This window comes from Capricornis sumatraensis, chromosome 20, assembly GCF_032405125.1.
Source record: "Capricornis sumatraensis isolate serow.1 chromosome 20, serow.2, whole genome shotgun sequence".
In the NCBI taxonomy this organism is placed as follows: Eukaryota; Metazoa; Chordata; class Mammalia; order Artiodactyla; family Bovidae; genus Capricornis; species Capricornis sumatraensis.
The window spans coordinates 14,387,904-14,508,669 of record NC_091088.1 but is presented as its reverse complement, the minus strand read 5'-3'; the positions used below and the strand labels follow the sequence as shown (position 1 = coordinate 14,508,669).

General features: G+C 44.4%; 1 protein-coding gene and 1 pseudogene across 1 annotated transcript; both read right to left on the bottom strand.

Moving 5' to 3' along the window:
* Positions 1 to 20,332: 20,332 nt before the first annotated feature.
* HSD17B2 (hydroxysteroid 17-beta dehydrogenase 2) lies at positions 20,333 to 116,751 on the bottom strand. The gene is made up of 5 exons (XM_068993012.1): positions 116,458 to 116,751; positions 48,629 to 48,841; positions 42,192 to 42,377; positions 28,269 to 28,406; positions 20,333 to 20,694 (listed from the first exon to the last, which is right to left on the bottom strand). Exons 1-5 carry the CDS (start codon positions 116,723 to 116,725, stop codon positions 20,333 to 20,335), a joined length of 1,167 nt encoding a protein of 388 aa, XP_068849113.1. The 5' UTR covers positions 116,726 to 116,751.
* On the bottom strand, positions 48,911 to 53,701 carry LOC138096094 (gametocyte-specific factor 1 pseudogene; annotated as a pseudogene).
* Positions 116,752 to 120,766: the final 4,015 nt, after the last annotated feature.

Below are 120,766 nucleotides of genomic sequence, written 5' to 3'. Positions count from 1 at the left end.
TAATAATTATGAAGCTAAGAAAAACTGTCTCATGAATGTGAATTATGCCTGTTGGAGGCTTATGGGTTTTAATACTTTAAAGTGTTAGAATTAGTAGTACTGTCTTGTTCCAAAAATTCTAACTCATATTAAATCAACTCTGAATATAAAAAATTGACTATAAACTCACTCTTCATTTCCTTGATGGAGAATACTTTCCTCCTTAAGAAGAAAATGAAGGTGGGGAGAAAGTCCTGAAAGCTCTTTTTACACTGAGCTTCCCTGAGAAAGGGCCCAAGGAAGAAACTGGCTTCAAGCTGAAGGTTTTAAAAGTAATTCTTTTCAGAGGTTGGGTCATTTTATACATCCCTTTCACTTTGACACTCTGTCTACTGGTAAAGGGATTTTTTTTTTAAGTCAGCATTGGAATATAATGTACATGTGATAAGATCCACCCATTTTAAGTCTATGGTTTGATGACTTTTGACACAAGTATTCACTTTTGGCAAAGCCATCACTGCAACGAAGATGTAGACTGTTTCCATCCACCCTAGAAAGTCCCTCCTGCCTCCCTGTGGTCAGTTCCTGACCTCCTGTCTTAGGCAACCACTGATATGTTTCTGCCATATTATGTAAGTTTTGCCTGTTTTAACATTTTATATAAAAGGAATCTTATATATACTTTTTGTACCTAGGTTCTTTTGTTCATCCTAATGTTTTGGGACTTATCCATGTTGTTTGCTTATTTCCTGCACTTCCAAAATAAATTGCTTGTCTCCTTCTGGGGCAATCCAAATTAAGACAGCAACTCTGAGTCAGATATTAGAACAATTGTTATTGACAAAGTAAGGATAGGTTGGCAAGCAAACAAATAAATGATAGGTAGACAGATAAATAGATGATAAATAATACATAAAGCCAAGAAAAGAATGATTGGAAAGGAGAAGGATCACAGATATTTTTATCTGGAAAGTTTATATTGATTTCATTCATATTTCTTACTGAATGTTTAAAAATGGCAAATTTCAGTTTCTTTCAAAGATTTTTATTGTGGAATTTCAAATCTATATAAAAGTAGAATAGTATCATAAATTTTCTATTTATGGAAAATTTTCCATTTTCCAGCTTCAGCTTTCTACCTACAGCCATTGTTACATTTGTACTTTCATCCACTACCCCACTCTGTATAATTTTGAACAAAATACTAAATGTCATACCATTTCCCCTATGAAATGGCTAAAATATGAAAATATTTTACCATATACATCTAAAAGATAAGGTCTTTTAAAACAACTATTTTTGAAACAACTATCACACATAAAGTAACAATTTCTTAATATCATAAAATATCAAATTAGTATTAAATTTCTCAACTATCTAACAAATGCTTTTTTATAGTTTGTTTAAATCAAGATCCACGTCAGTTCTCTGCATAGCCACTCACTGATGTTTCTTTCAAGTCTCCTCTAATCTATATTCTCCCTACTCCATCTCACTCTGTTTCCTGCACTTCGTTTATTAAATAATTACTTGATATACTTTAATTTGCCAAGATTTGGCTAAATCTAATGCAAATTACATTTTGCTCCCTTTGAGTCATGCAATGTATAACCCAGGGTTAATCCAGTGCTTTAACATGATTTCTTCTTTTTTGCAGACTAATGTTGGAAAGTCTTCTTTGTATTTTGGAAGGCATTCTCAAAATGTAAATGCTTTGGAGGCTGTGGAAACAGACATATGTATATGAAAGTAAAATCAGGAGCGCTTAGAAGCTGGATAAGTAAAGAGAATGAGAAAGCCAGCAATAAGTGCCAAATTACTTTTTAAATCTAGAAATCGATCATGTCACTTTCTCGGCTTAAAATGTTTCTGTGGTTCTCTATCACACTGAGAATAAATTCAAAACTCCTTACCCTGGCCCTGTGTGACTTGAAACTGCCTTTGCAATCTCACCTTACTATCTAACTCTCTTATGACGATACGATCAGTCAGATGGCCTTCTCGCCACACTTCTCACACCTGTAGGGTTTGTGCGCTTGCTTTGTTCTCTGCTGGGTAATGCTTTTCCAGAATGTAAACAAGTCTGCTCAAAATGGAGGACTAAACAGATGCAGACTATGCCCCAAGTTTAAAAACACAGAGCCAAACCTAAAAACAAAAGACAGTGTTCCCGTGGCCACCAGGGGAACTGAGCCCCAGTGACAAGGAGAAGTCAAAACCGTGTGGCCTGGGAATGCAAAATGGGACAACCACTTTGGAAGACAGTTTGGCAGTTTCTTACAAAACTAAAACACATTCTTACCATCTGATCCCGCAATCATTGTCCTTGGTATTTATCCAAGGGAGTCGAAAATATGTCCACACAAAAACCTGCACATGGATGTTTACAGCAGCTTTATTCATAATTCACCCACCAAACTTGGAAGTAACCAAGATGTCCTTCAAGTAGGTGCAGGGATAAATAAACTGGTACCCCAGACAATGGAATATTATTCAGTGCTAAGGAAAAATGAGCTATCCAGCCATGAAAAGACATGAGGAAACTTGGATGTATATTACTTTGTGAAAGAAGCCAATCTGAAAAGGCTACATGCTGTATGATTCCAACTATATGACTGTCCGGAAATGGCAAAACCACGGAGACAGGAGAAAGATCAGTGGTTGCCGAAGGTAGGGCGGAAGGATGGATGAATAGGCAGAGTACAGAGGATTTTTAGGGCTGAGAAATTTTCTGTATGATATGACAATGGTGGCTACATGTCATTATACATTTATCCAAACCCGCAGAGCATAGGACATCAAGAGAGAAGCCGCGGTAAATTTTGTGCTTTGGGTGATTATGATGGCTTAATGTAGATTCATCACTTATAACAAATGTACCACCGTAGTGGGGGACACGGACAGTGGGGGAGCTTGTGCATGTGTGGGGACAGTGAGCATATGACAGATCTTTGTACTCTCCACTCAACTTTGCTGTGAACTTAAAACTTCTAAAAAATTATCTTAAAAAAAAAAACAACACTGGATGACTCATGTGAGGCTCTATATAAAATAAATACTCTGGAATTTTGACCTTGAACTCATGCTTAGAAATGGAATTACTCGTGGGGCTTCCCTGATGGTCCAGTGGTTAAAACTCTGCATTTCCAATTCAGGGAGCATGGGTTCAATCCCCTGTCAGGGAACTAAAAATCCATATACCTTGTGGCTAAAAAAAAATAAAAATAAAAAAAATAGAATGGAATCACTTGTGATGATAGTTCATTTGAGCATAGAATTCTGGACTGAAATTCACTTTCACAAACCCAGAAATCAAGAGCTATTATTTTTCACAGACCCTCCTTGAAAAAATTATTAAAACATGAAACTAGAAAAATAAAGACAAAGGTTGTGTCATGTAAAAAGAATTAGTAAGGACAGAAATCAGCAAAAATTGACCAGAGAATCTAAATATTAATTGATTGTAAGTTGTGTAATTATTTAGGAATTGATTGTAAGTAGTCTATTTGGTTTAAGAAATAATACCAGGAAAAAAATCAGCAAAGATGGGAAAGGAGCATTTTGAAGAAATTTCAATTGTCCTCATCTTATTCAAGAAGAGAAAAGAAATACAAATTTATGTAGATACTGTGTGCTGCATGCTAATTCGCTTCAGTCGTGGCCAACTCTTTGCAACCCTATGGACTGTATCCCACCAGGCTCCTCTGTCCATGGGATTTTCCAATTCAGGGAGCAAGAATACTGGAGTGGGTTGCCATGCCCTCCTCCAGGGGATCTCCCCAACCCAGGGATAGAACCCACGTCTCTTACGTCTCCTGAATTGGCAGTCGGGTTCTTTACCACTAGCACCATCTAGGAAGCCCCATGTAGATAATAGTTTTTAAAATAGAGCCTTAAGTGTACATGTGAAATTTTTGAGTAACCACTAAAGGAACCGAAACAGAATATGGTAAAGGTTTTAAAAGGAGGCCAAAAATAAAAGAAAAAAAGCTAAAAGAAATAAAAGCCATATGGTATTGGCATAAGATAGACACATAGGTCAATGAGATAGAGTATAATATAGAGATAGAAGAGTCCAGAAATCTATACGATCAGTAAAGTTTTACAAAGTGTGACAGCCATTCAGTGGGGAAGATAAAGTCTGTTCACCAAATGGTTCTGGAATGACTGGATGACTATATGGAGAAAAGTGAACCTGATCTCTGCTCCCACCAGCATGGGATACAGCATGGGAATAGAACTCTATTCATCTCTCAAAACGCATTGAGCCATGTGCTTAATGTGCGTGTGTGTGTGTGTGTGTTTCTTGTACATGAAGTCATAATTTTTTGTAACTGACCTGTGTTTGGTTGCTCTGTGTCTTCGTCACTGTGAGCAGGCTTTCTCTGGTCGTGGCAAGTGGGGAGCTGCTCTCTCGTTGCGGTGCACGGGCTTCTCACTGCCGCGGCTTCTCTTGCTGCAGAGCTCTAGGGGCCCGGCCTTCAGTAGCTGCAGCACGTGGGCTCAGTAGCTGTGGCTCGCGGACTCCGGTGTGTGGGTTTAGCAGTTGTGACTCACAGGATTAGTTGCTCTGCAGCATGTGGGAACTTCCTAGACCAAGGATCTAACTCATCCATGTCCCCTACATTGGCAGGCAGATTCTTATCCACTGTACCACCAGGAAAGTCCAATACTCAATTTCTTAAAGCTCTACTAAGAGATAAGAAAGCCTTCTTCAGCGATCAATGCAAAGAAATAGAGGAAAACAACAGAATGGGAAAGACTAGAGATCTCTTTAAGAAAATTAGAGATACCAAGGGAACATTTCATGCAAAGATGGGCTTGATAAAGGACAGATATGGTATGGACCTAACAGAAGCAGAAGATATTAAGAAGAGATGTCAAGAATACATGGAAGAACTGTACAAAAAAGATCTTCATGACCCAGATAATCATGATGATGTGATCACTAAATCTAGAGCCAGACATCTGGGAATGTGACGTCAAGTGGGCCTTAAGAAGCATCACTACAAACAAAGCTAGTTGAGGTGATGGAATTCCAGTTGAGCTGTTTCAAATCCTGAAAGATGATGCTGTGAAAGTGCTGCACTCAATATGCCAGCAAATTTGGAAAACTCAGCAGTGGCCACACGACTGGAAAAGGTCAGTTTTCATTCCAATTCCAAAGAAAGGCAATGCCAAAGAATGCTCAAATTACCACACAATTGCACTCATCTCACGTGCTAGTAAAGTAATGCTCAAAATTCTCCAAGCCAAGCTTCAGCAATACGTGAACCGTGAACTCCCTGACATTCAAACTGGTTTTAGAAAAGGCAGAGGAACCAGAGATCAAATTGCCAACATCCACTGGATCATGGAAAAAGCAAGAGAGTTCCAGAAAAACATCTATTTCTGCTTTATTGACTATGCCAAAGCCTTTGACTGTGTGGATCACAATATACTGTGGAAAATTCCTCAAGAGATGGGAATACCAGACCACCTGCCCTGCCTCTTGAGAAATCTGTATGCAGGTCAGGAAGCAACAGTTAGAACTGGACATGGAACAACAGACTGGTTCCAAATAGGAAAAGGAGTACGTCAAGGCTGTATATCGTCATCCTGCTTATTTAACTTCTATGCAGAGTACATCATGAGAAACGCTGGGCTGGAAGAAGCATAAGCTGGAATCAAGATTGCCGGGAGAAATATCAATAACCTCAGATATGCAGATGACACCACCCTTATGGCAGAAAGTGAAGAGGAGCTAAAAAGCCTCTTGATGTAAGTGAAAGAGGAGAGTGACAAAGTTGTCTTAAAGCTCAACATTCAGAAAACGAAGATCATGGCATCTGGTCCCATCACTTCATGGGAAATAGATGGGGAAACAGTGGAAACAGTGTCAGACTTTATCTTTTTGGGCTCCAAAATCACTGCAGATGGTGACTGCAGCCATGAAATTAAAAGACGCTTACTCCTTGGAAGAAAAGTTATGACCAACCTAGATAGTATATTCAAAAGCAGAGACATTACTTTGCCAACTAAGGTCCGTCTAGTCAAGGCTATGGTTTTTCCTGTTGTCACGTGTGGATGTGAGAGTTGGACTGTGAAGAAAGCTGAGTGCTGAAGAATTGATGCTTTTGAACTGTGGTGTTGGAGAAGACTCTTGAGAGTCCCTTGGACTGCAAGAAGATCCAACCAGTCCATTCTGAAGGAGATCAGCCCTGGGATTTCTTTGGAAGGAATGATGCCAAAGCTGAAACTCCAGTACTTTGGCCACCCCATGTGAAGGGTTAACTCATTGGAAAAGACTCTGATGCTGGGAGGGATTGGGGGCAGGAGGAGAAGGGGACGACAGAGGATGAGATGGCTGGATGGCATCACGGACTCAATGGACGTGAGTCTGAGTGAACTCCGGGAGATGGTGATGGACAGGGAGGCCTGGCATGCTGCGATTCATGGGATCGCAAAGAATCAGACACGACTGAGCGACTGAACTGAACTGAGAAATGATTACGAATTCTTCTCAACCTTTGCTCTCAGCCTAAATATCACCTCCTCAGAGAGGTCCTCCATAACCACTTCAGCACCTTCAGCATCTTGGATTGTACTGACTTCAGCCTGAAGAAGACAAAACATTATCTGTCAGGTGAGTGCAGAGAAAGAGAGAGTGAGCTGGACAGTCAGGCAAGAAGAGGAAATTTATTAGAGGGAAAAGAGAGGGTGACTGGCTCTTAAGGAGAACCAGAGTTCTCCCTTTCTGACGGAGTCCTTCTTATACCCCACCAATGAAAAAATCTCTGAAGGGATGGTCATGTAGCCGGAGTTCTGGAATCTGGTCGTGTAGCAGCTCTGAAAAGACAGGCACCAGTGAGATAACAGGATGCCATTTGGGCAGCTTGGTCAGCCTCACAGATCACTGTGATTTATTCTTTGTTTGCGAGGTTGACATAACGAGCCATCTTATCGAGACCCCATGTGGGCCCGATCATTATCCAGCCAAAATCCCTCATCCCTCTGCTCTATAACCCACCTCCATACCCCCTGCTTCCTCTCTCTCCTTTTTTTGTTCAGCCCCTTCCTCTGTATGTTTATCCCATTCCCTCCCACCAGCTCCAGCCTCTGCTCTCTCATTATCTTGTCTTCCCATCCCAGTGTCTTCATCATCTTCTACTGGAAATGCTTTCCAGGCCTCCTCCTCCTCCTCCAAGATGGTGGGGATCACAAGACAAGTGGTGATAACCACTCCCAATGGTTAATTTGGATTTTGAAACCTCATACTTGCCCTGCCTTCTGGGCATCCTGTCAGTCTGTCTGGTTTTTCAGTACCTAATGATTTGCTGTTGAGAATCCAAAATCATTTCTGATGGCCGTGGAACAGAAGACTTCACCAGGAAAGTGAAACTGAAGCTGGATTCCTACCTTTTCTTCTCTAAATGCTACTTGCTCTTCCCCTTGGATGTGATGCTAATTCTGTCCTCGCAGGGTGCCTTTTAAGGAAGGTTGATAGAAACTGTCCTTGGAGATTAGAAAGCTCAGCAAGGCTGACATGCACAGTTACACAGGTTGTACATTTCACAACACACCCTGCTGAGGCAGTAAGAGGGGCCTGAAATCCAGCCTTCACTCCCTTTACCAAGCCATACGTCTGTCAACTAAAAAAGAAGTACAACTTGAGATTTAAATTTCATATGGGGCAAAATGAGGACTGCAGCCTGGGAGGCAGTATCTCAGATAGCTCTGAGAGACCGCTCCAAAGTGGCAGAGGGGGAAAGTCAATAGATAAGGTTTTGGTGAAGGGGGAGTTCAGGACCATGAAGCACTCATTTTACAAAAGGTTTTTGTTAGTCATGAGGATCTGATGTCACCATGAAGGGATTTAGTGCTTGTCTAGATATGAGGAGATGCTAGGATTGAGACCATAACATTTGTTTCTAAAAACATCCAAGTATCTGAAGACCTGTCCCACCAGATTCCCGGGAGCACAGAGCACCTCACTCCACCCTGAGCTCCCTCAGGGGGTGTTGAAGGTCAACAGCTAGAGCAGATGGGGTTCAATCTCCATGGCAGATGGCAAATGCCTTTGTTGTTCAGTTGTTGGCAAAGCTCTTGGTAAGTGCCAATTTGTAGTTGACACATCCTTGAGCTGTGTCTGTCTAGTGGAAAATTAGTAAAATTGTGTACTAATTTGCAAAAGGCACTCTAGCACGCACCCTGAAGCCTAGCCTGGGGGAGACGCTAGCCAGGTAACTGGCTATGACTGGATGCAGAAGGCCTGCAGCCATTCAGGGCCCTGATTAACAGGGCTTTTCTGAGAAGATATGAAAGAAGCAGCCTAAAGGCATGTGCCAGTTTTTAGTGAGGCCTGTTATATGATGTTCAGCAAGTTAAGTGATATAAAATCACTTAACTTGTAAAATCAGCCACAGCCCCTGCCCAACAATTTCCATCCATCCACTCAGCTTTGGCCAGAGAGGCCCTCACATCTTGGGCCTCTGCCACCTAGCCTGTACCCAGATCAAACTGATTCAGCCATGCCAACTTTCCTTGTGTCAGGCGAGCGTATGCTGCTCGGTTCTGTCTCATCACAACAAAGATTTGGAGTGACGGACATGAAAGCCCTCAGGGTGTCGCAGCTCTCAGGTCTTAGACAGCCCGTGTTATAGCTCTTAGACAAATCGGTGTTACAGCTCTATTTTATTTAGAAAATAGCAAGGGAATCCATCCTCGAGGCGTGAGGGCATACCGACCCAAAGATGGGAAGAGAAGAGAGTGGGGGAGCGCGCCAGCACGCGGGGGAGAGACAGAGAGAGGGCGTGCTCTGTGGCTCCTCTTTTTATATGTTTTTTTCCTCCCCCTGGGGCCTTCCCTATGCAAACTGGGCTAGCCAGGAGTGCTGTTAGTTCTACCAGAGGTCCTCACTCAGGTCCTCGGACCTTCCTTTGACCTTCCTTTGACCTTCCTCTGTTCTATTTTCACGGGCTTTTCCCTTCCTTGTCTTTTAGCCACCGCCATTTTGGACTCCTGTTTCCTGTTCTAACTACGCAACACTTGGATTAGTAAATGCGTGGTATAATTTATCTTCTTCCCTTCAATCTTACGATGTTTCTCTCGTTGACACTAGTCTCAATGCCCTTGTGGACGTTGGCCCTCCACAGGCTGTGGATAGTCCTGGTATACTCCTATCTCCTACACAGTGAGTTCTGGTTGGGCAGGGGCGATCTTCTTTGCTTTAGACCTATGCCTCCCTCCCATAGCTTCTCACCCAGTGTGGTTGCTTCATGGTCTACTGAAGTAGGGTTGTCTCCCATCTCTCAACAAAGTAGGAATTTCACCCATTTTTTCTTATTTCTTTACTTTTTGGCTACCCTGGGTCTTCACTGTTGTGTGCAGGCTTTTCTCTGGTTGTGGCGAGCAGGGGCTTCTCTCTAGTTGCCAGGCACAGGCTTCTCACTGGAGTGGCTTCTCTTGTTTCAGAGCATGGTCTATAGGACATAGGGGCTCAGTAGTTGTAGTGCTTGGGCTTAACTGCCCCTCAGCATGTGGGAATCTTCCTACACCAAGGATCGAACCTGTGTCGGCCTGCACTGGGCGGTAGATTCTTAGCCACTGGACCACCAGGGAAGTCCAGGAATTTCACCCTAAATGAACACTGAAGCAGAGGTCACAGAACACCAAAGACACAGAGAGGGGTCCCGTCTTCCACTTTGTCTTTACTGTGTAAAACTCACGAGGCTGGATATCGTCTGCTCAGTTCCCAGCCTCTGCTTCCTTGTACTTTTCTTCAACTGACCATTCACAGCTGTCCCAAGGGAGAAGGTTTCCTGTCCCTTCTCTTCATTTCATTCAGAAATGACAGTCCTATGATAACAGTGAATTAGTGTTCTCTTACCTTATTTGAAACATTGATGAACCGCCTTCTCCCCAATTTTGGGGTAGAAATAGAAACGTCTGGGGTAAATTTCAAGCGGGAGATTTTGTTGACAATTTAAACACTGTGTAAGTATAGGAAAGAATATTTCAACAAAGGACACTGACACACTGCTTAAGTCTTCCCTCTTGCTGCAGATAGCCTTGCCTTTACTGGCAGAGGCACACAGGTCTTGGTGTAGCTCACAAAGGGAACTTGTTATACGGTAGCATCTCATGGTCTTTCTAGGGAAGAGACTTCCTGAGTTCCAATGGACTTCAATAAAGCTTGGCTTATAGTGGGTGCCAGAGTATGCCTTGGAATGAATGAAGGATGACTGCCTCTTTTTGAAGGCCTAATCTTCCCATTTCTCATGATTATAACAGGTCCATTTACTGGATGGATGAACCATAAACTCTGTCACGTCATTAGCAGCACCCAATGCAACTAAGAACAAATCTCCCATCTCCTTCCAAGCTCCTCACTCATTAACACTTAGCTCTCTACATTTGTTGTTATTCAGTGGATAAGTTGTGTCCAATTCTTTGTAACCCTGTGGACCGCAGGGACCCTGTCCTTCCCTGTCCTTCACTATCTCCTGGAGTTTGCTCAGATTCAAGTCCATTGAGTCAGAGATGCCATCCAACCATCTCATCTTCTGTTGCCCCCTTCTCCTCCTGCCCTCAATCTTTCCCAGCATCAGGGTCTTTTCCAATGAGTTGGCTCTTTGCATCAGGTGGCCGAAGTATTAGAGCTTCAGCATCAGTCTTCCAGCGGATATTCAGAGTTGGCACACAACTCTCTACACTAGGAAAAATCAAAACATACCATTCACATGAGATAAATGGCTCTGAAGCCATGTAGCTTGTCTATGAAATACTGACTTTAGGAAGGATAAGGGAACATTCATCTAGAATGGAAAAAAATCATCTTTGACCACCCACTTCCTTTGGCCTCTCACCTTCTCTCAATGAGAGATGATGCTTCTTTAGGTCTTTCCTCGTGGCTAAGCCAGAGCTCTGACTGAGTCATTGGTATAGCCCCTGCCAGCTGTGGGCAAAGCTGTTTGGAAATTATAAATCAAGCCACCATTGTCATCAAAGGCTGGATGACAAATCAGTTTCTCCCTTGCACCAGTTTCCATCAACTAGTCATAGCCACAGGAAGCACACTGCTGGAACAGCACCTGAGACCTTATCTAAGGCTTGGTGGAGAAGGATTTCTAATTGCTCACCAATCCCTTCCATGGTTATTGTTACCAAAGTGAAAGTGAAGTCGCTCAGTCGTGTCCGACTCTTTGCGACCCGTGGACTGTAGCCCACCAAGCTCCTCCATTCATGGGATTCTCCAGGCAAGAATACTGGAGTGGGTTGCCATTTCCTTCTCCAGGGGATCTTCCTGACCCAGGGATCGAACCCAGGTCTCCCACATTGCAGGCAGACACTTTAACCTCTGCACCACCAGGGAAGCCCCAAAAAAACCACCCAAAACTTGGAAATAAGACAAAAGTCTTTTTATTATCAGGCTAGAGCATTGTCTAAAAGCCCTCAAAGGACCATCTGAGTCTCCAAGGAAATGTGAATTTGTAAATTGACCAGAGACCCAGCTCTGCAAGGGTAGATAGTAACTTGGAAAAAACTTAGAGAGTACAGATTATTTTTATGTGGTAGAGATGCAAATGATTTCTGACTAGCAGAGAATATAGACCCAAACAGTATGGATATATTGTCCTTATATATATTAACCAGTCTTACAGTTTTATATCTTACTTAGCAACTAAATTCTAGCATCCTTCTATTATTTTAAGAGCACTGTATTTTTACATATCAGCTTTCATATCCTCTCTGAAGCCAGCTCTGCCATCCTGCTGGTTCTCTCATTAATGAGTTAAATAAAACTTTGGGACATGCTTGCTGTGCATTTGTTTGAGATGTTAATATTTTCTAAAATTATTCCTTGACAGTATGGAAGGAGGCGGGAGGCAGCAGGAGTTATGAGCTCTTTGTTTCTGGCCTGGGGTCCAGAGGAAGAGAAGGCTTTGAGGATGCTGCCTGCACAGCTTCCATGCTGCAACTCACCTTAAGCTCTCCATCTGCCAGGTACCCAGCTCTGGAGACAGAGACGCACATATGTGTTAGCAGTTGCCTGCTTGGGCCACCCAGTTACCTAGTGATGAGAGATATCATGTTGCCTTTCAACATTAGAGGAGATTTTAAAGATCTAATGAAACCCCATCAACCCCCTCCCCACCCCGCTCTTTTTTTTTTTTTTTTTTTGTCTTCATCTGGCCTCATCACACAGCATGTGGTATCTTTCTTCCCTGACCAGAGATCAAACCCACACCTCGTGCATCGGAAGCACAGAATCTCAACCGCTGGACTACCCAGACCGTCCTGGAATCCCATCAACTTGATTCAAGGAAGTGATGTATCACCTCAAGCCCAGCTAAAAGAAGTGAACTTGAATAAAATCCATGTGGTCCAAAGCCCTCTCCACATCACAGCATCTTTCCTAATGCTCTGATGTGCCAGCTTTCCTTCCGTCAGGACCACAGCACCCTGTAATTAGCAATAGGGAGTAATAACATCTAATGCTTCTTGTGTGCCTAATATCTCCAGGTGAATTCTAAGTACTTAATATAAACTGCAAGGAGATCCAACCAGTCCATTCTGAAGGAGATCAGCCCTGGGATTTCTTTGGAAGGAATGATGCTAAAGCTGAAACTCCAGTACTTTGGCCACCTCATGCGAAGAGTTGACTCAATGGAAAAGACTCTGATGCTGGGAGGGATTGGGGACAGGAGGAAAAGCGGACAACAGAGGATGAGATGGCTGGATGGCATCACTGACTCGATAGAGGTGAGTCTGAGTGAACTCTGGGAGTTGGTGATGGACAGGGAGGCCTGGCGTGCTGTGATTCATGGGGTCACAAAGAGTCGGACCTGACTGAGCGACTGAACTGAACTGAACTGAATATAAACTGAATCACTTAATATGATAACCACTCTACAAGACAGGCACCGTTAATTATCATACTCTCCATTTACAGAGGAAGGTACTGAGGCACTAAAAAAACCAAGTAACTTCCCCCAAGATCTCACAGCTCACCAAAGGCATACCTGAGGTTTGAACGCTCAAAGAATTTATACTCTAACTGCTTCATAATAGGCTCCATTCACAAATTAGAAGTTGAAGATGTTCCTGGTGGTATTAGGGTTAAGACCCCATGCTTCCAGTGGAGGGGGTGTGAGTTCCATCCCTGGTCAGGAAACTTAAGTTTCCACATGCTAAATGACACAGACCAAAAAAAAAAAAAAAAAAAGACACTGCACAAATTCAACTTAAAAAGCTCAACTCTTGGGATAGTGAAAAAATTCTGGGAATGAAGCGTGGTGATAGTCACACAGCATTGTAAATGTCCTTTATATGCCACTGAATTGTGTACTTAAAAGTGGTTAAAATGGTTAATTCACATGTTATGTATATTTTACCACAATTAAAAAAAAAATAAAACCTCAGTTTTACTACATACTAGCTGTATGACTTTGAGCAGATTAACTTTCTAAGCCTGATTTCCTACCTAAAAATGGAGATGTTAATAAAGTGTGTGCATCATAGTGTTATTGTAAGGACTGACTTAGTTGATTAAATTGCTCAGCAGAATTCCTGGCGCATAGGAAGACAGAAATAATTGTTAGCTTTAAAAAAAAAAAAGTAGAAATTCTTACCAGCAAGAGTAGGAAATGTGAATTTCACTGTTTATCTATGAAAGACTACCTTGTACTCTTGTGAGAGGAAGAAGTATTAGCCAACCACCAGTCATTCCACCGTCCAACCTCAACCTAGAAGGGACACACCAAGGGAACCTCATCTCCACAGCCATTGTGCTCAGATGCAAAGAAGAGAAACCCACCCACCACTATCCCATATTTGGGGGCCCTTCCTAAATGCTAGGCACCGGCTAAACCCTCTTGCATTATAATCCTACTGTCACAATCATTGTATGAGATTAGCATTACTACTTGCTTCTTAGGAAAAAGAAGATCCCACAGATGCAGAGAGGTTCATCAGCTTGCTTAAAGTCACCCAGCTGCTGAACAACAGACCCAAGATTTGAATCCACGTCTATGCATCTTCGTCAGTTCTGACTATTATAACAAATCACCATAACAAAACAGCTTCAACAACAGACCATTTATTTCTCACAGTTCTGGAGTGTGGCAAGTCCAAGATCAATATGCCAGCAGATCTGGTGTCTGCACAAGACCCACTTCTTGGTGTGCAGATGGACACCATCTTGTATCTTCACAGCAGGGAGAGAGAAAAGCAAGCTCTCTCCTTTCTTCTTCTAAGGGCACTAATCCCATCATGAGGGCTACACCCTCATGACCTAATTACCTCCCAAAGGCTCCACCTCCTAATACCACCACACGGTGGTGTAGGTTTTCAACATATGAATTGGAGGGGATGCATTAACACTCTTTAAAAATAACTCCAAAATGCCCATACTATACCACCTTGCTGCTCTGCCACCAAGAATGTGATATCTTTGGAGCAATATTAACCAGAATTCAAAACACAAAACAAAAACAAATCCAAGTGAAGGAGGAGGAGAGGGTCATCCTTTGACTTTGAAACGGAAGGGACCAGAAGTCCTAGATGGAGCAAGGGAGGAGGAGAGGCCTATTGGGATGCTACACAAGAAGAAATGTACACTCCATCCCTCTTTGTAGAGGGAGCATCCTTCTTGAGACCCACGAAGACATGGGGCTGTGTTTTGGGAGCGAGACTTTGAAAACACTGTGATGATGATAAGGAGGCGAAGGAGATAATTAAAATACTCGTAGTTGCAAGTAACAGAAACAGAGTTGCTTTGTTTTGTTTTGAAATTTTTGGCTATGCTGCACAGCATGTGGGATCTTAGTTCCCCAATCAGGAATTGAACCCACCTCTCTGTAGTGGAAGCATGGAGTCTTAACCACTGGACCACCAGGGAAGTCCCAGAAACTGAGTTCTGACCTCTTTGAAAAAAACAGGAGTTGATTCACTTAATCAAGGCAAGCCTGGAGAACAGATTGGAAAAAATAGAATAGATGAGACCAAGTGCCTCCAAAAGATAAAGAGACAGGAAACACAACTGTCATTTGTAGGAGACCGCCACCGTCACTCTTTTTATCCCTCAATCAACACCCCATATCGTAGGAAGGTCATATGTCTGTTCATGATGCCCAAGTCCTTGAGGCTAAGATTCTGGAAGAGACAGGCTTTAGACCTCTGGCTTCTATAACTGAAGGAAAAGCATTGCTTTCCACCAAGATCTCACACCTGGGGAATAACTTCCAAATAAGAAGATAAGTGGATGCTTAAAAGCACAACACCCCCCACGCCAAACCCCTGCCAAAAAATTCTGGTCATTGCAATTACTATGATATATATTAATATTAATAGCCCTTTTATGATTTTTCCAGTCCCAGTATACTTGGATACTATAAATATTCAAGATGAAAGTGTAAATTTTGTGTTCATCAGTGAAAATGTCTTGCATAAACATTTAAGTCTTACAAAAAAGTCCTACCCAGTCTAAAGAATAGCGTTTTCAGTTAGGACCTTCTGTATATGGAATTACTTCATTTTGGACAGTAAGGAGAGAGAGTACAGGACAAGTCAAAGAAAGAGGTTGCATGCTATCCAGCAGTGAATTATTACCTATTATCAAAACAGGAAGAAGAACAGAAAGCAGAACTAAACCAAATTATCTCTGTGGTAAAATTCCTAGGGCAATTACCAGAGGCCAGAACACTCTCATGTGGATGAAAGAATTTGAGAAGAACAAATAAGTGAGGACAGAAGTTTTGGGTTTCTTTGTTGATCTTCCTGCTTCCCATGGTAAGCTGGGATTTTCACTTTAGTCATCTCCATATTTTGCAATTTGATAAACAGGTTGTGCGATGAGCCAGGACAGGGTGTCCTACCACACCAGACACAGTGTACCTACCACTGTTCTTCTAGCCAAGTGTGATTTCACACTTGAATTTCTAGAATTGCCAGTGATCAGATGAAATCTTCGATCCCCACCATGGGGCCCAGAAAGAATTTTGTGTCACCTTTTCCCTGAGGGACCATGCTCACAGATTTGGGGGCATATTATGTGTGCTCTGTTGCTCAGCTATGTCTGACTCTTGGTGATCCCATGGACCGTAGCCCACCAGGTTCCTCTGTTCACCAAGTTTTCCAGACAATAATACAGGAGTGGTTTGCCATTTCCTCCTCCAGAGGGTCTTCCTGACCCAGGGATCGAACCCGGGTCTCCTGCATCTCCTGCACTGCAGGTGGTTTCTTTACTGCTGAGCTACCAGGAAGCCCCCACAGACTTTGAGGATAGAATCCCAAAATAAATTGTAACAGAAATAATTGCCTTTCTACGGAAGAGGGCCACTAAACCATAATATCACCCACCCTAACTTCCTTTATATTTTTTCTTTAGTTTCATCCCTTTCTTCCTCTCCTATGATATTGCGACATTGCCTATTTTCTCCATCAAGCATTATTTTACTCTTCAATTCTTCACTGAATTCCTCCTACAGTGTATATTTGTCAGGAACTAATCTTGTTGCAAAAGATAGAAACCCAACTCAAAATAGATTGAAGAAAATGTATCCGCTCACACCATTTGGAAATCAGTCCAAACAGTAGATATGCAGGTATAGCCAGATCAAGGGACTCAAACTATGTCATCACTCTTTGATTTTTCTTCATCATTCTGGTACACTATCCTCTTTATTCTCTACCAGATTCTCCTCTGTGGGGTCTAGAAGCTGCAGTTTAACATGGACATTGCAGTGGGAAAGGACAGCGTTTTCCTCCCAGTGCCCATGAGCAAACCTCACACAGTCAGGAGTCATGACTGGTTCTTGTGTGGTCATGTGTCCACCTCTGAACCAATCACTGGATCCAAGAGTATACACTGATTGGCCAGCCTGTGTCACATGCCCACCCCTATGATAGGGCTGTGAAGTCCCTTGAATGACCATCTCACTAAAATCCTCCACCAAAGGAAAGCTAGGCAGGCAAAAGAATAAGCAACTTCAGGCTACAAACACATGTTCAACCTTTACATTCGTTCCCAACTTCCTTTCCTTTTGCTTCTTGTTTCTTGCTGTGGAATTCGGATCTGGATATTAAGCTGAGTCTCTGAAACACCCACCTGGTCCCGCCATGGACACCCTACACTTGAGATCCCAGGAGAAATATTGGCTTATAAGATAAATCAACAGAGAAACACTGTTTGGAACTTCTCTAGACCAAGTGTTCAGGGGTCCTGGGTCCCTGAGTGGATGTTTACGTGTGAGTTGGACTGGGGACTTTTACTGGGCAGGAGGTACCAACACCTCATCAGAGCCATTTGCATGGAATTACTCTTCCTCAGAATTACATCATCCAGAATGGCATCCCAAAACACAGATATATCACCAGTATCATGAAACTCATGAAATTTAATGTTCCATTCAATAATGTAGTAAAGTTTATTTCCAGACCTTTCTCAGCTCCCTATGTAATAAAACAAATCATGTTTTCACCACATGCTTTTTTCTGATTCCTCCCTCTTATCCTGGGTTGTGAGGATGGCCCTCTTCCCTCTGCCAGTATTGGGAAAATACAGAAAGTGAAGAGATAAATGGGGCGTGGGTATGGGCTTGCATGCAATTTGCATGTGATACTGTGTGCCCGGGTATTAAATGTACCTTGCATTGTGCCCTTAAACAGAAAGCAGAACTGGGGAAGATACATACTTTTTCCAAGAGTCCTGTTGTTGAAATATCTGTTCGTTTTGCCTTCCCCTAAGAATATGACAAACACCCCAGTATTGGGGCTTCCCTCTGCCATTAGCTCTTATTATTTTTTTGTAGTAAACCAGGAACATCAATTACTGTGCAGACATGGTTCAGACGTGGTGTTTTGTATCCAGTACTTGTCTGTCTTATTTTCTGAGAACCTGTAGATACTGTTCTAAAATTGAAATATATCTAACTTATATGTTTTTAGAGTTTTTTAAATCTGGACCATTTTTAAAGTCTTCATTGAATTTATTACAGTATTGTTTTTGTTGTTTATGGTCTGGTTTCTTGACCATGAGGCACATGGGAACTTAAACCCACACCCCTGCATTGGAAGGCAAAGTCCTCACCATTAGATCTCCAGGGAAGTCCCTGAAATTTATTTTGATGCTTATTAATACTTACAGGTAACTTAGCCTCTTCTGGTTTAAAACAGGGTCTCCAGGTGACTGTGAAATAGAATTCCAGATCCCTTCCCCTACCATCTCTCTCTCTTTTGCTTGCCCTAATCCTCAGAGTCTGGGTCCATAGGAGCTGGTGTGTTTTCAAAGCACCAGGAAAACGGTGGTATCTCATCTTCACCAGCTCCTTGGTTGGACTTCTCATCCTCACATCAGCCCCTAGCTCAAGTGGCCCCTGCTACAGTATTCCCCCAAACCACCCTACAGACGCCCTGGGTCTTCATCCTGGAATTCTCTTCCTCTCTCCATGAGCCTCAGTGATGTTTCCAGACCTCCCACTTCCGCCCAAATCCAAGGGGTCATGGCCAGAGCGGTGGTGAGAGGTGGTCAGGCTTTCTCCAACCAAATGGACTGCACTGTGGTTTCTTTCCCTCTGTTGTTGTTTCTTGTTGCTAAGTCGTGTCCATCTCTTTTGCGAACCCAAAAGAGGGCCCTAAATCTCCATGGGGTTGAAAAATAGAAAAAGAACCTGCACAGTCTAGAAAGAAAATGAGACAAAGGGAGGTTTGCGATGAGCAAGGTGTCTGGATCTCTCCTTCCCTCGTGTCAAGCTGGTTTTCTAGAAAGTTACTTTCATGCCCCGTCTGTTCACCAGCTCCTCCCCTTTTACCAAGTGAACTTGGCTGCACCTTCCTTAGTATCTCACGTTGCTCCCTTCAGCTGGACTTCTGCAAGTAACGATGCTGGCTTTTCCATCCTGCATGCTCATATGGAGGCCACAGGGATGGTTACCATGGACACCAATCCAGCCAAAAGACCTCAGGGCCCGTGCTTGAGATGGGAGGCCTCATCCTGTTATCCCCCAGGCTCCTTGGGTAGAGGAAGGGAGAAGAAGGGCATGGACCACTGGTTATAGACAATGAATCCAACACCTTGGGTGCAGTAGCTGCAGTGAGACATCAGTGCACAGTGAGAAAGATTCCATTTCACTGTGGTTCTTGCCATTTCTTCCTCCTCTTCTCTCATCCTGCTCTGTTTTCTTTCTTCATCTCTCTTTCTCTCCCCCTCTCCTGGTGGGCAGTGGAGTCCAACCTGGATTTCAATTCTAGCTCTGCCTTTTGCTAGCTGTGTGACAGTGATCAAGGAATTTAACTTCTCTGATACTTAATTCCCTTGCCTATTAAACACGGGTGAAAATACCTACCTCCATTCTCTAGTGAGAACTAGATGAGAGAATGTCTTATATCTATCCAGGGCAAAGTAAATGCCATCTCCCCTCCAGTAAGTCCTATTGAAACTATGCAACTCCGATTGGGACTCAAACCCATTGTCCTTTTTTTTTTTTTTTTTTTTTTTTTTCAAATTTTTATTGACTAATTTTGGCTGCCTTGGGTCTTCATTGCTGCACACGGGCTTCCCGTTGCAGTGGCTTCTCTTGCAGAGCACAGGCTGTCGTGAGCACAGGCTTCAGTAGTTGCAGCACATGGGTTTAGTTGCCCTGTGGCATCTCACGTGGGATCTTTCCGGACCAGGGATCAAAACCTGTGTCCTCTGCAATGGCAGGTGGATTCCCAACCACTGGACCACCAGGGAAGCCCCTCAAACCCACTGTATTTTAATTGAAATCACCCAGCTGGTCTCAGGAAGTTTGGGTTCTTTATGTCTCATAGCAGAAGAGTGATAGGTAAAAAGTAGATTTATTGAGAAAGATATACGCTCCTCAGACCGAGTGTGGGCCATCTCAAGAGGCTTGGAGAGCAGCCCTGAAATATGGGGCAGTCAGTTTTTACGGGCTGGGTGATTTCATAAGCTAACAGGTGAGTGGGAGGGTCACTCCAATTGTTTCGGGGAAGGGGTAAGGATTTTCAGGAATTGGAGCACGGCCCGCTTTCTGGCCTTTTATGATCGGCTTCAGAACTGTCCTGGCACCTGTGAGTGTGTCATTTAGCTAATACATTGCGATGAGTGTCTAATGAGGCTCAATCCACTGGGAGCTGAATCTTCCAGCAACATAGGCCTCGTTGGTTCTAACCAGTTTTTTGGGGGGTTTTTTTGGTCATATGCTCAATGGCGCTATCATTCTTTTAAAAGTTGTGCCCTGCCCCCTTCCCTCCTGTCTCCCTATTCAACCAACAGAATTCACAGGGGCTGCAAGGTAGGAAACCACAACTTTAATGAGAAGCTTGAGATTTCTTTTTATTCCAAGACACTTAACATTTTCCACTGAGTTGCCTACATAGCCTCATTCTCCCAGTTAGATGTGTTTAACACTCTTGGCATCTTCTTACCGTAGTTATATATTTTTCTGCTAAGATAATCAAATATGCCAGTAGGGCTGAAGGAAGCAAAACAGAGCCATGGATAAGACAATTTCCCCGGTGCATAAAATGCAAAGGGGCTCTGAGCAGAGATGGCATGCCGAACGTCCAGGAGCACTGGGGAGATGTCCGGATCAGTGCAGGTTTTCATTAACCTGAGAAGACTACGTTCGCTAAGGATATAGTCCTGGCCGTAGTCCTCTTGCACTTCAGGGGAAAGGTTGTCCAGGACAGTTCTCTCCAGCGTCTCCCACATTTGACTTGTGCCTGAGATGTCTGAGATGCAAGAAGAAAAAAAAAGAGAGGCTCAGATGCTGGGAAGGCCAGAACAGGCATGTCCTACCCCTAACTGGGAAGAAGGCTCTTGTGAATTGGCTTCTGTCGGGAAGGACATTCCCAAATGCCTTTTAAAGTAAGTGCTTTGATTTTTATTTTTTAAAGATTTTTGGATGTGGGTCATTTTTAAAGTCCCTACTGAGTTTGTTACAGTATTGTTTCTGTTGTTGATGTTCTGGGTTTGTTTTTTTTTTTTTTTTTTTTGGTCAGAGAGGCATGTGGAATCTTAGCTCCCCAACCAGGGATTGAACCCACACCCCCTGCATTGCAAGGTGAAGTCTTAACCACTGAACCTCCAGAGAAATCCTAAAGTATGTGCTTTATAATGGCAATTCTATTCTTTGAAACAGGCATACAGAACAGGGCACAGAGGACTAGGCTTCCACAAACTGAACAGCTCATGTAACCAGCAGCCAGACCAAGAAAAGGAAAAACCAGCCAAGGCTCCTTTCCCAGGAGCAACTGTTCCAATGGACAGAATAGAGTTTTGCCTGACTTTAGATGCATGCACACATGGGTGAATTATTGATCTGTTATACTATGATGGCCGTTGAGGTTGTTTTCAATTTGAGGCTCTTACAAATAGTGTTGCCATAAACATTCTAGTACATATCTTTTCATGACTATTATATAAAATATAAAATATAATATATATATTATCTGTGCCAAGTCGCCTCAGTTGTGTCCGACTATTTGCAACCCTATGGACTGTGGCCAGCCAGGCCCCTCAATCCACTTTTAAAAATATAGCAGTAATGCCTGTGTATAAAGTTAAATCTATGACATTGGGAATTCCCTGGTAGCCTAGTGGTTGGAATTCCGGGTTTCCACTGCCATTGCCCAGGTTAAATCCTTGGTCAGGGCAGGTCCCAAAAGCCTTGCAGCCAAAAAAGAAAAAAAAATTAAAAAATAAATAATTTTGAACATGATTTTACCTATTTAATAAATATAACTTTCATTTTAAACAACACATTAAAATTTAACACATAATGATATGTGGTTAAATATATAACCATAATTTAATACAGAAGTAAATTCTTGCTTATTATAGAAAATTTAACAATATCTATGTGCTGTGCTGTGCTTAATAGCTCAGTCATGTCCAACTCTTTGTGACCCCATGGAGAACAGCCCACCAGGCTCCCCTGTCCATGGAATTCTCTAGGCAAGAATGCTAGAGTGGGTTGTCATGCCCTCCTCTAGGGGATCTTCCCAACCCAGGATTGAACCCATGTCTCCCTCTTTACAGGCTGACTCTTTACCATCTGAACCACCAGGGAAGCCCAAGAATACTGGAGTGGGTAACCTACCCCTTCTCTAGGGGATCTTCCTGACCCAGGAATCAAACCTGGGTCTCCTGCATTGCACACAGGTTCTTTACCAGCTGGGCTACCAGGGGAAGCCCCATAATATCTATGCTAAGTCGCTTCAGTCGTGTCCGACCCTGTGCGACCCCATAGACAGCAGCCCACCAGGCTCCTCTGTCCCTGGGATTCTCCAGGCAAGAACACTGGAGTGGGTTGCCATTTCCTTCTCCAATGGATGAGAGTGAAAAGTGAAAGTTAAGTGGCTCGGTCATGTCTGACTCTTCGCGACCCCATGGACTGTAGCCTACCAGGCTCCTCCGTCCATGGGATTTTCCAGGCAAGTGTACTGGAGTGGGTTGCCATTTTCTTCTCTAAATAATATCTATATATTTACTTTAAAATATAATTGCAATGTCTGCTTATTGTATAAATAATGAATACTAAGGAGACGCATATTTTTAAAAAATTAATTTCCTCTGAGGTCACTCACAGTTTTGTGTTATCTTACAGTCCCTCCTACTTCATGAACATATACATGTATGTTTGACTTCAGCTTAATTTCATTTCATTTGCGTTTTCACACACAAAACATGGAAAAGATCATACTATATGTGTTTTCATTGGAAAACATATAGTATTTATTTTTTTGTTTGTTTGCAGCTTTTGTTTTTGGTCTAAATCACAGACCTGCCTCCTGGTCAATGGCTCGAGGTTTAAACCAGAGCTGCAGAATTTTCCACCGAGCAGTTTTTAGTCACTGCTTCTCAATCAAAGGACCACACAGTTGTTCCTAGGTTTCCCCATTTCAGGCAGTGCTGCCATCAACAACCTTGCACAATATATCCTTTTGTTTTTCACCCTTTACTTCTTTTTTTCTTTTTTTTAAATTAATTTTTATTTTTACTTTATTTTGCTTTACAATACTGTGTTGGTTTTGCCATACATTCACATGAATCAGCCACAGGTGTACATGAATTCCCAATCCTGAACCCCCCTCCCAACTCCCACCCCCCACCCCTATATCATCTGTCTGGATCATCCCTGTGCACCAGCCCCAAGCATCCTGTATCCTGTATTGAACATAGATTGGTGATTCGTTTCTTACCTGATAGTATACATGTTTCAATGCCATTCTCCCAAATCATCCCACCCTCTCCCTCTCCCAGAGTCTAAAACTCCGTTCTATACATCTGTGTCTCTTTTGCTATCTCGCATACAGGGTTATCATTACCATCTTTCTAAATTCCATATATATGCATTAGTATACTGTATAGGTGTTCTTCTTTCTGGCTTACTTCACTCTGTATAATCGGCTCCAGTTTCATCTACCTCATTAGAACTGATTCAAATGTATTCTTTTTAATGGCTGAGTAATACTCCATTGTGTATATGTACCACAGCTTTCTTATCCATTCATCTGCTGATGGACATCTAGGTTGCTTCCATGTCCTGGATATTATAAACAGTGCTGCGATGAACATCGGGGTACATGTGTCTCTTTCAGTTCTGGTTTCCTCGGTGTGTGTGCCCAGCAGTGGGATTGCTGGGTCATAAGGCAGTTCTATTTGCAATTTTTTAAGGTATCTCCACACTGTTCTCCATAGTGGCTGTACTAGTTTGCATTCCCACCAACAGTGTAGGAGGGTTCCCTTTTCTCCACACCCTCTCCAGCATTTATTGCTTGCAGATTTTTGGATCGCAGCCATTCTGACTGGTGTGAAGTGGTACCTCATTGTGGTTTTGATTTGCATTTCTCTGATAATGAGTGATGTTCAGCATCTTTTCATGTGTTTGTTAGCCATCTGTATGTCTTCTTTGGAGAAATGTCTATTTAGTTCTTTGGCCCATTTTTTGATTGGGTCATTTATTTTTCTGGACTTGAGCTGCATAAGTTGCTTGTATATTTTTGAGATTAGTTGTTGGTCACTTGCTTCATTTGCTATTATTTTCTCCCATTCTGAAGGCTGTCTTTTCACCTTGCTTATAGTTTCCCTTGTTGTGCAGAAGCTTTTAATTTTAATTAGATCTCATTTGTTTATTTTTGTTTTTATTTCCAATATTCTGGGAGGTGGATCATAGAGGATCCTGCTGTGATTTATGTCGGAGAGTGTTTTGCCTATGTTCTCCTCTAGGAGTTTTATAGCTTCTGGTCTTACGTTTAGATCTTTAATCCATTTTGGGTTTATTTTTGTGTGTGGTGTTAGAACGTGATCTAGTTTCATTCTTTTACAAGGGGTTGACCAGTTTTCCCGGCACCACTGGTTAAAGAGACTGTCCTCACCCTTTACTTCTTTAGGCTACTGTCCCCAGAGGGTAATGATCTGGTCAAAAAGCAGGTATATTTTGAATTTTAATAGCTACTGCCAGATTACTTTCCAGAAAGGTTGTAGTGACCCACACTCCCTCCTGCAAAGTGTGTGGTTGCACAGGGGTTGCTGTGGGGGTGAATCTTGTTTGCCAGCCTGGGTGACTCCTGGATATCAGAACAGTGAGGGAGCCTGGCTAACCCAGTTATACTCAAGGAAATGCAAAGAGGGTTGCAATCGCTCATTTGTTTTCATGAAGGCATGACACCCTGACACCCATACTTAAAGAAATGATTACCCTGACAGTTACCACTCTGGGGGCTTCTTTGGCTTGGGAAACATGTTTGCATGAACTATCGTTCCTCCAGCTGCTTCTTCCCTAGTCTCTGCTCTCACAGACTAGGGGGTTTCTTTTCCTCTCCACTTCTTCCCTCTCTGAACATCTCATGGACATTCTAATCACTCTTGCACCTGCCCTGCCCACAATCCCCAAAGCTATGGTTATTGATGACAAAGCCACCAGCCTTTGATCAAACTTCACCTGCCTCTTCTAACATACAGTTGCCCTTCCCCTACCATTTTGAGGCCATATACAATAAAGCTGTTAAGATGACCTGGTTCCAAATCCAAACACTAGCTCATCTCAGCTCTGGCTGAGAAATTCCTTAACTCCTGAGCCTCAGTTTTCTGCCTATGAAATGGCACTATCATGATGCCTGCCTCGTGTGTGCTCAGTGGCTCAGTCCTGTCGCATCTTTGTGACCCCCGTGGACTGTAGCCCACCCGGCTCCTCCCTCCGTGGGATTTCCCAGGCAGGAATACTGGAGTGGGTTGTCATTTCCTTTTCCAGGGGATCGCATAAAATCTTAAAATGTGCTTGGAGTGCAAAATGTTCTAGCTATTTTTATTGCAAGGGACCCCTAAAATCTGATGCCTCCTTGAGTGTCTTCAGAAATTGTGTGTCCCTAAAGATCCCTTTTCTCATCTCCCAATTCAAACGTCATTCTCCAAGCATAAGTCCTCAGCCCTGTACCATCTGGCCTCTTGCCTTTAGAGAGCCCAGCAAATATCAGCTTTATTTTTCATTTTATTTATTTTTTTTGGCCCCACTGTGTAGCATGCGGTGGGATCTTCCCTGTGATCAGGGACTGAACCCCAGCCCCTTCAGTGGAAGCATGGAGTCCCAAGCACTGGACTGCCAGTGAAGTGAAGTGAAGGGAAAGTTGCTCAGTCGTGTCCAACTCTGTGAGACCCCATGGACTCTACAGTCCCTGGGATTTTCCAGGCCAGAATACTGGAGTTGGTAGCCTTTCCCTCTCCAGAGGATTTTCCCAACCCAAGAATTGAACACAGATCTCCTACATTGCAGACAGATTCTTTACCAGCTGAGCCATGAGGGAAGCCCAAGAATACTGGAGTGGGTAGCCTACCCCTCCTCTAACAGATCTTCCCTACCCAGGAAGCAAACCAGGGTCTCCTGCACGGCAGGCAGATTCTGAGCTATCAGGAAAGCCCACTGGGCCACCAGGGAAGTCCCCAAATGTCAGCTTTAAGTTGAGAGCAGCTTAGTTTATGATATAAAAGAACCAGACACTACACCAAGGGATCTGATTTCTAATTCCCCACCATTGTGGTGTCATAGACATCCATGCTGGAATATCTGTTACCCACCCTACAGCTGTGTCCTCGCCTGGTGAATGATGTCGATTAAACCTACCCCTCAGGGCTATGATGTAAATTAAGACATATACAGAAAGGATGGAAGGAAAATTGGAATGATAATTAAGGGAACAATTTAGAATTATCCAGTAAAGTTGAAGATAATGAAAATCTATGATCCAGTCATCCCATTCCTGGGTATGTGTTGTAGGAAAAATCACATACACACACACATACACCACAGTACGTGAGCCAGGAGCTCCACAGAATTGTTCACAATTGTCCCAAGAAGAAAGAAAGAAAGAAGAAAAATTTGCTCAGTCATGTCTTTGCAACCCCATGAGCTGTGTAGCCTGCCAGGCTACTCAGTCCATGGAATTCTCCAGTCTAGAGTACTGGAGTGGGCAGACATTCCCCTCTCCAGGGGATCTTTTCAACTCAGGGATCGAACCCAGATCTCCCGCATTACAGCCAGATTTTTTACCATCTAAGCCACCAGGGAAGTCCAAAGCAACCCAAATATCCCATTGATAGTAGAAAAAATTGTGGCATATTCACAGAATATGACACAGCAATGAAAATGGATGAACTACAGCTATGCAGAGCACAGAAGAATTGTGAAAACATAATATTTTGTGAAAAAAAGACAGACACAAAAGATTACATACATGTTGATTCCGTTCAAAGCTCAAAAACTAATAAAGGCAAGCTATTGTTTGAGGATGCAGGCATGCATGGAACACTGTCAAGAACAGCAAATAAACAATTGTCAGAGAAGGTACAGGAGGTTAGATGTTGCGGGAGGAGAGAGCCAAAAGTGGAGAGGACCGTATGGGGGCTCCTGGGAGCTGGAAATGCTTTGGGTTTTGATCTGGATGTTAAGTGCGCGAGTTTCTATAACAATTTACTGAACTGTGTATATGTGATATATTTCTCAGTTTAAAAAAGAAGATCAACAGCATCGAGAAGGAATGTATGGAAAATGCCTGATAAGAGCAGCTGCCCCCAAATGCTAGCGATGACAATTTCACTGGGTCCTTGAAACAGTCACTTAATTGCAGGGCTGCTGTCTGGTCCATAGTGCATCCTACATCTCTGTGTCAGAAGTTTACGTGGGCTGTGTCACCAAGCCCCAAAACCCCCTGCCAGTTCACCATTCTCCCCTTCTCCACTAGCTGTCGGGCAGCTCTCCTCGCGCTGTCTCCCAGGCTGTCACATTTGGCATCGTCTCCGCCCCATCCTCCTTCCCCATCAACTCTTCTCCCCACCCAGAGAGTCCCTAAGCTGAAAACCCCTCCCCAGACTTCACCTCCCCTCCACTCCTACAGTTCTGGTCCCACCTCTCAACCCAGATGGGCCACGTGTCTTTCCCCAGGTTTCCACCCCAGATGAACCATTTCACCATCTTCTGGCTCCTCCTGGACAGCTCTGGGAGACTCCTGGCTGCCAAATACCTCAAGACAAACTTCTGCTTTTCTTCTCAATTTACATCTGGTGCGTTTGAGTTAATATTCAGACCTCTAGGGTTTGTTCTTTAGCGTGTTAGGCATCCCTCTCCCAGTGTGTGGTTTTTTATTAGACATGCTCTTTTACATCTTCGCTTAAATCACCAATTAAATGTTTGATGGCCCAGAACTAAGGACTCAGCCATGAGGGGTCATTTGCCTCTCCCTAGAGTCCAGAAATTCAGCAAGAGGAGAAGAAAGGACAGCCATCTCCTGCCGGGGTAGAAGGAGGCAGATCATATCCATATCCTCCAGAGAGGACGAGGTGGTGTTTGAAAAAAGACATGGCATCACTATAATCTGTGGGTGTGAAGAGGTAGGGGGGCAACTATACATTGCAAAGCCGGGCACTCGGCCATCAGTGCTTGAAAGAGGGGCTTCCCAGTCGGCGCTAGTGGTAAAGAACCCACCTGCCAATGCAGGAGAAGTGAGAGATGGGGGTTTGATCCCTGGGTCAGGAAGAGTTTCTGGAGGAGGGCATGGCAACCCACTCCAGTATTCTTGCCTGCAGAATCCCATGGACAGAGGGGCCTAGCGGGCTGCAGTCCCCAGGGTCACAAAGAGTCGGACGCAACTGAAGCGACTGAGCGCGCATACTCGCTTAAGAAAGGCCCACCCATCCCAACCCCATTTTGGTCCACCGCTGACAGGTTTGATTTGACCTCTGTCAGAACAGAACCTCTGTCAGAATCTCTTCCAGAATGAACACTTCAGGGCTCCTGGGCTCAGACACCTACTTGTTTTGAAGCCTCCGGGCTGGATGACAGAGACTTTAACTCCCCATTTGGACAGCTCTTGTCGAAGGATTGATGAAAACATGATCAGAGCTGCCTTGGATGAGCCATAAGCTGCCATCTTCTGCATTGGAACCCCTCCTAGGGAACGACGAGACGAAGAAAAAAAAATCAGGTCTGAGGTTTTCATTTGTTCATCCACTAAGTTTTTAGATGGCACCTACTTCATGCCAGGAGCTGGTATCAGCAATGACTAAGGCAGACAAAGGAAGACAAGGGCCCCCGGTACCCAGGTGAGCGTGTGTTCCTGGTCACACTGTTGTCCTGCTTCCTCTGCTTCTGCTTTCCACAGCTGTTCCATCACAGCTGGTCCAATGACAAACCAAGTGTAAGGCTCAGTCTCTCCCAGCAATTAAGCTAATGTAATAAAGAGCGTCTACCCAACCTCTGACCTTCTGGTTTGACCAACCTACGTTCTGAGGTCCTGGGTGGACATATGTTGGGGGAAGGAGGGGTAGAATGGGCACTGCTCACTCCATTACTGTACTTGTACTTGGGCTTAACACATTGCCGCAAGGAGTAACAGACACCACAGGGAACTGCGGGACATCTCTGTAAGAGGGTATGACCCATCAGAATGGCCATCATCAAAAAGACTCTTAAGTAATAAATGCTGCAGAGAGAGTTTGGAGAAAAGGGAACCCAATTACTGTGGACAGTGACTGCAGCCATGAAATGAAAAGATGCTTGCTCCTGGGAAGAAAATTGCAGCCCAGCAAAACTGATGGGCAGGGAACATAGGCATTGAAGAGATACCTAGAAGAGCTAATATTAATTAGCATTATTCTTCTTACATGATTATTAAAGCTCTGGTCTAGGATGCCCCTGATGATCCAGCTGTTAAGACCCCATGCTTCCAGTGCAGAGGGTTCAGATTTGACCCCTGGTGGGGAACCTAAGATCTCACAGGCCAGGCGGTGCAGTCAAAAAAAAATTTTTTTTTAATAAATCTTTGGTCTGGCTCACATAACTTCCTTTTGGGAAACACTCTCCCTTATCCCTCTGTCTTTGCAGGAAGGCCGTCAGTCAGGGGTACTGTCATCATTAAGAGAGGCCGACTGGCCAATCATGATCTTGCATCCCCTGGCTGTGGAGACTGGGTTGGGGCTGTGCATGTGACTTCAACTGAGCAGAGTCCTGATATAGATTGTGGAAGGGAGATAGCTTTATCATTTATTCCTGGATATCTACATGTGATAATGGTGAAATATCAAAACTCCTGGGGCCGTTTTGGTCACCACCTCACAGAAGGTAAGCAAAATAAAGTGGTGACAAGCGAGTTCAGGAAGCTAGAGGTGGAGGGTTGTGGACTGAAACGGAGATGGAGCTGGGGGAAGAGTTATGATGACCTTGAAGCTTGTTTGCAACTGTCAGTGAGCTCATAAACTCCTACTTCCTTCTTTAAGTTCCTTTGAGGTTTGGCCCTGTCACTTAAAAGAAAGAGTCCTGAAGCTTAACTAATGCAATTTCAATACAGAATCTGGCATCAAATTTTAAACTCTGATTCCTGCTTGCCACATATTTAAGCTGCGTCTTATTGAAGTGATTAAATTAAGAGTTCAAAATCCAATTCCTTCCTTTGACCCGTGAGAAGGGCCAGAGAAGCTAAAGCAACTTGTTCAAACTCTCAACCCAGTTTGGACAGTTAGACTTGTCATTTCTTCACAGTTTTTAGAGATGAGGTATGCGTGGCCAGCTGGAAGCCAGGTTAGCAGAGGGCAGCAGTTAAGGGCTGGCTTCTGGAGCCAACTGTGCCTGTGTTCAAAGTCAGTTAAAGTTAGCAAAACCAGTTCATGTTTATGCACCTGTCTTTTGATCTGTAAATTAGGAATAAGGGTAATACGTGTATCACAGGCTGGTTGTGAAAGCTGAGTGAGTGTTTGGTACAAAACAGGCTCCCTAATAGGCCTTCCTGTTATTTGCCCAGGCACCGGGTTGTTTAAAAGCTCCCTCCGGTGATTCCAGTGGTCAGATTTGGTTGTTAAATGCTTCTCAAGAACATCTCTGAATTTTTTCCATTTATTTATGTCTTCTGGACGTGTAAATGTTAATACAGCTTGGGACCTGGGAAAACTGAGGTTTCTATTTCGGTTGTAGAAGTTGTGACTCAGAAGTTGGATAGTGACCTGGCATTGTTGTCTTATCTTTGATCTAAGTCTCAGAGATGTGGGTGGGGGCAGGGGTAATGTATGTTGTGTTTCAAGAGTCTGAAATTAAATCTAAGGCTATGCTGGAAGGAAGTGTTTCTTGTTTACATGTTTGGTTTTGATTGGTCTTGAGCTGTATGTGCCTTGGTCAAAATATATTTCCCTTAAATTATGTTGACTGAAAGCATATCTTAAAAGGTTGCATTCTGTATGATTCCATCTATATTACATTCTTGAAATAAAATTATACAGATGGAGAATAGATTCGTGGTCGCCAGAAGTTGGAGCGAGAGTGTGGATATGGTCCCGGAAGGGATAGCTCAGGGGATCCTTTTGCTGAAACATTCTGTATTTTGATTCTGTTGGTGGTTTTAGAAATCTATGCATATGATGAAACTGCACAGAATTACACACACACACATAAATGGGTGCAGATAAAACTGATGAAGTCTGAATAAGCTCTGTGCATGGTACTGATGGTTTTGATGTCACACTATAATTACGCAAAATGTTATCTTTAGGGAAGGCTGAGTGAAGGGCCAACAGGACTTCCCTGTACATTTCCTTGCAGCTTCCTGAGAATCTATACTTATTTCCAAATAAAAAAATTTTAAAGGCATACTCTATTTAAGACATCTTAGGGAAAGAGAATTGCCTAGCTCCCATGTAGGTCTTTGGATGTACCAAGATCATAAGGTCTGTTAACATTTTGGTAAATAAAACTAAAAATTTAGGTGTTTTTTTTTTTTAAGCTTGTCATGGGAGGCCCCTGGACTTCCCTGGTGGTTCATTGGTAAATAATCCGCCTGCCAATGCAGGAGATATGGGTTTTGATCCCTGGGTTGGGAAGATCTCCTGGAGAAGGAAATGGCAACCCGCTCCAGTATTCTTGCCTAGAGAATCCCATGGACAGAGGAGCCTGGCAGGCTACATGGGACTGCAAAAGAGTTAGACATGATTTAGCAACTAAATAACAATAAATAGGAAGCCCCCAAATCAAGGTCTGGCTAATCTGAAACCTAAAAGATGAGTCCCCTAAGCACACCAGAGTGTGAAATGTTTCTGCTGAGGCTGCAAGCAAATTTGAAGTGACAGTGCACTTGTTTGTCACTCCATCCCACATGCGCCCCCATCACATACGTGGCTAACGCGAAAGCAAAACCTTGCCCTTAGAGGGATACTCGCTTAAGAGATACTAAAATTGAATGCTGGGGTTCCTGTCAATGGATTCTAAGTACCCAGCGCTGGTAAACTGCCCAGAATATGGGGTGACCTGTTATTAAGCAACTTAATGGAACACCCAGGCAACAATGGGACTTGTTTTAACCATCTGCATACAAACCTATGGACCATTTTGCTGCTGCTGTGGTTGCTAAGTTGCTAAGTCATGTCTAACATTTTGCAACCCCATGGACTGTAGCCCACCAGGCTCCTCTGTCTACGGGATCTTCCAGGCCAGAATACTGGCGTGGGTTGCCCTTTCCTCCTTCAGGGGATCTTCCCAACCCTGGGATCGAACCCTCATCTCCTGCATCGGCAGGCAGAATCTTTACCACTGAGCCAGCAGGGAAGCCCCAGGGACTCTTTCCATCCCTCACAACTGCAAACCAGCTATCTCCCCTTGGTGGAGCCACCAGGAATGCAGCATCCCACCCCCTTCTAAATCTACCAGTCTCCCCTACCCAGTCCTTCTGCCTTGGGGAACTACTCAGTGACTCTGTTGTCTGGCAAGAACAAGCTCTGCACTCACATTTGTCATCAGTCTGGGGTTCCCTGTCTTGGACTTCATGGTGTAGAGGGAACCTTGAAGTTTCAATCCTGCAGCTTACAGAACTGTGAAGCCTTCCCGCGACCCCCACCCCCACCCCCATCCCCAAAGGTGGGGCTCAGTCCTAGTCTTTGCCTGACTCATTTGGTGCTGGACAAGCAACAGGTTAGTAACCTTTCTCTCAGTTCTAGCAGTCAAGTGCTCTTGAGGTGCTCTGAGGAAGCACAGGGCCTCAAAGGCTCCTCAGATGCACAACGATCCACACCTACCAGATCATCTTTTTCCTGACCGAAAGCTAACACACGGCTTCCCAAGTGGACGTCCTGTAACACAGGGCGGAATAACTGCCACTTTTCAGCCCGAAGCTGCATAGGTAGGGTGTGATACTTTGATTTATAATTAATGTGTATTTGGTCATGGCCGTTGTTTCTGACACTGGGCTTCTAAAGCCCCGGGAGCTTTCTAAGGCAGCGGTCCCCCGCCTTTTCGGCACCAGGGACTGATTTCATGAAAGACAATTTTTCCAGACAGGAGGTGGGGGGTGGGATGATTTCAGGATGATTCAAGCACATACATTTATTATGTGCTTTATTTCTGATCTAACCCCGCCACTAATCTGACAGGAGGTACTAGTCTCAGGGCTGGCTGTTGGGGACCCCTGCCCTAAGGGGCAGGAGCTGCAAAGGTTAGAGGAGATTTGTCGTGTTAATGAGGCAACCCACAAAACCCTCGCCTAAGGGTGGGGCTGGTGGCCACTGGATTCAACCTTGTGATTAGAGGTCTGGAACTTTTGGTTTTACCCCCACCTCCATCTCCAGTGAGGGGAGAGGGGAGATTGAGATCAATCATCAGTGGCTAATGATGTAGTCAATCACGTGCTCTAATGAAGCCTCACGAAAGCCCCAAAGGAGGGGGTTGGGAGAGCTTCCAGGTCAGTGACCACCTAGAGACTGGCTTTCAGAGAGCATGGAAACCTCTCACCCTTTCCCCATGCCTTGTCCTGTGTAGCTCTTCATCTGGCTCTTGATCTGTATCCTTTAATATCCTTTGTAATAAACCAGTAATCCAGTGAGTTGAGCTGCTCTAGCAAATTAATCAGTCCCAACAACGGAGTAGTTGGTACCTCCGCTCTAGAGCCCATCAATCAGAAGCACAGATGATACCCTGGGCTTGTGAGCAGCATCCACTGTTTGTTTGTTTGCCCCCGTGTTTGCCTGATATGTCCTTGTTTGGTGACCTGGAAGAGTGAGAATTTAGAGAATTTACAGTAAAAGACCTCAGTACCAACCCTCATTCCATTGCTTACCAGCTGGATGACCCTGGGCTAGATGTGCTTAATCTAAAAGGAATTAGTCTCTGGATCTTGCAGATAGATGTTAGAACTGAATCCAAAGTGGGGATGGTGGGGGGGGGGGGTGGTGGTGGGGGTTGGGGGGACAGTCCTATAGCACTGAGCCCTCAGCCAGCGGGACCTGATGCTATATCCAGGTAGAGAGCGTCAGAATTCAGTGGCATTGTAGGCACCTTGCTGGTATCTGAGCATTGCTTGTTGGTGTCGGGGAAACTCTTCTCTGTGATTTGGGACCAGGCACAGGACACATTTATAGGGGTACCAGGGTCCCATATCCACAGCAGCTTTTTCATTCTCTAATATCTTCCCAAGACAGTACTCATGACCTTGTCTCGGGAGAAAGTAGTGAGGGCTCCCAGATGGTTTCTGCTTCCTCCAAGGTCAAGTGAGTCAATTCAACTAACAAAGTCCAGGGAATTCCCTGGCAGTCCAGGGGTTAGGGCTTCCCTGCTGAGGGCCAGGGTTCAATCCCTGGTCAGGGATCTAAGAATCCCCACCTCCATCCTCCTCCCCCAAAAAAGGAACAAAGTTCATTACGACATTGCACCTTTCCAACTCAAGAACACAGACCAGGGCTTCCATGGAGGTCCACCGGTTGAGATTCCATGCTTCCACTGCAGGGGTCACGGGTTTGATCCCCTAGCTGGGGAAGTTCTGCATGCTACAAAGTGCAGCCAAAAGGAAAAAAAACAAAAAGAACACCCAGGAGAGGTAGGTTTGCTTACCTCGTTTAGGTATGGATAACAGAAATTTGAGATTAAGAGCATCTCCCCAGTCCCTGGGGGTTTAACAGACTGTTCAATAACAAAAGAAATATCTAAGACCTTGTTCAAAGTGTGATTGAGAAGCAGTGGCAGCAGCTGGGAGTCTATTAGAAGTGCAAGCCCTCGAGTCCCACTCCAGACCCACTGAATCAGAAATTCTGCGGGTGAGAGCAGGAATTTTTTCTTACTGTGATAAAACACACAAAATGTAAAATTCACCATCTAACCCTTTTAAGGTGTATAATTCAGTGGCTTTTAGTATGTTTACAATATTGCACAACCAACAGCACTGTTTGGTTCTGTATTTTCAATGCCCCCAAAGGAAACCCCGTAACCATTAAGAAGTCACCTCTCACACCTTTTCCCTCCAGGCCCTGAGAACCACTAACCTGCTTTCTGTCTCTATGGGTTTGCCTGTGTTGGACATTTCACATAAATAGGACTGTCCCAACATGTGGCCTTTTGTGGCTAGCCTCTGTCACTTAGCATGATCTTCTCAAGGTTCACCCTTCAGTGTATCAGCGCTTTGTTTCTTTTTGTGGATTAATAATATTCCACTGTGTGGACAGACCACATTATGTTCATCAGTTCATCAGTTGATGGACATGTGGATTGTTTCCACCTCTAGCTATTGTAAATAACGATGCTATGAAAACCTGTGTACAAGTTTTTGTTTGAACACCTGTTTTCTGTTCTCTCAAGTACACACTGAGGAGTAGAACTGCTGAGTCATACTGTAACTCTATGTTTAATTTATTGCTGCTGCTGCTGCTAAGTCACTTCAGTTGTGTCCGACTCTGTGCGACCCCATAGACGGCAGCCCACCAGGCTCCCCCTTTCCTGGGATTCTCCAGGCAAGAACACTGGAGTGGGTTGCCATTTCCTTCTCCAATTAAATTTATTGAGTAACTGCCAAATGTTTTCCACAGAGGGTGCACCATGTTACATTCCCACCAGCAATTCAGGAGAGTTCCACTTCCTCCACATCCTGGCAGATCAAGTGTTGTTTTCTGATTTTTCGTGACATCACCCTACTGGGTGTGAAATATTACCTCATTGAAGTTTTGGCTTCCTGTCATTGTTTTTAAGTAGCCCTCTTGCTGATATTAATGCATCCAAAGTTTAAAAAACATTGTCCAGGGATGAGTAGCATTCACGTAGGAACTAGTTACGAAATACAGACTCTTAGGCCCTCTCAGACCAATTCAGTCAAATCCTGCATTTTAACAGGGCCGCCCAATGCAAAGAGCAGAGTCACTGGGAGAGACCCTGATGCTGAGAAAAATTAAAAGCAAAAGGGGGCGAGGGCAATAAGGATGAGATGGATGGCATTACCGACTCAGTGGACATGAGTCTGAGCAAACTCGGGGAAATAGTGAAGGACAGGGAGCGTGCTGCAGTCCATGGGGTCACCGACAGTCAGACACGACTGAGCGACCGAACAGCAGCATCACCCAGGTGATCTCCGTGCACAGTGTCTGAGAAACACTGATGCAGGCGACAGCCCTCAGCTGCTAACACTTCCTCGTCATCTTAAACATACTAGAGTGAGGGTCTGTGGTTTTCTGTTTGTTTCGAGTTTTTTTTGGCCCCCTCCCCATTTTTGCCTGGTATCTCCTTGTTTGGTAGTCTGGAAGAGTGAGAGAAACACAGAATTTGGAGTCAAGAAACAGACCTGGGTACCAACCCTGACTCAACTACTTAGCAGCTGGATGATCCTGGGCTAGAGTGTTCTTGATCTAAAAGGGATTAGTCTCTGCATTCTGTAGACGTTAGAAATGAATGGCTTCAAGTATGTTAGCATCTAATTAAACTCAGCACGAAGACGTTCACTCCATCTTGCTCTCCCCTCTCCCGCATTGTCCTATGCTTGCCCTGGCTAGTTTTAAGGAAGTAGATCTCATCTTTGGCTTCCTCTCACATTACTGAGCAGCTGAGACTGGCCGAATGATTTGCCAGATGGTTCCCTTAAGGCAGCTAGTTCGGCAAGGGAAAAAAAAAAGAAATCCAGGTATGATCCCATAGTCAATTTCTACCGACTCGGGCTTCCTGGTGGCTCAGTCAGTAAAGAACCTGCCTGCAGGACAGGAGACACGGGGTTCAGTCCCTGGGCTGGAAGATCTGCTGGAGAAGGAAATGGCAACCCACTCAGTATTCTCACCTGGGAAACCCCATGGACAGAGTTGCCTGGCGGGTTACAGTCCCTGGGGTCACAAGAGTTGGACACGACTTAGTGACTAAACCACCACATGGACTAAGTTAAACTGAACTCAAGGTTGGATCTGCCGATACCTAGAATTTGTAGACTTGTAAGACTCTCTGTGAGGCCAATGACTTGGGCGCAAAGTTTTTCACGCATTTTTAAACAGCTTGATGTGATAGGTGTCAACTACAAATTGGCACTTGCCAAGATCGTTGCGAACAACTGAACAAGGGCATTCACCATCTGCCTCGGTGGAGGTTGAACCCTGCACTGTTGCAACTGTTGACCTTTAACACCCACCGAGGGAGTTCAGGGTGGAGTAAGGCACTCTGTGCCCCTGAGGGCATGGGCCTTTAGATAGATGTTTTAGGAACAGATTTTATAAGCTCAATCTTTGCATCTCCTCATATCTAGAAAAGCAATAAATCCCTTCATGGTGACATCAGATCCTCTTGACTAGCAGAAACCTTTTTGTAAATGAATGCTTAATGGTATTGAGCTCCCCTCTTCACCAAAATCTTATACATTAGCCTTCCCCTACTACCTTTTTTGGAACAGTCTCTCAGAACTATCTGAGGTGCTGCCTTCCGGGCTGCAGTCCTCATTTTGCCTGCAATAAAACTCAACACGCAACTCTCAAGTTGTGCATTGTTTTAGTGAACTTGGGCAACCATTACTACCTCTCGGTAGAGAGATCCCTGTTGCTAGAGTGACTCCTGCAACTGTGCTAAGTGCTCAGAACCCACAGTGCATTTAGTTCCACGGTTAAGACCGGAAATTCTCAGCTGGGGGTGATTCTGCACCCCAACCCCACCCCCAGTGGACACGTGGTAATATCTGAAGGTTTCTCCACGCTGTGGGTGGGTACTACTTACATCTAATGAATCAAGAACACGTGTTGCTAAACATCCTACAGTGCATCAGACAGCCCCCCACAGAAAGAATTAGCCTCCCCAGAAATATCAGTAATGTGGAGGCTGGGAAATGCTGCCTTAGACTCAGCTGCTGTGTCACCCTGTCACGACAGAAGACGAAAGGGACCCATAGACAAGTGGGGTAGCCTGCCCTCAGGTCACCCAGCTAGTTTAATACAAGAGTGCAGTTCAGAGCACAACCGGCTCAAAATCCCTGAGGCCTGTGTCGTTTCTATAAGGTTTGCTTTTAGCTGTTCTCACTCAAGCACAGCTTGCAGCATAACACAGGTATTTGCTCTGCAATTTCTTAAGAGGTCAGCTGGCCAGAAAGGACTTCAGACCTCTCAAACATAAAGATTTTTCACCTGCCCTTTGTCCCATCAATCAGAGAGTCTTCTCTCACTTCCTTCAATCCTTGGTTAAATATTTATCAAACTACCTTGCCGGGATTTAGGTTAAAGAGCCATCCTATTCTGAGGGAGGAATGAGAAACGAACTTGCTTACAGGGCGGGGGGAAATGTCCTCCCGGGTAAATTGTGATCAAATCTGGAAGTAGTAGCCTATTGGGCTTATCTGCCCAGGAGCTATAGTGTGTGATAGGGAGCAGCAGGATGAAATGCCATGAGTGTCACAGTCAGTAGTGGTGATGCCAGCAGCGGGCGAGATGAAAAGCCACAGGGGCGCACAGAGCCAGCCTCTTCATGGCAGATGGCCTTCAAGTCTCTGACTCTGCTACATGCCAGGTTCAAGGCTGACGCTTAACTCCATGTCATTTCATCCCATCTCACCATGGCCCTAAGAAGCAACCATCATTTTTATCCCCTCTGTAAAATGCACAAGCTGCAACTCAGATTCAGCACTTTGTCCTGGGTCACTCCACTGTCAGCGAGAAAGACAGGCTCAAAACCCACCTAATTTATCCCCACTCAGCTTCCTGGCTTTCTCTTCTTTTTGAAACCTGATTCTACCTATATAGCTACATGCTGCCTCTCTTGTTCTCTTTCTTGTTGCTTTCTTTGGAGAGGGGGAGATGTAGGAGGAAGGGGTGTATTCATAATGTGATCGACTGTTGTGTGCATCTCCTGGAGAAGTCTTTAAAGAAGCAATGTTTCTGCCCTGCCCCAATTCTGGAACTTCCTGTCTACAGGAGTGGTTCTATCGACCCTCTTTACACCTGGGTATGGGGGTGAGGCTAAAGCTTACAGATTAGTAGGCAGAGGAACATGGTAGAGGTGATCCTTTGGGAAAAGCCTCTGACATGATGTTAACACAAGATCTTACCTAAATCAGTGGGAGAGGCAGTGACTTGGTGCATCAGAACATGGGGCCAAAGTTCAATTCCAGTTCTAGCTGGAGGGTTGGTTTATATAACTGTTCTGAAACTTGATTTTCACAACTGCAAAAGGAGGAGACTAATACTTTGCAGGGTTGTTGGGATCATATCTCTGATGGCATCCCCAAAATGCCTAAAACCTAATAGTTGTTTGTGTAATTGCTAAGTCATGTCTGACTCTGACCCCATGGACTATAGCCTGCCAGGTTCCTCTGTCCATGGGATTTTCCAGGCAAGAATACTGGAGTAGGTTGCCATTTCCTTCTCCACAATGCCTAATGGATGCTTCCTAATAATTATTACCATCTATTAGATATCTGCTATATGCCAGGCACCACTCTAAGTACTTTAATATCAGTTCTATTGGTCACAGCTGTCCACCTTCCAACCACTCTTTGACTCTGACCCTCTGGCCTCCCTCTTATAAGCATTCTTGTAACTGCATCAGACCCACCTAGATAACTCAGGATGACCTCTGCCTTTCAGATCCTTGACTCAATCATACCTACAAAGTCCCTTTTGCCAAGTAAAGTCACATGATTCAGGTCCAGGGAATCACAGCATGGATATATTTGAGAGATCATTATTCACTATCAGACCACTGTCTATTCACAGTGTCCTGAGACACTGTCTTTGGGGTTACTTGCTATGCAGCCTTAGATAAGTGGAACAGAGTTATCAGTTCCAGCTTAGCTCCTCCTGGCTGATGCAAACTTCCATGATAAATCTACATGAAACTCTTGTCATGCAGAGGGTGGCTTAGGTGCCAGGCTCAAGACAACCTGAAGGGTCAGGGCAGCCAGGAGCTCCCGGGAGAACTTTGGAGAACACTTATTAGTGACTGGCGCTCTCTCTCTCGCCTTACCTCCATCTTCAAAATGAGAAAAAGACCAGCATGTACTCCCACATAAGTACATTTTCCAAAATTACTATTACATTAGCTTTGCCAAGAGACTCATCACCAAGCTGTCATCATCTTGGATGTTAATTTCTGTGGATTAGTAGTAGGCTATATACGGTCTTTTACACATCCCATGACTTTTCTGATTTTTGTGTTACAGTCTAGCTTCTTTTCTCCTTGCTTAAAATCTCTTCCATTGTTCTGCAAAACACTCATCCGCATGCTGCAAGGAATTCTGCTGAATTCCTCTGCTCCTCGTCGATAAGGTAGACTGTATGCGTGGCTTAACATCTTTGGCTCCGGTCTTCTTACAAACGCCTGGGCTGTCAGGGACACATGCTTCCTGTCTGCTCTGATTTCATGCTACTGTTCTAACAACTTTATAAAATACCCTGGGTGATTTCTGAGTCCTGTAAATGAACCCACTGCTGGGTTTTCCCTGAAACATAAGGATTCGGAGCTGGGTGTGATGAAGGAAGAGTCCACACATCCTGGTGGATGGAGTGAGAGGCTCCGGTGGGTGACTGGCTGAGAGCAAAGGAGAGAAAGGTGCAGGGGTAAACAAACCAAAGAAAGACCAGGAGATGAACAGAAAGAAGTTAAGAGAGCAAACTTTTGAGTTGCTACTAGCGAGTGTAGCTTCAAACATGTTGACTTGATGATGACGGTAAAATAATGGAATGGAAATAATTAAGGCTAGGTGTAAAGGTTTTGCACGTCTAGTGGTGAGAATAGGAGTGAGATGTGTGATTTAATACTCAAAAATTTTCCTCTAATGGAAACATGTGATAAGTGAAAGTGTTAGTTGCTCAGTCATGTCTGACTCTTTGCGACCCCATGGACTGTATCCCACCAGTCTCCTCTGTCCATGGAATTCTCCAGGCAAGAATACTGGAGTAGGTAGCTATTCCCTTCTCCAGGGGATCTTTCCAACCCAAGAGTCAAACCAGTGTCTCCTGCATTACAGACATACTGTTTACTGCCTGAGCCACCCGGGAAGCCCAAACATGTGACAAGTCAGTTCAAAGTCTTGACTTAAGGACTTCCATGGTGGTCTAGAGGTTAAGACTCTGTGCTTGCAATGCAGGGGTGGCCAGGGAACTAAGATCCTACATGCCATGTGGCATGGCCGATTTTTTTTTTTTTTAAGGCTTAGAAAAGTTTTAGAGGCCAAGTAGAAGATGTATGAATGGACATCCTCATAGTATAAATTCATCACTTGTCTATTCATTCATCCATTTTTCCATTCATTTGCACCCTTGCATTTTTTCATTTATTAATTGAGCTTTTACTTCATGCCAGACACTGGGCCCATAACAGATAGTGTGCATATTAGTGAAATGTAAAATAAAATCTTGTGAACGAATGAGCAGCTCAAAGTTGAGAACAGAGGAAGAGAAAAACTTCCTTGCCACTGTGTCAAGCAAAAGGCAATGATAAGTCATTTCAGTAAATATTTGTTGAATGAATGAGGCAAAGGAGCATGTGAGACTTCTAGAAGTACCAGACTGAGGAAATCGAAGTTTTTGCAGAGGTCAAAAATGTAAAGGCTAGATTCAGAAGAAAGATAAGGGTGAAATACTGCCAATGTGTTTTCTCAGGATTGGTTTGCTTTAGCAAAAAAACTGGAAATATTTTGGGGTTCTCATAAAAGTTAAAATACAACACTCATTGCTCTTAACCATCTTACACCTCTCTCTCTCCATCCTTTCCCCTCCTCCCTCCCTCTTTTCCTTCCTTCTTTCCTTCCTTCCTTGCGACTAGCAGCATTCATGTTTAAAGTGTTAGTTCCTCAGTCGTGTCCAACTCTGCGACCCCATGGACTGTAGTCTGCCAGGCTCCTCTGTCCATGGAATTCTCCAGGCAAGAATGCTGGAGCGGGTTGTCATTCCCTTCTCCTGGGGATCTTCCTGACCCAGGGATTGTGCCTGGGTCTCCTGCATTGCAGGCAGATTCTTTACTGTCTGAGCCACCAGGGAAAGTAGCAATGTTAGCAACACACTCAAATAACTGTAAAGCTCAAGGAAGTTGCTAACTTAGAACCAGGGAAGAAAATATCAGGGACAATATCAATTGTCTAAAAAAAAAAATAACCTTCCCCCTTGAAACGTAAAGAAACCCAAATCAGATGAACAAATAGTTGGACTTCTATTTTTTTAAAAAAATCTTACTCAGAACCAACTGATCTAACAGTGAAGATCGTCATTCCTCTATGCAAAGACAGGATCCTGGAGTTTAGAGCCCACCCTCTAGGCTTCCCACTTACCCATGCAGTGACTTCCCCAAACAACCCCCTGGACACCACTCAAAGCCTTCAGTACCAGGAAGGTTTTGTACTAAGACCAACGGCAAACACAGGATTGGACTAATCTTCATCCAGCCCTGCATGAGAGTCCTGTCTTCTTGTTCAGCCCACAAAGAATGCTACAAGCTGCATCTTGTAGGACTGGCACCCACGGCCTTGTGGGGGAAAGGCAAGCTCACCTGCCATGCTGCTGATGTTCACCAGCCTCCCCTTGGATTTTCTAAGAAGAGGCAGAAATGCCTTCGTGACTTCCACGGCCCCGAAGAAGTTTACGGCCATGCATCGTTTGTATTCGGTCATGGGAATGAGTTCCCCATCAGTTGGTAAGCCAAGGACTCCAGCGTTGTTGATCACAGCCCACAGTCCTGAGGACAGAAAGGAACAACTCTGAGATGGGGCTCTACCAAGAGAGCGGGATGATTTTTAATCCTTCAAGCTCCTAAGTCAAAAGGACCCATTTGAGACTTGAGATCTGGGCAAGAGATCACTTCAACTCTCACACCTTTGTCTTGGGGTTTTCCTGGAGGTCCAGTGGTTAAGACGTCACCTTCCAATGCAGGGGGGTGTGGGTTCAATCCTTTGTTAGGGAACTAAGATCCCACGTGCCTCATGGCCCAAGCCAAAACATAAAACAGAAGCAATACTGTACCAAATTCAATTAAGAGTTTAAATATGGTCCACATTTTTTTAAAAGTCTTGTAAAGGGAAAAACCTTACTCTCCTTGAATACTTGTGAAATATTAAGAAATGGTTTTATGGAGGTATATTCTTTTGCCTCAAAGTTTATTCCAAGTCTGCCTCGAGTTTCTCCCTCAAAGGAGTATGTGGAGGCAGAATGATGTCTCTAGGACATGCAGATTTAAGACAATGTGGCTTACCTGCAGTGCAACAAAACAAGATTCTGTCTTTCTTTTCCTTTGACTAGAAAAGTTCCCCTAGTACAGGGAAACAGGAAAACTAGGGCAGAAATGCCAAGAGCCAAGAAGACTGCAGAGTCCTTGAGCTCTGCTCCCTTCCCCAGTCAGCCTGAACCCCTTGACTGACTGGAATCACAAGGAGAGCTTGTTCACACACAGGTGGCTAGGATCCAGCTCCAGAGAAACTGATTGAGGATGTCTGGGGTGAGGCCTGACAATCTGCATCTCTAGCAAGTTCCCAGGTGATGCTGACACTACAGGCCTGGACTTCATTTGGAGAACCAGTGTCCACAACTGGTGATTTTTCAGCCTTGACTGCACATTAAAATCATCTGGGGAACTTTTTAAAACCCTGACACCCAGGCCATACCACAGCCAATTAGATCAGCAACTGTGGGGTAGTAAAGAAAGGGGATCTCGGCATTAGCCATTTTTTTAATTCCCTACATAGATGATTCCAGTGTACAACCAAGCTTCGGAGTCATTGCCCTAAATGGCAGGAGAGTGGTAACCCAGAAACTCCACGTGCTTTGTGGGGAGGAGGGTCTGGAGCACAAGTGAGTCACCTGGGAGAAACAGAGGCGACAGGATCTGGGGCATGTTCTGCTAGAAAGACCTGAAGCAGATTCTCTGAGTTCCCTGAGCCACTGCAGGGTTTAGACCAGTGGTTCTCAAGGCATGGTCCAGACCAGCAGCAACAACTGGGAACTTGTTAGAAATGCAAATACTGGAGCCCCATCTCAGACCTGCTGGATCAGAAACTGATGATCAGAAATTGCTGTTGAAGCTCAGCATTGTGACATAACATGCCCAAGGGTGAGCTGCATGCCCATGTGTGAGAACCACAGGGATATAGAGGAGCAGAATGAGGCTCCATGCTAGGAAAGGCACAGAAATGGCAGCAAACACCAGCCCTATCTTCAAAGAGGCAAGTAGCAGCCAACCTGCATGAGGACTGGACAGAGTATTGGACATCTCAGCAGAGTCCAGCATGAAGCACTGGCCATCAAAGATGTAATGTCCCGTCCCTAGGAATTTAGGATGCCACCCTGGGGGAATGAGAGAAGGCTCCAAACGACTGAAATGGTTTTCACCATGTGGCTCAAGATAGAAATTGAGTTGACTTATAGAAAATAAAGTTACATTTCTTGCACAGCTGAGTTGGTGGTCTGACATTTACATGCAGTAATGACTGGGAGCTGTAAGTGAGAGGATGCCTGGCACACAGTAAGAGCTCTACAGCTATTAGGAGGTTGGTGATAGGAGGAGAGGATGCCTCCAGCTAATGCCTCCAAGTGATGGTTTTAATTGACTCAGCCTGATGCATACCTTTGACCAGTCAAACATACAGGTGGCAGCTTGAGAATGCCCTATGACAGGGACCAGCAAACATATCCTGTAAAAGGCTGGATAGTAAATGCTTTAACACTGCAAGTCCTACTCACTCAACTCTGCCATTACAGTGTGAGCAGCCACAGCAATCTGTAAATGAACGGGAGTGGCTGCGTTCCAATAAAACAATAGGGATGTTGACATTTGTATCCCATATAATTTTTATGTGTCCAAAAAATCTTCTTCTGATTTCTTTTAACCATTTGAAAATATAAACATGATCCTGAGCTCACAGGATATACAAAAACAGGTGGCAGATCTATATAATAATCGATATATCTTTATAAAATACTCTTTAAATGACAAAGTTAAAGAGATAGAGAGCAGGTTAAGGATGAGAATATGGCTCTTCAGAGGTAACGTGAGAGGGTCTGGTGGTGATGGAACAGTTTTGTATTTTGAGTGGGGTCATCTGAGCAAGCACACACACAGACACACGCACACATGCACTTGCATGTATAGCTGATGAAATCTGAATGAACTCAGGGGATTACACCAATGCCAGTTCCCTGGTTTTGATATTGTACTATAGTTATGCAAGGTATTAACACTGGGGGAGGCTTGGCAAAGAGTGAATCTACTATTTTTCAAAATAAAATGTTAAAAAAAAACAAAGAGGCAGGGCCACAGCTTGCCAACTCCTGCCATAGAATTCTAAGCTGGCCAATAAACCTATTATACCTGTAGGGCTTCATAATAGGTTTTTAAAAATTAATATTAATAACGAACAAAGGGATTCCCCGATGGCTCACGGTAAAAGAATCCACTGCCATACAAGCGACACAGGAGACACAGGTTCAATCCCTGGGTCAGGAAGATCCACCTGGAGAAGGGCACAGCAGCCCACTGCAGTATTCCCGCCTGGAGAATTCCACACACCAAGGAACCCGCCAGGCGATAGTCCATCGCGGGTCACAAAGAGCCAGACACAACTGAGTACGCAGATACCAGGGCAATAACGAACAATGTGTTCATCCCAATTTTAAAATCTGCTATGGAGGGACACCGCACAGTTGCTGGCCCTCTCACAGGAGCTGAGGTTTTCTGGTTTATCCACGTGGCCCAGAAGGTTCTTTAGCAAACATCCTTCTTCGTGAGTTTAAATGAACCTGTTCTACTGCTCCACTTTCTGTTTGACTTGAGAGGCTGAAGTCGAGAGAGACCTCGAGAACAGGTAATTCTGTATTGGTGTTGAATTGGTATATTGGTAACTCTGCCTCAGTAAGGACTGTTCTCCAGAACGCAGGCCCCAAAACAGCATGTAAAGTGTTTTCCAAATGCTCACACCTTGGAAAGCATACTGATTGGATCCTTTCATCCCGGACACTGGCATTGTTACTGGCATTTCAAGAAGTACTACTTTATCATTCACTATGACCAACACTCCCGCTGGGCCTCTCTAGATGGTGTTTATTGAATATCTCCTAACAAGACACCATCAGGTCCATAAAAGGGACAGCAAAAGACAAGGCCAGGAAAATGACCTTTCTAGAAAACAACTATATTAGTTTCTTTTTTTCTGGGTAGATCAGCTGTGAAGAGGATATAAGGAGGAAGTCCTTGAGGCCTTCATGGAAAACCCCCAAGTGAAGGCAGAACAGGAGAAAGCAAAGCTGATTAAGAGAGGCTGGTCCTGATGACATTGCCTGAGTGCCTGGATCCAGACATGCCTGAAACCAACGGGTCCTCTTAGTTATGTAAGCAAAATGCATTCCCTTTATGCAAAGAGCTGACTCATTTGAAAAGGTTCTGATGTTGGGAAAGATTGAAGGCAGGAGGAAAAGGGGACAACAGAGGATGAGATGGTTGGATGGCATCACTGACTCAATGGACACGAGTTTGGTAAACTCTGGGAGTTGGTGATGGACAGGGAGGCCTGGGGTGCTGCAGTTCATGCGGTCACAAGGAGTCAGACACAACTGAGCGACTGAACTGAACTATGAATCTTCTTTCTTAACATCTGAACTGAACTATGTTTAGCAGTTTTGAATTGGTTATGTCACTTGTATCTGAAAGAATCCTGATGGAAACATAGTTTTGATTCTTAAGAAACCTGTGGTGAGGAGTGGGAGATGGACATATTTGTTTAATAATCTAGTAATGAGGGTGTGTGCACGGGGTAAAGAGTGAGCTTCCAGAAGAGGAAGTGAATGATGTAGCCTGGATTGCTTTTATGTTTGAGCTAGATCTCCTGTAGAGTGTGTGGTTGGACAAAGGCAAAAGTCTAGAGAAATGAAGTGAAGGCAAGAGGGAAGTTTGGATAAGAGGAAGCTGAAAGTACAAAGTCATGAACTAGAACATTCTATTCTGGAAACCATTCATCATTTACTGAGTGGAACACCAGATAGTGCAGATGAAGGTTTTGGCAAGGGCTATTCTCCTGAAAGGTCTTAGAATCCGTGTGAAGGTGTTTGATGGTGAATGGAGGACCACAGAACCGTTCAGTGAGACAAAGCATATGCCTGGCTCATGGGAGGAGCCCAAGACACGGAGGCTCAGTTTATCAAAGGAGATGGATGATACTCTAAGACGTGCACATTGTAAAGACCATTCTCCATCTGGAAAGCAATGGGGAAGGAAATTCAATTACAAAGCTCAGGTGGGAGATGAGGGTCCCAGTTAAACCATAGCTACCCCTGGATAATAAGAAGGGGCGGGATGATAAAGATCTAGGACATAGAATTGACAGGACTCAGGACCAACAGGATGCAGAAATCAAGGGTAAGCTGCAGGCCTAAGTGACCCCTGGTTGTTTGGCTTGAATGACTGATTAGCTGGCAGTGCTTGGGCTTCCCTGGTGGCTCAGACAGTAAAGAATTCACCTGCAGGATACCTGGGTTTGAACCCTGGATTGGGAAGATCCCCTGGAGGAGGTCATGGCAACCCACTCCAGTATTCTTGCCTGGAGAATCCCCCTAGACAGAGGAGCCTGGCGGGCTACAGTCCATGGGGCCACAGAGTCAGACATGACTGAGCAACTAAGCACAGCTGGTGTCTGAGCCAGTGCCTCAGTCGTCGGATGCAGGAGGGGAAACTGATTTGCAGACTAGAAGCAAAGGAAAAAATAAGGAGGTCCGTTTTTGACAAATTGAGGTGGGATATCTGGTAACCAGTTGTATATGCCTATAGGTCCTGACATTGTAAAGAGGGCTAGGTTGTTAACACAGGTTCAGAAATTACTGGATTAAATGGCAGTGTTTCTCAACTCTGGTGGAATATTAGCATTGCTGGAGGACCTTTAAAATGTGCTAATACCTGGGACCCCCAAATGGAATCTTTTTTATAGTGGACCTTCCCAGCAAAAGGAGAGCACCAGTACCAGCCTCGCTGCGGAAGGATCGGCTGAGTTACTGTCTGTAGATACTGACTTAACCTGCTGGGGAAAAGTCCCCAGGCCTTGTGGGAATCACAGACGTGTGACCTGTGCTCCAGATCTCAAGCTTCGTTTAATTTTCCACTGGCATTACCTTAACCTCGTAAACATTTTGTAAACAAGGGGCCCCACATAACTTGCAATTTTGCACTGCATCCCCTAAATTACATAGCCCATCCTGGGTCCACACAGAGATATTTTAAGACACTTCCCAGGTGTAAAGTCCTGGTATAGGAAGAGAAACAGGATAGCCCAGGAAACTTGGAGTGGGGTCTGGGGACGGAGCCCTCAGTAACATTCACACTTAGGGGACTGGCACGGTGGGCAGAGGAAGGAGGTTCATATAAGAGAAGCAGAAAGAATGATCAGAGAACTTAGAGGGCAAGATGTGGCTGGAGACCCCCAAAGCCCAAGGAGGGGAGGGTAATCAACACATTCAAACACTGCAGAGAAGTTGAGAGCTTGGTGTTCAGGATAACCCAGACTGATTCCCTTGGCCAGACCATTTAAGATGTGTCAAGAAGTGAACACAGAGCAGCAGGATTCCAAAGAGCTTGGCTGTGAAGAGAGAGGAAGACGAAGGCAGGGGCTAAGGGAAGACAGCCATTATGAAGCTACTTCAATTCTAATACATGTTAGTATCAGTAAGAGGAAAGACATGTGGAGGGGCAGCAAGTAACAGGAGAGTGACTGAGCAGAGGTTGGAGGGAAAGAGATGGAGAATTCTGTAAGTTCCGAGGAAGGACCATGCCTAACTCCTTCCCAATGTCTTCATACATGCAAGAGGTCCCAGCGAGGGGCAGGGGCTAAGCGCAGGGGTCTCCAGGTGCCATCAGAGACTAGAGAGAAGTGGTAATTAGAGGCTAGAACCAGTGTCTGGCATTTGCAAGGAGGGTGGAGGGCAGCCAAGGGCACAGGCAGCTGAAGGCAGTACCTTTCTTCTGCACCTTCTCCTTCACTTTGCTGTAGGCCTCTTGTATCTCCTGCGTGTTGGTGATGTTCAGCTGGAGCACAGAGAGATGCTTGGAGCAGGTTCTTCGTAATTCCTCTGCTCCGGACCCCTGTTCATCCAGAACTCCGGCAAATACAGTGAAGCCCAGCTCGTCCAGATACTTGGCCAAACCATGGCCAAACCCAGAATCGCAACCTGCAAGGGGCCAAAGCAATACAAAACGGACTCAGACTAAAGTGGCAGGAGAAGTTGTTGAAGAAAAACTCACTGCATGCTGTTCACGATGGTCCATGCTCTCTGTAGAGAGTGGGTCTTGAGGACGTTTTCTCCTTTGCTAAGTGGAAAATGGGCAGAGAAGCCACAACAGACAAATTTCTCCTTATTAAAAAAAAAAAATGGAGGTGAGGAAGAATTTGAGGTGGGGACATACACGGAAGGAGAAATGCTGATGAAGGGAAGTGGTCCAGGTGGCCAAAGAATGTAGCAGAGAAAACCAAGACATCCGACAGAAGCTTTTTTACTCATCTCTACGTGTAGTGTTCGATGTAATAACCTCCATCACTGCATACAATCTTCAGTAAAATTTTCATTACAAACTAACAGGTTGGAGTTGGGTTTTCTTTTTAAAGATATAACAAAACGTCAGGTCCTGCTTCAAAGTGGACCCAGGACAATAGTAGGGACTACCCACAGGGTCCAATTCCTTCTGAATTATGAAAGATGAAGACTCCTAGCCACCTGCCCCGCTCACCTCCTTGAAGCTTTCCCCTAGACATGGCCTTCTCCCAAACCACTGAACTCTAGGAAGACACCTGCAACAGAAACCAGATAGCAACCCCTAAGGGCACTGCTTTGTGAAATCAGAGGATAAGATCATGTGCAAAACATATGTCAAATCTCAGAATTTTTTTTTCACTAATCAGAAAAAGTCCATTCCTGTAAACACTAGAAGGAATTTGGTCCATGTTCTTCAGAGAACACAAATACACAGTTATTTTTTTCCAATCCAAATTTCTTGCCTGCTTTAGTTGGATCCTTTAAGGTAACTTTTTTGAGTGTTAGTTCTAGAAGGTCTTGTAGGTCTTCATAGAACTGTTCAACTTCAGCTTCTTCAGCATTACTGGTTGGGGCATAGACTTGGATTACCGTGATATTGAATGGTTTGCCTTGGAAACCAACAGAGGTCACTCTGTCATTTTTGAGATTGCATCCAAGTACTGCATTTCAAACTCTTTTGTTGACTATGATGGCTACTCCATTTCTTCTAAGGGATTCTTGCCCACAATAATAGATATAATGATCATCTGAGTTAAAGTCACCCAAAAAAGATGTCCTTTTCATTATAGGGGACTGGAATGCAAAAGTAGGAAGTCAAGAAATACCTGGAGTACTGGGAAAATTTGGCCTTGGAGTACAAAACAAAGCAGGTCAAAGGCTAATACAGTTTTGCCAAGAGAACGCACTGGTCTTATCAAACACCCTCTTCCAACAACAGAAGAGAAGACTCTACACATGGACATCACCAGATGGTCAATACCAAAATCAGATTGATTATATTCTTTGCAGCCAAAGATGGAGAAGCTCTATACAGTCAGCAAAAACAAGACCGGTAGCTGACTGGATCAGATCATGAATTCTGTATTACCAAATTCAGCCTTAAATTGAAGAAAGTAGAGAAAACCACTAGACCATTCAGGTATGATCTAAATCAAATTGCTTACAATCATATAATGGAAGTGACAGATAGATTCAAGGGATTAGATCTGATAGAGAGAATGCCTGAAGAACTATGGACAGAGGGTCATGACATTGTACAGGAGGAAGTGATCAAGACCATCCTCAAGAAAAAGAAAGGCAAAATGGTTGTCTGAGGAGGTCTTACAGATAGCTGAGAAAGAAGAGAAGCTAAAAGCAAAGGAGAAAAGGAAAGATATACCCATTTGAATGCAGAGTTCCAAAGAATAGCAAGGAGAGATAAGAAAGATTTCCTCAGTGATCAATGCAAAGAAATAAAAATAATAGAATGGGAAAGACTAGAGATCTCTTCAAGAAAATTAGAGATACCAAGGGGGACATTTCATGCAAAGATGGGCTCGATAAAGGACAGAAATGGTATGGACCTAACAGAAGCAGAAGATATTAAGAAGAGGTGGCAAGAATACACAGAAGAACTATACAAAACAGATCTTCACTACCCAGATAATCACGATGGTGTGATCACTCACCTAGAGCCAGGCATCCTGGAATGCGAAGTTAAGTGGGCCTTAGGAACATCACTACAAACAAAGCTAGTGGAGGTGATGGAATTCCAGTGGAGCTGTTTCAAATCCTAAAAGATGATGCTGTGAAAGCATTGCATTCAACATGCCAGCAAATTTGGAAAACTCAGCAGTGGCCACACGACTGGAAAAGGTCAGTTTTCATCCCAATCCCTAAGAAAGGCAATGCCAAAGAATGCTCAAAATACCACACAATTGCACTCATCTCACAAAATAGCAAAATAGTGCTCAAAATTCTCCAAGCCAGGCTTTAACAATATGTGAACTGTGAACTTCTAGATGTTCAAGCTGGATTTAGGAAAGCCAGAGGAACCAAAGATCAAATTTCCAACGTCTGTTGGATCATCGAAAAAGCAAGAGAGTTCCAGACAAACATCTACTTCTGCTTTATTGACTACACCAAAGTCTTTGTGTGGATCACAACAAACTGGAAAATTCTGAAAGAGACAGGAATACCAGACCACCTGACCTGCCTCCTGAGAAATCTGTATGCAGGTCAAGAAGCAACAGTTACAAATGGACATGGAACAATGATTGGTTCCAAATAGAGAAATGAGTACATCAAAGCTGTATATTGTCACCCTGCTTATTTAACTTATATGCAGAGTACATCATGAGAAACGCTGGGCTGGAGGAAGCACAAGCTGGAATCAAGATTGCCCGGAGAAATATCATCAACCTCAGATATGCAGATGATACCACCCTTATGGCAGAAAGTGAAGAAGAACTAAAGAGCCTCTTGATGAAAGTGAAAAAGGAGAGTGAAAAAGTTGGCTTAAGACTCAACATTCAAAAAACTAAGTTCATGACATCTGGTCCCATCACTTCATGGCAACTAGATGGGGAAACAATGGAAATAGTGAGAGACTTTATTTGGGGGGGCTCCAAAATCACTGCAGATGATGACTGCAGCCATTAAATTAAAAGACACTTGCTCCTTGGAAGAAAAGCTATGACCAAGTTAGAGAGCATATTAAAAAGCAGAGACATTACTTTGCCAACAAAGGTCCGTCTAGTCAAAGCTATGGTTTTTCCACTAGCCTTGTATGGGTGTGAAAGTTGGACTATGAAGAAAGCTGAGCCCTGAAGAATTGATGCTTTTGAATTGTGGTGTTGGAGAAGACTCTTGAGAGTCCCTTGGACTGCAAGGAGGTCCAACCAGTCCATCCTAAAGGAATTCAGCCCTGAATATTCATTGGAAGGACTGATGCTGAAACTGAAACTCCAATACTTTGGCCATCGGATGTGAAGAACTGAGTCATTGGAAAAGACCCTGATGCTGGGAAAGATGGAATGCAGGAGGAGAAGGGGATGACAGAGGATGAGATGGTTGGATGGCATCACCTACTAAATGGTCATGAGTGTGAGCAAGCTCTGGAAGTTGGTGATAGATAGGGAGGCCTGGTGTGCTGCAGTCCATGGGGTCGCAAAGAGTCAGACACTCCTGAGTGACTGAAATTAACTGAACGTAAGGTAAATTTAGATAATTCTGTTTCATTAATGTGGAACAGGATATGAATTCCGATCTTGGGATGCAGGCACTTAACCAAATTATCAAGCTATCTACAATGATGGTTTATTTGAAACAGTTCTTTTGAGCATGAGGCTTCTTTCTTGCAACAAATGAGTAAGGACTCAAAAGGGCAGGAGAAGTACTTGTCAGTGTGAGAGTCACAGACAGTTCATCCTTCTATAGTTAGCTTAGGAGAAAAAAGTGAAGAACCCACTGTAGCAGGAAGAAGCAAGAGTCTTCCAGGGCCTGACATTTGATTAATTATTGAAATTCCATTGTTTTTCCATGGCAGAACGTATGGCAGAAACTTGGGAACGTGCATGCCTGAAGCCAGGTTACTCTTATGTTCCATAACTATGTTATTTGCAGTGCCACAGAAGTTGGCTGTGCCCCAGACAAATGGGGTGCTGGTCTGTTCCCACAAACCTTTATCCCAGTCTTCATGGCAAGGAGGGCACTGCCATGTGCTCTCAGCCAGTCTCTTGTCCAAGGTTGCTGGTTTGGTTGACTCAGTTCAGTTCAGTCAGCTCAGTTGTGGCTGACTCTTTGCAACCCCATAAACAGCAGCACTCCAGGCCTCCCTGTCCATCACCAACTCCTGGAGTTCACTCAGACTCACATCCATAGAGTAGGTGATGCCATCCAGCCATCTCATCCTCTGTCATCCCCTTTTCCTCCTGCCCCCAATCTCTCCCAGCATCAGAGTCTTTTCCAATGAGTCAACTCTTTGCATGAGGTGGCCAAAGTACTGGAGTTTCAGCTTTAGCATCATTCCTTCCAAAGAAATCCCAGGGCTGATTTCCTTTAGGATGGACTGGTTGGATCTCCTTGGAGTCCAAGGGACTCTCAAGAGTCTTCTCCAACACCACAGTTCAAAAGCATCAATTCTTTGGCGCTCAGCTTTCTTCACAGTTCAACTCTCACATCCATACATGACCACTGGAAAAACCATAGCCTTGACTAGATGGATCTTTGTTGGCAAAGTAATGTCTCTGCTTTTGAATATGCTATCTAGGTTGACTACATCCTGCTCAATACAGCTTTTGTCATCACAGCTTGAAATGTGATGACTGATTTCAGCCCAAGGAACCTGATGACTAGCATTGAAGGACAAGTTGCCAGTTTGTCTGCGACATCAAGATGATTCTTTCTGCACTTGATCAGTTGATAAGGAAACCTGCAGGCCCTGATCTGGTGGTTTTTATCGTAAGGGCATCGTAACAGCTTTTCAGGGTTCAGAGTATCGATGTAAGTTTCTTCCATGTTGGGAATCAAGGAGCCTAATCCAACGTGCTCGGCTGAGACACACACTCCCAACTGTGGTCTTCACCTACACCCTGTCTCCCACCAATGGTTCACTTCCGGCCCCTGACATTAAGGGGTGGGGCCCCCACTTCCTGTGTCGCAGGGCTAGGTGTCAGCAGAGTGTGGGGATGGGGGCAAAATCTCAGAATTTGAGATGGGAGTCTACCCCATCCACTTGGAGTGTATTATGGACTCTAGTAAAGTTGGTTTATACCTATAAGTACAAAACAGAGATATCTGAAATTTTAAGATATCATTTTAAGACATTGTGGACATAAACTCACCCTTTGAGCCATGCCAGAATAAATGTGTAACAATTACTAAGTCTCTACAGCTCTAAAGATAAGAGATCATATTCACATCAGCTGTGCCAGGGGGTCTTTCCTGTAAAACCTGAAGGAACTGCCTTGTCAGCCGCTGGGGACTGCAGTCAGGCATGCCCCTAAAAATCAGAAAGTTCAGGAAATCAGATAGCACACTGACAATCAACTCAAGGATCAATATGCAAGTGATTAGAAAAGATATCTGACTTTAAAGCTAACAACACCTCCCTGGAGGGACTTCCCTAGTGATCCAGTGGTTAAGAATACATCTTGCAATACAAGAATTGCAGGTTCGATCCCTGGTCAGGGAACTAAGATCCCACATACTGCAGGGCAACAAAGCCCATGGGCCACAACTAGAGAATCTGTGCACTGCAGCAAAAGATCCTCTATGACACAGCAAAGCTCCCACATGCCTCAGCTGAAACCTGATGCAGCCAAAGTTAATTAATTAATTTTTAAAACCCCTTCATGGGTCACAGTCTTGTCATGGTGAAGAGGCTTGCATAACTCAATGAACCTATGGCTATGCCATGCAAGGCCACCCAAGTTGAACAGGTCATAATGAAGAGTTCTGACAAAACATGGTCCACTGGAGGAGGAAATGGCAAACCACCCTAGTACTCTTACTGCAAGAACCCCATGAACAGCATGAAAAGGCAAAAAGATAAGACACTGGAAGATAAGCACACCCAAGGTGTCTGATATGCTACTGGGGAAGAGTGGAGGGCAATTACTAATAGCCCCAGAAAGAATGAAGAGGCTGGGCCAAAGCGGAAATGATGCTCGGTTGTGGATGTATCTGGTGGTGAACTAAAGAGCCTCCTGATGAAAGTGAAAGAGGAGAATGAAAAAGTGCACTCAAAACTCAACTTTCAGAAAACTATGGTCATGGCATCCCGTCCCATCACTTCATGGGAAATAGATGGGGAAACAATGGAAACAGTGAGAGACTTTATTTTGGGGGGCTCCAAAATCACTGCAGATGGTGACTGCAGCCTTGAAGTCAAAAGACACTCGGTCCTTGGAAAAAATGTTACACCAACCTAGATAGCACATTGAAAAGCAGAGACATTACCTTGCGGACAAAGGTCCGCCTAGTCAAAGCTATGGTTTTTCTAGTCATCATGTATGGGTGTGAGAGCTGGACTATAAACAAAGCTGAGCCCTGAAGAACTGATGCTTTTGAACTGTGGTGTTGGAGAAGACTCTTGAGAGTCCCTTGACTGCAAGGAGATCCAACCAGTTAAGCAAATCAGTCCTGAATATTCATTGGAAGGACTAATGCTGAAGCTAAAACTCCAATACTTTGGCTACCTGATGCAAAGAACTGAGTCATTGGAAAAAACCCTGATGCTGAGAAAGATTGAAGGAAGGAAGAGAAGGAGATGACAGAGGATGAGATGGTTGGATGGCATCACCGACTCAATGGACATGAGTTTGAGCAAACTCTGGGAGTTGGTGATGGACAGGGAGGCCTGGTGTGCTACAGTCCATCACAAAGAGTCAGACATGACTGAGTGACTGAACTGAACTGAACTGAACTGGTGTTGAAAGTAAAGTCCAATGCTGTAAAGAATAATATTGCCTAGGAACCTAGAATGTTAGATCCATGAATCAAGGTAAATCGGGCTTGGTTGTGAACCTGGCACCCCACCTCTGCAACCCTGCTCGAGTTATTTAACCTCTCTGTACCTCAGCTTCCTCATGTCTAAAATGGGCTTGATAACGGTGCCTACATCAGTTTTCATTTGTGATGTGTTAATAGTGCCTGGAATTACTATAATAGATCTTTTTTTAAAAGGAAATAATACTAGGTACATGACGTTCTTCCTGAATTTCAGGTGTTTACATGCATGATCTTGGTAGATAGGAAGTTCGCCTCTACTGATAGCTAAACATCTCGGTGAAGACTCCACCTGCTTGATTCTGCCTTCACTATGTCTGAGCCCTGGGTAACATTACATAAAGTAGTGCAGAGCCTCCACTTATTCATCTGGGAAGTGGGGTTATAACGGTTCCTCTCTCCTAGGCTGATTTGGAAGTCAACAAGACAGAGAATGCAAAAAGCCCAGCATATCATACATGACTGTTACCAGTACTGTAGCTCTAACCCAGACATCATTTCTGATCTGCAGTGTGAACGATCAGGCTATGCTAACCCTGGTGTCTTAGGGCCGTGCAGGAGCCAGAGGGCCTTGAGAATGTAGGTGGCTGGGAAGCCACTCCCTGTCAAGATAGAGTAAGATTTGTGCACTCCAGAAACCCAAAGACAAGGCAGGGGCCTTTGTGAAAGCTACTTTCCCTGGTGGCTCCCTGGTAAAGAATCTACCTCCAATACAGGAGACCCAGGTTTAATCCCTGGGTTAGGAAGATCTCCTGGAGAGGGGAATGGCAACCCACTCCAGTATTCTTGCCTGAAGAATTCCATGGACAGAGGAACCTGGTAAGATACAGTCCATGAGCTTAGACACAAAGAGTCGGACACAACTGAGCAGCTAACACTTTGTGAAAAGGCAAAATGTTTCATAATTTACCCATCAGTAGCTCAGTTGGTAAAGAATTCGCCTGCAATGCAGGAGACTCAGGTTCAATCCCTGGGTCAGGATGATCCCCTGGAGAAGGAAATGGCAACCCACTCCAGTATTCTTGCCTGGAAAAATCCCATGACAGAGGAGCCTGGTAGGCTATAGTCCATAGGGTCATAAAGAGTCACACCCAACCAAGCAACTAAACCACCAGCCTCTGAAAATTATCAAACCTAGTGTGACTCGAATGCTTACCAAGACCCATCCAGCTTCATAATGGTAACTCCACCCACCCTGGGAGACAAGTCATTTTGCTATCATCACTCTATGGAGGAGGAAACTGAAACACAGAAGGGTTAAGTCATTTAGCTGGACATGGCAGAGGTAGGTTGAAACCCAGACAAGGGTTGATGTGTAAACATCTGGAATATAAAATATTCTATTCTTCTAGAGCACAGGGCTTGGCATATAGTAAGTGATCAATAAAACATGTGTGTTGGGGACTTCTCCAGCAGTCCAGTGGTTAAGACTCCACACTTCCAATCCAGGGAGAGCTCGACCCCTGGTGACGGAACTAAGATCTGACATGCTACACAGCACAGCCAAAAAATTACACACACAAAAAAGCATGTGTTGGCTAAATGGGCATTTAAGAGGGCACTGGCCTTAATGCCTTAAAAATGCAAAGAGTCTTATGTCATTAGTATCGAGGGTTCCTAGCCTCTAAGTCCTAACAAACACCTGTTGAGTTGGATGCCTACCCCAAGAGAGGGTGGAGGAATTGCTGGGAGTCATTTAAGCTATGCCCTTTGAGATAATTCTGTCTCTCGTGGCCTGGAAAATCATCAGCTTGGAGCAAGCAACGAGTACTAGAGTCTCAGTTTTGCAAAACTGGGGTGAATGTGAAATTATGATTTATTCTAAAATATTAATTAAGTCTCTCAATTTGTGTGAAAAACGGAAATGTGAATCACTTTAACTCAGAAGAGTTAAGAATCATAATTTCTGAGCTGGTGGACTAACTGTAAGTGGATTTATGCTATTGTCGTATGGGGGCACCACATCAGCTGGTGAATAGATACATAGCTCATCATTTGTTGGGTCAAGTCATTGGCAAGTTGTGAATAATTCAAGTTCTGGAGTTCTTCAAGGCTAGGTACCCTGAATGAAACACGCCTGTCAAGACTAACAGCATGTGCTCTTGGACACAAGCTGGTTCCTTGGAAGCTGCATTCGGAAAAGGATGAAGAGGGAAGAATTTGCAACCCTGTAAATGATTTCTTTGTTGTTGCTGTTACTGTTTAGTCGCTCAGTTGTGTCCGACTCTTTGCAACCCCGTGGACAGGGAGGCTCCTGCCAGGCTCCTCTGTCCATGGCAAGAATACAGAAGTGGGTTACCATTTCCTTCTGCAGGGTATCTCCTCTCAGGAATCAAACCCACATCTGCACTGGCAGGTAGATTCTTTACCCCTGAACTACCAATTTCTAGACAGTGTTAAAACATCATACAAGTAATGAAACTTTAAAAGTAACATCAGGATAAACAAAAGAAGTTACCCATAACATCACCAATCAAGCATAAGTTTTATAACTTTCTTGCTTTTTCTTTTAGTCCTTTTTTTTCTATACACTGTTTTCCTATACACTAATTTTTAAATTAGTATTATAGATATGCAGATGGCACCACGCTTATGGCAGAAAGTGAAGAAGAACTAAAGAGCCTCTTGATGAAAGTTAAAGAGGAGACTGAAAAAGTTGGCTTAAAGCTCAACATTCAGAAAACGAAGATCATGGCATCCAGTCCCATCACTTCATGGCAACTAGATGGGGAAACAGTGGCTGACTTTATTTTTCTGGGGTCCAAAGTCACTGCAGATGGTGATTGCAGCCATGAAATTAAAAGACGCTTACTCCTTGGAGGAAAGTTATGACCAACCTAGATAGCATATTGAAAAGCAGAGCCATTACTTTGCCAACAAAGGTCCATCTAGTCAAGGCTATGGTTTTTCCAGTGGTCATGTATGGATGTGAGAGTTGGACTGTGAAGAAAGCTGAGCGCCAAAGAATTTATGCTTTTGAACTATGGTGTTGGAGAAGACTCTTGAGAGTCCCTTGGACTGCAAGGAGGTCCAACCAGTCCATTCTAAAGGAGATCAGTCCTGGGTGTTTATTCGAGGGACTGATGTTGAAGCTGAAACGCCAATACTTTGGCCACATGATGTGAAGAGCTGACCCATTTGAAAAGCCCCTGATGCTGGGAAAGATTGAAGGCAGGAGAGGGGAGGACAGAGGATGAGATGGTTGGATGGCATCACTGACTTGATGGACATGGGTTTGGGTGAACTCCGGGAGTTGGTGATGGAAAGGGAGGCCTGGCATGCTGCGATTCATGGGGTCACAAAGAGTCGGACACGACTGAGTGACTGAACTGAACTGAGTGGAATAGACAAACACAAATGGAGGACCTGTTGTGTATCAAATAAGAGGATACTATCTGAATATGTGTTTTGCTTGGCCCATACAGTGTATTTCTTAAAAATTTAAACAAAGGCTAAAACCCAGGAATGCCACCTGAAAACCCAGATCGGTGGTTTCTCTTAATTTACCGGAAGATGGGCCAACTGTGGGCCTGCATTCCTGCGAGGAACCCGTGTACTGAAGCTGAGGATCCCAAAGCTGCCCCCTGCCACTCCTGTCCCCCACTCCCCCCGCCCCCCCATGCCCTCAGGCCCAGGTTTCCCTCTTCCTATCGCAACTGCCTTGGCCACTGAGACCCGCCCCACCTCTGCAGCCTTTTGAACCCAACATACCTGCCACTTACAAAGGTCATCTGGGTGTAGAGTTAATTATCTGTAAAACCGTTTAAAGCTAGGGTGGAAAAGACTTTCCCCTCCCTTGTTTGAAATTGAAGCACTCCACCAGATTGCCACCCTCATGTTGAATCTGCCTGGTCCCTATAAAATAGATTAAGGTATAATAAAATGGTAGACACATAGAATAAAACTGTAAGGTACCTAATAATTCCCTGAGAGCCATACAAGGCTCAGCTTCTAATCCAGGAAGAGAAAATACTTGACAGTTATACCACTGACACTACCTGTGTTGACTTTGGCACCCTTAAAAGATAGTGATGTTGGGTGGTGAACCCCTGGGAATTAGCTAGATCTTTTTTGCTTAATTGGAGGATAACTGCTTTACAGGGTTGTACTGGTATCTGCTCTACAAAGTGTGTGTTAGTAGCTCCGTCATGTCCAACTCTTTGCAACCCCATGGACTGTAGCCCACCAGGCTCCCTTGTCCGCTGGATTCTCCAGGCAAGAATATTGGAGTGGGCTGCCATTCCCTTCTCTAGGGGACCCTCCCGACTCAGGGATGGAACACAAGTCTCCTGGATTGGCAGGTTGATTCTTTACCATCTGAGCCACCAGGGAACAACATGAATCAGCCATAATTACATATATATATATATTTATCTTCTCCCTCTTGTGCCTCCCTCCCACCCCACCTTCCATCTCCCCTTCTAGGTCATCACAGAGCTTAGCTAGATCTTTCATGTCAATTTTTAAAAATAATTTTAAGTTTTATTTTTTGGCTGCACTGGGCAGGCGGCTGCGAGAGCAGGGCCAGCGCACTAGACGCAGCCGAGAGGAGCTACCCCACGTCCGAGATCAGGGGCAGCAGCCTAGAGTGCCAGGCTGCGACGGCGCAGGAACACCCGAGAGGAGCTACCCTGGGTCCGAGGTCAGTGGCGGCCGAGAGGAGCTACCCTGGGTCCAAGGTCAGTGGCGGCCGACAGGAGCTACCCCACGTGTGAGGTCAGGGGAGGCCGGGAGGAGACACCCCGCGTCCGAGGTCCGGGGCGGCAGCTGGGAGGAGCCACCCACGCCCGAGGCCAGGGCCGGCGGCCGGGAGGAGCAACCCAAGGAGCGGTGGCTGCGTGGGCGCAGGAGGGCCTAGAGGAGCTATCCCACGTTGAAGGTCAGGAACGGCGGCGGTAGGGAGATACCCCTCGTCCAAGGTAAGGAGCAGCGGCTGTGCTTTGCTGGAGCAGCCGTGAAGAGATACCCTACGCCCAAGGTAAGAGAAACCCAAGTAAGATGGTAGGTGTTGCAAGAGGGTATCAGAGGGCAGACACACTGAAAACTAGTCAATCTAATCACACTAGGACCACAGCCTTGTCTAACTCAATGAAACCATGAGCCATGCCTGCAGGGCAACCCAAGACCAGCGGGTCACGGTGGAGAGGTCTGAAGGAATCTGGTCCACTGGAGAAGGGAATGGCAGACCACTTCAGTATTCTTGCCTTGAGAACCCCATGAACAGTATGAAAAGGCAAAATGAGAGGATACCGAAAGAGGAACTCCCCAGGTCAGTAGGTGCCCAATATGCTATTGGAGAACAGTGGAGAAATAACTTTAGAAAGAATGAAGGGATGGAGCCAAAGCAAAAACAATACCCAGCTGTGGATGTGACTGGTGATAGAAGCAAGGTCCGATGCTGTAAAGAGCAATATTGCATAGGAACCTGGAATGTCAGGGCCATGAATCAAGGCAAATTGGAAGTGGTTAAACAAGAGATGGCAAGGGTGAACATCGACATCCTAGGAATCAGCAAACTAAAATGGACTGGAATGGGTGAATTTAACTCAGATGACCATTATATCTACTACTGTGGGCAGGAATCCCTCAGAAGAAATGGAGTAGCCATCATGGTCAACAAAAGAGTCCGAAATGCATTACTTGGATGCAATCTCAAAAACGACAGAATGATCTCTGTTCATCTCCAAGGCAAACCATTCAATGTCACAGTAATCCAAGTCTGTGCCCCAACCAGTAACGCTAAAGAAGCTGAAGTTGAACGGTTCTATGAAGACCTTCAAGACCTTTTAGAACTAACACCCAAAAAAGATGTCCTTTTCATTATAGGGGACTGGAATGCAAAGGTAGGAAGTCAAGAAACACCTGGAGTAACAGGCAAATTTGGCCTTGGAATGCGGAATGAAGCAGGGCAAAGACTAATAGAGTTTTGCCAAGAGAATGCACTGGTCATGGCAAACACCCTCTTCCAACAACACAAGAGAAGACTCTACACATGGACATCAGCAGATGGTCAACACCAAAATCATTGATTATATTCTTTGCAGCCAAAGATGGAGAAGCTCTATAGTCAGCTAAAACAAGACCGGGAGCTGACTGTGGCTCAGATCATGAACTCCTTATTGCCAAATTCAGACTGAAATTGAAGAAAGTAGGGAAAACCACTAGACCATTCAGGTATGACCTCAATCAAATCCCTTATGATTATACAGTGGAAGTGAGAAATAGATTTAAGGGACTAGATCTGATAGATAGAGTGCCTGATGAACTATGGAATGAGGTTCGTGACATTGTACAGGAGACAGGGATCAAGACCATCTCCATGGAAAAGAAATGCAAAAAAGCAACATGGCTGTCTGGGGAGGCCTTACAAATAGCTGTGAAGAGAAGAGAGGTGAAAAGCAAAGGAGAAAAGGAAAGATATAAGCATGTGAATGCAGAGTTCCAAAGAATAGCAAGAAGAGATAAGAAAGCCTTCCTCACCAATCAATGCAAAGAAATAGAGGAAAACAACAGAATGGGAAAGACTAGAGATCTCTTTAAGAAAATTAGAGATACCCAGGGAACATTTCATGCAAAGATGGGCTTGATAAAGGACAGAAATGGTATGGACCTAACAGAAGCAGAAGATATTAAGAAGAGGTGGCAAGAATACACAGAAGAACTGTACAAAAAAGATCTTCACGACCCAGATAATCACGATGGTGTGATCACTCATCTAGAGCCAGACATCTTGAAATGTGAAGTCAAGTGGGCCTTAGAAAGCATCACTACGAACAAAGCTAGTGGAGGTGATGGAATTCCAGTGGAGCTATTTCAAAACCTGAAAGATGATGCTGTGAAAGTGCTGCACTCAATATGCCAGCAAATTTGGAAAACTCAGCAGTGGCCACAGGACTAGAAAAGGTCAGTTTTCATTCCAATTCCAAAGAAAGGCAATGCCAAAGAATGCTCAAACTACCGCACAATTGCACTCATCTCACATGCTAGTAAAGTAATGCTCAAAATTCTCCAAGCCAGGCTTCAGCAATACGTGAACTGTGAACTTCCAGATGTTCAAGCTGGTTTTAGAAAAGGCAGAGGAACCAGAGATCAAATTGCCAGCATCATGGAAAAAGCAAGAGAGTTCCAGAAAAACATCTCTTTCTGCTTTATTGACTGTGCCAAAGCCTTTGACTGTGTGGATCACAATAAACTGTGGAAAATTCCTCAAGAGATGGGAATACCAGACCACCTAACCTGCCTCTTGAGAAATCTCTATGCAGGTCAGGAAGCAACAGTTAGAACTGGACAAGGAACGACAGACTGGTTCCAAATAGGAAAAGGAGTACGTCAAGGCTGTATATTGCCACCCTGCTTATTTAACTTCTATGCAGAGTACATCATGAGAAATGCTGGACTGGAAGAAACACAAGCTGGAATCAAGATTGCTGGGAGAAATATCAATAACCTCAGATATGCAGATGACACCACCCTTATGGCAGAAAGTGAAGAGGAACTCAAAAGCCTCTTGATGAAAATGAAAGAGGAGAGTGAAAAAGTTGGCTTAAAGCTCAACATTCAGAAAATGAAGATCATGGCATCCGGTCCCATCACTTCATGGGAAATAGATGGGAAACAATGGAAACAGTGTCAGACTTTATCTTTTTGGGCTCCAAAATCACTGCAGATGGTGATTGCAGCCATGAAATTAAAAGATGCTTACTCCTTGGCAGGAAAGTTATGACCAACCTAGATAGCATATTCAAAAGCAGAGACATTACTTTGCCAACAAAGGTCTGTCTAGTCAAGGCTATGGTTTTTCCAGTGGTCATGTATGGATGTGAGAGTTGGACTGTGAAGAAGGCTGAGCACCGAAGAATTGATGCTTTTGAACTGTGGTGTTGGAGAAGACTCTTGAGAGTCCCTTGGACTGCAAGGAGATCCAACCAGTCCATTCTGAAGGAGATCAACCCTGGGATTTCTTTGGAAGGAATGATGCTAAAGCTGAAGCTCCAGTCCTTTGGCCACCTCATGCGAAGAGTTGACTCACTGGAAAAGACTCTGATGCTGGGAGGGATTGGGGGCAGGAGGAGAAGGGGCTGACAGAGGATGAGATGGCTGGATGGCATCACGGACTTGATGGATGTGAGTCTGAGTGAACTCTGGGAGTTGGTGATGGACAGGGAGGCCTGGCGTGCTGCGATTCATGGGGTCGCAGAGTCAGACGCGACTGTGGGGCTGAGCTGAACGGGGCCCTCGTTGCTGTGAAGGATGTCCTCTAACCTGGGTGAGTGGGGACGATTCTCTAGTTGTGGTGCACAGGGCTTCTCATTGCGGTGGCCTCTCTTGTTGCTAAACACAGGCTCTAGACACTCAGGCTTCAGGGGTTGCAGCTCGAGGACTTGATTGCTCTGCAGCAGGTGGAATCTTCCCGGACTAGGGATTGAACCCATGTCTCTTGCATTGGCAAGCAGATTTTTCACCACTGAACCACCAGGGAAGCCCTCATGTCAAATTTTTAAAGAAAATGAATTTCTCCTGGAATGTGAAAACCTTTTTGAATATTTCTTCAGTACTGTTGATATTCCTATGTTAAGATGGGCAACTGAGATGCCAAGAGATTACTCATTCAAGGCTACACAGCTGGGATGTGCAAGAGTTGGCTCTCAGAGTAACCTGGAAATGCACATTACCATATGTAAAATAGATAGCCAGTGGGAATCCACTGTAAGACTCAGGGAACTCAAACCCAAGCTCTGTAACAACCTAGAGGAGTGGGATAGAGAGGGAGGTGGGAGGGAGGTTCAAGAGGGAGGGGACAGAGGAATACCTATGGCTGATTCATGTTGTTTGGCAGAAACCAACACAGTACCTTCAATTAAAAATAAATGAATTTTTTAAAAACATAAGGATAAAAAAAGGTTCTCGTGAACTGAAAACAAAACAAACAAACAAATAAAAAAAAGAGCTGGCTCTCAGACCCAGATTTGCTTCTTTCATGTTCTATTATTGCTATGATTCATTTATTATCTCCTTGAGTGCTTTGCAGTGGTGGGGATGGGGGCACCAAAGATGAAAGCTCTTTGCCTAAGAGGGGTCTCCATCAGTGATGCCAGTTCCCTTCACACAGGATGGACTGCCATCATCCACCCAGCAGTGAAAATGACTTACAGCTGAGTTTCTGGATGGAAAAATGCAGTGGGTTTGTTCTCAGTGGTGCATAAGGAAGCAACTCCTAGCCTTGCAAAATAAGCAACCAATCAAGGTAGCTCTGCTGGGTTTGAGCAAGTGGCTGGATTTCCAGTCTAGTCCTGATGCTTCTTGTGAACTCTACCTGCTGCAATTTCAAGTTGAACCAGAATTCATCACCAATTGCCCCCAACTGCTTCACCTTCTGGAATTTCTTGTTCTCCTAGTTACTCAGGACCAACACCTTCTCTCCCAGTGCTCACCTCCAGTCAGTGCCCATACCTGTCCTCCTAAGACTGATATTTATCTCTGTCTCCTTCCCAGCATCTCGTGACAAAAAATGCCAACTCAGCTCAGCCTCTTATCAGATTGTTAAGTTAGGGATTGTTTTCGCTGTTGCTTAGTCACTCAGTCAGGTCTGACTCTTTTGTGACTCCATGGACTGTGGCCCACCAGGCTCCTCCCTCCATGAAGTTTCCCAGGCAAGAATACTGGGGTGGGTGGCCATTTCCTCCTCCAAAGGATCTTCCTGACCCAGGGATCAAACCCACGTCTCCTGCATCGGCAGGTAGGTTCTTTACCCCTGAGCCATCAGGGAAGCCCGAAGTTAGGGGTATATATCCTCAAAAGCCACAGAAAACGATGCTGTAATTGAGTTAAGAAACACTGGACATGAAACTCAGTACTGACAGGGATGATGTTCAGTCAGCTGAGAAGGCCAGAATTTCAGAAATCCTCAGTCAAGCACAGAAGCCATTAAAAAGAGGTGACTTAAGGATCTAGACAAGATTCCAGTAAAAGAGAGCTGGACACAACTTCACAACTGAACAACACACAGAATCCAGGGATGCTTCTCAACATCCCACAGCATTCAGGACAGCCCCCACCACAAAGAATGATCTGGCCCCAAATGGCAATAGTGCTGAGAAACCCTGGTCTAGGGGAAGACACACATTAGGTAAATATGTAAAACAGAGAGTAAGGAATGTTTTCAATAGAAAATCTCTGGGAACTACAGGCCATAGTTTCTGTCCAAGGAGAACTCCCCTCCTTTAGGGGACATCCCATTGGAGAAGAAAACAGGCGGGAAAGAAAAAGAACTAGGTCACCTCCACCAGGACAGGGAATCTATTGGGTTAACCTAGTTCACTGTTCTAGCCTCTGTGCCTAAAACAGTGCTGTTAGGCTTCCCTGGTGGCTCAGACAGTAAAGAATCCACCTGCAATGCAAGAGACCCAGGTTCAGTCTGTAGGTCAGGAAGATCCCCTGGAGAAAGGAATAGCAACCCACTCCAGTGCTCTTGCCTGGAGAATCCCACAGACGGAGGAGCCTGGTGGGCTATAGTCCACAGGGTCTCAGAGTAGGACATGACTGAGTGAGTAAGCACACACACACAGACACCTCTGTGCCCAAAACAGTGCTGGGTCTAAGTCCCAACAGTCCGAGAGCCTTATGTTTATATAAGTTACCTTATTTCATGCCCAAGGTCTCAAAGTGGGTCTGTTTTTAAAAAATAGATTTTAATTTTTTAAAGTTTTAAATGTATATAAAAATTGAGAAGAGAGTATAGAGTTCTCTTTGCTTATAATTTCCACTATTATTAACATCTTACATTAGTATGCTACATTTTCTGAAATTAATGAACCAATATTGATACATTATTATTAACAGAATTTCAGACTTTTTTCAGATTTCCTTACTTTTTTACTTAAGGTCATTTTCCTATCCCAGGGTCCCATCCAGGATCCGTTATTATCTTTAGTCATTATATCTCCTTAGGCCTCTTTCTCACACTTTTTCTTGCTTTTGCTGTCTTTGATGGTTTTAAAGAGTACCAGTCAAGTATACAGGGCTTCCCAGGTGGATCAGTGATAAAGAATTTGCCTGCCAAAGCAGAAGACGCTGGTTTGAATCGGGACGATCCCTTGGAGAAGGAAGTGGGAACCTGCTCCAGTATTTTTGCCTGGAAAACCCCCTGGACACAGTGGGCTGGGTGGCTGCAGTCCATGGGGTCACAGAGAGTGGAGCACAACTGAGCACACAAGTATATTGCACACGTGCACGGTCGAGTATATTGCAGGATGCCCCTCTGGCGGGATCTGTCTGATGATTTTCTCATGTTCTGGCTGGGGTTATGAGCTTGGGGAAGGAGATCACAGACACAGTGCCATTTTCATCACATTGTATTAAGAGTACAAACAAGCAACAAGACATGAATGTTGAAGTGGCCTTTGATCACCTGGATGAAGTAAAGTGGGGAAATTTCTCTGCTATGAAGTTACTCTTTATCCACCCCCTCTTCCATACTATACTCTTTGGAAGGAAGCCTCTATGTATTAATACCTGCATAAATTATTTGGAAGTCTTGTACATGAGAGATTTGTCTCTTTTCCCTCATTTATTAATTTATTTTTATCTTTATGGACTCATGAATATTAATTTTATACTTTGGGTTATAATCCAATGCTTTATCTTAGTGCTCAAATTATTCCAGCTTAAATCATTTTGAGCTCTTTCGGTTGGCTCCTGTGAAAGCATATTTTTTATTCTGATTTTATAGGTGAAAGAATATAAAGTTTCTTTAATCCGAGCTTCAAAGAATATAAAGTTCCCACTATCACTAAACTAACAAGAGCAGAGGTGCAATGAAAATCATTAGATTCTAAAGCACAGGGTTTTTTTCTCCCTACTCATTCTTGCCTGGAGAATCCCAAGGACAGGTGAGCCTGGTGGGCTGCCGTCTCTGTGGTCGCACAGAGTCGGACACGACTGAAGCGACTTAGCAGCAGCAGCAGCAGCAGCAGCATTGGCTACTGATCATAGCCAATCTTTGTTGACCAATGACTAGTGTATCTTTCACCTGATGGAGTTACTTAAGGCAATAAGTTTTGAGACTACCAGTCTGTTTCGCACATTACAGGGAAACTTCCTTATTTTTTGACCTTTTATATGATGATGAATTTTCACAGAGTGAATCCACTCACGCAGCCAGCACCCACATCCAGACCCAGAGCTTCACTAGCTCACCAGAAATCTCCCTGGTGCCTTCCTCCAGTAATCCCCACCCCGGAAGCTACCATTATTCTGGCATCTAACAGCAGATCAGGTGTACCTGATTTTCACTTTAAATGGAGCCGTCCATTATTCCTTTTGGAGGCTGGATTCTTTTGTTCATCCTCACTTGTTTTCATGTGGTTTAGTTAGTGGAATTTTTTAAAAAGAGGTTCCAACCACTTATTTCATAAGAAAGGCTACAAACAAGGTAACACTTGTAAAAACATGTTAAGCAACTCCATTAAAAAAAGAAAATAGCAGACTACTATTTAAAAAGTAAATTTACTTAAGATTTACGTTACACAAAGAAGGGGAAACTACCTGGAGATGTCACTAAATTGCCCCATTATACCGGGGTGGCTCACTTCTTCCTCCCTATCTTTATCTATAATTTCATCTACCACAGGCTCTCTTAATGTTTCTGTTAGTCTCTTTCACAGCAAAGGTGCTTCTTGACTGACAGGATGTCCTTCTTGCCAACACACAGCCAAAACTTTACGAGGTTGCTTCTTACATCTAATGGTGCAAGATGCTACCTGCCAAACTGGACTAAAATACTGCCCAGAAACCCGAGAGACCTGTGATCTACAGAATTTCTCTTTCTCTTTCGTTAGCCGTCACTGCCGATGACCTAGTTCCTCCTGATAGGGCCCACGTGGGGTCTCGTTGGTAAGACGGCTCGTTATGTCGACCTCGCAAACAAAGAATGAATCACAGAGATCTGTGAGGCTGACCCAGTTGCCCAAACGGCATCCTGTTGTCCCACTGGTGCTTGTCTTCTCAAAGCTGCAAGACCACCAGACTCCAGACCTCCGGCTACGTGACCATCCCTTCAGAGAATTTTTCCTTGGTGGTGTATAAGAAGGACTCCGTCAGAAAGGGAGAACGCTGGTTCTCCTTAAGAGCCAGTCACCCTCTCTGTTCCCTCTAATATATTTCCTTTTCTTGCCTGACTGCCCGGCTCACCTTCTTTTTCTCTGCACTCGCCTTACACCTCCCAACAGAGGTGCAGAACCCTTGATGTCCCTGCCACCACCCCCCTCTGATGTCACCATGGACCTCATTCAGTCAAAGCACGCTCTCCCTCAGGACCCACTCCCCCACCACACGCTCCTAACCAACCAGAGACAGCACAAGAGAGGAAGGTATTTGCCATCCCCACTCACACACAAAGCATTGTGTTATTTTCTAGTTGGATCCAGGCTTTCACCCCGTTGTTTTCTAGTTGGAGTCAGGTTTCTAGCTCCTCCCGCATCCTTACCACCATATCTCTCACTGACTTACAAACCTCCTCTGGCTCCCTCTTGTCTGATAAGTGATGGATGAAGTACGCTGCTTGGGTTTCAGTAATCTCTTTAATTTGTTTGCATCCAGCCAAGCCCAAGATCAGGCTCTAGTTTGTATTCTAGTCAGGCTGGTTTCTTCCACATCCCACACATGTCCCGCTTTTCCTATCCTGTGTGTTCCAACCTATCCTTTTAATATGCATGCATGTGTTCATTCTTTCAATAGCTATTTTTTTTAACAGCTATTTGTTCAGTTCCGTTCAGTCACTCAGTCATGTCTGACTCTTTGTGACCCTATGGACTATAGAACGCCAAGCTTCCCTGTCCATCACCAGCTCCGGCAGTTTACTTAAACTCATGTCCATTGAGTCAGTGATGCCATCCAACCATCTCATCCTCTGTCATCCCCTTCTCCTCCTGCATTCCATCTTTCCCAGCATGAGGGTCTTTTCCAATGAGTCTGTTCTTCACATCAGGTGGCAAAGCTTGGGTGCTTCCGCTTCAGCATCAGTCCTTCCAGTGAATATTCAGGACTGATTTCCTTTAGGATGGACTGATTGAATCTCCTTGCAGTCCAAGGGACTCACAAGAGTCTTCTCCAACACCACAGTTCAAAAGCATCAATTCTTCGGTGCTCAGCTTTATTTATGGTCCAACTCTCACATCCATACATGACCACTGGAAAAACCATAGATTTGACTAGACAGACCTTTGTTGGCAAAGTAATGTCTCTGCTTTTCAATGTGCTGTTTAGGTTGGTCATAGCTTTTCTTCCAAGGAGCAAGTGTCTTTTAATTTAATGGCTGCAACCACCATCTGCAGTGATTTTGAAGCCCCCCAAAGTAAAGTCTCTCACTGTTTCCATTGGTTCCCCTTCTATTTGCCATGAAGTGATGGAACCAGATATCATGATCTTAATTTTCTGAATGTTGAGTTTTAAGCCAACTTTTTCACTCTCTTTCCCTTTCATCAAGAGGCTCTTCTTCACTTTCTGCCATAATGGTGGTGTCATCTGTGTATCTGAGGTTATTGATATTTTTCCAGAAATCTTGATTGCTTGTGTTTCATCCAGCCTGGCATTTCGCATGAGGTACTCTGCATATAAGTTAAATAAGCAGAGTGATAGTATACAGCCTTGATGTACTCCTTTCCCAATTTGGAACCAATCTGTTTTTCCATCTCCAGTGCTAACTGTTGCTTCTTGACCTGCATACAGATTTCTCAGGAGGCAGGTAAGGTGATCTGATATTCCCTTCTCTTTAAGAATATTTATTAAGTTATTTATTAAGTATTTATTAAGTGCCTAGAAGGTGTTGTGCAGACCTCCCAGGTGGCTCAGTGGCAAAGAATCTCCCTGCAATGCAGGAGACTCAGGTTCCCCCAGAGAAGAAAATGGCAACCCACTCCAGTATTCTTGCCTGGGAAATGCTATGGACAGAGGAGCCTGGTGGGCTACTGTTGATGGGGTCACAAAAGAGTCAGACATGACTTAACAACTAAACAACAATGACAACTGTGTGCTATGCACTCTCCATGAGGGTACAGCAGTACGTAAAGCCATCCAAGTCCCAGTCCCATGGGCCTTATGTTATAGAGATGGGATACATTCAGTAAACACACAAACAAATGCATATGGTATCAGGAGACAAGGGTGCTGTGACCAGAGAGGAGGACACCGGGTTCTGTATGGAGGTCAGGGAAGGCACCTCTGAGCAGGAGCAGTTGAACAGTCTTCCCAGGGAAAACTGTACAGGCACAAGGAAGAGTGGGTGCGAAGGCTGTCGGGGACATAACTGTTAGAGGAAGAACAGGGAGGCCATTGTGACCACAGGGGAATGAGTGAGGAAGGGAGCAACAGGAGGTAATCAGAACAGTGGTTCAAGGCCAGTTCATGTGGGGCCATTAAGCCAATGGCTCTCAACTGGGGCGATTTGGCCCCCACTCCAGGGGACAGCTAACAATACCTGGAGACATTTTTGGTTGTCACGGTTGTGTGGTGCTACTGGTATCTCACTGGACGCCAGGGTCTAAGGATGCTCTTTAATATCCTACAGTGCACAGGGTGGCACATCAAGGAAGTATCCAACCCCAGCACCATGGTGCCAAGGTAGAGAAACCCTGCTTTATTTATTTGCCTGTGCCTGGTCTCCATTGTGCCATATGAATTCTGAGTTGCAGCATATGTGATCTAGTTCCCTGACCAGGATCAAACCTGGGCCCCCTGCATTGGAAGCACAGAGTCTTAGCCACTGGACCACTGAAACCCTGCTTTAAACCATGGCGAAGACTTTGGCTTTTACTCTAAGTGTGATGAAATGGCATTACAAAGCTTTAAACAAAGGAAAGACATGAACTGACTTCGATTTTGAAAGGGTCACTTTAGATACTGTGTAGTAAATCATACCTTGAATAATGAGTGATATAAAAGGCTACCATTTATGAAGCCATTTAAAAGGCTACCAATTTGAGACACACTGTACTACACCCCTTAAGCTAGGATATCTTGATAACTTTCTTCATTGTTCCTACCACTACCTGACATTGTATGATATATTGGTATGTTATTGTTTAAATATTTGTCTCCCCCAGTAAAATGCCAGTTGAGAGAGCGCAAGAACTTTGCTATATGACCTGTTGAATCTCAAGCCCCTAGGACAGTGTCTGGCATACCCTGGGAATTCAGTATTTGTTGAATGAACACATGGCTCTTGAGGTCAATCCATTTATCCCCATTTCACAGACAAAAGAATCAAGTTTCAGCATTTGTGGCCTGAACAACACTGTGAGTACAACTCATTTGTGTTGTGTGAGCCATTTCCAGGGGGATCACCTCCGATTTTGGTGACAATTCCCAGAAAGAAAAGTTCCCAGGGGACACTATTCCAAGTGACTTGCCTAAGCTACTGAAGCTATTGCTACACCTTAATGATTTTTGACATCAGTATCTATTTAGTCATTCATTTGCCAAGATTTTACTGAGATCATACTGTGTGCCAGGCACTATGCTAGGCGCTTGGGATATACTGCTGAGGAAGATCAATGTGATCCCTATCTGACTGACATATATAAACTATTGATACTGCGTATAAAGTAGAGAACTTACTGTATAGTTCAGGGAATTCTACTCAGTGCTCTATCATAACCTAAATGGGAAGGAAATCCAAAAAGAGGGGATATATGCATGCGTAGAGCGGGTTCACTTTGCTGTACAGTAGAAACTAACAAAATATTGTAAAGCAACTATGCTCCAATAAAAATTATTAATTTTAAAAAAGAGAAGAAAGGAAAAGACAGATCAGTATTCATACAGGAATATCCAAGATGCATTGCTAATTTGCCTGTGAGGAAGTATAGTGTGATAACTTTATTGTGAAAGAGCCCATGAGATAGGAAGGTATATACACTTGTATGAGCACCAAGAAAGGCATGGAACCATAATGTCCAAGAAGAATGTTAATTTGAAACAACTGGGAATAAAGGAAATAAAAACAAATCTTTAAGTACAAAAGAAAATGTGAACTCTACTTGTATTAGTCGGCTCAGGCTGCCATAACAAAATAGCATAGACTGGATGGTATTTCAACCACAGAAAGCCATTCTCCCACAGTTCAGGAGGGCAGAAATCAGAGACCAGGGTGCAAACGTGAGCAGCTTCTGGTGAAAGCGATCTTCCTGGCCCTCTGCAAGAAAGCCCACTGCAAACCTCTTCACTGTGTCCTCACAGAGAGAGGGAGAGAGCTCTCTGGCAACTCTTCTTATTTTTTTTTTAATATTTATTTATTTATTTGGCTCCACTAGGTCTTAGCCATGGCACACAGGGTCTTCCATCTTTGTTGCAGCATGCAGGACCTAGTTCCCTGGCCAGGGATTGAACCCGGGCCCCCTGAATTGGGAGTGCAGAATATTAGCCACTAGACCACCTGGCAATCTCTTCTTATAAAGATACCGATCCCATCATGAGGGTCCCACCCTCATGAACCCATCTAAACCTAGTCACCTCCCAAAGGCTCCATCTCCAAACAGCATCACAGTGTGGGGGGCAGGGGGACTAGGGTTTCAACATATGAATTGAGGGAGAATATAATTCAGACTATACCACCATCCTCACAAAGTTTACAGTCCTGTGTGGGATATAGACATTACCTGTATGATATTAAAAAAAAATGGTGCACTGTGGTAAGTGTTACAGACGAATGAAGTGAGTGCTGTGTGGTGAGTAACTGAGGCAGAAAGGAGGGGCCAGGCTTAAGGAAGCAGGCTTCTTCAAGAAGTAACCTGCAAACAAATCACCAAAAATGTGGTACAATGAAAAATGCCTCATTAATAACTTTTACACAGATTACATATTGAAGTGATAACATTTTAAATATAATACATTAAATTCAATATATGATTAACATTCATTTTACCTGTTTCTTTTTCATTTCTTGTTAAATGTGACTATTCGAAAAATCTAAATTACTAATGTAGTATGCATGTGTGAATACTCTGTCGCGTCCAGCTCTTTGCAACCCCATGGACCCTGTGTAGCCTGCCAGGCTCCTCTGTCTATGGGATTTTCTTTCCCAGACAGGAGTGGGTTGCCGTTTCCTCCTCCAAGGGATCTTCCCAACCCAGGGATCAAACCCCCAACTCCTGTGTCTCCTGCATTGTTAGGCAGATTCTTTACCAATGAGCTGCCACAAAGTACTTCTGTGGCTTGCATGATATTTCCACTGGACAGCACTGCCTTGTACTATTCCCTTCTACCTAAAAACACCAGTGGAAAAGAAGAGTGACACCCCAAAGAGACAGAGGTGGAGGTGATGAAAAGCAACATGTCAGGAGGTTGAGAGGGCGAGTTGGCAAAAATGACTAAGCAACATTTTCAGAAGAGAACAGTCTGCTAATGGCTCCAGCTTTCTTTTGGGGGTTATTGAAAATTGGAGATTAGATAGTAGTGACAATTGGATGACCTTATAAGTATACTAAAATCCACTGCACTGTACACTTGAAAGCGTAAATTGTATGGTATGTGAATTTATAGATCAATAAAAAGTAAGATATAAAAAAGAGTAGAATAGGGCAATCTAATATCTACGATGTCTGCTATGACAAAAGACACCTGGATTTTCTGGAAAGCTTACTACGATTTGTGTATGGAAGGGTGTGGGTTTGAGAGTGAGTGATTAAGGAGACAGGGCTCTTACATGTTCTGGTGGAAAGCAGGGCGGAGAACAATATTGCACCTTCACTTGGAGAAAGATGAACTTGAGGATTTGCAAACACACTCTGGAGGGCATGAATGGACCTACTACAAGGGATCACATAGGGACTTAAGCACATGATGTCTTGACCTAGTGGGGCAGGGTGACCTTCCCTGATATCCGAGTCCCTTCGGTTATCTGCTTGATTAAATTCAACCGTGAACCTCTATCTATGGTTATACTTTCTAGGTTAGAACCTCCTTGCCTAGTGCCAAGGGGACACCCCTCCCATGGGCAACTCTCCATGTCCATCTTTCTGTTGATTCCCCAGCTGCAGCCAGAGATGAAGCTTATCCCCAGGGGACAACGACACACTGTATGCCCAGTCTCGGAGCTGATTAACAACACCTTTAGAGGCTAGCCCCAGCCAAAGAGTCCACTCATGAGTTCACTCGGCTTCTCTCTGCTTCACACAGGACTGGATGCTGCGGGTAGAATGGTGACTGACATCAACCCAGTCCCTGCCCTCAAGGCACTTCCAGTCTGGTGGGGAATTCCAAGTCCATGGCTAGCAGTATGGACTTTACCCATTCCTGATAAATGTATCATTGTTTGGCTATGCTGATATTTGTTGTCTTGGTTTGCGGTTCCTGTCATTGTTTTTAATTCAGGAGGATGGAAGATGGTGATGATTTCCATGAACCCTCTTCTCCTCTGTGGACTCTGCACAAGGGCTACGGTAATCTTAGCCTGTTTGGAACGTGTGCCTCTTCCAGATCTCCACTGCTCTTCATGCTTCACGGCTTGGCTTCTTTTCTCTGTGGTTCAAGTCATGACTCCCAGATCTGCATGGGCTCTGTGAGCTCCCTGTGCTTCCGCACCTGCAGTGCGGACAAGTCCTGCGCTAGGAAAAATCTCTAGAAAACACCTTGTTGCTGAGTTATTATTAAATGAAGTTATTGTTAGACAAAAAACCATGGAGACCCAGCAGTTATGACCAAGAGATGTCATTTAGTAAAGTGTGTGTTTAATCAAATGATAATTGTAGAATGAGCATTTCTTAGAAGTATAGTGGACATACTGTTATATTTGCTGCTCTGTAAGGCAGGATATCTTGGGTAAAGAGATGGCAAAATGGGTGATTGGAAAGAAAGCCAGTAATGGACGTGAGAAGAGTCAAAAGGCAGTGAAATACCCCTGGGCACATAAAAGTCAGGATCCCTATTTTAGGCCTAAGGGGCAAAGGAAGGGATCAGTTGCTGAAATCCAAAGAGAGTAAACTGTGACATTCCATCAGGGAGTTAGGCAGCCCCTAGTTCCCTGGTGGCTGAGCAGTAAAGACTGCAGGAGGCGCAGGTTTGATCCCTGGGTCAGGAAGGTCCCCTTGAAAAGGAAATGGCAATCCACTCCAGTGTTCTTAAAGAGGAAAAGTTAAAATTTTACATAACCTCCTGCTCCTTCTGCCTCTGTAACTCAGCTTGCTCCTTGCAAAGTCTGGATCACATAAGTCACATGGTCTCAGAAAATGAGGACTCACAGTACTAGTAACTGCAGCTTATCTCACTCACTCTTGTCCTGCTCTTTGCAATAGCTGCTGCTGCTAAGCTGCTTCCGTCATATCCGACTCTGTGCAACCCCATAGACGGCAGCCCACCAGGCTCCCCTGTCCCTGGGATTCTCCAGGCAAGAGCACTGGAGTGGGTTGCCATTTCCTTCTCCAATGCATGAAAGTGAAAAGTGAAAGTGAAGTCACTCAGTCGTGTCTGACTCTTTAGTGATCCCATGAACTGCAGCCCTCCAGGCTTCCCCATCCATTGGATTTTCCAGGCAAGAGTACTGGAGTGGTTGCAATAGCTAAGTCCCTATAAACCTGCTTAATCATGCCTGTCTGTGTATAAAAATTCTGTAACCCCTTTATTTAGGGCTCAGAGCTTAGAGTACTCCTCTGGGCCACCAGCATGAAAAGCCTGAGTTCTCCAACTCTCCTAGTGTGGTGCTTGCTTTCTTGAGTACTGGTTTCTGCAACATTTCGGGAGGCCCCAGTGAGATTCCAATCATACTGGCCTGTTGAGCAGCCAGACCGGTGGCTCAGCCGGGCTGGAGCAAAGGAGCCCTGAGACAAACACGGAGGTGCGCCCCCTGACAGTATTCCGGGTATTCTTTTGGACCAGTGTTCCAATTCTCTGGACAGCCGAGACCAGACTGGACTCATTGGAGGGGCGGACCAACTCACCAGGAATGGCCACAGGATCAGGTAAGGCCCTGGGGCCAGTCCCCAGTCAGGTCCTACTCCAACAGGTAGAAGACTGATAACCTCTCCTTGGGGCTCCCGGGAAGGGAGCAACAGTCACAGAAAACCTGGGGACTCGGGAGAAGGGAGGCATTGTGATAACCTCTGAATGACTGTGAGTGTGTGATGGCTGATTGAATGAAGTGAGAGAAATTTTTCTTTTTGGAAACTGTAAAACCAATTATTTTTGAATATACAATTAAAAACAACTAGCTGGTTAAAAGGCCTGCCCAGGAGAAAGATTGAAATTAACCCTTTCCATGTCTTTGAAATACACAACCAACTTTGCCTGAGACCTCAGCCTTTGTCAAATTAGAACTTCAAGCAAGGGAAAAAAAAGGGGGGGGGGGGTCAAAGAGATATTTTAAACCTCAAACAGAAAACTGTAAGATCTCTGTCAGTCTGTCTGTCTGGATTTATGTATGTCTCAGTGTATGTCTTTTGTTTTCTTCTGATAATACAGTTAAAGTTGTAAATGAGTTCTAATTTAATTGGCCTAAAGAAAAGCAAGCACTTACAAATCAAACAATTCTAAATTAAAAAAAAAACTTAACCTAAATAAATTTCAAATTCACATAAACTGTTCCCAGTTAATATTCAATATTAAATATCAGACTAGAGGTCTCTTCAAGAAAATTAGAGATACCAAGGGATACCATCTTTCATGCAAAGATGGGCTCAATAAAGGACAGAAATGGTATCGACCTAACAGAAGCAGAAGATATTAAGAAGAGGTGGCAAGAATACATAGAAGAACGGTACAAAAAAGATCCTCACAACCCAGATAATCACGATGATATGATCACTCACCTAAAGCCAGACATCCTGGAATGTGAAGTCAAGTGGGCATTAGAAAGCATCACTACGAACAAAGCTAGTGGAGGTGATGGAATTCCAGTGGAGCTATTTCAAATCCTGAAAGATGATGCTGTGAAAGTGCTGCACTCAATATGCCAGCAAATTTGGAAAACTCAGCAGTGGCCACAGGTCTAGAAAAGGTCAGTTTACATTCCAATCCCAAAGAACCGCAATACCAAAGAATGCTCAAACTACCGCACAATTGCACTCATCTCACATGCTAGTAAAGTAATGCTCAAAATTCTCCAAGCCAGGCTTCAGCAATACGTGAACCATGAACTTCCTGATGTTCAAGCTGGTTTTAGAAAAGGCAGAAGAACCAGAGATCAAATTGCCAACATCCGCTGGATCATGGAAAAAGCAAGAGAGTTCCAGAAAAACATCTCTTTCTGCTTTATTGACTATGCCAAAGCCTTTGACTGTGTGGATCACAATAAACTGTGGAAAATTCCTCAAGAGATGGGAATACCAGACCACCTGACCTGCCTCTTAAGAAATATATATGCAAGTCAGGAAGCAAGAGTTAGAACTAGACATAGAACAACAGACTGGTTCCAAATAGGAAAAAGAGTACGTCAAGGCTGTATATTGTCATCCTGCTTATTTAATTTATATGCAGAGTACATCATGAGAAACACTGGGCTGGATGAAGCACAAGCTGGAGTCAAGATTGCTGGGAGAAATATCAATAACCTCAGATATGCAGATGACACCACCCTTATGACAGAAAGTGAAGAGGAACTCAAAAGCCTCTTGATGAAAGTGAAAGTGGAGAATGAAAATGTTGGCTTAAAGCTCAACATTCAGATAACTAAATCATGGCATCCGGTCCCATCACTTCATGGGAAATAGATGGGAAACAGTGGAAACAGTGTCAGACTTTATTTTGGGGGGCTCCAAAATCACTGCAGATGGTGACTGCAGCCAGGAAATTAAAAGATGCTTACTCCCTGGAAGGAAAGTTATGGCCAACCTAGATAGCATATTCAAAAGCAGAGACATTACTTTGCCAACAAAGGTCCGTCTAGTCAAGGCTATGGTTTTTCCAATGGTCATGTATGGATGTGAGACTTGGACTGTGAAGAAAGCTGAGCGCCAAAGAATTAATGATTTTGAACCGTGGTGCTTGAGAAGCCTCTTGACAGTCCCTTGGACTGCAAGGAGATCCAACCAGTCCATCCTAAAGGAGACCAGTCCTGGGTATTCATTGGAAGGACTGATGCTGAAGCTGAAACTCCAATACTCTGGCCACCTCATGTGAAGAGGTGACTCATTGGAAAAGACCCTGATGCTGGGAGGGATTGGGGGCAGGAGGAGAAGGGGACGACAGAGGATGAGATGGCTGGATGGCATCACCGACTCGATGCACAAGAGTTTGTGTGAACTCCGGGAATTGGTGATGGACAGGGAGGCCTGGCATGCTGCGATTCATGGGGTCCGCAAAGAGTCAGACACGACTGAGTGACTGAACTGAACTGAATGTTTTGTAATCTAATAAGGAAGTAGGATGTGTGTTTTTAATAAAGGAGATAGAAAAAATAAGATTACATTTTATAAAGGGAAAAGAAAGTAGGTCTGACTTAAACAGGTCTGACTTACAGGCTGTTACAAAAAGTGATTAGAAGTTTAGTGGAAAGTGACCCGGAAAAAACAGTTTGTGCATGGTAGGACTGACTAGTCAAGATTAAAACACATTTAATTAAGTTCACTTAAATGAGTTTAAAGTAAGTTGGTGCAAAAACTTAAATTTGGCCTTTCTCTCTGTTAAGAGGACATGCTTTCTTCAGATGTTGAACTGCTTTTAATTATAGATTTAAGTTTCTTTACCTCTTAATTGATCTGTTCTATATTTACCTTTGAAATCTTCTGTTAACTTTGACTAAGTGAATAACTATTATTTCACAGTAAATTATATGATCTTACCTGACTGAGTGTTATAAGCCCGTTTGACATTTATTGACAAAACTTCCTAAATAACTTGACTTCTAGCTAACTTTGGGATGCTTCAGAGGGCCCCTGAGACATCCCAAAAAGCTATTAAGCTACCTGGGTTCATTAGACATGTTAAATTACATGAGAAGTACTGTTGAAGGGGTGATAAATCTTTTCGGGTTAAATGTATGGTTGATGTTTCTAATATAGATATCCTAAAATTATGTTAAATTCATATAGATCTGATATTCCCTGATAAAATATGGTCAGTTATAATCCTAGTTATCATATTAAAGTGTTACATATCACAACAATGATCAGGTTTCTTTGTTAATTACAATAGAATCAGATTTTAAACATGCCTTCTATGGTTTTACTCTCATGCCTTTAGAAGAATACTGCTAGCTCTTCAAGACTTATGGAAAAGACTTTCTAAGATTAAACAGATAAACAAACTTTGTTGTAAACAGTAAGCTGGTACAGGACTAAAGTTTGGTTTTCTCTCTGTCTAGAGAACAAAATTTTCTTACAATGCAGCTTTTAATAACAGATTAATTTCTTTGTCTTTAAGTGATTTACATTTGTTTTAAAAATCTTTTTGGTAAAGTAAATAAACTTTTTGGTAAAGTAAATAAACATTATTTAAGATTATGTTACATGTAGACAAAGCTCATTCTGCTTCACAAAAAAATAACCCATGACAATAAGACTTTTGCTATCCTGATGTCCTTAAAACATGGCAATAGTCTGTTCCTAAATCAGGAAATTAAAAATGAATAAACAACAGCTGAAAATCAAAGAGCCAAGGCCACTTGGTTTTTCCCGGCTCTCTGATGGACCTCATTTTTATTTGATAGGTTAAAGCCTTCCCTGGCTACAGTGTTAATGCCCTCACAATGAGTTCTCCAAAAAGAAAAAAATTATGTTTCACTGAATATTATGCGCAGGCAGCTGCGACGGTGCACATAGTGCGGCCAAGAGGAGTTACCCCACATCTGAGATCAGGGGCAGAAGCTGGGAGGACCCCATGCCCAAGGGGCAGCAGCCAAGAGAAGCTACCCCATGTCCAAGGTCAGGGGTGGCAGCCTAGAGAAGCTACCCCACACCAGAGGCCAGGGGCGGCGGCCAGGAGGAGCAACCCCACATCCAAAGAGTGGTGGCCATGCAGGTGCAGGAAGGCCTAGAGGAGGTATTCCATGTTCAAGGTCAGCAGGGGCGGCGGTGAGGAGATACCCCTCGTCCAAGGTAAGAGAAACCCAAGTAAGACAGTAGGTGTTGCAAGAGGGCATCAGAGGGCAGACACACTGAAACTATACTCACAGAAAACTAGTCAATCTAATCACACTAGGACCACAGCCTTGTCTAACTCAATGAAACTAAGCCATGCCCATGAGGCCACCCAAGATGGACGGGTCGTGGTGGACAGGTCTGACAGAATGTGGTCCACTGGAGAAGGGAATGGCAAACCACTTCAGTATTCTTGCCTTGAGAACCCCATGAACAGTATGAAAAGGCAAAATGATAGGATACTGAAAGAGGAACTCCCCAGGTCAGTAGGTGCCCAATATGCTACTGGAGGTCAGTGGAGAAATAACTCCAGAAAGAATGAAGGGATGGAGCCAAAGCAAAAACAATACCCAGCTGTGGATGTGACTGGTGATAGAAGCAAAGTCCGATGCTATAACGAGCAATATTGCATAGGAACCTGGAATGTCAGGTACATGAATCAAGGCAAATTGAAAGTGGTCAAACAGGAGATGGCAAGGGTGAACATCGACATCCTAGGAATCAGTGAACTAAAATGGACTGTAATGGGCGAATTTAACTCAGATGACCATTATATCTACTACTGCGGGCAGGAATCCCTTAGCAGGATGGAGTAAGCCATTATGGTCAATAAAAGAGTCCGAAATGCAGTACTTGGATGAAACTCAAAAACGACAGAATGATCTCTGTTCGTTTCCAAGGCAAACCTTTCAATATCACAGTTATCCAAGTCTATGCCCCAACCAGTAACGCTGAGAAGCTGAAGTTGAATGGTTTATGAAGACCTACAAGACCTTTTAGGTCTTCAACACCCAAAAAAGATGTCCTTTTCATTATAGGGGACTGGAATGCAAAGGTAGGAAGTCAAGAAACACCTGGAGTGACAGGCAAATTTGGCCTTGGAATACGGAATGAAGCAGGGCAAAGACTAATAGAGTTTTGCCGAGAAAATGCACGGGTCATAGCAAACACCCTCTTCCAACAACACAAGAGAAGACTCTACACATGAACATCACCAGATGGTCAACACCAAAATCATTAATTATATTCTTTGCAGCCAAAGATGGACAAGCTCTATACAATCAGCAAAAACAAGACTGGGAGTTGACTGTGGCTCAGATCATGAACTCCTTATTGCCAAATTCAGACTGAAATTGAAGAAAGTAGGGAAAACCACTAGACCATTCAGGTATGACCTCAATCAAATCCCTAAGGATTATACAGTGGAAGTGAGAAATAGATTTAAGGGACTAGATCTGATAGATAAGAGTGCCCAATGAACTATGGAATGAGGTTTGTGACATTGTACAGGAGACAGGGATTAAGACCATCCCCAAGGAATAGAAATGCAAAAAAGCAACATGGCTGTCTGAGGAGGACTAAAAATAGCTGTGAAAAGAAGAGAAACAAAAAGCAAAGGAGAAAAGGAAAGATATAAGCATCTGAATCAAGAGTTCCAAAGAGCAGCAAGAAGAGATAAGAAAGCCTTCTTCAGCGATCAATGCAAAGAAATAGAGGAAAAGAACAGAATGGGAAAGACTAGAGATCTCTTCAAGAAAATTAGAGATACCAAGGGAACATTTCATGAAAAGATGGGCACAATAAAGGACAGAAATGGTATGGATCCTACAGAAGCAGAAGATATTAAGAAGAGGTGGCAGAAATACACAGAAGAACGGTACAAAAAAGATCTTCACAACCCAGATAATCACGATGGTGTGATCACTCATCTAGAGCCAGACATCCTGGAATGTGAAGTCAAGTGGGCATTAGAAAGCATCACTACGAACAAAGCTAGTGGAGGTGATGGAATTCCAGTGGAGCTATTTCAAATCCTGAAAGATGATGCTGTGAAAGTGCTGCATTCAATATGCCAGCAAATTTGGAAAACTTAGCAGGGCACAGGACTAGAAAAGGTCAGTTTTCATCCCAATCCCAAAGAAAGGCAATGCCAAAGAATGCTCAAACTACCGCACAATTGCACTCATCTCACATGCTAGTAAAGTAATGCTCAAAATTCTCCAAGCCAGGCTTCAGCAATACGTGAACCGTGAACTCCCTGATGTTCAAGCTGGTTTTAGAAAAGGCAGAGGAACCAGAGATCAAATTGCCAACATCCACTGGATCATGGAAAAAGCAAGAGAGTTCCAGAAAAACATCTCTTTCTGCTTTATTGACTATGCCAAAGCCTTTGACTGTGTAGATCACAATAAACTGTGGAAAATTCCTCAAGAGATGGGAATACCAGACCACCTGACCTGCCTCTTAAGAAATCTATATGCAAGTCAGGAAGCAAGAGTTAGAATTGGACCTAGAACAACAGACTGGTTCCAAATAGGAAAAAGAGTACATCAAGGCTGTATATTGTCACCCTGCTTATTTAACTTATATGCAGAGTACATCATGAGAAACGCTGGGCTGGATGAAGCACAAGCTGAAATCAAGATTGCCGGGAGAAATATCAGTAACCTCAGATATGCAGATGACACCAGCCTTATGGCAGAAAGTGAAGAGGAACTCAAAAGCCTCTTGATGAAAGTGAAAGTGGAGAATGAAAAGGTTGGCTTGAAGCTCAACATTCAGAAAACGAAGATCATGGCATCTGGTCCCATCACTTCATGGGGAATAGATGGGGAAACATTGGAAACAGTGTCAGACTTTTTTGGGGGGGGGCTCCAAAATCACTGCAGATGGTGATTGCAGCCATGAAATTAAAAGACGCTTACTCCTTGGAAGAAAAGTTATGACCAACCTAGATAGCATATTCAAAAGCAGAGACATTACTTTGCCAGCAAAGGCCCATCTAGTCAAGGCTATGGTTTTTCCAGTAGTCATGTATGGATGTGAGAGTTGGACTGTGAAGAAGGCTGAGTGCTGAAGAATTGATGCTTTTGAACTGTGGTGTTGAGAAGACTCTTTAGAGTCCCTTGGACTCCAAGGAGATCAAACCAGTCCATTCTGAAGGAGATCAGCCTTGGGATTTCTTTGGAAGGAATGATGCTAAAGCTGAAGCTCCAGTACTTTGGCCACCTCATGTGAAGAGTTGACTCATTGGAAAAGAGTCTGACGCTGGGAGGGATTGGGGGCAGGAGGAGAAGGGGACGACAGAGGATGAGATGGCTGGATGGCGTCACTGACTGGATGGACATGAGGCTGAGTTAACCCCGGGAGTTGGTGGTGGACAGGGAGGCCTGGTGTACTGTGATTCATGGGGTCGCAAAGAGTTGGACATGACTGAGTGACTGAACTGATCTGAACTGAATATTAAGTTCTAGTTTTGTTAATTAAGGTTTGTGCCTACTAAGACTCACTTCTGAGATAGTTTCTTGTTATGTTATATTGCTAAAAGTTTTAATTGTTATTAAAAAGGACCCTCTAAGATTGTTTTTAAAGCTTATCTCAATAACCAATCTTTGGATAAAGGTCAGATGCTCCGTGTTTACAACCAGGAGATTCACACTTGGCTATAATCATTTAATTGAGTCAGATGACCTGGGGTATACCAGGCTATACCCAATGAAAGTTCTTGACTTAAATTCTTGCTGCTGACCTTACTAATAACGGCTAGCTATATTATTTTCTATGTAGCTTGTTTCAGAAGATTATTGCTTACATTACCAAATATGTGACTGAACCTGTGGTAAAATGCTGATATGCAATTCCATATGAAATCAATAATTGTAATAATGCAACTCTAGATATGGGAAGAAGCAATAAGAAGAAATATTTTCCTGGACCAAGAGGCTAGTAAGATAGGCAGGTATGGTCCAGAGACTTTTGCTACATACAAGGCCTGGTCTAGTGACAACACATTGAGTGGCCTGTCAATGGAATCTTTGTTAGACCTGGGAATGAGCCTTCCCAGCACCGTGGGACACAATGACCATGAAATGCCCCCAAAACATGGTCAAATATGTGACTATGAAGGGGCCCTGCTGACTGAAAGTTGGCCCTTGCCAGCTGCCTCTACAAAGATTAAATCATGAGCACTGAAAGATGCTGACCTTCAATACCCTCTTGAAAGGAGTCCAGGGTGGAGACAAAAAATGAGGCACTCTGTGCTCTGGGAAAAACCTGGAAAAACAGGCCTTCAGATAGTCAGATGTTTTCAGGTAAAGATTTTTGTGAGTCTAAATTCTTGTATCTTGTACCTAGAGAAACACTAATGTCACAAACCAACATTTGGACCTGATTCTCCTGGCTAGCCCCCCAGCACCTTTCGTACTTCTATTAATCTTTGGGCCAAATATCTTTAACTTTCTTGTTACGTTTCCTTCTCCAGGTAGTAGTACAACAAGAATATCGCCCGGGCAACACCCAGACAATGCTGAAACAAGCTGCCTTATCATTCTGTGGACTCTCCTCTCCCCCTGTAAATGCACCCTGAGGTCCTCAGGCTATTTTCCCTTTGAGATCTTATACAGGAGACCACCCCCCAGTGATAGAAAAGCTCAAGGGAGACCACCAACAACTAGCTGCACTGGAGATGTCCCAGCACCTCCAGGCCCTGGGAAAAGTCTTCTGCCATATTGCCTAAGAAACCTTAGAAAGAACAGCCATTCCCTTGAACAACTGGGTTCACCCCTATCAGCCAGGAGATGAGATATGAGTTAAAGACTGAAAACATGAGCCACTTCAGCCAGTTTGGACAGGCCTCACATGCTCGTCCTGGCAACCCGTATTGCTGTTAAAGTTACAGGCGTCGTCTCTTGGATCCACCACACCAGAGTCAAGAAGGCAGCAGCTTCCTGTGATGAGGACACCAGGAAAGCAGTTTGGGACCCCAAAAACCTCCTGAAGGTCCAGTTCCAAAGACAAAGGCCCTCATCCAGGAAGGACGCTGAGCCCTGCTCTAGTCACTCCGGAAGCTGACTAGACTACACACGGCAGAAGCTTGAGGATTTTTCAACCTTGCTCCAGCCACACTCCGGCAGCTGGCTGGTCAATGCACAGTGGAAGCTTGAGGATCCACCTATCAAAATATCAATGGATTTTCATTGTCAACCCTGGCTGAGACGGTTTTACAGAATAGGAGAGGGCTAGACATACTGAAAGCTGAAAAGGGAGGACTCTGCCTCTTCTTGAATGAAAAATGCTGCTTGTATGTAAACCAGTCAGGAATAGTCAGGGACATGGCCCAACAGCTAAGGGAATGAATCCTGAAAAGGAGAGAGGAACTAGCAAATTCCTGGGGTGATTGGAACAGTATCTGGAGCTGGGCATCGTGGCTTCTCCCTGTAACCAGTCCTCTCTTCATGTTCTTTGCACCACTCTTGCTTGGCCCTTGTATTCTCAATGCTATTACCCAATTTGTAACCTCTCAGGTTGAATCCATAAAGTTACAAATGGTAATAGTTCAATATAGCCCCCTAAATGATGGGAAGCTCTGAATGTCCTACCAAAACATGAGATGATGCTTTCTACAATGAGTGATAGAAGCATCGAGACGGGGGAATGAAGAGGAAAAGTTAAAATTTTACATAACCTCCTGCTCCTTCTGCCTCTGTAACTCAGCTTGCTCTTTGCAAAGTCTGGATCACATAGGTCACATGTAGTCTCAGAAAGTGGAGACTCATAATACAAGGAACTGGAGCTTATCTCACTCACCCTTGTCCTACTCTTTGCAATCACCAAGCCTCTACAAACCTGCTTAATCATGCCTGTCCATGTATAAAAACTCTGTAATCCCTTTGCTCAGGGCTCAGAGTTTACAGTGTTAACTCCTCCGGGACTGCTGGCGTAATAAACCTGAGTTCTGCAACTCTGAGTGTGGTGCTTGTTTTCTCAAGTACTGGTTTCTGCAACATTCTTGCCTGGAGAATTCCGTGGACAGAGATGCCTGGTGGGCTACTGTCTATGGGGTTGTAAAGAGTTGGACCTAAACAACATCAGTGACCCTACAGAAAGGGCATCAGGAGGAAAAAGCTGATTTCATGCTTCTCTCTTCATACAACCTCTGACCTTTGCTCTCTGCTGATGGAGGTCAGTCTCTGGGATAGAAAGCAGAGTGGGGAAGACACGTGGAGAAGGGTGGGTCCATGTGGATTTGCCCATGGCTAGCACATCTGCTCAAACATCCATCCCCACTTCCTCTGATGGGACATTGCTTTGGTTTGAGGGAATCTTATGAGTTGCATCATGTCTCCCAAAAAGATATGTGAAAGTTCCAACCTCTAGGACCTCAAAATGTGACCTTTATTTGGGAACAGGCTTGTTGCAGGTGAAATTAGTTAAGATGAGGTCATACGCAGTAGAAAAGAAAGAGGAAAGTGAAGTCACTCAGTCGTATCCAATTCTTTGCAACCCCGTGGACTGTAGCCTACCAGGCTCCTCTGTCCATGGGATTTCCCAGGCAAGAATACTGGAGTGGGTCGCCATTTCCTTCTCCAGGGGATCTCCCTGACCCAGGGATCAAACCCGGGTCTCCCGCATTCCAGGCAGACCCTTTACCCTCTGAGCCACCAGGGAAACCATACACAGTAGGGGAGGGCACATATTCCAATATGCTGCTGCTGCTAAGTCGCTTCAGTCATGTCCGACTCTGTACAACCCCAGAGACGGCAGCCCACCAGGCTCCCCTGTCCCTGGGATTCTCCAGGCAAGAACACTGGAGTGGGTTGCCATTTCCTTCTCCAATGCATGAAAGTGAAAAGTGAAAGTGAAGTCACTCAGTCGTGTCTGACTCTTAGCGACCCCATGGACTGCAGCCCATCAGGCTCCTCCGCCCATGGGATTTTCCAGGCAAGAGTACTGGAGTGGGGTGCCATTGACTTCTCCGATTCCAATATGACTGGTGTCCTTATTAGAAAAGGAAAATTTAGACACACAGGTGGAAGACTGTCATGTGAAGATGGAGGCAGAGATTAGAGTCACACTGCCACAAGCCAAGTATCACCTGGGGCCGCTGGAAGAGGCCTCCTTCTCTAGAGGCTTCGAAGGGAGTGAGGCCCTACTCACACCTTGATTGTGAATTTCTGGCATCAGAGCCATAAAACAAATTAAAAATGGAAGGAGAGGGAGGGATATATCAGGAGCCTGCAATGAACACACACACACACACACACACACACACACACACACACACACGTATATATAAGATAGATAACCAACAAGGATCTACTGTATAGCATAAGGACCTCTACTCAATATTCTGAGATAAGCTATATGAGAAAAGAATCTTTAAAAAGCATTTATGTGTATGTATGTAACTGAATCACTTTGTTGTACACCTGAAACTAACACTGCCTTGTAAATCAACTGTACTCCAATAAAAATAAAAACACCAACTCTTCTGATGTTTTAAGCCACCCAGGATACAGCCCCTTGTCACAGCATCTCTGGGACACCGCAAAGGGGGCTACCCCTTCCTCCCCACATGGCACTACATGACAGTCCAACCCTGCTGGAGCTAGTGAAAAGGGTATTTGCCCCCTGAGAAGTCGATTTTGAGCATGAAAACAGGGAGCTGGACAAGTCTTAAATTCAGATCCCTGCTTTGTCACTTGCTCGCCTGATGGGACTGGGATGAGCCAGTTCAAGGGAAATTCATACCCCTGGGGCTTGCCTCCTGGTTGGGATTTTTAAGCCATTAGGAGACCTCAAAATGCTGCCTCCTGAGGGAGCTCATGCTATGAACAAGCAGAAACTCACTGACAGCTCTACTCACAAAGACTGCTTGCTAGAACCATCTTGAAGACATAGACCTTCCCTTTTCTGGTGACTGAGGAGGAGGACATTACTGCCCACACTCAGCTCACTGGGTCTAAGACACAGTCAGAAAATATCATCAACTTCATTATTCACAAAGCCTGGAGAAGAAGGAGGAGCAGAGAAACAGGAAGACCAAGGCCTAGCTTTCCAGACTTCTGCATTAAGATGGGAAGCCCACCTGAGTGTGAGCACACAACAGAGAGGGGCACAAACTTCCCAGGCCCACGGCCCACCAAAGGGGGCACTTGGCATTGGCCATTTTCCTCCCAGCGACCAGCCCCATGGCGATCATCTCAGCAGACTGGCCACAGCGCTGTCGTTCAAACGTGGACACAGTATGATTTGTGGTCACGCTGCACACAGATTATTGTTGATATGCTTGGCACCAAATAAGGCCTTGAGGGTGCCGTGTTGATTCCTGTCCTTGGCGATGGTGAGCTCTGATAGAGACCTACTCCAGCGGCCAAGGGCAAGGGAAGGAATGCCTGGGATCTGGGAGAGCTGACCCAACACTCAAAGACAGTCTGCCAATTTTGCAGATAAATTAAGGCTCTGTGGTGTTAATCACCCAGAGGTGGGAGGCCAGAATTTGCTGGCTCCAAAGTTCATGCTCTTTCTGCTGTGCCAGGTCACCTCCCACTCACATGTCCAGCAGTCCTGGCTTATTTGTGAATTTAAACATTCATTCATTCATGCATGCACTTCTTCATCGCAGGTTTATTGAGTAGCTACTGTATCCCAGCAGCTGTGTTAGATACGAGTAAAGCAGAACTGAGTGAGATAGTCAAGGTAATCTAGTGGGGAGAGGGGAGCACAGATACTTAATAGATAAATAAATGTGTATTTAATTTCTATGTGAGAAAAGTACTATATCAAAGTAAGATATGGAGATTGAGAATAACAGCTGGAGACTTAAAGTCCCAACACTAGGGAACACTCACTCAATGAGGTAATATTTAAGCCACTAGTGTTTCAACTGGTCAGTGATTTTGTTCCCACGGGACATTGTCTGGAGACAATTTTGGTGATCACAGTAAGAAATGGCAGTAGGATGCTATTAGCGTCTAGTGAGCAGAGGACATGAATGTTTCTAGACATCCTACAATGCACAGGACAGCCCCCAAAACAAAGAATTTTCTGGCCCAGAGTGTTAATGGCACAAGACTGAGGAACCCTGATTTAGACAAAGATATGAAGGTGACCTTTGCCGACAAAGTAGTCAAAGCTATGGTTTTTCCAGTAGTCATATGCGGAGGTGAGAACTGGATCATAAAGAATGCTGAGCATCGAAGAACTGATGCTTTTGAACTGTAGTGCTGGAGAAGACTCTAGACAGTCGCTTGGACTGCAAGGAGATCCAACCAGTCAATCCTAAAGGAAATCAACCCTGAATATTCACAGGAAGGACTGATGCTGAAGCTCCCATAATTTGGCCACCTGATGCAATGAGCCAACTCACTGGAAAATAGCCTGATGATAGGAAAGATTGAAGGCAAAAGGAGAAGAGGGCGGTGGAGGATGAGATGGTTAGATAGCATCACCAACTTAAGGCACGTGCATTTGAGCAAATTCTGGGAGATGGTAAAGGATAGAGGATCCTGGAGTGCTGCAGTCCATAGGGTCACAAGGAGTTGGACACAAATTAGCAACTGAACAAAAACAGCATGAAGATGAAGAAGATGCTAGCCCTAGTCACCTGCCCCAAGCATTCCAGATGAAAGGGAAAGCATATGCAAAGGCTACAACATCAGGAAAAGCTTTGTGTCTCAAGCTAAGGAATAGGGGAGAAAGTTACAGAATGAGAGGGACCAGATTGTACAGGGCCCTTGGTCTTGGGCAGAAGTTTGACTTTTCATTCTTTGCCATGGAAAGCCTTTAAAGGGTCTTAAACCAGAGAGGGGCACTCTGGCTACTCGGCAGAGGAGTGGCAGTGAGGGAAGAGTTGAATTCCAGAGGCTGGGAACTGCCCAGGAAGAGATGACAGCCTTGACTAAGCCCAGAGGTGGTACAGGAGAGAAACGGGGGTATCAGTGACAGCTACACTGGCGATGAACCGGATCAGGGGAGGAAGAGGAGGAGAAACAGGAACTCTGGTCTCCAGGGTGCTGGCTCACGTGGACCTTCAGACGGGGAAGACTGAGCCAGGGCCAGGCCAGGAGGGGTCCCAGATCAAGAGCTCGCCTTCAGACACCGCAGGTGTGAGACACCCAGTGGACTTGGGTAGGTAAGGCGTTGGAAAGAGGAGTTACTCACAAAAGGCCTTGCAAATGTGCTTGCGGATCTGCCCCTGGCAGGGGACCTTCTCTGTGTGCACGGCAGCCCGCAGCTGGCTGAGAAGCCTCACCTCTGTGTGTTACCAAAACAACTCTCTTTTGTGTCTGTTTAAAATCCTGCCTCTGCTGCTGCCTCGGTGGTTGGCTGCGTTCCATCTGTCAAAGCAAAGAACGGTCAACGTCTGGGACATTCTCGCACCACCTCCAGTTCCAGACCCTTTGTTCTGAGAGTCTCTTGTTTACAGCAATGTCAGTCTCCTGCTGAAGCCCGAGGGCTGCTTCATCTCTTCCATCCCATTGGGGATAGAATATTTACAGTCTTCTTTCCGACCTCCTTTTTCCAAACAACTCCCAGCATCCTCTGCCACCGTGTACTCAAAGCAGGGAAAAATACATTGAGACCAGGCCTGTCCTTCAAGCTCTAGTTCAGTCCTCTATTTCCTGTTTTTCCCTACCTTTTGACTGCCTTCACCCATTTCCCCATTCCCCCACTCTCATCTCTGGTAACCACAAATTTGGCCTCCTTTTCTATGAGTTTGGTTTTGAAGCATGAGTGATCTATAAGACTGTGTTATTTCCTCCTATGCATCATAGCCATTTGGTATCTTATGCATTTTAAAATGATCATCATGATAAGTCTGGTTATAACATGTCAACGTACAAAGATATAACATAGTTATTGACAACATTCCCCACACAGGTACATTTTGTACCCATGACTGGAACTTTGTATCTCTTTAGTCTCCCTCATCTATTTCTCTCCTTGCCTACCACCTGTTTGTTCTCTGTATCTATAATCCTATATCTGTTTTATCATGTTTATTTGTCTTGCATTTTAGATGCCACATATAAGTGAAATCATATGCTGTTTGTCTTTCTCTGTCTGACTTATTTCACTTCATGATACCCTCATGATACCCTCCATCCGTGTTGTCACAGATGGCAAGATTTCATTCTTCCTTTATGGTTGAGTAATATTCCGGTGATTGCAGCCATGAAATTAAAGACGCTTACTCCTTGGAAGTAAAGTTGTGACCAACCTAGATAGCATATTCAAAAGCAAAGACATTACTTTGCCAACAAAGGTCCATCTAGTCAAGGCTATGGTTTTTCCAGTGGTCTTGTATGGATATGAGAGTTGGACTGTGAAGAAGGTTGAGCACCAAAGAATTGATGCTTTTGAACTGTGGTGTTGGAGAAGACTCTTGGGAGTCCCTTGGACTACAAGGGGATCCAACCAGTCCATTCTAAAGGCGATCAGACCTGGGTATTCATTGGAAAGACTGATGCTGAAGCTGAAACTCCAGTACTTTGGCCACCTCATGTGAAGAGTTGACTCATTGGAAAAGAGTCTGATGCTGGGAGGGATTAGGGGCAGGAGGAGAGGATGAGATGGCTGGATGGCATCACCGACTCGATGCATGTGAGTTTGAGTGAACTCGGGGAGTTGGTGATGGACAGGGAGGCCTGGTGTGCTGCAATTCATGGGGTCACAAAAAGTCGGACACGACTGAGTGACTGAACTGAACTGAACTGAACTAAATGTTCCATCACATGTATGCGCACGTGTGTGTGTGTGTGTATCTCCCATCTTCTTTATCCATTTCCTTTTATACCCTTTTATTATTATTGGACACCCATCATTGACTTGCTCTGTACCTGGCACTTGGGGATACCATGATCAATGAGAGTGATATGGTCCCTGATAGGGCCCCTGATAGAGACCCAGGCTTGATTCCTGGGTTGGGAAGATCTCCTGGAGAAGGAAATGGCTACTCAACCCAGTATTCTTGCCTGGAGAATTCCATGGACAGGAGAGCCTGGCTATATATAGTCCATGGGGTTGCAAAGAGTTGGACACGACTGAGCAACTAACACTCACTTTCAATATGGAGCTCACAGCTTAGGACAGGATGTCTCAATCTCAGCACTATTGGCATTTGACATCAAGTAATCCTTTGTTGTGGGGACCATCCTGTGTGTTGTATGATGTTTAGCAGCTTCCCTGGCTTCTACCTATTAGATGCCAGTAGCTTGTTCCCATCCCTCAAGTTGTCACTATCCAAAATATCTTCAGTCATTGCTAAAACTTCTCCTGGGAAGCAAAATTTTCCCAGTCAAGAGATTTTGTTCTAGAAGGAAGAGGACATTAAACAAACACTCATCAGGGTAGATAAATGTGATGACAGAAGGATAAATAAGAGATTCAATTTATCTTGGCAGGACTGGAGAGATAAGAGTCCAATGTGGAGACTACCTGTTCCAGCCCAGAAAAATAGTTGGTATTCCTTCCAACATGAGGCTTTCTCTGATCACTTAATTGTCTTCTGTCTTCCCTGGTTTCCTATAGTAGCATTTGCCAATTCTGTACCAGGCAGCCGGGTACAGTACTGAGCACTGGGCATGCCTTATATCCTTGTATCCTTGTAAGTACCCTATAAGCATAACTGGACCGCAAACCGCTAAAGATTCACCACAAAAGTAAATTGAAATAGTAAATTGAATGAAAGCTGAGACACTGACTGCTTCTACTTCTTGTTCATCCTCCGGCAACAGCTTCCCATTTCATCAGTTACTACAACCTTTTTGAACTGTCCATGTCTCCTGCCTTTTGAGCCTCCAAAACTACTCCCCCAGATTTTCCCATAACCCAAATTTCTTTGCTTGATCTTACTATTCCCTGGGCCTGACCTCCCATCTTGCTTCTTCCTTTTCCCGCCAATGTTCTCAAAACTTCAGAATTGCCCAACATCTCCTCCATTGTCCTTACACTGGGGTGCCTTCTTATACCCTTTACTGAAATCATTCTCATCAGTTTCCCCAAAGCATAGAATCCAGAGGTAGCCTGTCATCTCATTCAATCTGTCCTCCATGTTTGATGTTATTTAAAACTCTCTTCCTTGGAACTTTCTTCTCCCTTGGTACCCTGCACCCTTCAGGTCTACCTTCTGCCTCCTATGCTATAGGTTTGGGTAGCCTCCACTGTTCCTCCAAGTCCCCAGTTCCTGGTCCCACTCTCTATCTACGCTCATTGCTCAGGCATTGCTTTAGCTTTCAGAGCTATATTTAAACCTACCTTTATGGAACACTAGCTTAACTCACTTTTGCAATCCATCTGGACACTCTACCTGAATACAACCTTGACACCTCAAATTGAAAGTGTCCCAAAGAAAAGGCTCTATCTTTCCTTCAAAGTCAGTTCTTTCCCTCAGCTTCTCAAAATCTGTTGTTTCTTCTGGTAGGAAGAATCATTCTTGGAGCTTCAGAACGAACTGTCCACATTCATCTTTGTTCATGAACTCATTCCTTGAACCTATTGTGGGCACCATGCTTTACAGACCGTCTGCTCTCATGGAACTCGCAGTCCATCTGGCAAGACAGATGGTCAGAAGAAAGTGCAGAGACCTTTGATGAGGGTTATCGTAGGAGACGGAGAAGGCAATGGCACCCCACTCCAGTACTCTCGCCTGGAAAATCCCATGGGCGGAGGAGCCTGGTGGGCTGCAGTCCATGGGGTGGCGAAGAGTCGGACACAACTGAGAGACTTCACTTTCACTTTTCACTTTCATGCATTGGAGAAGGAAATGGAAACCCACTCCAGTGTTCTTGCCTGGAGAATCCCAGGGATCGGGGAGCCTGGTGGGCTGCTGTCTATGGGGTTGCACAGAGTCGGACACGACTGAAGCGACTTAGCAGCAGCCTAGTAGGAGAAGTCTAATGTGTAGCGGGTCTCTCCTCTTCTTTACCACCTAGACCCAGTGAGCTGGTAAGTGCTCTAGTTCCCCCATCATTGTGCCCCTCCAATCAGCTGCTTGCTCTCCAAACTCCTGGCCACTGCCTTGGCCTCCTAAGCGGTCTTATTTCCTCTTATTTCCTTTCACTTCTCTGAATTCTCACATGTTATGTTGCCTTGTAACATCTTCCTTCTTATCGGTCCCCTCACAACACTATAAGTTTATTCAATATAACTCTGTGTGTGTGTCTTGGTTGTTCATCATGTCCGACTCTTTTGTGACCCCATGGACTGTAGTCCACCAGGTTCCTCTGTCCATGGAATTCTCCAGGTAAGAATACTGGAGTGGGTTACCATGCCCTTCTCCAGGGAATCTTTCTGATCCAGGGATCAATCCAGGGTCTCCCTCACTATGGGCAGATTCTTTACCGTCTGAGTCACCTTGGAAGCCAAAGACAGAGAACACTGCATTTAAATTCTAGCACTGCCACTTACTTCTTTTACGTTATATAACCTTAATTGTATTATCTCTTGAAAGCCTCAATTTCTACATCTTTGAGTGGGAATAATAATAGACTTTCTATCAATGTCTCGATTATGATTTTAGAACATGGGTATTGGGCTTGTTGCATATATTCACCCACTTTTATATATTTAAAACTTTTTATATATTTAAAAATGATTTATAAGGTATTTGTGAAAATTAAATGAAATTAGGAAAATGCTAATCACAGTGCCTGTCACAGTTCCTAACACATAGTACCCCACTCCAGTACTCTTGCCTGAAAAATCCCATGGGCAGAGGAGCCTGATGGGCTGCAGTCCATGGGGTCGCTAAGAGTCAGACACGACTGAGTGACTTCACTTTCACTTTTCACTTTCATGCACTGGAGAAGGAAATGGCAACCCACTCCAGTGTTCTTGCCTGGAGAATCCCAGGGACTGGGGCCTGGTGGGCTGCCGTCTATGGGGTCGCACAGAGTCGGACATGACTGAAGCGACTTAGCAGCAGCAGCAGCAGCAAGATACCTTCTTCAAGGCTTATATCAGGAATAAAACTGACATCTTGATTTCCACTTGCCTGTCTCTATGAGACCAGAACTCAGCTAGAAATATTAGAAAGGGACTTATGAATTGACCCCACCAAACAAAACAACAACATCCAAGGAAGAACTTTAAATGTATACTGATTTAATTTTATTTCATTAATTCCAGTTTGGTTTGTATTGCTAATACCAAGATGGCACATGATGTTAAATCTGAGTCAACATCTCAAAGTAATGTCAGGTAATTAGAAAGGGTCCAGAGGAAACTTAAGAGAATGGTGAGAATTCTGGAAACCAGCCAGTAGGGAAAGGTAAAACAAATCAGGAGATTTAGTTCAAAGCAGATTTGGCTATGATATGACACAGTCTTCACATTTTTCAAGAGCTACCATGCAAAAGAGTGGTTTAATCAGATTATGTGACTGCCAAGGGCAGAATTAAGTGCACTGATGGATGTTCCAAGGAGGCATATTTTGGCTCATTATAAAAATTATATTTGCAATGACTAGCATTGGATAGAAGTATAGTTACCACCTACAGATGGCCCTTTATGTGTATTATCTCATTTCATCCTGGCAGCAGTCCCAGTGAGATCAGTATATGATTATCTCCATTTAACAGATAAAGAAACTGAGGTTCTGGGAGGTAGATTAATTTGCCCTAGGTCAAAAAACTAATAAGTGGCAAGGCAGGAGTTAGTAAATGCATCAGCCATTCCCCTAAGTATGTGGTCCTAACCACTACACGCTACTATTCACCCTGAATAACAGCGACCAGACCTGCACTTAGATGCACCTGTGTTGTTTCAAAAGAGGAACAGAGTTTTGGTTTTGTTTCTATTCTTCTTAATGATGCCCAGGTTTGGTTTGACTTTCTAGGCTACAGGACCTCAGTAAATGTGAGTGTTTATAGAAAATAGGATTCAGGGCTTCCCTGGTGACTCAGGGGGAAAGAATCCACCTGGAAACTCAGGAGACACAGGTTCAATCCCTGGTCCAGGAAGAACCCACATGCTGTGGCTTAACTAAGTCCGTGCACCGCAACTACTGAGTCTGTGCTCTAGAGCCCAACTACTGAAACCCGCGCGCTGCAACTGTTGGAGCCCATGCGCCCCAGAGTCCGGGTCTGTAACAAGAGAAGCCACTAGAGCGAGAACCCCACGCACTGCAACAGGAGTAACCCCTGGTTGCTGCACGTAGATTATAGCCCATGGGGCAATGAAGATCCAGAACAGCCAAAAATACAAATAGATAAAATTATTTTTTTCAAAACAGAATACAATGAAACCCAGATCCTTTCCCAGTGTTTCAATTGCCCTATCAAAGCCTTTGACCCATAAGGATGAAATTGAGGTTTCACTCAACCTAAGACCCTGCTGGGCGCTGACTGTTTCAAATAAAGATCCATCCAGTGCAGTCCCTGGGCCTTGAGTCCTCTGCACACAAAGAGCATTCCACACAGGTCCCTAGCAGCTTCTGGTTTTGAATTTTAGAATTGTTTTTCAGCGAACCTGTATCCACTGAGGATACATAAGAGGAAGGAACTCATAAGACATACCAGTGGGCAAGGGAGTGGAAGTAGGGGTCAGGGAGCACATGTTGTGCGTGGTAAATCCTTTTAAAGAGGAGACGCCCCTCTGTGACAAAGGTGGGTGGGATGGATGCAGGCGTCCCTGGATCATCCAAGCTAGACCTGTTCCTCCATTCCACTCCATGTCTGCCCCAGACTCCCTCCTGCTCCCTGCTTACCTAGCCCTGTCTTATTCTCCTTGGCAGCTGGATTCACTGACTTGTCTTACCCCTAGGTGTCTGTTTTTCTCCATTTTGTTCAGCACGACAGAACTATCTGAACCATCTACCCATTAACATGATGTCCCTGGCCTTGATTCAGAACCTCTGCCCACACCATGTCCTAGCACATATTTGTTGACATCTTATGATCTCATGTAAATCACCAACTCTGAGGGCCCAGCACTGGAGGGTAGGGGGATGATGCAAAGACGCAGCATCTGGAAAGGGTTCATCCTTAGGAGCATAAATAGGGGACACCAAAATCAAGGTTCACAGACTGAAAAACAAATGGACAAGGCAGCTATGTCTATGAGGCAGCAAGCAAGGATGATCTTGGATCAATTTTTTTTTTAATTTTTAATAGGAGTGTAATTAATTGCTTTACATTGTTGTGCTAGTTTCTGCCATACCACAACATGAAAAGTATGAAACACTGCATGTATTTTTGTGTGTTATCCCTTGCCCCAGGGCCAAGCTAATCTGTGTCATTCCAGTTTTAGTGTATGTGCTGCTGAAGCGAGCCCTTTCATGGCTTTCTTGAGATGAACTTGTTTGGACCAGGAATCCTGCTGAAGAGGGCTAAGGACAAAGGCCACCTAAGCGGGAGGGGGTAAGAAGAAGGACAGGGAGGAGTCAGAGGACACAGCAGTGGGGGGAAAGCATGGACATGTAGTGTTCTGGAAGGCAAAGGAGGCCATGTCAAGAAGGAAAACAGTCAGCAGTGCTGGCGTGGAAGCCATGCTCGGGGGATGAGGAGGGTACCGGTGACATGGGAGAGCAGCTTCAGCAGCTGGGGTACGAACCAGAGGGTGTTGTGTTCGTGCTGCATCCCGGGTGACCAGGAGCACGCTTCGAACAAAGTCATCACAAAGCCCTGTCCAGAGCAAGCCAAGAATGACATCTCTACAGAACAATGGGCCCGCCGCAGCTCAGCCATGTCACTCTGACCTTTCTACAAGCGTGACCTCAGCAAAAAGAACCAGCAGAGATAAGTCTTTAAGCAAGTGAGTCTATGGGGACAAACCCATTGTGTCCAACCAGTGACCACGACAAGGGGAGGACATTTCACCAGCTTGGTTCATTCACTAATGGCTCTCTCACTCATGAACACTGAGATGGCTCTAATGTGCTCAGAGACAGAGAAGGCACTTGGTCATAAAAGAGATCTGGTCTCTGCCATCAAACAGCTTACAACACATTTGGGGGAACTTCATTCCATGAGTATATCCGCCAACCTCAACACGCCATCTAGGATGCCTAATGAAGTCCCCATTCAAATTTTACAAAATTACCCAAGTCTTAGCAATACCTTTTTTATGTCTCTCTATAGAGGGCTACTGCTGCTGCTGCTGCTGCTAAGTTGCCTCAGTTGTGTCTGACTCTGTGCAACTCCATAGATGGCAGCCCACAAGGCTCCACCATCCCTAGGATTCTCCAGGCAAGGGTACTGGAGTGGGGTGCCATTGCCTTCTCTGGTAGAGGGCTAAGGTTAAGCTTAAAATGAATGATCAAAGACGATATGTGTTCATTAAAAACAATCTCATAGACTGACTAAATTATAGGCTCACTGAGGACTGTGTTGATTCCTTACAATACATACCAATGACCTCTTCCCTTGAAGCACTAACCATGCTATGCTGCTTGTGTTTCTCTTTCTCCATCCTCCTTCTCCAAACCTAATCAAGATCTAGGTCTGCATTTCCAACGGCCCCCTCACTGCCCTCAAACTCAAACCTGAGGTCAGATTCACCATATGGCGTCTCTCCATTATCACCCTTTTCAGGCATCCTCATTCCCACCTGTGGTGCCTTTCATTTTATCTTCTCTCATGAGCATATCCTGCATCCAGTCAGTTACCAAGTTCTGTGTCAAGCAGGGTCTTGTGCCCATAAAAGATGTTCAACACTTACTTTCTGATGAATGACACATTTTATATTCTGGAAACATTTATAGCTGACTGGTAACTGTAGCTATGGCACTGGTAATGACAGCTGTTAAGAGCAAGGCTTTGGGTGGCAGATGGGTCTGAGCTGGGTTTAGTCTCATAAGACGCTTGCTCCTTAGAAGAAAAGTTATGATCAACCTAGACAGCATATTAAAAAGCAGAGATATTACTTTGCATACAAAGGTCCATCTAGTCAAAGCTATGATTTTTCCAGTAGTCATGTACGGATGTGAGAGTTGGAGAAAGCTGAGCACCAAAGAAATGATGCTTTTGAACTGTGGTGTTGAAGAAGACCCTTGAGAGTCCCTTGGACTGCAAGAAGATCCAACCAGTGCATCCTAAAGGAAATCAGTCCTGAGTGTTCATTGGAAGGACTGATGCTGAAGCTGAAACTCCAATACTTTGGCCACCTGATGTGAAGAACTGACACATTTGAAAAGACCCTAATGCTGGGAAAGATTGAAGGTGGGAGGAGAAGGGGACGACAGAGGATGAGATGGTTGGGTGGCATCACTGACTCAATGCACATGAGTTTGAGTAAACTCCAGGAATTGGTGATGGACAGGGAGGCCTGGTGTGCTGCAGTCTATGGGGCCACAAAGAGTTGGACATGACTGAGTGACTGAACTGAACTGAACTGATGTTGCTTAGTATTCCAAGGACTTTGGACCCATCATTTCCTCATTCATAAGATGTTAGTTACTAAGGTTGTGGGAATCAAATATAAAAAGTATGTAGAGCTCTGAGTGCAGAGATGTTATTTCCTTTAGTTCCTAGTCCACTGTCAGCCTAGAAAAGGAAATGGCAACTCCAGTATTCTTTATTTTTTAATTGAAGGATAATTGCTTTACAGAATTTTGTTGTTTCTGTCAACCCTCAACATGAGTATACATATATCCACCCGCCTTTTGAACCTCCCTCCCATCTCCCTCCCCATCCTAACCATCTAGGTTGATACACAGCCCCTGTTTGAGTTTTTTGAGACATACAGCAAATTCCGGTTGGCTGTCTATTTTACATAAGGTAATGTAAGTTCCCATGTTACTCTTGCCTGGGAAATCCCACGGGCAGAAGAACCTGGTGTTCTACAGTCCATAAGGTCTCAAGAGTCAGAAGTAGCAACTAAACCACCATCACCCACTCTCAATGCTTATCCATTTGGGCAGTCTAACATTAAAGAAATGGAGTAGCCATCATAGTCCAACAAAGAGTCTGAAATGCAGTACTTGGATGCAATCTCAAAAATGACAGAATGATCTCTGTTCATTTCCAACGCAAACCATTCAATATCACAGTAATCCAAGTCTATGCTGCAACCAATAAAGCTGAAGAAGCTGAAGTTGAATGGCTCTATGAAGACCTTCAAGACCTTTTAGAACTAACACCGAAAAAAAGATGTCCTTTTCATTAAGGGGACTGGAATGCAAAAGTAGAAAGTCAAAAAACACCTGGGGTAACAGGCAAATTTGGCCTTGGAATATAGAGTTTTGCCAAGAAAACGCACTGGTCATAGCAAACACCCTCTTCCAACAACACAAGAGAAGACTCTACACATGGACTTCACCAGATGGTCAACACCAAAATCAGATTGATTATATTCTTTGCAGCCAAAGATGGAGAAGCTCTATACAGTCAGCAAAAACAAGACCAGGAGCTGACTGTGGCTCAGATCATGAACTCCTTATTGCCAAATTCAGACTGAAATTGAAGAAAGTAGGGAAAACCACTAGACCATTCAGGTATGACCTCAATCAAATCCCTAAGGATTATACAGTGGAAGTGAGAAATAGATTTAAGGGACTAGATCTGATAGAGTGCCTGATGAACTATGGACGGAGGTTCGTGATATTGTACAGGAGACAGGGATCAAGACCATCCCCATGGAACAGAAATGCAAAAAAGCAAAATGGCTGTCTGGGGAGGCCTTACAAACAGCTGTGAAAAGAAGAGAAGTGAAAAGCAAAGGAGAAAAGGAAAGATATACACATTTGATACAGAGTTCCAAAGAATAGCAAGGAGAGATAAGAAAGCCTTCCTCAGCAATCAGTGCAAAAACATAGAGGAAAACAACAGAATGGGAAAGACTAGAGATCTCTTCAAGAAAATTAGAGATGCCAAGGGAACATTTCATGCAAAGATGGGCTCGATAAAGGACAGAAATGGTATGGACCTAACAGAAGCAGAAGATATTAAGAAGAGGTGGCAAGAATACACAGAACTGTACAAAAAAGATCTTCAAGACCAAGATAATCACGATGGTGTGATCACTCATCTAGAGCCAGATATCCTGGAATGTGAAGTCAAATGGGCCTTAGAAAGCATCACTATGAACAAAGCTATTGGAGGTGATGGGATTCCAGTTGAGCTATTTCAAATCCTGAAAGATGATGCTGTGAAAGTGCTGCACTCAATATGCCAGCAAATTTAGAAAACTCAGCAGTGGCCACAGGACTGGAAAAGGTCAGTTTTCATTCCAATCCCAAGGAAAGGCAATGTCAAAGAATGCTCAAACTACCACACCATTACACTCATCTCACATGCTAGTAAAGTAATGCTCAAAATTCTCCAAGCCAGGCTTCAAGAATACTTGAATTGGGAATGTCCAGATGTTCAAGCTGGTTTTAGAAAAGGCAGAGGAACCAGAGATCAAAGTGCCAACATCTGCTGGACCATCAAAAAAGCAAGAGAGTTCCAGAAAAACATCTATTTCTGCTTTATTGACTATGCCAAAGCCTTTGACTGTGTGGATCACAATAAACTGTGGAAAATTTCTCAAGAGATGGGACTATAGACCACCTGATCTGCCTCTTGAGAAATCTGTATGCAGGTCAGGAAGCAACAGTTAGAACTGGACATGGAACAACAGACTGGTTCCAAAGAGGAAAAGGAGTACGTCAAGGCTGTATATTGTCACCCTGCTTATTTAATATATATGCAGAGCACATCATGAGAAACGCTGGGCTAGAAGAAGCACAAGCTGGAATCAAGATTGCTGGGAGAAATATCAATAACCTCAGATATGCAGATGACACCACCCTTATGGCAGAAAGTGAAGAGGAACTCAAAAGCCTCTTGATGAAAGTGAAAGAGGAGAGTGAAAAAGTTGGCTTGAAGCTCAACATTCAGAAAATGAATATCATGGCATCCGGTCCCATCATTTCATGGGAAATAGATGGGGAAACAGTGGAAATAATGTCAGACTTTATTTTTGGGGCCTCCAAATCACTGCAGATGGTGTTTGTAGCCATGAAATTAAAAGACACTTACTCCTTGGAAGGAAAGTTATGAGCAACCTAATTCAAAAGCAGAGACATTACTTTGCCAACAAAAGTCCGTCTAGTCAAGGCTATGGTTTTCCAGTAGTCATGTATGGATGTGAGCGTTGGACTGTGAAGAAAGCTGAGCGCCAAAGAATTGATGCTTTTGAACTGTGGTGTTGGAGAAGACTCTTGGGAGTCCCTTGGACTCCAAGGAGATCCAACCAGTCCATTCTGAAGGAGATCAGTCCTCCTTGTTCATTGGAAGGACTGATGCTAAAGCTGAAACTCCAGTACTTTGGCCACCTCATGCGAAAAGTTGACTCATTAGAAAAGAGTCTGATGCTGGGAGGGATTGGGGACAGGAGGAGAAGGGGACGACAGAGGATGAGATGGCTGGATGGCATCACCAACTCAATGGACGTGAGTCTGTGTGAACCCCGGGGGTTGGTGATGGACAGGGAGGCCTGGCATGCTGCAATTCATGGGGTCGCAAAGAGTCAGACATGACTGAGCAACTGAACTGAACTGAACTGAATGTTAAGTTTAAAGGAGCCCAGAGAATTCCCTGGTGGTCCAGTGGTTAGGACTCCTGACCTTCACTGCTGAGGATGCAGGTTCAATTTCTGGACAGGGAGGTAAGATCCCCCACAAGCCACGTGTTATATGCATCCCCACCCCCAACCCCCACCACAGCCACCAGAAAAAAAATTCAAAGGAACCTAAATCCCAAGCTGAGGCCGACAGTATTCCATTTTAGAACACAAATCGGGCTGTTTAGTAAGTCCTAGAAAGGGGTGACCATCCACTAGGACTCTGTTTGGGGCATAAGATGAAGACTTCCACATCAAACATATTCTTCTTCCCTTCCCTTATCTCTCTTCCATTGTACCTACTTTTGCAAATTCCAATTAAAAATTATGCAATTCAAAAAAAAAATATCCAACTCAACAAGTTTTAATGAGTGCTGGCTGTGTGTGTCATGGCTGATTAACCAGTTACCTGGAAGACCTTATCTTCCTTGTAGAAAGTAACTTTTTCAAATCCTAATGAGCTCCCTCCCACACCCAACACTGGGCTTCATGCCACTCTGGGAATCCTTCTGGAGGCACCCTCCATTCCTTTGTCAGCCATTGTTTTTCCTTTTGGTTCTCTTTTTATCCTACCTAACCTCACCTGTCACCACGTCAACAGACAAAATCACCTCTCTCCCTCCCTCCCCCTCCTCTTTCTCATCCACTAGCTCCATCTATAACTGTGAGTGTGAGTGTGTGTGTGTGTGTGTATCATGTCCAGTTTACAGAGGAGAAAACAGTTTAAAGCCTAAAACCAGGTACTTTGAAAGATCACACTGCTAGTAAGAGGTATCTAGCAGATATCAGGCTGCCCCAGATCCTTGATGATTTTTTTAAATTGTTTTAATTGGACTATAATTGCTTTACGGTATTGTGTTAATTTCTGCTGTACAATGACGTAAATTAACTATGCGTGCATGTTAAGTCACTTCAGTCATGTACCACTCTTTGTGACCTCATAGACTGTAGCCCTCCAGGCTTCTCTGTCCATGGAATTCTCCAGGCAAGAATACTGGAGTGGGTTGCCATTCCCTCCTCCAGGGGATCTATATGCATACATATATCCGAGGCTTCCCAGGTGGCGCTAATGGTAAAGAACCCGCCTGCCAATGCAGGAGACGTGGCTTCAGTCCCTGGATGAGGCAGATCCCTTGGAGAAGGGCGTGGCCACCCACTCTAGTATTCTTGCCTGGAGAATTCCATGGACAAAGGAGCCTGGTGGACTACAGTCCATAGGGGTCACAAAGACTCAGACATGACTGAAGCACTTAGCACACAAGCACACACATATACCCCCTCCCTCTTAGGCCTCTCTTCCACCTCACCCCAATCCCACCCCTCTATTTCCTTCCTCCAGGGGGTCTTCCCAACCCAGAGATCAAACCCAGGTCTCCCGCATTACAGGCAGAGTCTTCACCATTTGAGCCCACACCCCAGGAAGCCCCTTTCCACTCCTCTAGGTCATCACAAAGCACTGAGCTGAGCCCCCCGTGCTACACAGCAGCTTCCCCCCAGCTCTCTATTTTGCATACGGCAGTATATATGTGCCTTGACCATCTGGAGGGGCTCTCATCCACAGCGCACTTCACTCCCAGCGAGCAGAACCTGTGACCTTGTCCACCAGCTGCTCAGAATGCTGGGGTCCTTTTAGGCAGTGGCCATGGAAAGCCAGAGGGCTTCCCTGGTGGCTCAGACAGTAAAGAATCCACCTGCAATGCAGGAGACCTGGGTTTAGTCCCTGAGTTGGGAAGATCCCCTTGGAGGAGGGCATGGCAACTCACACCAGTATTCTTGCCTGGAGAATCCCCACGGATAGAGGAGCCTGGTGGGCTCCAGTCCAAGGGGTCGCAGACACGATTGAGCGACTAAGCACGCACACAGCAGGGAGAGCCAGCTGGAGTTTAAGCCACTCCTCCTCTTGCCAAAGGGGGTGGGGGTGACAGTACTTAACTAATGATGAACAAGTAAGAGGGTATCCCCTGGCCTGCAATGGGGACCGCTCTCACCTGTGACACCCGGGCCTCCGGATCTGCCCCAGGTTATTGAGCTAATACAGGAGCCAAACGCACTTCCCTTGTTGCTGAATCGGGGCTTGGCCTCCTCCCCTTCCCTGTTCATCTTCCCTACTCCACGACCTATCACCCTTAACCTATAAGTTCAGTTCAGTTCAGTTCAGTTCAGTTCAGTTCAGTCGTGTCCGACTCTTTGCGACCCCATGAATTGCAGCATGCCAGGCCTACCTGTCCTGTCCATCACCATCTCCCGGAGTTCAGTCAGACTCATGTCCAGCAAGTCCATGATGCCATCCAGCCATCTCATCCTCTGTCGTCCCCTTCTCCTGCCCCCAATCCCTCCCAGCATCAGAGTCTTTTCCAATGAGTCAACTCTGCGCATGAGGTGGCCAAAGTACTAGAGTTTCAGCTTTAGCATCATTCCTTCCAAAAAAATCCCAGGGCTGATCTCCTTCAAAATGGACTGGTTGGATCTCCTTGCAGTCCAAGGGACTCTCAAGAGGCTTCTCCAACACCACAGGTCAAAAGCATCAATTCTTCGGCACTCAGCCTTCTTCACAGTCCAACTCTCACATCCATACATGACTACTGGAAAACCATAGCCTTGACTAGACGGACTTTTGTTGGCAAAGTAATGTCTCTGCTTTTGAATACACTATCTAGGTTGGTCATAACTTTTCTTCCAAGGAGTAAGCGTCTTTTAATTTCATGGCTGCAGTCACCATCTGCAGTGATTTTGGAGCCCAAAAAGATAAAGTCTGACACTGTTTCCACTGTTTCTCCATCTATTTCCCATAAAGTAATGGGACCGGATGCCATGATCTTCATTTTCTGAATGTTGAGCTTTAAGCCAACTTTTTCACTCTCCTCTTTCACTTTCATCAAGAGGCTTTTTAGCTCCTCTTCACTTTCTGCCATAAGGGTGGTGTCATCTAACCTTTCCAATAAATTCCTTTCACACAAATCTTTGCCTCGATCCCTGCCCCTAGAGAACATACCCTGAGGCAACGTGCATGCAAGTTTCCAACCCAAGCCTGTCAGACTTCAACCCTCTTTTGCCTCTGTGGCCCTTGACATGCTGTTGCAGGGTGGCTGGGCTCTTCACTAATCTTACAGCCCTTTAAAAAAATTGACTGACTGCCATAAGCCTTTGGGGCCCTGAATGCCCTACGTGCTATAATTAAATGTCTCAGAGACAAAAGCCCTTTATCTTAACAAAGTGAAATAGGGGACTCAAGGAAAAAGGTTTTTTGAACTTGTAATTGTCCTACACCTGGGTCCATAATTAATTAGACACTACAGTGGACTTTATCCTTTTAATATGATCTCTGTTAAATGGTTTTGTTATGAGAAATGGAATATTTCCTGCTATATCCATAAACAAGAATATCATAGTCATCAAGGATTGCAGCCCTTCAAAGTAAGGTGGTGACCCCTAAGGGCACTCAGGAAGGAAAAGAATATCTGTCAGCTAGCAGCCATCAGACTGCAGCCACTCCCTGCAGTGAGCCCTGAGGAAAGGAAGCTCAGGATGTGAAGATGCGGGATGCTGGCCCCAGGTAGCCGAGGCGCATATGAAAGGAATGATCTTAGTGAGCCCTCATCTTCCCATCCAGAGAAAAGCCCCAAATTCCTTAACTTAGAATATCTGATCTTCTTTAATTAACAATAACCTTCTGATGTGCAAACTACCTGCCCTTTGTTCAAAAAGTTCTGGATAATCGTGGCCCTTCTCCTCGCCTCCTCTGAGCAATTTTCTTAGGGTTACTTGAGATGCTGTCTCAAGTAACAGCTTGAGAGGCTTGGCTTGAGGCCCTAAAAATTTCCACCAAATAAAACATGATTCTCAACTTTTAGATTATGAGTATTTTTAAAGTCCATAGTTATATAAGCAATATAACTACATTAGACAAATTTCTGAGGGAAAAACAAATCTAAGTACTCTGATCCAACCATTCACATACTATTTCCTTCTAGTGCTTTCCATCTTCATGTAACATGGATATAGTCTTAGCCAAACACCAGGATCCCCTGGGTGCTTTCCTTTAGTTCAGTTTTCATGTTCTAGCACAGTTGTCAGGTCATTTCACATGAATTTTTCAAATTCTCGTTTTACGTCCGGAGACGATACCATCATTTCTCACCATTTTGTTTTCTCTTCATTTTAATGACATTTGTTGCTTTCTGTCTAATTTTACAATGTGGTCACCTTTTTGATTGCTTTTGATATGTCACAATTTTAAATAACTTTGTAAATGTACCAGTTTGGTTTGCATGTACACTTTTTCTCACATTTCAGATTATTTCTTTAAGAGAAATGTCCAAATCTTGAATTACCAGGTAAAAGAATAACATTTATGGTTTTGAGGTACACTGCCCTTTTCTCTATGTACCCCCATCCCTAAAATGTGTACTGATTTACAGTATAAGCCAACCTGAAGCAAAAGCTGTTCCAAGTCATGATGGCTTATTCTTTAAGGAGTTATGAGCTGGATTACTATGATGGTGCGGTCAGTCACCCACAGCCAGACATTCTGGAGAGTGAAGTCAAGTGGGCCCTAGGAAGCACTGCTGTTAGTAAAGCTAGTGGATGTGACAGAATTCCAGTGAAACTATTCAAAACCCTAAAGGATGATGCCATCAAGGTGTTGCAGTCAATATGTCTGCAAATCTGAAAGACCCAGCAGTGGCCACAGGACTGGAAAAGGTCAATTCTCATCCGAATTCCTAAGAAAGGTAGTACTTAAAGAATGTTCTAACCATTGGACAATTGCATTCATCTCCCGTCAAATAAGGTCATGCTTAAATTCTTGCATGCTAGGCTTCAGCATTATGCAAACCAAGAACTTCGAGATGTCCAAGCTGGGTTTAGAAAAGGAAAAGGAACCAGAGATCAAATTGCCAACATTTGCTGGATCATAGAGAAAGCTAGGGAATTCCAGAAAAACATCTACCTCTGTTTCAAAGCCTTCGACTGTGTGGATCATAATAAACTGTGGAAACTCTTAAAGAGATGGGAATACCAGACCATCTTACCTGTCTCCTGAGAAACCTGTAGGTGGGTCAAGAAGTTAGAACCCTGTATGGAACAACTGATTGATTCAAGACTGAGAAAGGGATGTGACAGGGCTAGCTGCTGTCACTCTGATTGTTTAATCTATATGCTGAGCACATCAGGAGAAATCCCGGGCTGGATGAGTTACAAGCCTGGAATCAACATCAGTGGGACAAACATCAAACTTTATTTATGAGGATGATACCACTCTAATGGCAGAAAGCGCATTTAGAAGAAGTCCTAAATGTGAGTGGTGGCTGCACTGTGCTGGAGCAGCCATGTGCAGATAACCCACGTCCAAGGTCAGAAACACCCCAGTAAGACGATAGGCACTGGAGCGGCTATGAGGAGATATCCCACGTCCAAGGGCAAAGGAGACTGGCATATAGGTTTCTCAAGAGGCAGGTCAGGTGGTCGGATAGTCCCATCTCTTGAGAAATTTTCCACAGTTTATTGTGATCCACACAGTCAAAGGCTTTGGCATAGTCAATAAAGCAGAAAGAGATGTTTTTCTGGAACTCTCTTGCTTTCTCGATGGTCCAGCAGATGTTGGCAATTTGATCTCTGGTTCTTCTGCTTTTCTAAAACCAGCTTGAACATCTTGAAGTTCATGGTTCACATATTACTGAAGCCTGGCTTGGAGAATTTTGAGCACATTACTAGCATGTGAGATGAGTACAATTGTGCAGTAGTTTGCGCATTCTTTGGCATTGCCTTTCTTTGGGATTGGAATAAAAACTAACCTTTTCCAGTCCTGTGGCTACTGCTGAGTTTTCCAACTTTGCTGGCATATTGAGTGCAGCACTTTCACAGCATCATCTTTCAGGATTTGAAATAGCTCAACTGGAATTCTATCACCTCCACTAGCTTTGTTTGTAGTGATACTTCCTAAGGCCCAGTTGACTTTACATTCCAGGATGTCTGGCTCTAGGTGAGTGATCGTACCATCATGATTATCTGGGTCATGAAGATTTTTTTTGTACAGTTCTTCTGTGTATTCTTGCCATCTCTTCTTAATATCTTCTGCTTCTGTTAGGTCCATACAATTTCTGTCCTTTATTGTGCCCATCTTTGCATGAAATGTTCCATTGGTATCTCTAATTTTCTTGAAGAGATCTCTAGTCTTTCCCACTCTGTTGTTTTTCTCTATTTCTTTGCAATGATCACTGCTCAGTTCAGTTCATTTCAGTCACTCATCGTGTCCGACTCTTTGTGACCCCATGAATTACAGCATGCCAGGCCTCCCTGTCCATCACCAACTCCCGAGTTCACTCAAAGTCATGTCAATCGAGTCGGTGATGCCATCCAGCCATCTCATCCTCTGTCATCCCCTTCTCCTCCTGCCCACAATCTCTCCTAGCATCAGGGTCTTTTCCAATGAGTCAACTCTTCACATGAGGTGGCCAAAGTATTGGAGTTTCAGCCTCAGCATCAGTCCTTCCAATGAACACCCAGGACTGGTCTCCTTTAGGATGGACTGGTTTGATCTCCTTGCAGTCCAAGGGACTCTCAAGAGGCTTCTCCAACACCACAGTTCAAAAGCATCAATTCTTCCATGCTCAGCTTTCTTCACAGTCCAACTCTCACATCCATAGATGACCATTGGAAAAACCATAGCATTGACTAGATGGACATTTGTTGGCAAAGTAATATCTCTGCTTTTTAATATGTTATCTAGGTTGGTCATAACTTTCCTTCCAAGGAGTAAGCATCTTTTAATTTCATGGCTGCAACTACCATCTGCAGTGATTTTGGAGCCCCCCAAAAAAAGTCTGACACTGTTTCCCCATCTATTTCCCATGAAGTGACGGGACCAGATGCCATGATCTTCGTTTTCCGAATGTTGAGCTTTAAGCCAACTTTTTCACTCTCCTCTTTCACTTTCATCAAGAGGCTTTTGAGTTCCTCTTCACTTTCTGCCATAAGGGTCGTGTCATCTGCATATCTGAGGTTATTGATATTTCTCCCAGCAATCTTGATTCCAGCTTGTGCTTCTTCCAGCCCAGTGTTTCTCATGATGTACTCTGCATATAAGTTAAATAAGCAGGGTGACAATATACAGCCTTGACTTTTCCTTTTCCTATTGATTGCTGAAATGAAGTGAAGTCACTCAGTCGTGTCCAACTCTTTGCGATCCCATGGACTGTAGCCTACCGGGCTCCTCCGTCCATGGGATTTTCCAGGCAAGAATACTGGAGTGGGTTGCCATTTCCTTCTCCAGGGGAACTACCTGACCCAGGGATCCAACCCGGGTCTCCTGCATTGTAGGCAGACGCTTTACCGTCTGAACCACAAGGGAAGCCCCAGGTTAAGCCCACAAGTATAAATTGATTACTGAGCCCCAGGTAAATAGCAGGGAGGGAACACACTTCCACCCATCAACAGAAAATTGGATTAAAGATTTACTGGGCATGGCCCTGCCCATCAGAACAAGACCCAGTGTCCCCCTCAGTCAGTCTATCCCATCAGGAAGCTTTCATAAGCCTCTTATCCTTCTCCATCAGAGGGCAGATGGACTGAAAACCACCATCACAGAAAACTAACCAATCTGATCACATGGACCACAGCCTTGTCTAACTCAATGAAACCATGAGCCATGCATGTGGGGCCACCCAAGAAGGGCGGGTCAATGTGGAGAGTTCTGACAAAATATGGCCCACTGGAGAAGGGAATGGCAAACCACTTCAGTATTTATGCCTTGAGAACCCATGAACAGTATGAAAAGGCAAAAAGATAGGACACCGAAAGATGAACTCCCCAGGTTGGTAGGTGCCCAATATGCTACTGGAGATTGGTGGAGAAATAACTCCAGAAAGAATTAACAGATGGAGCCAAAACAAAAACAACACAGAGGCAAGATCTGATGCTATAAAGAGCAATATTGCATAGGAACCTGGAATGTTAGGTCCATGAATCAAGGCAATTGCAAGTGATCAAACAGGAGATGATAAGAGTGAACATCGACATTCTAGCAATCAGGAACTAAGATGGGCTGGAATGGGTGAATTTAACTCAAATGGCCATTATATCTACTACTGTGGGCAGGAATCCCTTAGAAGAAATGGAGTAACCATCTTGGTCAACAAAAGAGTCTGAAATGCAGTACTTGGATGCAATCTCAAAAACGACAGAATGATCTCTGTTCATTTCCAAGGCAAACCATTCAATATCACAGTAATCCAAGCCTATGCCCCAACCAGTAATGCTGAAGAAGCTGAAGTTGAATGGCTCTATCAAGATCTACAAGACCTTTTAGAACTAACACCCAAAGATGTCCTTTTCATTATAGGGGACTGGAATGCAAAAGGAGGAAGTCAAGAAACACCTAGAGTAACAGGCAAATTTGGCCTTGGAATACAGAATGAAGCAGGGGAAAGGCTAATGGAGTTTTACCAAGAGAACGCACTGGTCATAGCAAACACTCTCTTCCAACAACACAAGAGAAGACTCTACACATGGACATCGACAGATGGTCAACACCAAAATCAGATTGATTATATTCTTTGCAGCCAAAGATGGAGAAGCTCTATACAGTCAGCAAAAACAAGACTGGGAGCTGACTGTGGCTCAGATCATGAACTCCTTATTGCCAAATTCAGACTAAAATTGAAGAAAATAGGGAAAACCACCAGACTACTCAGGTATGACCTAAATCAAATCCCTAAGGGTTATACAGTGGAAGTGAGAAATAGATTTACAGGCCTAGATCTGATAGATAGAGTGCCTAATGAACTATGGATGGAGGTTCGTGATATTGTACAGGAGACAGGGATCAGGACCATACCACAAAACAGAAATGCAAAAAAGCAAAATGCCTGTCTGAGGAAGCCTTACAAATGGCTGTGAAAAGAAGAGAAGCCAAAAGCAAAGGAGAAAAGGAAAGATATACACATTTGATAGAGAGTTCCAAAGAATGGCAAGGAGAGATAAGAAAGCCTTCCTCAGTGATCAGTGCAAAGAAATAGAGGAAAACAACAGAATGGGAAAGACTAGAGATCTCTTCAAGAAAATTAGAGATACCAAGGGAACATTTCATGCAAAGATGAGCACAATAAAGGACAGAAATGGTATGGACCTAACAGAAGCAGAAGATATTAAGAAGAGGTGGCAAGAATACACAGAAGAACTGTACAAAAAAGATCTTCATGACCCAGATGGTGTGATCACTCACCTAGAGCCAGACATCCTGGGATGTGAAGTCAAGTGGGCCTTAGGGAAGTATCACTACGAACAAAGCTAGTGGAGGTGATGGAATTCCAGTTGAGCTATTTCAAATCCTGAAAGATGATGCTGTGAAAGTGCTGCACTCAATATGCCAGCAAATTTGGAAAACTCAGCAGTAGCCACAGGACTGGAAAAGGTCAGTTTTCATTCCAATCCCAAGGAAAGGCAATGTCAAAGAATGCTCAAACTACTGCACAATTGCACTCATCTCACATGCTAGTAAAGTAATGCTCAAAATTCTCCAAGCCAGGCTTCAAGAATACTTGAACTGCGAATGTCCAGATGTTCAAGCTGGTTTTAGAAAAGGCAGAGGAACCAGAGATCAAAGTGCCAACGTCCGCTGGATAGTGGAAAAAGCAAGAGAGTTCAGAAACACATCTACTTCTGCTTTGTTGACTGTGCCAAAGCCTTTGACTGTGTGGATCACAATAAACTGTGGAAAATTCCTCAAGAGATGGGAATACCAGACCACCTGACCTGCCTCTTGAGAAATCTGTATGCAGGTCTGGAAGCAACAGTTAGAACTGGACATGGAATAACAGACTGGTTCCAAATCAGGAAAGGAGTATGTCAAGGCTGTATATTGTCACCCTGCTTATTTAACTTATATGCAGAGTACATCAAGAGAAACGCTGGGCTGGATGAAGCACAAGCTGGAATCAAGATTGGTGGGAGAAATATCAAAAACCTCAGATATGCAGATGACACCACCCTTATGGCAGAAAATGAGGAAGAACTAAAGAGCCTCTTGATGAAAGTGAAAGAGGAGAGTAAAAAAGTTGGCTTAAAGCTCAACATTCAGAAAACGAAGATCATGGCATCCGGTCCCATCATTTCATGGGAAATAGATGGAGAAACAGTGGACACAGTGACTGACTTTATTTTGGGGGGCTCCAAAATCACTCTAGATGGTGACTGCAGCCATGAAATTAAAAGATGCTTACTCCTTGGAAGAAAAGTTATGACCAACCTAGACAGCATATTACAAAGCAGAGACATTACTTTGGCAACTGAGGTCCATCAAGTCATGGCTCTGGTTTTTCCTGTGGTTATGTATGGATGTGAGCGTTGGACTGTGAAGAAAGCTGAGCGCTGAAGAATTGATGCTTTTGAACTGTGGTGTTGGAGAAGACTCTTGAGAGTCCCTTGGACTACAAGGAGATCCAACCAGTCCAGCCTAAAGGAGATCAGTTTTGAATGGACATTCAGTCTGAAGGACTGTTGTTGAAGCTGAAACTCCAGTACTTTGGCCACCTCATGCAAAGAGCTGACTCATTTGAAAAGACCCATAATGCTGGGAAAGATCGAAGGCAGGAGGAGAAGGAGAGGACAGAGGATGAGATAGTTGGATGGCATCACTGACTCAATGGACATGAGTTTGAGTAAACTTCGGGAGTTGGAGATGGACAGGGAGGCCTGGTGTGCTGCAGTCCATGGGATTGCAAACAGTCAGAAACGACTGAGCTACTGAACTTAACTGAACTGAAGAGGAACTAAAGAGCCTCTTAATGAGGATGAAGGAGGAGAGTGAAAGAGCTAGCTTAAAACTAAATATTGAAAACCCTAAGATCTTGGCATCTGGCCCCATTACTTCATGGCACATTGAGAGGGAAAAGTTGGAAGTAGTGGCAGATTTCCTCTTCTTGGACTCTAAAATAACTGTGGATGGTGACTGCAGCCATGGAATCAGAAGACATTTACTGCTTGGCAGGAAAGCTATGACAAATCTAGACAGCATGTTGAAAAGCAGAGACATTGCTCTGCCATTACTCAAGGCTATGGTCTTCCCAGTGGGTATGGTTGTGAGAGCTGGACCATAAAGAAGGCAGAGCACCAAAGAATCGATGCCTTTGAACTATCGTTCTGGAGAAGACTCCTGAGAATCTGTTGGACAGCAAGGAGATCAAACCCATCAATCTTAAGGGAAATCAACCCAGAATACTCATTGGAAGGACTGATGCTGAAGATGAAACTCCAGTATTTTGGCCATCTGATGCAAACAACTGACTCATTGGAAAAGTTCCTGATGCTGGGAAAGACTGAGGAAAGAAGGAGAAAAGGGCATCTGAGGATGAGATGGCTGGATGGCATTGCTGATGCAATGGACATGAACTTGGGCAAACTTTGGGAGATGGTGAGGGACAAGGAGGCCTGGTGTGCTGCAATCCATGGAGTTGTTAAGAATTGAACACGACCGGGCAACTGAACAACCGCAAGAGTCTAACTAACTAAATTCATTTAAAATTTCCCTATTTGGTACAAAGGTCTTGAGAGCTTCTCTAGAATTATATGGACTCTATGGCATTCCTCATGAAAGTGACTTGAAAGGCGCAATTCAGTCAGCCTTAAGGCATGTCCTTCCTTTCCTAAGCCTGAGCCTTCTAATTGTTAAGCATTTCATTGAGGGATTAGTCACTGGGTTTGAGTTGCCTAATTGAATCAATCATTTTCCATGCCACTGAACACAAGTCAGGACATTTCAATGGCTGATGTGAGCTGAGCTGGGTGTGTATTTGGTGCGTTTCTGCATGCCTCTGTCTTCAAAACCATAGGATAAAGAACACTGACAAGACAAACAAGCAAAAGACAATTCCTGCTTTCTCAGTTACCTTGAAGTTTGCCTCTGTTTATCCTAAGCTTTAGTATTCTTATCTAATAGTCTTAGAAGAGCTGCTTCTTGAAATCCATTTCCCAGGAATATTTGGACCTCCGGGAAATCATAGCCATTAGTGTCAACAACAGCATCATGATTATTTTTTTAAAACATGCTTCATTGTTCTGTCTTCCTTCATGCAAGTGGAAAAGTACAAAAAATAAATTGGAACTGGAATTACTCTGAAGACTGTGGGGACTTGCTACTACAGACTGAACAGAAAAATTTATACTGTTCTTACAGCTTTTCGCCCAGCCAGCCCTAGAGCATTTGAGTGAAACAGTGGAAAACCCAGCCAAGCCCTCCAGATGCATGATTCCAGGTAACACCAGAGATTAGTGTAGATAAACATCCCATGGATCAACTGAATTTTTTTACCTTTGAACTGTTTTGGTGATTTTTCTTTTTCATTGCAGAAGCTTGTTTTTTGCAGCACTTCAGACCTCCAACAAGTGCCTACTTGCATCTCATTTTAAGAGAGAATTTCATGATTGAGTTAAAAGTCAAGAGCAAAATAGACAAGTGGCTTTCTAGTCCCTTTCTCGGCAACTTGGGAAATCGGCTGATTCGGTTCCGTTCACACTGCCTGTTTGCCTTCACTCTGCTCCGTGGGTCACAACCTAGGGGTGGAGAGCGGGGTAATGACCTCCCTCCCAGCAAATGCTTCTGCAGCCTTGCTGAGTGAGGATAACACTAGGTAACCCTAATTAAAGTCCTAGCCAAGCTCAAACTTCACAACCAAACAAACCAGTTTTACAACACCTAGGAATTTAATTTGGCCTCACACTTGCAGCAGGGGGAAAAAGCAACACAGGAGAAGGAAAAAAAGCTAGCACCTCAGCCAACCGGCAACCAGCCGCCTTCTGGACACCTTGCCAAATTGACCCAAATAAGAAACATTAGCAGTCCCAAGACAGATCTGAAAACAAAGGTTCGGATGAGACACAAGGTTCTTGACAGCAGTTGGGGAAAACCACAACTTTTTCCAACCCAGGTGAGTCTCTTTGATATCTAAATAATGAAGCAAAGTACAAGGATAACTTCAATTTGACAGCTTTTTTATGCATCTCAGGAATAAGAAGCAAAGTCTAAAACACAGCTGAACATTAATCTCAAAATAAAATTTGGTTTTAGCTTAAAAAAAAAAAAAGAAACATAAAGGGCTTTGCTGGCTATGATGAAACGAACCGCCTTGGCTTATTTGTACATATCCTGGGAAATTACCAAAATCGTGACTTAGACACATGTTCCCTTCCAAGTCCTTCTTACCACCAGCCTCATCAAAGGCACCTTCTAAAGAAAGCAGACCAAATCGCTGTAGTGAAAGACACTGGGGATGTGCTTGCATTTACTCCATGCCAAATATTTTCTTTTTAAACCTAATCTGAAAAAAAGTCCTGCTAAGGCAAAGCAAGGGCCAGTTCCGGCACTGAGTAGGGCTGTCCACTTACCTGTTATCAGCACCGCCTTTTGATCCACAGGTAACAGCTCTTGGCCAGAAAAGTAAGTATACATGACAAAATATGACAGGGAGAAGAGAACCAAGCCCCAGAAGAGGGACAGGCTGATCAGGCAAGCGCCTCCCCAGAGGCCCGCCAGGCAGACCACCTTTCTCCCCACCTGCCCTGGGCTCGTCTTGAGTTTGCAAAGAATTGTTCCTCCCAGCACTGCGGTGACAGTCAGGCAGAGCCACCCTGGCTCAGAGAAGAAAGTGCCCATTCTTGGCGACTCTGCACCTTTCCGTGCTCACGACCAGTGAGTCAAGTGGGCAAAGGCAGTCTGGAGGCAGCCTGGGTTATATGAACGGGGAGGCAAGAAGGGAGGGGGAGAAAACAGCCCCAGCTCACTTTGAATGAGTATGAATTAAGCATACTCATACAGCCACATATTTCCTGGTGGGTAATTTAAATCAATCTGCAGTTTAATATAAATACTAGAGCACTGACTATTTGATTACTCCCCCCCCACGCCCACTGCACACATGACACAGATGTGTACTCACCCACAACAAACGCACACATCATTATTTTTTAATCACCTCTGGAGAGATAACTAGTTGGGTAATAATTGACAGAATTCAAACTGTCTGAACAGTGAATACCGAAACCTCTAGCTTGCAGATCTCTTCTCCTTTCAGTGCCTGTGATGTGTGTGTGTGTGTGTGTTTGTGTGTGTGTGTGTAAATCCAGGCAACCACTCTGGAAGATCAACTCTGGAAGGGAAACAGTTCACTGATTTTGTCCACACCTGCAGCATTCCTGCCATCTCCCGCTGGAGCCAGGCTGAAGGGTTGGATGGAAAGAGAATGCAGAAGTAGAGATAGAGAGTCTCGGCAGATGAGACGTGCTTTGGTCTCACTGGAGGAAAGGCAAGCCAGGGAGAGATAACGCTATAATAAACATATGAGTAATGGCCGATAGATACCTATTTGTGCCAGGAGCCGTGTTCAGCTGAGACCCTATTTTCTGCTAAACTCTGCTCCAGGCAGTAGCGCTCAACAGTCAATATGCACAGTCTGTCTGAACACAGTATCTCTATGAAGTAACTTCTATCACTGCAGTGACTTGACGGACGAGGACACTGAGGCACACAGAACTTAAGCGACTTGCCCAAGATCACACAGAAGTGGAAACGAGCAGTCTTATTTCAGAGTTTTATGCTTTAACCACTCTCCTGTCCTAGGAGAAAAAAAAAATTAAAGACAATTAGTATATTATGTACTAGCTCTTCTCTATTTTACCCTCATTTGAAGCATGAAATAGTTCAAGGTGGATGTTCCTATGCACATTTTACAGTGTAGAAAGTTGAGGCTGGAAGAGGATAGGCTACTTAAGAACAGTGGGTCAAGACCCATAGCCATGACTCAATTTTCTCAAAAGGCAGCACTTAGGAGCGTTGACAATGCTGATAGCCCCAAGAGGTCACCGCCCCACTTGGGTTTACAGCCTCATGTGTGCTGGGCACCTGTCTGGGAGGGACCCAGAATTCTGATAAAGCTGACTGTTGGCATCTCTGGAGAAACAAGAAAAGTCCTCAGTCTGAGGTCGGATTGGCTCTATTCAAATCCAATCTCAGCTCTGCAGCTTAATAGCTAGGTTGTCTTGGGTGGGTGATTCTTTTTCCCTAAACCCTCATCTCCTCAGCTGTAAAATCATAAAAACACTAAGGTAAAGTGCTAAGCACATCCTGCCTGGCATACCAGAAGGAGCCTCATCAGTGCTGGCAATTTGCATTTCTTCAACAAGAGAGAAAGAACCAGAGGAGAAAAGCAGAGCACCTAGTGGCGTGTAGATTTCTCACAAACCCTGGCTGAAGTTAGCATGTGCTGAGGGTGGGGAGGAGGTGGGGGATTGTGTTGCTGTTGTTTAGTTGCTAAGTCATTCCGACTCTTTTGTGATCCCATGGACTGTAGCCAGCCAGGCTCCTCTATGCATGGGATTCTCCAGGCAAGAGTCCTGGAATGGGTTGCCATTTCCTCCCCCAGGGGATTTCCCAACCCAGGGACTGAAGCCACGTCTCCTGCGTTGGCAGGTGGATTCTCTACCACTGAGCCACCAGGGAAGCCCGAGGTCAGGGGAGAGGATTCCAGTGATGAATGATGGGGCGGAGGCAAGACTTTGGAGGAAGTGTACCTAGCAGCCCATCAGGTAGATAGGGCTTTGGATAGGAGTCGGGAAAGTTGTCTTCTGGCCTCAGATGAGCCTGAGATGAACCACTGGGCTCAGCCAGCTCAGCTGTAAAGGGAGATGAGGCCAAGCCACCTGGGCTTGGTGCTATCTCAAGACCCAAGGAGGGATAGTTCTTGGACTTCCCTGGTGGTCCAGTGGCTAATCACCTTCTGGACCATCACCTTCCAACGCAGCGGATGCAGTTTCAATCCTTGGTCAAGGAGGTAATATCCCACGTGCCTCGTGGCCAAAAAACCAAAATATAAAACAGAAGCACTATTGTAACAAATTCAATAAAGACTTTTTAAAAAATGGTCTACATCAAAAAATCTTAAAACAAAACCAAAAAAATGAGGGGAGACTGGGTGTGAAACTGATTGTGCTGTGGAACCATGAGGGGTGACAAGAAAGCCATTATGGGGGTCTCACTTGGGGCAATGGCCCTTCTTGTCTGCCCTCCCAGCCACGAGGACATCAGAAGTTGTCGGCTTCGGGTCAGGGAGCTGAGGGATAAGGATCTGAAATCCTGCTTGGTGAGCCCCGAGATCGCCCTCACACCACACACCCCATTTCTTCCTGTCCGCTGTCCACAAAGCCATCCCTGGAGCTGGTACCTCACTGTCCTTGTGGCCTCCTCAGCCAGGAGGATTCAGTCAAGCTAGCTCTGATGTCAGATGGATTCTAGGTGAGGATGCAGCTCTGGGCCAGGGCCCTTTGCGCTTTTTCTGGCCCCTCGGGCTGGGACCTGACCCCCCTGCAGGTCTTCTGACGGCACATGTCCACCAGAGACAGAGCGAATCTTCTCTGGTGGTGGCCCATGTAGCTTCCCAGCTGCTCGACGCTGGGGCCCCCAAGGAGAAAGCAAAAGACGCTGTGATGTGCAGGAAGGGCGTATGCTATACTAAGAATACGAGCCTTATTTTTTTATTTTTGTGGGATGTTGTCAATGTACAACGTGTTACTTTCTGCTGCACAGCAAAGTGATCCAGTTATACATATAGACACGTACTTTTTAATCTTACTGTTAATTGTTTATTATTATTATTATTTTGGCTGCACTGGGTCTTCGTTGCTGGACGAGGGCTTTCTCTAGTTGTGGCAAGTGGAGGCTCCTCTTTGCTGTGGTGCGCAGGCTTCTCATTGCAGTGGCCTCTCTTGCCGCAGAACATGGGCTGTACATGCATCAGCTCAGTAGTTGCGGCAGGCAGGCTTAGTTGCTATGTGCCACGTGGGATCATCCTAGACCAGGGATTCAACCCATGTCCCCAGCGCTGGCAGGCGGAGTCTTAACCACTGGACCACCAGGAAAGTCCTATACACATTCTTATTTTAATTTTATTTTCCATTATGGCTTATCATAGGTTATTGAATACAGTTCTCTGTGCTCTACAGTAGGACCTTGTGGTTTGTCCAACCTGTAGATAATAGAAAGTGAAAGTGAAAATGTGAGATGCTCAGTGGTGTCTGACTCTTTGCAACCCCATGGACTGTAGCCCACCAAGCTCCTCTGTCCATGGAACGCTCCAGGCAAGAAGACTGGCATGGGTAGCCATTCCCGACTCCAGGGGATCTTTCTGAACCAGGGATCAAACCCACGTCTCCTGCATTGCAGGCAGATTCTTTACCATCTGAGCCACCGGGGACACCCTTATACTGACTAACTCCACCATCCCACTCCACCCCTCCCCGAACACTCTCCCTCTTGGCCACCACAAGTCTGCTCTCCTTGTCCTAAGTCTGTTTGCTGTTTCATAGATAGGTTCGTTAGTGTCGTGTTTCAGATTCACATATAAGTAGTATCCTATGATATTTGTCTTTCTCCTTCTGACTTACTTCAATTAGTACAATAATCTCTAGTAACATCCATGTTGCTGCAAATGGCATTATTTCAAAGAAATCGTGAGCTTTAAAGATTCACAGGACTGAGTCTGAACCGTGATTCTGCCAACTTACTAGCTGTGAGGCATTGGGCAATTACCTGCCCTTCCTGAGACTCAGTCCCCTCCTCTGAAGCAGGGTAGATGGTGGTGGAAACGGAGGGTTTTTACCATTGGGAGAACAGACATGGGACTGCAGAGTTCCCAGTTGAAAA

Excerpts from the sequence above, each read along its gene's own strand:
- HSD17B2 (XM_068993012.1), bottom strand. The coding sequence starts at position 116,725 with ATGGGCACTTTCTTCTCTGAGCCAGGGTGGCTCTGCCTGACTGTCACC. Across the intron at positions 48,842-116,457 it reads AAAGGCGGTGCTGATAACAG|GTTGCGATTCTGGGTTTGGC; the intron begins GTAAGTGGACAG and ends GGCCCCTTGCAG. Across the intron at positions 28,407-42,191 it reads GAACATCAGCAGCATGGCAG|GAGGGGTTCCAATGCAGAAG; the intron begins GTGAGCTTGCCT and ends GTCGTTCCCTAG.